The following is a 139,087-nucleotide window of genomic DNA, read 5'->3' as shown; positions in this document are numbered from 1 at the left end:
GTTAAAATTTTAATCTGTCCAGTAATTTGGTTTATGACCGATATTTAGCAGCCATTTCCATCTGCGTATTTGCAAATGTTAGAATGCTACCGAATGAAACTCAGGTAAACATTTATATATCTGCTCCACATCAGCATGTTAGCACGTAGCTCAAAGCACCGTCCTGCCTAAGAAGTACGGCCTAACAGAGCCGCGGGCATTGCTGTAGACTTTTAGTTACATCTTACATTTACATATTTTTAACATAACAACAGATCTATACAAACTTTCCTTTAAGCATTAACGCAAAGAAACAGAGTGTGCAAAGCAGGCTCGAGTTTAATTTTGGAATCATTTTGAGAAGTGACAAAAACACTCAAAATGTGCATTTAAATAAACACAATCAAATGTAATCATACATTAAATTTAAGTACTCTAAGCTTAAATAATATATTTAAATAAAGGGATCCCACAATTTAGTATTGCACATAATAAAAAAAAAATAGGGAACTCAGAAGAGGCAGATTAAAACAGAAGGCTTTGAATTGAAGCCGCAGAGGTGCAGATATCATGACTTTAAGTCCTGAGTACAGGTCAGCCAAAACATTTCCCTGTCTGGTAAATGTGTCTCTGCTTATATATTATTGTTATATATAAAGTTAAACAGTGGCAACAACAACAGGTCAGAAGGTACATCACTAAAATTTAAAATCACTAAAATATCTATTTTAAGCTCAGTTTGGTCAAAGGCACTATAAAGTATAAGGCTGGAGTATGTATGAAAAATGCAAAGCTCTAACTGATCAATTCAGCTGTGACAAATGATGATGATGATGATGATGATGACTGAAGATGACTATCAAAAGTTTTTGGCCTGTACATAAAGCAATGTGCTCACTTGGGTGTACCTTGTTAAAGTGTCTCAGTACAGTTCAAAACACCATTTTCAAGCACTGGTAATTGATCTTTGATTTAAAGTAACTAAAGTGCTTCAGGGCGATCAGTCCTCCGCAGCCTGGTCCATCTGAACCACTTCTTCAATTCGCTGCTCTGTTATCTTGAGACGGAAAGAAAATCAACAGTTATTTATGATGTTTTACGTGATATGCAAAGTGAAAAAGAGCATCTGTTTAATCTACCTGTGGACCAGGAGATGTCTGTGTTGCAGGCTCAGTTTCCTGCACTGGACCGGATTTCTGTCCGCTACCATACGGATTGTCTTCTGGCCCTTCTGAAACTGGAAACTCAGTTCCATTTTCCGCTGGGGGCGGTGGTATAGCTGGTGCGTCCTGGATGTTGGAGATATCTCAGTAAGATCTTTTAGAAAGTCTCACACCAACATAACTCCAGACTGTGGAGGACACACTTACCTGCAGAGCCTCTGGTGGAGGACTCGTCTCTTGGACAGGAGGGCTACGATTAAATGGCATTGCAGCAAATGCAGGGGACGGCGGAGGACTTTTCCTACTAGGCAGCTTCTCACAGCATGGAGGAGGTGGTGGTGGTGGTGCAGAAGTTGTTTCCTAAACACATGAAGACTGACATCAGGGAAAAGACAAAGTCCCACTTCGTGTCAAAGCTGGGCCCTAATCCACTACTCTGAAAGTGGCTGTTCTGATTGAAACATGGTTCTGGGGTTATCTGGAAAAACGGGTGTCGGGGCTATGGCTATACAAAGATTCTCTGTAATATTTCTTGAATTTCAAGGGATTAATGTCAACATAAGGAAAAGTTTTACACTCTGCAATTAGATTTATATTGAAAATGCTGCTAGGATTTTACGGCTGATTACTCGAGCGTGACCAAAACTGGACTTTTAGGGCCGATACCATTATTTTTAGAGTAAAGCAATTTGGATATCGATGTAGCAACCAATATTCTTTTATACACAGAATATATACATAAATGTAAATTTGATCTCTCAAATGTGGTTATCAAACACTTCTGACAAACACATGTATGTAATGAGGCAGGAGATTTTACAGTTGGACAATAAACTTTAGAGTCTAAATGACATCAGTGCACTGAAACAATAAACTTCACTGGGGATCTTACACTTATAAACCACCCCAAGCATCTTTTTCTGCATTATGTTTCGTAAAAAAAGAAAAGTTTTTACATCGGCACATATCTGACAACATGTCTGCCGATACGATACATCTGTGAGAGGCAAATATCGGCCGATAATATTGGCTGACTGATTAATTTTTTCTTGAAAGAAAAAAGGCATAAAAAGCAAAAAATAATGAAACAAAACAAAAATAAATGGAGCACCCCAGCATCAAACTGCAGACTGTGACTTGATTGACAGATACCTGATACTCTTCAATCTCTTGTTCTCTGCAAACGTGGTGCTACGGGGTGTGAAGGGGTCAGAGCACTGAGGGCAAACATATCTACCCAGTATTGGAGGATGACTATGGAAGATTATTAGTGCTTTCACAGAATATTAACACAATTAGATTTGTGATAAACAATCATCAGTAATGTGGATATAATGACTAAGTGAGTACAGACCAGGAAAAGCCTAAACTTATGCTGTATCACAATAAAACGATGTCCAAAATCTAAGACGATGTATCTGTAGTCTAATGACCTTCAGCATCATCATGAAGTGAGGGCCATCACAAGACAAAGACTACATTTTCGGACCCTGATGCTTCCATCAGGACTTCAGTCTCCCTAAGGGCAGCACGGACAGACACAGATCGTCCTTTAATTAGGCTGGGATTTTAAACAAACTATAAGTCAATGATCTATGGTGACAGTGTGAGTGATATAGGTCTTGTAGACCATTGCCCCACAGAGGCAGTAAAGTTTTACTCCTCTCTACTCTACTATTGTCTCATATCACAATAACAATCTTTCTTCTTGTTTTTAAATACTCAGGACAGAGTTTGGTTGGTGGCTCAGACCTTTCCCTGTTACTGTAGTTGCACTGAGGGTATCTGACCTCATGACCTCATGACCTCAGTATATCCACGGCCCTACTGCTTCTTCACTGGCTCGTGACAGTGTGATTTTGGAGCCTCCAAGAGGTAAAAAAAAATAAAAACACACCCACTCCATTCAACACTACAACAATTAGCAAGTTAGCTATGGCAAGTACAATAGCAAGGTTTTCTGTGGTGCTCTACAGGGTTATTTATATCACATTTAAATGACATATTACATATTGTATATTATATTATATTACAGTGAGATTCAAGACATTCTTTGACTGAACTGTAAGTTTCCGCTGCTGAGACCATGCGCTGCTCTTTATCTTACCATTTCTGACTCCAAAGGTCTCTCTTAACTCAAAAACCAACGCGGGACGGAAACGGAACCGAAAGAACAAACACAGATTACTAAAAACACGCAAACAAGTCAGCTTCCTCCACCGACAACGTAGAAAAACAAATAAACAGTAATAACTGGTTAACCGCAGCTCACATCCTTTCCAACGGTCTCTGGCTGCGATGCTCCGCAGCTCATGACGGCATCAACCACATCACTACATCCGGAACTGACCTTCAGAATTAAAGCGTCAGTGTCAGAAGCGTTATTTTAGTTTTCTCCTGGAAACAAAAACTGCATTATATGCAACAGAACACAACAAAAGCTTCCTTTCCCCATGCTCTAGCACCAATATAACCTTATCTGTAGCTAAAAAAAGACACCTACCTAAAAGGTAGCCATACTGTGTTTGTGGGTTTATGTGGGATATGTGGGAAGATGTGTGCTGTATGGAGGCACATTTCCTTGTAAAGGCACAATATAAAATAATCTGTCTGTCTGTCTGTCTGTCTGTCAAAATACTACTACTACTACTAATAATAATATTGGGAAAACTCCCTCACACTTAAATATGTGAAGGTTAGATTATACTCAGCTTTATCCTCAGGCTTCCATGTCATGTGTTGAAATAGGCCCTCAAATTGAACCATAAACTGTATGATGTTGGTCAATAGGAATATTGTGAGTAACAGATTAAATGACAGTGTGAATCCAATCCAATCCAATCCACTTTATTTATATAGTGAATGTAAGTAAAGTGCACATCAAGGGGAGTATTTTTGTCACACAATTTGTGTTTTTACTATCAAAGAGATATTTGACAGCACCCATGTTGGCCATATAGTAAATCTTGTTTTTTTCTTTTTTCTTTTTCGGAAGTGAGTATAACTCTGTGGTGTCCTGTTACTGTGTGTGGGTGGAGGGATTACTGAACAGGCCTTTGTAATAAGTGAATGTTAACATTTCTTGTTGAAAAGTCACCGAGCTCAGTTAAATGTAGGGATATCCTGATCCTTAACCATCTGCAAACCAAAGTCAATAAAAAAATAGATAAATAAAAATATCCCTTCAGTTTACAGCTCCACATGATATGGAGACTAAAGGAGCATTTTCTTCAAATACTTTAAAATTAGTAAAGCAGAATGGCTCTAATTTAACCTGCATCTCTGGCTTTCTTTGACAGTTTCCTATGATTTTTATATTATGCTGTATGTATTTTGTATAAATACTATGGGACAATATAAGTACATGTCTTTTGTATAGGACCTAAAAGTGAAAATCATTTAAATGTAAAAACAAAAACGAACAGCAACTCTGCTTTTATTCTGAAAGTCTGATTAGCATACGGAAGCGGAAGTGTGGTGTTTTGCAAACTTCCCAATGACGATCTTCCGGTTTGTGTTCTTAGTAAACACAAGAAGCCAGCCTAAAAGCAGACACACACAAAACACGTCGTTGTGACGGTAATAATCTGTGTCACCAGTTGTTTTACCAGCCATATTATAACTCAGCAGTGGACTTTTATTCCGTCGGCAGAAGGTCGTCACGCTCTCCACGGAATGACAACAAACTATCAGCTAACTAGTTAAGATAACGTGAAGCTAAAACGTCCAAACGATAGCTCGTTAGCTTAGCTCCTGCTGACGCTTGCTGAGTGTCTGCCACCCTCTGAACGAAGTAGACACTCTCATGGTGGTCTCAGTTCAATGGGGAACTGTCTGTTTTCACATGGTGCGGATGACCTGTCGCTGCTGAACGAGTCCGAGGGGGGCAGCCTGCCCGGAGAGCCTCCCCCGCCCTACCAGGTGAGCTGCTGGGGCTCGAGTTAAATACACTCCGGTAGTTTGAATATGCCAACTAATCCTTTTGATTGCGTTTTTTACAACATCTGTCATACTGTTAGCTCTCAGTATTGTTGCAGACGTCTTCAGTACGAAATAGCAGAAGCCCTGGAAGATGGGACTTGTAAATCTGAGCAACAGCTGGCAGAGACATGGTCACACTGTGCTGCACTTTCATAACAGCAGGCATTAATATAAGCTATATTTAAAATGTCAGGGGATCCAAAAAGTCCAGGAAATCCTATCCTAGATGTAGATTAATTTCTTGGATCATTGAATAGTAGTTTTCAGTACAAAATGACCGATAATGGTGAAAAATTTTGATTTTAAAGCCCAAAATGACTTCCTCAAATGTCTTGTTTTGTCTAACACACAAAGGTGTTCAGTTTACTGTCACAAAGGAAATAAAAACATTTCACAAAAACACAACGGTTCTTTGTTTCAGGTGCCAATAGATCCTCCTAAATCCTACACGTTGGACCTTTAAACAACAGTCCTTTTACTGTATATAATTAATTATTACTGGTCAGATTGCCATTCTCCTGGTGTTGACAGAAGTGCAGGAGCAGTGCAGCATCTGCTGTCCTTCAAATCACTTTTCTGTTTGACAAATATGATAACAGTTTCAGCCTCAGACATCCAGTATCTGTCAGGCTCTAATGCAAAGAGAATAATAGTCATATCTGGATCCTCCCCTCCAGGAAGACTTGCTTCATAGTTGTCTTCTGTTTCTTCTTTTCCAGGAGCGTACCCAGCCGCTGCCAGTGTACCATCCCACCCCAGGTGAGAGTCGTCTGGCTTACCAGCTGACTGAGGAGGAGCAGATTCGCATCGCCCAGCGAATCGGTCTCATCCAGCACTTGCCCAGAGGCATCTTCAACCCGGGCTCCGACCCCTCCAACAAGAAAGTGAAAGAGTGAGTATAAAATAGGAAAAACTCATCAGCCTGTTTGTTTAATGTTTTTGTTCCTCTTTTTCTTTCTTTCTTTTTTAAGTTTTGCATCTTGTTTTGATGGAACAAAACGGACTGGGTTCATTTTAGTGCCATTTTAAAATAAAGCTGTTGAATAAACCTTTGGGTGATTACAGTAGGATCATTTCATATGTTACATTTTATTAATTCTTGTACAAATGTTGTTGTATTTTGTGCTGTATGTTCTACCATAGTATGTGTGTTTGAAAATGTAACACAGATTAGCCTGAACTTATTTTACAAACATTATCTTTATACTTAAATGTTAAGGACTCGCTGTCTCTCCCCTCCAGGTGTGTGATCTGCATGATGGATTTCGAGTACAGCGATCCCATTCGGTTCTTGCCCTGCCTTCACATCTACCACGTAGACTGCATTGACCCCTGGCTGATGCGCTCCTTCACCTGCCCCTCCTGCATGGAGCCAGTCGACGCGGCCCTACTGTCCACTTACGAAACCAACTGAGCAACCCTGTGATGGGATAGTTGCTCCTGCCTAAATGTAACTGCACCTTTTTAGCCGAAACTGTCCTCGCTGTTCAAACAGGTAGCCAAGATGACGTTATGCAGATGTTTGGAGGGTGTTTTGGGATGCAGGCAGATGTTGATGCTCCTACAGTGCATTGATTAGGTCAGGACCTCATTTGGGCTTTGGAAAGTCTTTGCCTTTTACCGTAGGACAACGTGCCAAATCTAGCTAGATGAAGAATAAGGAGAGCTGTACACGTAGCAAAATATTACTGCAAAGTAATTTCACTTTTGTATGACTGATAGTCTGTTTGACTTTGTGTTTTTTATGGTAATTAGATGCATGTCACTAATGTAATTTACTTCCCCTTTCAAGACGTCATGTGCAATATGTATATCAATGGAGAATGCAGGAAATTTGTCCTGGCATCATTGTTTGTCAGAAAATCCAGTGATAACATGAAGTGAAGTTACTGTTTTTTTTAACCCGTGGCCATGAATGTCACAGAAACACAGGCCTCTTTTTATGCAATGCAACCATCAAAGCACAGAAAATATCTTTCCTGAACAAAGATAGGCTGTGAGGTCCCCATTCATGTCTGCAGCGCCATGAGATAAAATGGTGTCATTTCAGCTTAGAAGATATTTGAAGATATTTCTTTTGATTAGGGTCTTGTTGTCTTTACTGTAGTTTCTTTCCTTTGACGCTGCTTTTGTTAATGTGGACCTGTTTTTGTTTTGCCTTTCCATTGCTTTGCCTCAAATCTGTGCTCTCTGTTTTGTTTTAAAAATCAACCCTTCATGTGTCTTATCATTGTTTACTGTCAGTGACATTTACAAAGACAGGATATGCCGTGCAATCCCCCTTAAAGCACCTTGGGATGCCCCTCATCTGGCACTCTGTAGCTTGTTGACTTAGTAGATGATTGTGAGTATTGATGTGTGTGTGTGTGTATGTGTGTTTTTTGACAGGATGGTGGGTAGAGATTGAAATGTCGAGGTAACATTGTGAATTAGCCCTGTCAGTTGTAAGCCTTGTCGTAGTTGCCTCTTTTTCTAGTTTTGTTTTGTGTTGATGGCCTTCTTACAGCAAGTGATGCATTTCCAGAGCTCCTGGGTCTGGTCGAACAAAATACTCCTGGTATTCGATGTGTGATATCTGTAGAAAGGGATGTATCTTGAATGTAAAGCATTATTTCAGCTTTTAAAGATTTAGAGGTGACAATAAGAGGACATTTCTGATTTACTCAGGCTGCTGTGCCTTTTAAGGTTGAGGTAAGCCAATTCCTGTGAAGTACAATCATTTCTGGCATAACTTTTGGTTTTCTTTTAGTTGTCATCTAGGGGGAGACAGATACCAGCACTGCACTGATTTGTGTCACTATGAAATAGGCCTAGGATGAAGCCAGAAAGTTGCACTGGCTGCAGTTAACAATCATTTTGTGTTTTAATTTATGGTGTGTGCCACCGGTGCACGTTTTAGGAAAATCATAAAACCACAATAAAAGTGGATACCAAATTTTACACAAGTATGGTGTGTTGTCTCTTTATTGTGTGTTTAACTAAACATTCAACAAATAAAACTTTGTGCTCTTCTCAACTCCAGAAGCTCGGGGCTGTGCCCATGCCCGTCTCTTCCAGAGCTCACCAGCTCTGCTTTAATGCTAACAGGGTTGCTCGTTAATCCAAAACACCACCATCTGTCCCTCTGCTATGGTCTGTTAGTAGAATTATCCTCACAGAAAGCATATGTATATATATATTATATGTCCGATATTTGCATTGAAAATTTGGCATTTTAACATGGGCTTTTAAGGAGATTGACTCACTTTTAGAGCCAGCCTCGAGTGGCCATTCAACGAACTGCAGTTATTGGTACTCTTCATTGGCTTCATTTTTCAGCTCTGGAGGTTGCCACTTGGTTAAAGCTGAAGAGGTCACTTTGGCAAAAAGGCTTAAGTCCTGGGTATAGTGTACTAATTGACTTTACATTGTTTTAAGAGATTAATCAAAAATAGTAAATAGTATTGCCTGACAACGAGAAGGAGAAAATAATTCTGCATGTTCTAGACGGTTTAGCAGCGATTGTGTTTATTAATTGTGCAATCATACTGACTGGAATCTCTCCGAGTGTTTTACCAGGAAACATAGTCACAAACACCAAGGTCCAAATAAACAGCCGGCAGATGGTTGGGTGCCAGAACAACATGTCAGCCAGCTGGACCCTGAACATCAGCAGTGTCATTACCATTACAAGAAAGTATAGTATGCATGAGCAGTGACAACTACAGCACAGACAAATACTTGCCAGAAAACAAAAACAAAATTGCCAGAGAAAGAGTGTTTTCTTTTCACAAAGGGTTTTATTAAAAAGATAACATATTTACAGTTTTGAAGGGACACATATTGCACATTTTAATCCACCGTGAAGAACAGTGTAAGACAGAAAATCATTACAGCTTTCATGGATGCATATTTTAAATGGTTCTCTGTTAAATTACAAAAATATTACAAAGTATTTTGTTACAAACCATTGAAATCTTACAATGTATTTTTCGGAACAAAATCAAAGATCTTACACTCTTTTATGGTCAAGCGTGGAGGATTTAGTGGCATCTAGTGGTGAGTTTGCAGACAGAAAATGGTTCTTAGTTTCAAGTGTTTACAAACTAATGGAAACATAATTATAAATCTCTGCCAATAGATCCCCCTAAATCCTGCACACTGGACCTTTTAAAGCAAATACATAGTATTTCTTGTTGTGTTGCTTTTCTAAAAAGCATAGATTCCCATGCTGACGGTCGCCAGCGCCACAAAAAGTCCTAGAACCATCCTCAGTATTGGAGTAGTTTTGAGAAGGCTCCCATTGATCTGGAGCATCTGAACTGGTTTGGAGTGTGTTGAACAATTCTGTAACTTATCTTCAGTGACACTCAGCATCTTCTGTAAACCATCAAAGACCTGTAAAACAAAGGAAAGAACATCTGTCAGCTGCTTCTGGCTTAAAACATAACTGCAAGAGCCCTCAACATGAAATTTCTGTTTTGCGGTTTCTCTCTCTCTGTACCTGAATGTTGAACTCGAACGCTCTGACAGCCTCCTCCAGCACGCCATTCCTCTCCTCCTCCATCAGCTCCACACTGTTCATGCGGCTGCGGTACAGCTGTTTGAACAGGTTGGGGCTGGTCACACCAGGGAAGGCGAAGAACGACAGACCCTCGCTGCTCTTAAGCCCCATGGACTTCTGGGCGATTCGGCCCAGGACCTGCCCTCCAGACAGGTCACCCAGGTACCGGGTGTAAGCGTGGGCCAGCAGAAATTCAGGGTTTTCTTTACCAATCTGAAAAAAAGGATGGAGAGTTTTACTTCAGTATCTAACAGCTGTAAAACTGTGTGTAATATATGTATGATCTAACGAAACATACTTGTCTGAGTCTGTGGCAGTATCTTTTAGTGGCTGCAGGGACAACTATCTTCTCTCTCCAGTCCTGGCCGTAGAAGTATTCCAGGTCTTTCTCGATGGCCTCCAGCCTGGCCAGCTCAGCCGGGAAGTAAATAGGTGCGACACCAGGGTGGTTGGAGTTCCTGTCCAGCTCTTCCTCCAAGGCCTGGTAGATCTCATACAGCGAGCACAGGAGGAGCTGAAGGGGGAGGGAAAAGGACAGGAGATGTCAGACAAAAAGATCACAGTAGCATACAAAATGGAATAAAAAAAAGGGAGATTATCTGATAAAAATAGATTTAAAATATGTTGTGCTGTACTGTATTACCTTGTACTGTTGCAGAGTGACTTGTGCCTTTTGGAAGCTCATCATCAGCTCGGTGTTTTCTGCCCTGATGTGGCTCTCCTTTGTCACCTTTTTGATTTGTTCTGACAGATCCCTGCAAAAAAAAAGAAATACATTATAATCACTGCATCCAAGTCGATTTCAGCACAGCCAGCGACATGAACATAAGAACAAATTTGGGACTCCAAAGTACAGAAGATACATTATGTAAATTGCTTCGCCTATAGATGTTTATCTTGGCGACAAACAGCTGATCGACTTTTACAAGCACAAGAAGAAAGTCAGCACGTACTGTCCTACAAACCTACTTTTTTACATTTACAATAAATCTAAGCAGCTTATTCTTACATGTCAGTCATCTGCTCTGTTGCCATCTGAGTCTTCGTCTCTGTCTCCATAGTGGCCCTGAAAAAACAAAGATGTAAGAGATGAGCTTCTGCATGACATAAATTATCTTCCAACATAATGCTGAGATTCAAGAGGTATAAAATGTCAGAAAGAGGTGATAAAAGTTCAAAGTATGACAAAAACAGCAATGTAAATATTGTGTTTCACTCACCAGTTAGGATGAACTTCTGCAGGTTTGGTCTATATCCACAGCGTTCACTGTTTTCTCTGGATGTCCAGGACAGTTTGTGCTCTGAGTCCCAACAGTCTTCTCCCCTTTTATACACGATCCTCCTCTGTCTCCACCCTCCGGCAGCAGCTGAATGAAAACAGGAACAAAACCTCAGCTAAACATGACCTGGCTACTTCAGCTATGAAAAAAAATAGTAGGAGGGACTGAGAGTTAACATGATGCAGCAACTATGAGGGCAGCTTGGAAAAGTCCTAAGGGAGGGACTACAGGACTTAGCATGAGTAAGGAAGTTTTAGTCCTGCCCTTGTAAACAGGAGGGAGGAGGGCCGAACGCTAAGCGTGACCGTGCAGCTTTGGTATTCCAAAGTTGAACAGACAGGAGGAGGAGGAGCTGACGCTAAACATGACTGTGGGAGTTTGTGAAGAGGGAGGAAGTGGTGCAACAGTGACTAATGGTACGGAAAATAAAACAATCACATGATTGTATCAGCACAATGCACCAGCAGTTATCAGTTCATGAGAAACATGAACAAGTTCAACCACGTTGGTGCGTGACGACTGTTAAGTTTCAGTAGGACAAGAGAAACTAGATCAGATATGGGCATATAATATGTAACTGATTTGTAGAAATATGGTGAAACTTTCTATGATTTTATCCAAGGATTTGAGTTAGAGCTTTAGGCCAACAATTTGAATTCATACTATTTTTCCATAAAACAAACAAACCAAAAGTTCAGCTTTTAAAATGATAACTATTTGTGCAATGTTCATGCATTTTGTAAATGGATCAACATGGCCAGATTAATATCTTTTTTAAATGGCACTCAAGTCACATCATACTTGACCGTCCAGCTGGTGACAAACAGCTCAGGAATGACTTGCGTAAGTGATACTAATACTGCTGAAAGAACAACACTACAAAAAGGTATGTGGGCACCTGAACAGCACATCCACTGCAGAGACGTGGGCGACTCACTGTGACTTGGACTCAGGTCACTGTTGTCTTGACTTTCTTTTTGATTTAGGGGAAATTAAGAATTTATAGTTATTTTAATAGGTTAGATAAATGTGCCAATGATCTCATTATGAGACAGGTACTAATACCTTGCCCTTTCTCTTTCTAAAGACCTGACACTGCAGGTAAGACTGCGGTATGTTAGAGGGGGGAAAGCCGACCCAAAACATTGACGATCTGGCAATGAGACTCAACAATCAACAATCAAATATCTTTCTCCAGAACTGCCTTCTGTACCTTTACTTTGACTAGACTTGCCATAGATAAAATGACTTGGGACTTGCTTGAGATTTGTTCTCATTCAGCCACATCAGTGAGGGCAGGTGCAAATCATTAACTTCTCCTAACTGCTGATTGAGAAAAAGTTGGAAACAAACGATACTCGGGTGTCTTTCTATTTGTTATTTATAAATTGTTTTGTTTTTTTACTACTGGATTCTGTGATGTTAAGTTTTACGAACTGGAAACAAGGGACCAAGCTCAAAACCACAAAAAAACAAAAAACAGAACAGAAACAAAAATCGCCTACACAGAAGTATCTGAACAGGAGTGTCATACGTGTTTAAACTCCCATTATGTAATTTTATGTGATACATGTGTTACAGAGCTAATCTGCTCACGCAGACATAATAATCGGTCACCTATTAAATCAGTTAACTCTCGTCAAGCTTACCGTGAATCAGCACACAGACGGAGAGGGAGGGAGAGGCAGACTGAGGTGCTAAACGTGAGTCAGCAGCTTTTTCCTTCACACGGTCCAGACAGACCCAGTGACCGACATGAGAGACGTTTACTCAAGGCCACTGGTGAAAAACATGACCCGAATTAGAGGTCTATATTTGAACTTGTTAGCTGGGCTTCATGTTAGCGTGTTGTTCGGTCGACACGGCCGCTGTAATATATGAAATCAAAGCTAGCTTTTAGCCTTAGCCAGTTGAAGGCATAAGCTAACTTTAACCATGACTGTAACCTGGCAACGTTAGGGAGACGTTGAACGTAACTGACGGTTTCATGCTTAATTATCTGCTCATTGTTTGTGTTAAAATCGGGACAGGTGGAAAGCCTAACATTTGGAGCAAACGGCCTCAAGTTTTCTTTCGTTTTTTCAGCTGTATCAAAGCCAGACTCTCATGTATCTTTCTAGGTAAACCCTGAAACCTTACTGCTCGTTTTCTACATAGTGGTCTTAGATGCTATGCTAAGCTAACATGTCCGTGCTGGCCTAGCACTAGCTATGGCTAATGGTGGAATAAGTATTCAGAGTAAGACCCTTGTTCTTAATTTAAAGTACAATAACCACGCTGGAAATTATTAACTACAATTAAAAGACCTATTTCACTTAGCCGTAATGCGTTTCCGATTAAATTCCGAATAAATGTGCGTGTGACTGCATTTCCCAGCTAATCAAAGAGAGTTTTTAAGTAGTCTATAGTTGCAGGATTTTCTAAACACTTAGAGGAACACTTAACCCTTCAAGTTATTAGAAAAATGTCACCAAATGTGGCGATGCATGGTTATCACTGCGCAGAAAGGGTATAAAAGCTGTAATCTGATGAGTAACTAAAGCTGTCAGACAAATGCAGGAGAGTACAAAGTACAACATTTATCTCTGAGATAAAGTGGAGTTGCATTAAAATGAAAATACTCAAGAATTAGTACTGAAATACAGTACTTGAATGTTAAATGTACTTCCACCACTGACTATGGCATTACCATTGTCCTGTCACTTGAAAATAAAGGTTTGTGATTAATTTGCTTGCAGACTGCTATACTCACATTTTGAATTACAAGAATATGTTTAGTTCACCCTCCATCTTGGTCTGACATAAATCTCAACAACAAATTCAAATAGGGCGTACATAGCTTTTACAATAAAGTACATTTTATAAGAACTAAACCTTTCAATCACAAGCGGAGCTCGTACTCCAGTATCATTACTGCTGCTGAATCACTTTCTCTCTCATTCCTGTAGATGGACAATGAAGCTGGCCTACTGAGCAACCAGAGAGGGTCGAAAAGGTCCTTCAGAGACATCATGATGGATGAGGAGGAGCAGGAGGATCCAGATTTAGATTTTGAGGAATGCTGCACCAAGAAGCTTTACAAGGTGGACTGCACTGGTGGTTAGATGAATGTTGGGGAAATTGTTGACTATGAAGTTTTAAGACTATCAACAGTAGTGATTAGGCGTGTAAACAATAGATGTAATATATTATGATGTAGTGCCTTGGCACATGTTATCTATACATTTGCATCAGTGTTGTGCTCTGTGGCAATGTCAAAGGTATATCTTACTGCAGATAATTGAACTTTGAACTGTTCTGATCTGCGACAATTTGAGCTGAGATATGCACTGTTCACACTGTACACATTGTACACACTGTCTTGTATAAGCCCTCTATAAAACTCTGCGACATACAGACCTTATGTAATGCAGTAAATAAAACAGTGTATTTTTGATTGAATATTGATCCCTAAAATTATGTATATGTTTTCCTAAGTGGTTGCAGAGTTATCGTTGCCAGTTAAGTTTAACTTCCTGGCTTTTATCTCTTCATTTTGGATCTTGTAATTTACTTTAAAGGATAAGTTCACACAAAAATTTAAATGTAGTCATCATATACCCAACCCCATGCTGATGGAAAGTCAGGTGATGTTTTGTAGTTCACAAAACATTTATGGAGCTTCACAGCAAAACAGCATTGTAGCATTCTCCTCAACAACTGAAGCAGATGGGGGCTTCGACAAATTTCACCTTTGGGTAAATTGAACCTTTAATTCTTAGAGCTACTTGTGATAGTTTGTTATTTACATTTTTCAGGAACCACAAGGCTTGCTCAACAAGAAAAAACAACACTCTGGTAAGGTGCTTTTAATGTTACTGTGTGTTTACAATGCATTAGCTGTGCAGCGAGCTGATATTGTAACTTTAACAAATCCATCATTGTGTAACACAGTGTGTCAGTGGTAAGTGGTGAGCAAATGTCAGCTAAAACCACCATGACTAATCATGTGACCACAGTGCAAGCATAAAGGACACTTCATAAAATGACGAGATGGTTAACAGGATATTCTTCAGCTGTTTAATCTGATTAATTGGGACATTGCAGGTAATAGTGAAGCTGACCCTGACCTTTATGGAGCAGAGTCCTCCAGTTTCCTCCCTGATTATCCACAAGGCAGATGGGGAATAAGAGGAGGGCAAGAGGTGAGAGAACAGCAGGGATGTAAAAAGAACATGGGATTACATGTAAAGTTAAGTTTGTCTGTATGTGGTAAAATCAATTAAGAAATATAATATCTATACTAACTCATGTTGAAATGTAAACTGTCTTCCAGAATATCCAAGACAAGTTGTTGCATTCATGTTGCCCAGCAGAGGGCAGCATTGATCAGGTAATTATGCTGTACGTTTCTCAGACTTTATTTCTACTTTCACCTCGACTTTGTGAGATTTTTCTACCTTTCTGTTTCTCCCAGAAAAGTCAAAGCTCCACGTTAGAGTACTGGGTGTATCTAGATAACCAGCACAACATGGCAGACTGTCCCGTCACCAGAATTATCGCCCCTCCTGCCACTTCGGTAACCCACAGGACTCGTCCGTTCATACCTGTTCCCGGTTCAGTGACATCTTTTAAAATGAGCTCTGCAGGTAATCCAATGGTATCTAGCCCCATGAAGGACACCTGCAGTCCTGTAAGCTCTATGTGCAGTCCCCCTGGTTCGGCCTGGGACACACTCAGATCCACCTCCAGGAGTCCCGGCTGCTCTGACCGGGATCCTGTCAGTGCTGCAGCTCACCTACACCTGCTGGGAGAATCCTTGTTCCTGATTGGACACCATCTTCAGGAGACAAATGTGAGTAGATTCAATGAAGAAAGTGAAGAATTTTCTTTTTGATCTATAATTATGCTGGTCTCAGATGTTTTCATTGATATTGTGAGCATATTACATAGATAATGGATGGGCTGTGCCTTCATAATTGGATATTTTTATTTTTAATCTTTAAAATCATGATGTAAACCTTTGTTACAGTGTTGCTTTATGAACTCATAGTTATGTCATCGTTATATTTACCTTTTTAACTGACATGTGAGGGCTGTTATGCCTGTTGGACTACATATTTGAGAGCAAATACAACAAATGGAGATTCATGAAAATAGATCACTTTACCAGGCATTCAGACTAAATAACCCCTAAAAAGGCCAATGAAGTTGGCTGTACAAACAAACAATATAAATGTGATAAGGTTAAATAATACACAATATGCACAATATTTAGTGATAGAAAAATATGCTAAAATGCATCCTAGAGCTGAAAAATGTACGTGACATGTACATTGCAGTCCTATAAAACATTACACTTTGTTTACTCCAGTTTTGACACAAACATGTGTCTCTACATGACTACAACTACCGACGAGATCAAGAAGGGCAGGTTTGATTTAGCCGCAGGAGAACATTACTCATTTGATGATAATTGCCCTTCTTTGTGTCTCTGTAGAAAATGGTGAGTATGTCAAGTAGCTTGTCTCTGCTTTTGGATTCTCTGCTGTGCGCCTTGGCTCCTCTACTCTGCCTCACGGCAGAGATACCAGAGTTGAGTAGCTGCACAGAACAGACACTGGTGAGAGATGCAGCCACTTAACAGAACGTTCACACCACGTATCTGACAGCCTGCACAGGCATGCACATGAGTGAAATGATTGTTCTTCCAATATGTTATGTAATCAGGAAGGAGGGAACAACTGTCTTTTTTAATCATTGTTTTTAAGGCCTCCACTCTGGAAAACATTGCCTATGTGATGCCCGGGATGTGAGTGGTGATGAAGACTGTACTAGCAGTACCAAGCACGTTCTCAGTTTACACTTATAAAAGATATATAAATACTTACTTTTTTAATCTATTTTGTTCTAAAATTATGTTTCTCTGCACTAAAAAAATATTGCAATAGGCAAGTTTACTTAAATATGTCAAGTTTTTTTCTTGGTTGTTCAGTCAAAAGATGTGTGTGAAGACTGAAACATGTAATTTTCTTTTGCTGACCAGATACCTTCTGTCTGTGTCACTGGGCGCATTAAACACACAGTATGTATTTCTGCCAGGAGGTGTCTGTCAATCAAAACAAACAAAAGATGTAGTTTGACGATGTGAAGAAGCTTGGGATCATGGGAGTTGTTGTCCCATGATCGGTGACGTGGCTCAGGCAGAAATGTTCATGGACAAGGAAATGTCACGCTTGCTGACTTCCTTTGTCACTCTTTGACCCATCGTCTTGTGTTTCCCCTGAATATAGCGATAGTCGGCCAAACAGTACACAGCTCAAGATAATATTACAAAGGTGTAGCCTGTTTCAGACATTTTTATGCGAAAATGTTAGATATTACACCTTTTTAGAAGTGCTCCATGTTCTCTAATTTAATTCAAAAATAAAAGCTGGAAAGTTTTAGAGAATAAAGCCACTATTTCAATTCTCTGAAAACGCCATCCTATGAGCTAAGAGTGGCCATGGATGAGTTTATGGGATATGCACAATCAAAACTGCAATTCTGTAACATAACAATTAACTTCTGTCAAACCAAATATATGTGAAGAGGGTTATTTCAGTCCTTATAAAATAATGATTAATTAAATAAGTTACTAATTAACCACGGGCGAGCACTTAAGTCGTTAAGTTGACCTGATACTTGTAAGAGAGTTTTATATTGAGGTCTATTATGTGACTAATTGCTCTGAAATTCAACACCTGTGAATTTGTTTACAGATAATACTGGACATAAGTCACAGGCTGTAAAGAAGTCATAAACTGTGGAGGGTGAAACTTCAAAGTGCTATTTAGTGAAGGCATGAAGGTGAAGTGACTGCATCATATCAAAATATTTTACACTAATATTTGCACGTTTTACCAATTACCAAACTAAACAACTGCAAACCCTGAAGCTCATCCACAAGTTTTGACACTGAAAGGGTGTGGTAGATAAATCTTGAAGGTAGAATGACTCACGTGTGCCCCGGGATACACCTCCTCCGCCCCATCGGGGAATGCTTAGCAGCCCACAGACAAAGAAACCTGTTGCGCACGCAAAAAGATATTCACAAGTGCGTTTGTGTGTGCATGTGTTCAAAATTGGGAGTGGTGAGACGGGTTGCTCCCTGAGATGAACAGCTTTTAGTAGTTGACATGTACTGAAGTTGTCTGGATAAGAAACGTAATTCAGTGCCAACGGAACAGAGCACAGAGAGAAAACGGTACATGAACACAGCTTCAAAGACCTCAAACTGTTGAGTAAGTATGATTTTTATTATTTAATAATACGTCTGTTTATTAAACTAAGGTGTTTAAAGAACTAGTAAACCTACATCTTGGCAATATTTATATGTCACAAGCACTGTAGTTTTGAATACCAGCTGTGTGTCATTCTGAGGAAATGGTTGTCGGTGTTATGCGAGCTTTGAATTGTCATGACACCTGCTGTCTCGTTTACATAAACTCTTTACTTTCAGTATTGGTTTAATGCCAAGTTTAAGTTTCACCTTAGTGCTAAACGTGCACCATTTTTACAGAATACTCCTCTGTTGTGTGGTGCCATATGTTTGGTTGTTATTTTTGTGTACTTTTGTAGGTGGATGTGTTTTGTGCATGTTTGCATATCAGTCCAAGTATAAAAGTCCAGGTAGAATGTAGTTGGACTGGACTGGTGAGTTGTGGTGTGGTGTGTGAGGCACACTGAGAAAAAAGGGACGCAGTAACAAAAGGAAGAAGGATATTGGTGAAATAAAAGCTTCATCTAAGACCACAGCTATTATCAATTAGCATAGTTCCTGTTGACTCATGCAAAATGTGTGAGAGGTTGGAGTGAATTTGTAGGAAAGACGTGTGATGTTCAAAGGAAATAAAAATACTTTTATCTATTGGACACAAACAGCCAGAGAAGAGAGGCAACCGTACACATGTCACAGATTAGACATAATAACAAGACAGACATCACAACTTTCATGTTTATTTTTGGAAGTCATACTCTTCACCTAACAGATGGTACTTAACCTATCCAGTCTTCACTTTTTCCCATTTCACTTGCATGTTCATCTCAGTCTGTTATTGGTTTAAAGCCACATGTATTCTCACAACACACCTTTTACTTTTGTTCACTTTCCAGCTATGAGTGAGCACTTGAGAGGGAGTTACTATGGGTCCTCGCCGCCAGAGCTCAGGATTGTTCTTTTGGGAAACATTGGATGTGGAAAGACGTCATCAGCAGACACTATCCTGGGCCAGCTGTCCCCAATAACTCCCAGTGCCTCCAGGAGCTGCCAGCTGCGGCAGGGTGTCTCTGATGGCAGGAGTGTGACCCTGGTGGAGGCACCGAGGTGGTTCTGGGTCGGTGGCAAGATGGAGGACAGCGTCAGGAAGGAGACTGGGGAAGCATTGACACTGCTAGCACCAGGCCCACATGCTATTTTACTGCTGGTACCTGTTTGCCAGTTTACAGAGGTAGGTTATAGTCTCTGTTTGCACTTCGACTTGTGTTTTGGCATGGTCTCATTCGCTCATGCAATCATTAAGGAAATCTTTTTAGTAGTTTAAAAGTAATAGCTTTTTTTTTTACATTTCTGTGTTTTCCTAATTGTTGTTCCTTTTGTTTCCTTTTCTTTCCCTGGTGTTCTCAGATGGAGGGTCGTGTGCCTGCAGAGCTGGAATTGGTGTTTGGGGAGAAGGTGCTGGATCACACCCTGGTCCTGCTGACTTGTGGGGACTACTTGATGGGAAAAACAGTGGAGGTATTAGAGGTGTACAGTCTCTGTGGGGTGCTCAGATAAAATGTCAAGTCCTCTTGATTTTAGTATTTTAAAAGTCCAAGCACACTTTGAAAAAGAAGTGCAGAATTTGACCTTTTGGTGTTCAAAAGCATACTCTGTCATGACAGCCTCGATCAAGGCATCATTTTGTGTAAACTGTGTTTCCTTCAGACATCCCTGCAGTATTTCTTAACATTCACTGTAAACAATTTGGACCGATCAGCTGCTGTTTGTAAGAGCAGAAAATGGCATCACATAGCAAATCTAAATTTGTTCCTCACAGGAATACCTGCAGAAAGAACACCCAGGCCTGAGGCAGATAATTGAGCTCTGTGGGGGACGGTACCATGTCATCAATAATCGTAAGCCAGGCGAAAGGGAGCAGGTCTGTGAGCTGCTGGAGAAGGTGAGTTGTCAGAGTAAACAGAAAGTGTCTAGACAAGAGTTTGCACACACATTTTGCACTGTGTAATGTCAACAGCTTTGTTTCATACTGATTATTATGGTTATCTCACAATTCAATTAGTTCTGATGTATATGTCAAAAAATAAATGCAGTGGATTTAGTGATGTTTCTCAAGGACTTTTATAAAAAGTGAAATCCTGATTTAGTTTCATTGTTTTGTCTGCGGTAGTTTTTTTCCCAGCAACGCCCTGTTCCACACTGATACAATCACACCCAGTCGTGGTCAGGACCAGTTTAGGTCTTAATGATTTGACTTATTACGTTGTTACCCTGTCTGACATGGAATTCATTCCTTAGTGGAGACTCACTCCAGGAACTGATGAGAACGAGTATCAACATTTTTGTATTGTTATTCGTCTGCCTAAGGGCTTTTTTTGTTTGTTTGATTTTTGGCACTTAACTCCCACCATTTTTCATTTAAATAAACATTCAACATTCAGCTCCATTATTGATTATAATTATGAATCAATTAATTGATTATATCATTAATAGCTTTTATATAATATATAAATATTCCACATTGTTGGAGAAATTTCTCTTATTCAAATGGATGGATGGATTTGTCAGAATTCCCACAAATTTGCACTTTCTCAAGGTTTTTCAACTTTCATCTACTCATTCATACTTTCAGCCTGAAACCCCATTCAGTTGTTTCACACGTTCACAACACTTAAGACTTTCTCACATTCATACTTTTGACACAATCAGCCCTTCTCATATTTTTCATTACATTTTACATTGGTGTTTATGGGTAGGAATTTTCAGAGCTACAGTATGCGACATCATCATTAGAGTGGAGATGAGCTGTAAAATCTTTAAAACATTGTCTTAAACTTTCTCTTATTTCCACACATTTCTCACACGTTACCATGGAATCATTTAAAATGACACATTGGCACTGTGAGCCTGTGACAGAAGTACTAAGCAACTGTGCATAAACTCTGAAACTTCCAGAGGGAAGGAGAACTAGACACTTTCCTAACTTCTCCTCCAGCTGCCTCTTCATACAAAGTGATGCCAGCAATGCACTCCCATTCATTAGTGAAGCAGTGCAGTTTAGCATCCAGGAATTATTCAAGTAATGCAGTTTAGTCCGTAGCCATTAGTCAAGTACTGCCTAGTTCAGGTGGGCGCATGCTTTGTCCCCCCATCCTCCTTGCTGAACCACAATAGGAGCAAGCAGTCACAAGTTTTTTTGTTTGTTTTGTTTTTGACTGCAAATCAGCGCACAATCAACCTGGACTGTTTGGATCGTTTCATTCCTGTGTCACGTCTTGTGCGCGTGATCTTGTAGTGTCTGACCCCCTGTGATCAGTCACGTAGTGTGAAAACCAAAACGACTGTACAGCTTGTTCAGCTTGTTAACACTTTTCCAACTCTTCATATTCCTTCTTACACTTTTCTCATGCATTCTCTTTCATACTATTAGCAAAAAAATCTTTTCAAACCCAATTTTCCAAATCTTTTAAACATTATGGCCACTATTCAACTTTTCAAACCAGCAATGCAGTTTAGTGTCAGCTTTTTTAACAATATAGCATTCACACCGCACTTCCTTCAGAAACGTCTTCCCTTGTTATAAAAAGTGACTCTGTAATTGTAAATTTGAGTTAGGTGACATTTCCTAAATGCATCTTTGGTTATCTATTCATTTATGTAACAGGTGGACAACATGGTGAAGAAAAACGGGGTATACAACAAGAAATCGGCTCAGGAGAGAGAGCTGGACAAACGAGTGAAAGACAGAAAGCAAGAACTTATGGAAAGTTACAGAGCTCAAAAGGAGGAGAGAACAGAGAGGACAGCTCCAACACACATCCCAAACACAGAAACACAGAGGAGTATTGATAGTGGAGAGGAGTACAGCACCACCTTGTATAGGAGGAGAAGAGAAGAGAGGGATGTGATGGACGGAAGAGTGGGTGTGAGCCAAGCGTCTAACGGGCTTCATTCAACTCCAGCACCAGAGCGACAGTCGTATTCAGAGTCGCATGATGACACACAGGTGAAGAGGACGCCCAGTTTCAGACTAAATGCAGGTAATCGCCATTAGAAAAAAGTTCTGGATCCAATTATTTTACCTAATGGTCTACATTTCTATGCAAAAGAAGAAGAAAAATAAATAGGAGCTGAAAATGAACCAGACTCATATTTTCTGTTTTTCCTCCATAGATGGAGCTCTACTCTCACAAATGTCTGAGGATAAATCATCACCAAAATTGGTCACTACTTGTAAGTCACAGGACCTGACTATCTAGTGCTATGTCCCTTAAAGTTCACTTCTATGATGTTTAAAAATAATTTTCATTTTTAATTTTCCGTATTAAATCCCAGATTTCACCTGATTTTTCTTTTTCAGTGCACCACAGAATCAACAGTTTTGAAGACAGATCCCCTGACGTGTCTCCGACCTCCTCTTCTGATTCGCCTGTCTTCGGCTCTCCCCCCTCATCGCCGACCTTTGCCCCAGCTCCCTCATCTCTCCCCACCGCCTACTCATTCCCTTTATCCTCCTCTTCCTCCTCCTCATCGTCTCAGGAGCTACGCCTGGTGATGCTTGGGCGATCTGGAGCAGGAAAGAGCGCAGCTGCCAACTACATATTGGGGCGGGAGGAGTTTGAGTCACATCCAGAAAGCCTCACAGCAATCACTCAGGAGTGTGAGAAAAAGAAAGCTCTGGTTGAAGGGAGACGGGTAAGTTATGAAGATTTTGTTTGCTTGCGTAGTTGAATTTTCCTTTTAGACCGTGTGCCATTGCCAAAACATCTAATCTTTGACACGCTCCTCTGTTTCATGGCATGAAACAATACAATCCGGCTAATTTCCCATGACTCAACTCTTCTTCTCTCCTCTCTCACCTGCAGGTGGCGTTGGTGGATACCCCAGACTGGTTCAATTCAGAGCAAACTCCAAATGAGGTGCGAGCTCAGATCTCCTCCTGTGTTGCTTTGGCCAGTCCTGGTCCCCACGCCTTCCTCCTGTGCGTCCCATTAGACCAGCCAGCAAAGACCGAGCTGCAGGCTCTCAGGGCTCTTGAATCCGTTTTTGGCCCGGAGTCAGTCCAAAGACACGCGATGGTCCTCTTTACTTACGCAGATCGACTGAAGGAAAGTGGGAAGGCTGGAAACAACAGCGTGGAGGCTTACATCGCTGGTCAGCGGGGGGATTTGTTAAAGCTGGTGGAGAAATGCGGGGACAGGTTTCATGTGATGGAGACGGCAGGAGGTTGGAGGAAGAGTAAGAATTTGGTCGAGCTGCTAGAGAAGGTGGAGCAGACGGTGAAGGAGGCTGGAGGACAGTGTTACTCTTGTCCTGCTTTTCAGGAGGCAGAGAACAGAGTGAGACAGAGACAAGTGGAGATAGCAAGGGAGAGAAAGGGGAAAAAACCAGAGGAAGAAAGACAAGGGGACGTTAGACAGCTCAGTTCTGAAAGGCGGGCACTTTATTCCTACATGCAGCCTGTGGTTGAGTCAGAAGAGGAAGTGAGAGAGGATGAGATTGAGAAAACAAGGGATGAGGCAGAGATGAGTGTAAGAACCATGAACATCGAGAGCCTTCCTCCTGTTACGCTTTCCACCATTAACCCTTCACTTCTCAGTTCCATTAGGGAGAAAATGGAGTCTGGTGCAAAGAATTTACCCAAGCTGTTGGCAGATAGCTCTGTGTGGGTCAGCGAGGGAGCAAAGAAGGTGAAAAGTAGTCCAATGTGGGGAAAGGTCGGCAGCGGAGCACAAAACGTTCAGAAGATGGTGGCTGACAGTTCTGTGTGGGGGAAGGTTGGAGCTAGTGCCGGACATGTGTCCAAACTAGTAGGAGATAGAGTTCCCAAGGTAGTGGTGGATGGTTCTGCATGGGTGGGATCTGGAGCAAAGGCAGCAGCAGCAAATCCCATGTGGGGAAAAGTTGGTTCAGGGGCAAAATCAGGGGCCAAACTGATGGCAGATGGTTCCATGCGTGTCGGAGCTGGGATTGGAACCGGGGCAAAGAATTTGGCAAAGAGTCCTGTGTGGGGAAAAGTCGGATCTGGGGCCAAAACTGGAGCTAAACTGATGGCTGAAAATTCTCTGCGAGTTGGAGCTGGAATTAGTTCCGGTGCAAAGAAGGTGGCACAGAGTCCGGTGTGGGGGAAGGTGGGCTCTGGGGCCAAAGCAGGGGCCAAAATGGTGGCTGAGAGCTCAGTGTGGGAGAAAATTGGGACCACTGCTAAACAGGTGCCAAAGGTAGTCATAGGGGGAGCGTTGCTGGGTCTGGTGCTTGGCGTGTTTTTGGGGGGCGTGCTCGGCGGAGCTGTCGGAGCAGCAGCTGGATCTGCAGTATCTGAGGTGGGCAGGCGAAAATTCAGCAAGAAAAACACGTTAGAAAAGACGAATGAAGCTGCAAAAAATGTGGAGAGAAAAGTGAATGACGGCATGGATTCACTGGTAAAACAAGGCGAGAAAGTATTGAAAACTGAATGACGGGCTGAATTTACATTAAATGTGTAACACATTTTTAAAAAAAGGTTAAGAATTAGTAACATCAGAGTGTATAACTGAACAACAGTGGAGAATATTTTTTCATTTTTATTTTGACAAGTGATCTTGACCCTATTCATGTTTTGTTTCATGTTCTTTTTACTCAACTATGATGCAAGTTAAAGGTTTAATTTCTTCTTTTGTAAAGAAATGCCTTGAGTTGAAACCCAACTTCAATATTATTCCATTACTTGTAATCCTGGCAGTTCATGAATGAGGATGTGTGTGACTTCCTTTGACAAGACAAATGTCCCTACATAATGTTGATTAAGTATATTGTCATCCACAAGTTGATCAAATGTCACTTGGTTCTCGTCCCCCCTCGATATGTTCGATATGCAATATGCATGAAAATATGTTTCCAGATTTTGACAATATGTGTTTAGGTACATGTCTTACATGCTGTGTGCAAGATGTGTCCAATTCTGTAAGAAAATAAAAATGCAATTATTTTTGCAAAAGCTTTAACTGATGATTTTTTGATGATATTATTTCCTGTTCATCTTTAAGGCAAGTTATACATAAACAGTATACCGATCATTTAGCAATTATCTCTCCTTAACACTGTAATCTTCTTCAGCATTCAATTAAAAAACATTTATGTTAAATTACTGTCTTTATCCTGAGTGTTCTTACTTTGTACATTTTGCTCAGTGTTAGATTATCAACATGTGTTTTGATGCAAATATGATGTTTTATCACTACATTTTAAAAAAAATCACAATTTCACTGTCTACTCTGACTTTGTTTTTGCCTTTATGAAACCTGGCAACTTGCTAAACCTCTGCATTAAACAGCCATTTCGTCATTATCGGCGAGCTACAGTAAAGCTGCTTTAGGACCAAGAGTCTTCCGGCATGTCTACTGCTCACATGCAGCGTGCAGGTTTAGACTGCATGACTGGTGAAATAGAGGTACTGGTATTTCTGTGTGCAAGTGGGTGTGACTCTGGTGGCAAGAGGGGCACAACGGAGGGGTGGAGGCAGGGACATTATCTCTAAGTCCCAGGCTGGCCAGCATTACCCTGCTTGGCCTCCTGTATCAGGAGAGGGGGAGAAGGTTAACACCCCCGTTATAAGGTTTCATTTCCTTCACCTATATTGTGCGTCTTCACATTATTTAATTTAAAGTTTTGCAGATCACAAAAACCCCCCCACGTTTTAGAACAGCTTGTCCTTCCCACTCTGGGAAAATTCAGGCAACAGCTTTGTTATTTAGTTCAGTAAAGTCATCCTCTCAGGGGATGGAGCAGAGATAACAATATGGGTTAAACAGGGACTGTGAATAACAAGAATCCATTCAAAACTAAGAAAGAGCTTCCAATATTTTCACATCCAATGGATAGCGACAAAGTTATCAGGTCAAAAGTTGGGTGATCTTAAAAAAAGCTGAGAAGTTTGAAGTTGTTAGCAGAACATGGAGCAAATTTTAGAAAAGGCACAATTAAATGAACCTAAATGGGATGCAGTCGTTCTTATATAATCAATCACACCTGTGCTTTCTGTGTTATGACAAGCCAAATGTGTGCTGTGATGAAGTTTATCTTCCAATGCATTACACAATGACACCGGGAGGCATTTCGCAAGAGTGTACTGCAACATATTATTGTTAAATAACTTGCAACAATACAGCAAATCACTTGTGTTGCTGCAAAAAATAAAAACTTCTTTCAGAAAACTGCAGTACCCCTTTAATGTGTGACCCCTGCCTCGGTGTGTAATCCTCTCTGTGGTTTCAGAGCGCAGCAGAGAGCGACAGAGCAGCCTGGCATAGCAGAGCGGGCAGAGGCAGCCGTAGCAGCGTTGTGAAAGCAGCTCTTCCTGTTGTGTGGCCCTGAAACCGGGTGTGTAGGGGTTCCCAGGGCATCCTGGTGGCTGTACTCTTTTTTTTGTTTTTCCCCTCTCCCTTTCTTCCATGCAGCGGTTGCCACCCCACATGTCCAAACACCCATCAAACACCCATCAACACACACACGCACACACACATACAGTACACTGCCACCACCCCTCCTCCAGGAAACTTGTTGGCCATCAATGAGACAGCACTAACTGTAGGCATTTCCTGGCCACTTGATAGAGCCGAGCACGCAGGCAGAGAGACACCAGCACCACTGCACAGCTGCACCTTACACCCAAATTTCTCACTTTTACGCCCCCCTACTTACACCACCAGGCTCAACCCCATCTCTAACCGCATTCCCACATCCACCCCAACCTTCCTGACACGCAACCGCACACCTACAAATGTTTCTGTTGCATAATTGTTTAACTAGCCACACATCCACTTGATTGCTTGCACACACACGCGCACACAAACACACACATACAGTATGCACAAACACATCAAAAACATGCATTGGTGAAATGTAACCGAGTACATTTACGCAACGTACTTTACTTAAGTTAAATTCTGAGGTGCTTGTATTAACTATAGGCTATTTCTTGCTACTTTACACTCTTCTACTCCATTACATTTTAGAAGCAAACATTGTCCACATTTATTGACATTGACATCTTTTACTTTTTACTTTCAGATTATCAACATAAAATATAAACCAGATATTAAATGATGATTTATTATTATATATTATATAGCTATCTGGTAGCGTATGGAAGTTAGCTCCAGCTTCATCAGCTGCGAAATTTCCAATGTTTTTTCGACCTCAAAAGATCAGATTTTTTCATTAAAGGGGCTCTATGTAACATTTGTAGTCTACATATAGTAATCACATTTTTATTGGCCTTTTTTTGCAACTGACGTGAAAATGAGACATTCCCGTCTCTCTCAGTTGCCTATACAAGCCTGTGGATGATTTGTTTAAGTTTTGTTTAAGTCCATGCACTATAAGTTAACAGAAAAAACAGATCTTGGATCCGTCCCTTTATCTGGATCCTCAATGGGGTCGACAACCATCCTCCATTCAAATTTCGTGGAAATCCGTTCTTTAGTTTTTATGTAAACCTGCTGACAAACCAACCAACCAACAAACAGACACAGATGAAAACAGCTTTCTTGGTGGAGATAATTATGATCCAGTAGTATAATATTTATTATTCTGAAATGGGCCATTCTGCATGAATGAGTACTTTTACTTTGGGTATATTTCGATGCTAACACCATCACTAGATGCTAGATTTTAAATGCAAGACTTTTATTTGTAACAGAGTATTATTACACCACGATACTGCTACTTTTAATAAAGTAAAAGATCTGAGTACATATTCCTCCACTGAAAACATGTACAACACTCCTTCCAAAATCTGCAGCCTGGTAAAACCTCAGCACTTCAAAAGCAATTAGGTCAACAGGGTTTTTTTTTCTTTTTTCCAGGGCTGTGATTGTCACAGTAACGTCAGCGAACAGTCATACTGGTCTTCAGGGAATCACATCACTCACTTTTTTCATTATTTTTTAACCGGTGTTGTTTATGGCTCCCGTGTTAAAAGTACCATTATTAATCTGTCGCTCTGGTCAAACAGCACAAATAAACAACATGCAGTGTGGCCTTGGCCCATACTGTATAATGTGCGACACAGCTTAAAATAAGCATTCACATTTCAATTGGTTCATTCATAACTCCAATCCAACAGCACTGCATTTATACATTTAACATCTGATTCATGTCAGACTGAGATTACCCTTTACTGACCACTCTGAGGACACACAAATGTTTCCTCAACATTTGCCAAACATGGCATGTGTTGAGAAATTGTGCTGACAAAGAGCAGTCTTTGGAGCGCAGTAAGAGGATGTCAAATACGGAACAGCAAACTAAAACACACTTTATTTCTGTCTGGTACAAGTGTGTCACAATGTCAGGGTGGGACCAAACTGCAGCTTAAATCCATAAATGCATGTCATTCACGTCTCTGCAGGCACAACATAGAGTCTGAGGCTGTCTAAGCCACCATAACTTTACTGGAGCAATGCTGCTTGTTTACATGTACATTTAGAGAGAATGAACATTTTTATCATTCTGTGGTGTTCTTTGGAAGATCCAGTCTGAGCTGATCTAATTAGATTTCATGATCCTGTCTTGCATAATTTATCCATGTTATGGATCCATTTCTTTTGGATTCTTTGGGGTATACTATTTAAACAAAGAAACATTGTGACTTCATTTGGGGTCTGTTGGAAGGTTCTGTGATGTTTCAACTTGCACCAGAGAAGAGTTCACTATTTTCCTAAAACAAGAGCTTCACACTCAATGTTTGCACATTACAGGAAAAAACATAAAGACAGTTCAAAGCACCAAATGTTGCTCAAAATCTGTCTTTCTTATTCACACTACTGTCCTGTCCATCAGTGTGGCATTTAAACTCAGTCTGTCTGCACACCTCTTTGTTTGCTGTCTTTTCATGTCACCGCTCATCATTTGTGGCCGCCACCATACTCATCTGACCCTTGACCTTTCCCAGAATGCCATGGGTCACCAAAGAGGTCTTAGCCCCAAAGCTCTCCTCGCTGTCCGTGTCACCGTAACAACTGGACGTCGCTGGGGAGTTAGCCAAAGCGATGACTGAGTCAGTTGAGTCTCTGTCTCTGTGGGCTGTCGCTAAGGCGGGATGGGCTGAGGATGGCAGGGCAGCGTGGGACGGAGGAGGGGTGTCGCACTGGAAAAGAGGGTTCAGTTTGTTTCTGTTCAACCCAGCTGTGGTGCTATCATCCTCGGCCTCGTCATCAGCTGAGTCCCTGCTCTTGTCCTGTGCCTGGTCATTGAGCAGAGTGACCAGGAAGTTGATGTACTTGACAGCCAGACGCAGGATTTCATTCTTGCTGAGCTTCTTGTCAGGCGGGTGTGTGGGAATGAGTTTTCTCAGCTCAGAGAAAGCCCCGTTCACGTTCTGCTGTCGCCAGCGCTCACGGCTGTTTGTGAAGACACGCCGGGCAATTTTCTGAGGAGGGCCTGTTAGACACAAATACTGTGAGTGTGCAGGGCCATAAAGGATGTAAGGAGTTGATATATACTCAACCTGTTGTCAACAAATCCCATAAAAAGAAAATTTACTATGAAATGTTTCTACTAACATGCATTGTATAGCCATACCATGATATAGCTTACTCCTACCCCTTTTCCACCAACATGGAACTGGTTCTTTTCCAGTTCACACACCTTATTGTGAGCCAGAGCATTTCAACCAAAAATAAATTGGTTCAGAACCCGAAAAGTTGGTTCCCAGCTAGATCAACATCAAAGAAAATTTTCCTTGCTCTAAAAAGTGCAAACTAAAGTGGCTGTGTCATATTTTACAGGTTGTTATGTGTTATGCAACATCCTCCGTTGATGACACATCCTTGATTAAAATATTTCTGCTCAAAACTGGTGGAAATGTGAGCTGGTTTGCAGGATAGCACAATAAGTTTCCAAGAATCTTGAAGCTAGTTGGTGGAAAAGGGCCCCATTAAAACTATGAAAAACACAGACACTGAGCGGCATTGTTGCACTGGGACATGTTTATCATTAAGGTAAACATGGGCACTTCAGTTTGTTGTGAGTCAACCCTACATGTTTTGTCCCGCTGCTGTAAATACTAGAGCACAAATGTATTAATCCACCGCTGAAAATAGTTCCCTGACGAATCGACTTTTGACTCCTGTTTGAGTTATGCTTGTTAAAAACTACAGTGCTCAGCTGTTTAAGGGATTTTTTTTATAAAGATATAAATATGTATCTATGACCCATTATTATATTTATAGGTGTGTAGATATTTATATCCTCAGTAATAACAACTGGGCTGTGGCAGGAAAGTATCGAGAGACAAACTAACACATTAATGATATTGACAATAAGAAAAATACAGAATAACTTATCCTTTACATGACACTTTAGATATACAGTATATCATTTGTCCACATACAGTAACTATGGCCATATTAATTTTAATCTCTGGTTATTTATTTGGTCACACAGAAACTCACATTCAGTGATCTCCATCTCAAAGTGTGACGAGGGTCTTCTCTTGATCCGGCTGTTGTTGATGACACCATAGTTTCCTCCTGAGGGACTGAGGTAAGAACTGGAAATAAAAACACAGTAATGCGGGTGAAAATGTGACATGTATGGAAGTGCATTCACTGAAAAAAGCATTTCTTGCTTGTAATAAGTAAAAGAAATCTGCAATTGGAACCAGTAAAATTATCTAGAATCAACTCCCATTATCTCACTGAAATGCTGCTTTCTTGGTGATTGGGTCTTATATTAAGTGTAATGAGATATTTCGAACACAAAATTAGACAAATATGCATAGTAAGATTTTGAGTTTCAGCAGTGTTCACAACATGAAATGCATCTAAATAAAGAAAACAGTTGTTGAACATGTTAGGTCGTTCCAGCACCTCTCCTCTTAAATATCTTGGAGAGCGGCTGGAGAAATCAAGAGGTTGGTGGAAGCCATTAACTACGAAGGGATTATGTTGGTGGCATTGATTGAGTGTGCATGCAGAGCTGCAGCCCAGTCTCATTAAGTCTGGTTACTAGCTGATTCTACCGCGGGGGGATCAATGCCTCCTGCTACAAACAGACCAGAGAGAAGTGAGGAGGGAACCTTATTCCCAGACCTCCATGACAGATGGTGCAACCATAGATGTAGTCACTGTGAAGAAAGTCCTGCTTTTTACATCACTGATGCTCCTCTGTTACAGAAAGAAACTGTGTGGAAAATCCTTTTTGGAGTAGAGAATAGATGAACAGTAGGGGGGCTTTGATAAGGTCTGCAAATGAATGCCTTTCTTCAAAAGTGTAAGCTAAGAGTTGCCAACTGTACCAGCCCAGAAAGTGCTTCAAGAGTTCTGTCGCCTTTTGTCAGTTCAACGACTAAATTTAGCTGCAATTAAAACTGAATGTTTAGTTTCAAAAGTAATGTCTCTTGAGGATTTTGGTACTAAATGTGCACAAAAGAAAATCCATGATGCGACTTGTGTTCAGCAGCCAAACGTTCTGATGAGTAAATTTAGCGTGAGAAATGTGAGGTGCCTTCATAACAGCACACATCCTGCTGTCAATTTCACATAACCGTGCAGCGCAGCGACTATAAATCACTATGGGAGGTCATGAAATCCCAGCAGTTGAGGTTTCCTCTGAAACATAAACTTGCCATAGTTACCAAGGAAGCAGCATCAGCATTAATGATGCTGTAACATCTCAGGAAAGTGTATTGTGGTTTTTATAGTTTAGAGTCCCACATCTGTTTGCATGCCTTGTGAAAAGGAGCTGGTGATTGAGAATGTGGCATTTTAATGTCTTATTTACTTGTACTCTTGATACGTACATTTAATATCAGATACTTTAAGACTTTTACTCAAGTACTATTTTTATGGGTGACTTTAACTTTTACCGAAGTAATATCTTTAAATGATATCTTTACTTTTACTTAAGTATGAATTTTGGGTACTTTTTACAATACTGCCAAATAAATAAATATACTATATGTATAATTTATTTACTTGTACTCTTGATACAAGGCATGAGACAATATGAAAATGTCATGTAATGGTATCCTGGCCCAAATAATTGCAACTCATGATATTATCCCGATCAAAACATGCTTTAACTGTTAAACCAAATCAAACTGGAATCACTTTATATTTAATTTTGTTACGAAACAAATATTTGTATTGCATCACAGATTTCTTAATGATTTAAAACAATCTGAAATAAGGTAATCATAAATCATAAGATCCTCCTGCATAAATGAAAGATAAATAAATGGTGGGCACCTCATGTCCCTCAGCTCCAACTCCACCATACAGATTTTTGGAATGAGTGGAAATATGTGGGCTCCCCTTTGAGGTATTTCAAAATAAACACAGAAATCAATATAGGACTGTATGTTTTTACAACACTGCTTTTTTTCTTGTTGAATAGAAAGTTTAACTCATTAGTCCACAAAATATTAATCAAATGCGACAATCTGAGAAGTGAAAATCACTCTGCTCACCACTCACTGATGATGACGGGACTGCACGTATAAACTGATTAATATTAAGAGGTCATGAGGGCAAAAGGTTGGGACCATAGTGCTTATACGCAAGGTCTCACCTGGTGAAGAAAGGGTGTGCAGACAGGTACTGCTGAGGCAGCAGGGGCCCTGGTGAGGCGCCTGAAGGCCCTCCGGAGCCTACAGAAGATGCTGAAGCTCCAGGGCTCGTCACAGGCAAGCAGGTCAGCTGACTGCGGCGAAGCTCCCCGTGGGGCCCGTGCAGGAGGTTGGGAATTGGATGGAGGGCAGTCAGAGGGGTGTTGGTGAGTGGGAGAGGGGGTTTGCTGTGGCCGAGGCTGATGACTGGAATGTGTGGAGGAAGAGGAGAGGACGATGAGGACAAAGCAAAGGACGCGGTGGAGGTGGGAGGTGGTAGAGCACATGGGGACGTCTTGGCTGGTGCCGGGAGAAGTGGAGGTGGAGAGGAAAGAGTTGGGGACCCAGAAGCAGCTTGTGCTCTGGTGGATGTTGGTCCTCCTGGCCTCTCCTCCTCCTCCTCCTCTTCTTCCTCCTCCGTCTCCATGACAATGGGCTCAGGTGCAGCCGCTTTGTCTGCATGGTGACTGGTCAACGCTGTCGTCGTGACAATTGGGGACCTGATCGGGACATCCGTGTGTCCTTTATGGCCTGTCTTGTTAGCAGGATGAGGGCTGGTAATAGGATCCGAGAGTGTCTTGTTCTGAAGGGGACTGTGCTGCTCTACGGAGGCACAGGACGGGGAGGAGGACGAGGAGGAGGAGGGGCGAGGGAGGTCAGGGGGTGAGGCAGGTATGCCGGTAGAGTTCAGCTTCTCCATCATGGTGGTGAAGTCTCTAGAGGGATCTCTGTCGGTGCCAAGCTCCCGTCTGTCAGTGTGTCCCAGTGGAGTCTTTAAATATGTGTGAGAGTAACTAACATGTGCACGCAGAGACCTTTAAAGCTCTTTAAACTCCTGAGTTCCTCTTTCTTTGCTCTACTTTCCTACGTCTGAAATCCATCAGCTCCTCCTCAGTAATTGAGAAAACGTGAGGCCGTCTTCATTCAGGTGCCACAGTCTTTAATGGACGACTATCTCTGTGGTATCGTCTCTGGGTGCAGCGTGGAGCCGGGGTGGTGGTTGCGGTCTGATTTGGCGGGGGTTTTTCTCACAGTACATCCTGAGCAGCAGACTCGAGGTTTCTGAACGAGTCTCCAGTGGCCGCTCTTAATGATTCTGTCCGTCTGTCTGTCTGTCTGTCTGTGTGTATTCTGAGGATATGAGTCAAAATCCTTTTAAGTATTGAAAACGTCCCACATCACTGAAGATTGGATTGATATCAAAGAGTCTGCTGAACAAAAGAAAAAGAAAAACATGCACTCAGGATATATATTTGGTGTATATTTAGCAAAAGGGAGACGATGAGAAAATGTGTACACAGGTCAACCAAAAGAGCTTTTATGTGCGATGTGACGAGTAGCTGTTGCTTCTCGCTTCTTGGTTTTAAAATCTGAATTTATTTCATGGAAATTCACAGATTTTTCTCATGCTGGATATCAAGTGAATTCTCTTCTACGATGAGGGAGATGGTTGTTGTTACTCTGCCCTGCACAAAGGCGTAACACTCTTATGATTTCTCAGGTTTTGCAATCGCAACTGTTCCTGTTTTTAGTCTTTTCTGGTGGTCATGACTTTATACTGGACAGTTCCTTCTTTCACAATCGTGTACGGTCGAGACTTTTCACGATCTAATTTTGCAGCGGTGTTTTTTTGGTTGTTGAATTTCTGCACAATTTTATAAAACAATTTTGCTTTGGTTGCCCAGAAACAAAGCCAGTGTGGCTCCACGTAAATATAGTATCGATTACAGCATCTGATTATGAGTCAAACCAATATATTCCTGCACAATTACTTACACAACGACCTTTCTAATAGTTAGAATCATCTCCTCTAATAAAATATCTCTGATACTTGTGATAAACCTTTATGCAATTAATATTTCATTAAAATAATTTTAATAACAATGGTTTAATTTCATTGCACTACATTTTATATTTGTCTAAAACATGTCTCAGATTAATGTTTAAGCCAAATGAACAATATATTGTGTATTACTTGTAACCAGTAGACTGTCACATAAATGTAATTAGTTAATACAGTAAACAGCCATCCATCAAACCGTCTGACGTGACTTGATATAAAATTTCTATCTTCAACTATTTTAATAAGCAAAGACTTTCTCACTAAAGTATATCATGTGTGTGACAGAACCTCCAATCAGACGCTTTTATATTGGTCACTATTATTTAAAATTAAAGTCAGAGGTTAAAAACACTCATATACTACAGGCTGCATCAAAAAAAGATATTAAAGAAGTACTCACAGATGCATTATGATATCCAGTGTGCCACGTCTGTCTGTCATGCAAAATCCGTCAGAGTTCGAGTAATCTGTGAACGCACATGGTGTATCTCCTCAGTGTTTAACGTTCTCCCTCCTCCTCCTCCTCCTCCTCCCTCTCCTCCTCCTCCTCGGGTCACTCACACTCCACTGCAGCCTGTCACCGTCTGTCTGTCAATCTGAGATCAGAATTGAAGCCAAACTGTCTGACACCCCTCAGGACACCTCCTCACACCCAGTTCAATCTCCTTAAAAATCATTTTAAAATGAAAAATAAATAAAACTTCGAAATATTCACGAAGAGATGAAGTCAGAATGAAAGCGAAGGACAGCCCAGACGCACTTATTTGTGTTTTTGTCGCAAAGTTGTTCACGACAAAGGGTGGAGGTGGATGGTGTGTGCGTCTCTGTCCGTATGTCAGTCTCACCTCTCTCACCTCTGTCTGTCTCTCTCTCTCACTGTCCTGTCTATCCCCTCCTTCTCTCGCTCTCTTCGCCAAGAAGACACAATGCTCCAGTTGGTTGCCAGTCGGAGAGCTCTGGTACTCTGGCAAATGTGAGGTGGGAGAGAGAGAGGGAGAGAGAGAGAGAGAGAGAGAGGGGGGGGGGGGGGGGGGGACCATGTTGCAAGGAGAGTTTTCCGCTCCCTGCTGGACAAGAGGATGTGCGAGTACAATATGGTGGCTGCTGATAAGAGCCTCAAAAGCTGCCTGTGGCCTGTAGATAAGAAACCTCCACTACCCCTCCTCCCCCCTCCACCACCAATACCTACACACACACACACACACACACACACACACACTTTTCATAACACACACACACAGACAGGCAATTGGCAGGTTCACACCTACGTGCACATACGCACACACACATCGAACCAGACTGGTCAGACTTTGAAGGGACCTGGGCTGTTTCCAAGAAAATATCCGCAACTGCACTTAAATCACGATGTAATAAACAGACCAAGGTGTACTGTACACACACATACACGCTTATTAACACACACATAGAGTGAACGGTCACACACAGACATGCGTAGACAGGGAATCACCTAAAATCTTTGTCTTCTTATCAAATGTCTGCTGATAAAGGTCATTTTTACAGCTTGATGACAAGCAGCGAATCACTTTTAATATGAATATGAAGCAGCATTATAAAAAAAACAAATATTATGTTCTTTTATTGTTGATTTGAGACAAATTGATGCAATAAAGTAGGTGAGAAGGAGAAAAGAGGAGCAACTGTGGGTCTCTGAATAGAGCTTCTCTTTAATTAACCCGTCAGCTGCTCCGATAAACTAAATTCATACTCAACTATTCTAAAAATGTGTTGGTTTCCACTTTAAAATATGAGGATTAGATGTCTTTATTACCTAATAAGAGATAACTAAATCTATATATTAGGTTTTTTGTTGACTGTATAAAACAAGAGATTTGAATATGTCACCCAGGGTTCTGGCAAGTTATAATTTTCAAGGCTGGACAAAACAACACCATAATTCATTCAATCCATCAAGCTTTATTTATACTTGAGAGATCATTGAGGAGTAGCCCTCATTGACAATGACATTGAGTCAAACAAAACAAAGAACAGGAGGAACAATAAAAAGGGAAACTACTGAAAAAGTAAAAGCAGTCCCACAACAGGCTTGTAAATAAAAAATAAAAAAAAGCCACAGCCTGGGCTTATTGATAAAAATTTTAAAAACTATAAAATAACATTCAGTTGCCTAAAACCCCTACAACTTAAAATAAATTAAAATGGTTGAAAGTAAAACAAAAATACAGTCATGTTATCAATACAGTTATTAATCTACAGTAAAGATAATCATTAGTTTCTGCCCTGATTCCCACTGTGTGTGTGACAGCACTGTACAAACACAGACGGTCTCTATTTATTGGGCACGAGACAGCTTTGGGGATTTATGACATCAGAGCGCACCTGTGTCGCTGATGACCAGCACGCGAGTCGTCATCATCGTGGTAACTTTCCTCTCAGAGAGCTCCTGAACTTCCTTCCTGAATCTATCCCTCACCCGTCCTCCTCTGTGCTCACCCATTCCTGTTCCCTCCTTCAACCTCAGGGTCAACGCCTCTTTTACATTCCCTCAGTCATTTCCTTCTTAGACAGACTCAAACACAAACATTATAAAGGCTTTACAGTTACGTGACCTTCAAGGTCCTGGGAAAGAAAGCAGCTTGCTGAGCAACTACTCAACAAATCTGTCATCGCCTTCATCATCCTCATCATCATTGTTATCTTTTTTTTCTTCATTGTGGCCATCACTATCATCAACATCATCATTATTATAAGGGATAACTGCCCTGGAGGTCTGAATATGCTGAAATAACAATAGTGTAAGTACGATCAGAGTGCAGAGTGTCTTCTATTGGAGTGTCACACTGTTCTGCGTCTGGCAGCTGTGGTTCCAGTTGATCGCCCTCTGTGAGCCAGAATAACGTCGCAGTGGCTCTGCTGTCGCTGCAGATGCTGCCTGAATTTGCCTGTAACATATAAAAAGCTACACAAGGGACAGAGAGAAATCCTTAAGGGATTAACTTTTCCTGTGCCTTGTACACTCCTGTTAAAAGTAATGTTATTAAATAGCATCACAGTGTTGTATTTTCAGAACAGCTTTAGTTCTTTAATTGTTTGTTTAAAAATATGATTTAAATGGAAAATGTCTTTAAATGCCTTCAGCTTTGTTCACTTAGTGTTTGTGGCTGTATGTGCTGTAATCTTAATAGAGAAAAGCAAATACAGCCAAGCATGGGCCCTTAACTGTTGTGGTCCTAATATCTGTGATTTTCTCTGTTGGATGCCATTTTTTCCGAGGAAAAGGGGACAAAAACAAGGGGGGGATGAAAAGCAATTTATATGTAAATAGATTGTAATATTTATAGTTTATAGTTCTTTGTTTAAAAGCACACTGAAAAATACTACTTTGAAGAGTTTTTAACCAACCATGTCATTTTACTCGTGTATTTTCAGGTCTTATTTTGAGGTCTGACTTATAGCCGTGTTTGTGCTGGAAAACAGGATACCATGAATGTGAAGTCAAGGTGGTTAATTAGGTCAAATACATGTTATAAATTCACAGAAAAATTAGAAACAGAATCTGGACTCCAAATGGTTTGAAAATGCAGTTTTAGTTGCCAAATCCTCTTAATTGCTTTAACACAGTAAAGAAGCTGTTGCTCACAGTATGGTGCCACAGTTGTGTGAATTGTCGATTAAGTCAGATGAAACCCTGAGCGAGCTGACAACAAATCACTGTGCATTTTGGATTTCCCCAATCTCACTGTAGCATCTCACACGGTCACAGTTTTCTGAGCAGAGGAGAAATCGTTGACTTTCTCATTTAAGGCCCCGTGTGAACACCCGAACTGTAAATGGGGAGTAATTATAGAAACAAACGATAACAGACAGCTTCCGCTTTTCCCTTGAGTGAGGAAGAAATCAAGAGAGGATTGTTTTAATCTCAGAGCCGAGCTGTCACGCCCTCCTCTGACTACCTCAAAATACCCAGCTCAATAAATGGAGTATTGATGTGAGTGCCTTTGTGCACGCGTGTGTGCTTGTGTGTGTGCATGCATGCTTGTGTGTTTGTACATAAGGCAGGGTCAGGCTGTTTGCTAAATACCCTAGAGAATAAAGTAAAAATAAAGCTATATGTAAAGGTTGTCTCACTGTGCGCACCTGCAGAAACAGCGTTGATCTCTTGCTGGGCCAGTAAGCATGTGTGGGTGAGGCATGGAAAATGAAAACCCTGAGGCTTATTTGTGCCCTAAAGAAAATATCAGCTGATAATTGGAGTCCAGGGACCAAACTTAATGTAACATTAACATAACTTACGTTTCTAACACAGGTAGCAGAATTAAGGCTACTGGTCACCAGTAATTACAACTGTAAAATAATGCGGCAGAATAAATTGATCACAATGGAATTGCTTCAGTCAGGTGAAGCCCTTATGTCAAGAGGTCGTCTGTGATGACCACACATGGAAATTCACATAACTGGGAGAAAAACAAGCTTTGACAGAGCTGGGGCCTCATTTACGAAAAGTATTTAGAGATTTATACTTGAACTTTGTCTGAAGATAATGGTCGAAATAGCCATGGACCAAACAAGAAAATGAAATTTGGAAGACGGACTCAGCGATGGTAGAGATGAGTAGAGCGACTGAACAGTGGGTGGACAAGCATGTCGACGCTGCACATCGTTTATAGAGCTCATGTAAAGTTCACCACAGATTTGGATGCATACACGTCCCAAACTGCAACACCTTTACATAACCAGCCTGAAGTCTAGTCTAGACTTTGCTTAGTGACAAGATCATTTTCAAGGCAAAGTAATGTTTTTTTTAGGGACATCTTCAGTCGAGCTTAAGATCAAAATGAATCGTAAGTCTGTTTTATAAGTGAAGCCCCTGATCTTTGTGGGAAACAGACAGTCCAAAATGAAGGAAACTGTCAGCTAATTAGCTGTGTTGCACCGTTGACTATTATTTACCCCTTCCGTTGTTGTAACTACGTGACAAAAGAGACGTGTTTAGCAGACAGTTATGAGACAGGAGACGATGATACCAATACAGTTTCTGAAGTTTTACAAGGCCAAGTAATGCAGGAGCAACAAAACCCCTAAAAGTGTTGAAATAAACCTTCAAGTTTCAACAGTTTGGGAGAACTGGAGGGTGAAAATGAGAAAGCAATTAAAGCAATAATCATATGGTAAACCAATATGTTTCACCCTCTCAGAGTAGTGTGAGTGTATAGACTCCTAAAATTCATATAGTGGATATACACAGACGCATGCACATGCCCAAGAAAACACACACACACACACTCCCCAAAGTGGGCTCCATGGCCACGTTTCCTCCACGCCATGTAAACACTATTGTGTGCCGGGCGATAGGGATCACTGGAACCTAATTGTTTGAGGCAATATTCGCAGTGTATTTCATGGAGAAAGTGACAAACAATGCTGCGAGCGTTGGCCGGGACAGACGCTCTCTCTCCTCCTCTGCCGCGACAGATGTCGACTCTGTTTATTTTTCCTGATTGTCCTGGAGACCGGCCATCCAACTGCTGAAAACGACAACAAGAAGAGTGTCAGTTTCTGTTGGAGATTTAGGACAAAACAGGAGGATGTGTGTGTACTGCCATCCCAGAATCTGACCTTACACAGAAGAAGCATGTTGTAATATTATAAACACATTATTAAACATTGTTAACACATCAGATAGCATTTCATCTGTGATGTAAGTGGGCTAGCAATGATGACGTCAACTCCCATGATCCCACGCTACATCACAACGTCTTTAATTTATGTCTTTTGTTTTCATTGTTTTGATTGAGAGACATTCATGAAAGTGAGGTCTGGATACAGCATCAGAGGCCGGGCCCCAGTCATTCATATGAAAGTTGCTCCGTGATGCATACAGCCAACAAAGTTCAACTTCCTGGATATCAAATTATCCAGATCCATAGAACGTGCACACTGTAGACATCCGCCACCTCAGCCTGCTAACTTCCGTTTGAGCCCTCCGCAAACTTGAAGGTGAATGAAATAAGCTAGTTTAATCATGAGACTCCTCTAGACTTCTTTCAATGTGACCTTATGCTGAAATGTCTTTATGGGTCATTATGCATCATGTGACGTTGTCATGACACATTCTGGCCACTATGCCGAACTGGCTTCAAAGCCGGGTGCTGAATTGCTTTTTGCATTTACAAAAGGGGTCAGTAGAATCAGAGATGTCATCTATTTTACTCCACACGTTCTTCTTTCTTTTCAAAACCTGCTGCATCCATTACCCACGAGTCTGGTAAACACACTTCTTGCAAACTCCTGCCCCGCAGATTTTTCTCATTTCATCAAACGTCTTCAGCCACAACTGCAGCTGACTCAAGTGACATCACTAATGGCAATTTATCTGATTCTGGACAGCGCCCTCTGGAGGCTTTATACAACTTTTTTCACATATGCAGTAACACTCCTCAACACTTGTGATCACACTTTGATGTGTGAAATCTGTGGAGTTCCCCTTTGAGGAGAAGCGATCGCTTGTGAGTCAAGTGTATCAGCTTCAGATCAAACATAACTTGTTTTGTTCACCGTCACTGCCTCCCTGTGACATCAAGGCCCAAACACTGTAGATTGTTTCCAACAAAAACAAATCTCAGAAAGGTTATTTGAAAAGGCCTAATAGAGAACAAGGTGCTTTATTTTTATCTTGTCGCTGTTTAGAGTTCATAGCAATCCTGATTACTGTAACGGCACCTCGTACAGTGTCAGCCACATGTCGTCGGTCACACATTGCTCCGTTCCCAGGATGCACCTGGCCAGGGGCTAGAGGGCGGATGTGGGGGACAGCTGTTTCCTGCGCACACTTCCTGGTTTGGCAGCGCAGAGGAGGGTTGTGATGGGGCGGTTTAGTAGGGGAGAGGAGCGGGTAGAAGTAGGGGTGGATTAGGGTGTTTAGTGGGGCCTTTTCCAAACAGGATATATCTGCCACAGGTGTGAGGGACCAACGCTCCTCAAGCTAATATTTGCATTTTTAGAAAAGAAATCAAAGACTTTCCTGATGCGAGGATTGGTTGAGGGAAATGGAGGGATAATCAGAGAAGTATATAGAGGAAAAAGAAAGGAAAGTGGGACAGACAGACAGACAGACAGACTCACAGAGGGAGCGAGGAGAAAGCACTCCTTTATTGTCTCCTGTCTCAGAATAGACTCACTCAGCTGGGAGGGAGAGAGCGGCCTGCAGGCTAATCAGAGCATAATGGGTTCAATCAATCGTTTCCTTGATTGCACACATATACTGTACATTCAGCCTCAACAGCTGAACAGGAGCCAGGAAGGAGGCTGTTTTCACGAGGTACTTAAATCAGGAGTGTGAAATATAAAAACCTCTGATGAGGTTTCAATATTCTTCAGGACAAACGCCTCGATAATAAAAATTTTTTTTATGGCTATCAGAACATTAAACATCTTACATTAATTTGAAATTATTTAAAATATTGACTGTTACTGCAGATAATGTGGTGAATATTGTCCTCTTTGACACAAGTAGATTGATTTGGTTTTATTAGTATTAGTGAAAAGTTTGGCTCTGAGCCACCAACCCAAAGCGTCAGTAGACTCAACAATCAGCTAATCTTTCTCCAGACAGTTACATAATGTTGCTTTAATATTTAGCTTAAGATGTAAATAGACAGCTGTCTTAACTTTGGAAGAATTGGAGAAGGCTGAGGCTAAATTAGAGATGCTTCTCTGTGCAGTCGAAGGTTTTTTTTTTTTTTGAAGATCTCCAGTTTGGGATAAAACTATAAAGTATTCATTTGTGGACAGGTTTAATTTCAATGAGACATAAAGAGGAAGAGTAAATGTAATAAGAAAACCAATAAGAATAAGTAAATAAAAAATACAATATTTCTATATATACAGTATGTAATGCAATACATCAATCAACAAAACGCTTTGTTAAATAATTAAAATAGACTCTGAAAGGAAACGCAAAGTTGCTTTTCCTTCACGTCTAATAAAGTGATATAATAAATCAAAACTTTACTTATTCTCCTATTTTACCTTCTGTCTCGTTTGATAACTTTTTGCTCTTAGCACCACTTATCCATTCACTGTTTTTACATTTGCTGATGCTGCTAATAATAACATAATGTACCCAATAATAAAAATATGCATTGTAGATCGAAGGCACTGTCCATTTGAGTTACATAACGTACAAAATGCTCTAGCAATGAACAGCATTGAGTTATATGAGATTTGCTTGAATTTTAAACCTGTATGCTATCAGAAACATATGAACAGAATTAATGATATTTTCTACATACATTCCAGTCCATTTGTCTGCATTTAATCGTTATTCAGGATAACAGTTTATAGCTGCAGTCGATTCTTCATCAGTGGAGAAGGAAGAAAGGATGAGCAGGAAAACACAGGCAGCCCAGTAACTCTCACTGGGAGGACTGGTCTGACTCATTTGACCCCGACGCCTCAGTCTGGCCTTTGACTCTTAAGCGTCGTCACCTGCGCTGGATTACGTGCAGAACTTTACGAGCGCACTGCGGCTTTTCAAACAGCACCACTCGCATCCACTTCCAGTGTTGGCAACGAAACTACAAATATTTCCACTTGAGATGAGCCCTGACAATAGCCTCTGTGTGTGTGTGTGTTTCACTGTGGACGTGTACTCAAAGTTTCTAATTGTGAATACGAGTACAACAGTGTTTGTGTCTCTGAGCATAAATGGAAACAACTCTGGTGTGTGTGTGTGTGTGTGTGTGTGTGTGTGTGTGTGTGTGTCTGGTGGCTGTGCCCTCGGGTTGCGATGAACCTGCGTGGAACAACACAGTATTGTGTCTTCCTCTCTCATATTTCTCATCATCAGCACTGTCGCCGTCCAAATTCCACTGGCGTGCTCACAGCGTGGTGGGCGGACTCGGCCCTGTTGTCAGCCCCCCATCCTGCAATAATAGGAAACTCAGCATCACTTTTCCACTTTCTCCCTCACTAATTCAAAATATATGAGTTCCTGTTTGGAGCTCACTCGCTCTGGATTTGATTGTTTGTTTTGGAGAAACACTGCATGTAGTTTGATTTTGTTCATATATCGTGTATTAAAAACATACAGTCTGACATATGTAACCAATTTGTTTCCACGATATCAAAAGACAGTTGTCCTGCTCTGTTTCCTTAGATTCTCCACCACAGGATCAGACTTGACAGAGATGGATTTAAAAGTGATAACAAGCCAGCATCCTTAACTCCAACACATGTCGTATCATCTTACAATGACAAGGGGCAAAACAGATTATACACATTCAACTTGAGGAAAAAGCCAGGTGTTAGTGGGTTTTTTGTCCAGTGTGAAAGGGGTATTGCCATGGCATAGGCCTATAATTCAAAATCTATGATGGTGTAGCAAACTGATCGATTTCCACAACGAATATCCATCAAAATTCAAAGTTGACGCATAGTAACAGACTGCAAAGACCCACATATTACCAGAAATGCAGAGCACATGGGCTCAGTGTCCTTAGTGTTATTTCACACACTGAGGCTACACCAGGGTAAAATCTGTTGATCATCTGTAGATTGATTCTTGCTCAAGGGCAAATCAGCATGTAACGAGGGTTGAGTTCTGATTTAACGCTAATCCTGCCATTCTTGGGAGCTTGTGAAGAGTTTCCAGTTTTGAACCGCTGAGTCTTTGTCACAACCCGACAGAGGGACTTTTTTTCCCCTAACCCTCACCCTCAGAAAAGGACAAGTGTCTCTATCATTACTTTATGTCGTCCACCCCTTTTCTATCAACAAGGGCAGAATAACAAGAAACAGATCAGAAACACCTCTCTGTATAATACAATACTGTTCAAAGCATCCTTAAACCATATCATCCAAAATGATCATTGGCTCCTCTCTGAAACATATTAGGCTGAATTAGTTTCAGGCAAGTGTAGCTAATTAACAGGCAACTGAGTGCATAGCAAGGTGCAAGTGAAGAGTTCATATGCAAAAACAGCTACACATGGTTCTTAAAATGAATATACCATCACCAATTTGATAAATATTCAAAAATATTTATTATTATTATTATTATTATTATTTTAAATAGATGTCTTATCACAACAACCCAACACCAGTTTGACTTAATATTCCCTGTAAGCACACACGTATAACACGATGTAGGGGAATAAAAGAAAATTTAGTTTTTTGCATATAAAACCCTTCGACTGATATCTCACACATTGTACTGTGTGTACAGCCATGTTATTTTACTGTTTAGTGTTTTGGTCACTTTACCACAAGATGGCGACAAAAGCTAAGTGCTAAACTTGTGCAACATCCAAGGTTGACTATATATAGTCAACCTTTTCTGCACGTCTTTCATCCATTTGTAGGAGAAAGAGAGGACTTGACTTAAAAAAAACTGGAAAAAAAAGTTAAAAATCTATAAATGTATCATCAGACGTACAGTTTAAGTGGTGAATGGTTCTCACAGCAACGACAAGTGTACAATTATAAAGTGGCAAAAGTTTGATTATCATGCTTAAGGTGACACCAGAAACATGAAGAGAATTCATTATATTTTAAACATTAATAATATTTAATTCTTGTTTGTCTTATATTATTGCCTCTGTGTAAACATCAGTACAGTTCTCCTTTTGTCCACATATGCAATACACACACACACACACACACACACACACTTACTCTCTGCTGGTGGGCTGCCGCAGCCCCGCTCAGTGTGTGGGTGGTCCGGGCCAGGTGGAGGAGAAAGGGATTAGCACCAGGCCTGCCTAAAGGAAAAAGAAGTACAGAGGGAGAGAAAACAAGAGACGGAGAGATAGACATCTGTCCACCAGATGTGCTGCTCTGCATACGGAGGTGCTTTATGAAACAGAGAGGAGGGAATGAAAAAGCTTTTGGTCATGGGGCTCAGTGACAACTGGATGTATTGTGACTGAAATAACACTCAGACTCCCTCTCCTTCTTGCTCAATCGCTCTCTCTATTTCTTCCCTGTGTGTGCGTGTGTTTGCTCTGGTTGTCTGTCATTTGGTTATACACACACACACACACACAGGCTCTCTTTCCAGCTCTTCTTCCGTTCCCGGAGGAACTTCTGCAGGCTGCTATTATACAGTATAAACCAGAGTTGACCACCTGTCAAAACATGTCCAGTTACTGTTTGTGTGTGTGTGTGTGTGTGTGTGTTTGAGGAAGGTGTTGATGAGAGGGAATCAGACAGGTTGAACTTACTGAGGAACAAAAGACTGATTTTTAATGTTAAACATGATAAGAATAAAGTAAAGCACTTAACCTAGTAAACTTTTCCATCTACGATTACTACAAACCTTCAAAACATCACAAGTACGTACTTGTGTCTTTTTAGCCCAGGTCTATAGTGTATTCTTACATGTTTTGAACATACTTATAATGTGTTTAAAGGCACCGATAGTATATGGTGCTCCTTTAAGTTGGAATATTCAGAGTGCTTTAAAGCATTTTAATATGACTTTTAAGGTCAAGTATCAATACTTCATAAACATGCACACTCTATTTGCAAGGTTCACTGTGTATTAAAATTCTCATAGTTGCAGTTTATTATACTTATTTCATAGCACGTTATAATCACTATTATAGTGCATTTTAAGGGGATTGTAAGTAGTCATTGGGTTCTTTAAATAAAGTAACGGCATCTCAGACATAATACATCACAAGCTGGTTATAAGTCACTATAGATGGTCACTGCTTTCTTTAAGTAAAATAAAAAACTAATGTTTATATGTACTAATGTTTATAATGCATTACAGACATTGATGCAATGCATTATTGTTATAAAGAATCAGGATTCATGAGTGCTTTTATCTTGAATAACAAGGTGCTGTAAGCGCATTATAAGTACGTTCATAATGCTGACACACTGACACAAGTTCAATTAATATTACTGTAACTCAGATACCACCTGAGACCACAGTTAAACTTGTTGTCTTTATTTAACTGTGTGCTCTGTAAGTAAATATCATGTAGTCATGAATAACAAGGAGCAGAACAGTTAAACATTCAAACCATCATTAAGCCTATTTACAGTAAACTACCTTTGAAGACAGTTGTTCTGCTGCTCGCGGCGCTTCCTGACCACACACACTTTAGATGGCTTAGTGTGATATACATATACAAATACACACACACACTGGATCAACATGGATAAACTGTCCATACAGTGTACATGTTGTTATTAAAAAAAATACTGTGTAAATGAAAATGACTACATTTGAAAAATAGTAATAAATGAATAAATAAAAAGGAAACAAACATTTTCCCTCAACATGCTCTCACAACCAAAAGTCAGAACAAAAATGTGGTTTTGCAGGATAAATTAAAAATAATATTACAATTTGTGTTCAGCAGATCATTTTCTGACTTTTCAAGATTCAAGATGTTTATTATCACTTTATTTGTACAAGTACTTTCAAGAGACTCCACTACAGAAATAGTAAATAATGGTAGTAATATAATGTATAAAGAAATAAGTCGGAGTATAATAGCGGTAAAAGTAATCAATGAGGTACAGTATAAAGCAATAAAAGTGATTAAAGGGAATAGTTATGGAACAGCAGGAATAAGGTACATATGTACAATATATATGTGTTTGTACATAAGAAACATAAAACGGTGTACCATCAGAAATGTATAAAAGCAAGCTGACAAAAACAACAGCATCACAAGGTTCACTCAGTAGGATTTCTGGAGCTTTTAATCTGAAAGCTTTTGTCAAATGTTCTCAATTTCTGGTTTGTTTTTAGTTTCTGTAAAATACAGTGATGTCGTATCTTTTGTCCACCTTGCCCTCTAAAACATACTGTATAATTATGTCACATTTACTGTCCTCACCTCTGAATATTTGCACTGTGAGATTACTGCGTGCGGCTTTCACAGAAAATCTATCATAACCCTTCAAGCCTCAGCCGTGCATCTTTTTTTTTTTTGGTTCCTTTTTTTGGTTTGATTTACTGTTTCTTTCCTCCGCAGCATGTGTGTGTGTGTGTGTGTGTGTGTTGTCTGTGTGTGGGTTACAGCTGTTTACATAGCTAACAGTGGGTGAGCCCTGTTCGACAAGCCCCACCTCTGGGATTCAGGCATTTCGAAGGCCTATAAAGTCTGGATGAAAGCTGAGGCCAAATTAATAAAGTTTAACAGGATAAAGATGTGGCTTGTTACACAGCATGACATTAAACTCGCCCTCCTAAATGACAGAAAACAATCTGTATTTACAACTTCCTGGACATAGAACATCATATAAAGCAGACCAGTTTGTGTTTGTATACGTCCTGTTTGCATTTACTGTTTTGCCCTCTCCATACAGGGTCTTTACTTGATCCTTCATATTTTCTGTTGGCTCAGATGACCTCAGAGCTCGCTCTCATAACGAGATATTAAATTAAACCAGCGAGCATGGAAAAGCAAACACACACAGGGATAAACAAGGCCTCAATCCACGCTCACTGCGGCTCAGCTACGATGGCGAGGTGTGTTACCTGGAACTGTTAAAACTTATTTTGGTTGATGCTCTGGTTATTGGGGCTATTAGGTTTTATCCCACTTGGCACTTTAGTAGTTGTTGTTCTTTCAGAGCTGTTCCTTTCTCGCAGGTTATAGAGCAATAAATGAAGTACCCCGATTCCTTTAAAAACTCAGTGTTATCTCATGTAATTACTTGGATTCTGAATGTGGAGAAGCTCGCTGATATGAGAAGTGTGTGTGGGCCTGTGTGGGTGTTTAGGGCATGCGTACATGTTTACAGTGCTTGTATACTGTGAACACTTAAAGGTGGTGGGAAACTCGAACCTTGACTAAATGTCTCGCAGTGATATATCAATAAATATTGATTTACAGTTATGCAGCAACTCACATACTTATGGTGTTGTGCTCTGTTTCCTCAAGACAACTGAGCCAATCAATGTTTTATATGTGGGTTTAAAAGCACAAAATGTAATTTCTGCTGCGAGGGGTCTCTATCAAAACAAAACATGAGATGTTCGGTGCAGAGCCAAACCTTCTGGAGGAATAAACAACCAGAGTCACATCTGACTTTTTCTTCTGATCCGGAGCCTGACGGGAGGAGAACTGGTTGAGTGTTTATGTACTGTAATGGTGACTGCTGACAGGGGCTGGAGGGGAAATGTACTTTAATTCTGTGCTGAGCTTAGTGAGAGGTTGACACCCTCGGTGCATGCTGTTGCCCACTAGCTTACGGCTAATGCACAGTAAAGAAATCTGAATATTTGGGGTGAAAAAACAATGAATAACAACCACCGATGAGTACCAAGTATGAGGTTATGTTTCACAGTTATGTTCACATTATGTTTAGTCTGGTTTGCAGACTTCCTTCCTCACTCTCTGACTCTCCCCAGGCAGTCACAGGCGACCAAATAAAACCCACCTTGAGTAAACTTGTGGATTTCTCTAGTGTGTACATCCATGGATACATTTGGGTTAATGTCAGTAAAAATATGTAAATAAAATATGTTATAAAGTTCTAGTAGTTCTTTTTACTTTTTTTTTTTTACAGAAATGTTATACCATATCTTTAAGAGTGAAGATGTAATTTTTCTATAAAGAGACAAAAGTGTGTAAATGCAGAAATAGCTTTAAACATGACTTAGAATAAGCTGAGTCAGCACTGACATATCATCACCTTGGAGCAGTGATGGAGCAACATAATCATTTATTTGAGGTCATATTTCTGGCCACCTTGTGAATGTGACTCTTAGCTCTCTTTTAGCTCTGGTTTTGGTCTCCACCAACTCTTGAAGGAAATACCTGGCCCTTTAGCAGCTAAACATTAAAACCCCTCCAAAACAGGGCAAACATGTGCACAATGTTTGATTAAAAATTGCAATTCAGTCTGATAATCAGGCTAAAAATCTTGGGCCCTTTTTTTTTTTTTTACATGTTTCATGATTCAAAACAGACATGATAGGTAGAACCCATGTACAAGCATTGCTAGATCCCTTTTTGGACAACATACATTTGTCAAACATGATGCCACCATTCACGATCTGCATGCAAACAGTGCTACTCATAACTTTTGTAAAGCAGACATCTAACACAAGTTTTCTATTTTCACTGCTTTCCACTCAAGGGAAAAATATTGCATGCCATATGCTTTCTCCCTGTGTAGTCTCCCTCAAAAATGTATCGCACGTCAGATATTTTATTTTTATGTAAATGCAATCTGTGAGCAGCTCTTGCAGTTTTATGATCTGATTTTTTTGGCTGACAAATCAGAATAAAAAAAGTAATTCTCATTGAAGCGTTGATCACTTGCTAATAGACTTTGTTTTTTATCTGTCATTTTGGTTTCATTCCTCATGAATCATAACTGCGGCTAACATTAAAAAATACTAAACATTTCATTGCAGCTCAAAGCCTGAAAGACCCGATCTTTCCTTGCAACTGCAGCATCAGATTCAAAGCATGTATGGCTGTGAATGGAGCTGCCTGTTAGCTTTTGCACATACATGAAACACTGACCACTATAGTAGTCTAAAATGAAACAGACTCCCTCCCCCTCCCATCCTTCCTCTCTCAAAAACCAGGAAAGCTTGTATCTCTATGATCGGAAATCTGCCACAAATCTGGCGACCATATGCTGAGACATATTCAGCTTTCATGTCTTTCAACTTGGTGATTTTTTTTTTGTTTTATGAAGGAGTCTGCTTCCCCGCACATGTGCATCTCCCTTGTTTCGTATTCGTATTGTTTTTGAAGTGAATCCTTGCATTGTGTGACAGTGCTCCACTTAGCGAGGCCTTCTGCTGTGTGAGTGAACATTTGGGGGATTACGGTTCAAAGGGGCCGTGCTGAGCTTATACAGACGACTCAGGCCTGCAGATGCACTTTTCTTCTGTTACAGGTTGTCAATAATTGGGAAATGTATTGCAGATTGGGTTCATGTTGCTGTTCCCTCGTTCTGACGTTAATCTTAGGTTGACCTTTGGTTGGATCACCAATTACATTGAGGAGCACAGAAAACAGATACAATGCAGTCAGTTTATGAGACATGCAGTTAAGGGCAGATAAAGTGCAAATATGAGCACAGAGGTAATATAGATAGATAGATAGATAGATAGATAGATAGATAGATAGATAGATAGATAGATAGATAGATAGATAGATAGATGTGGTTTGTAGAAACATACAAGGCCAACATTTAAATCTGGTGACTGGGCTGAAGCTGATAGGAGCCCCTAAAAATGTGACTTCAAATCCTAAGTATTTCTCTTTAACATTAATAATGCATGATTCAATTTTCAACAACCAATATGTGTTCAGGTATTATAAGGTTATGTGGACTGTGCAGATGTGGCTTGATTAGATTTGATTGATGGTGCCCAAACAACCAATCAGCTGCCATCAAAATGTGATTTGGAAGAATGAATCCTGATCCGTGTCCATTGGAGTCCCGCCCAATTCAAACCATTGGAGGAGACAGAAAAAAAACCCAAATACCGAAATGTCTCCTGTGAAAACACTGTTCTGAGGACCATATTACTGAAAGCAAGAGGTTGATTGGGAAAATAAGTTGTCAGGGCCTTAAATACAATTTTCTGGTCCTTTCTTGTAGAGCGTCACTGAGTTAAATTCTAGTTTTTCAGGCCTTTGTTATTGAAGTTTATATTGTGCTTATATTGCGCTTAATAAAAGAGATTTGTTATTAATCAAGTTACCAAAAATTGATTGGCTAATGTTGCAAGTCAGCGTGTCCTAATGGATAATGTGAATGTGACGTGATACACATTGATTTGTTTGGTATTTAATTAGCTGTCGTTCCCAAAAAACTACATTAATGTCTGGTTTAATATAATGTAACAGAACACGACAAACTGACGTGATGTGTAACAAAAAAATATTTTGTTGATGTTCAGAATACTAACAGATTAAGTGTAGCCTACAAGCTAGTTCAAGCAGCATACACAAATGGCCTGTTCTCAATGCAACATGCACCCTTTAATCATGCGCGTAAGATGTCAGCACTCTCACTCTTTCACTCCTGAACTAATGTCTGTGATTGTTATTTTAAAGGCGAGGAGTTTAAGATCTTATTTCTGATTCTATATCAACAACTTGCAAACACGAGCATGATGCACACAGACAAAATGAACAAAGAGAACAAGGCAGCCAAAGAAGGAAACCAGAGTTCACAAGCTCATATGTGAGCGGAGGAAAGAGCGAGCGAGGGCGAAGGGGAGTGAGCTTTTACAAGAGTCAACCAGGGTGGTCCTTGGCTGCGTGCTCAGATGGGAGGCTTGTCAACACAACAGCAGAAAACATCCAAGTCATCCGACTCTTCCTAACTTCTCCCAACTGCGGCAGAGACATCCAGGGCTGGCCAAGTCGGTGGTGGGTGGAGGAGATGGAGGAGGAGGAAGGAGATTTGAGTCCTCTACTAAAATAACAAAGCTGCTTTTGACACTGACCTTGTGTCTGTCTTCGTCTTACTTCCCCTTCCAGTTAACCAGACCTCGTGTCAGGATTGGCCCGTCGGTGTATTCAACACTTTGCAGCTGTTTGTTTTTGCTGATTCAGGCCTCCCCGTTTTAAAAAACAGTTCAAACAAGTCCACATGAATTAAGAGGCAGCTGTTGATGTCTATATATTTGGAAAGAATATAAAGTACAGATTTATTTGATCCAAAAATATTCAAGTTATCAGGCCCAGAGCTCATTAATGATCCCAGCAACTCTTGTATTCCTGGCTTGGGTCTCCAGCACCTGTCAGCTCTGCTTTTTTATGAGCACTGGAGGAAAGAGTGGATACAGAGCAGCAGGGTAGAGCAGTTTGGAGGGAGGAGAAGCAGAGGAGTGGGAGGAGGAGAGGAAAGGGGGATATTTGTGATATTTATGGGCTGCAGGGTGGCACAGTGCAGCACTCAGCACGGCGTTGTAGGGAGCAGCTCTTACAAAACCTTTTTTCTCCTTGTGTATGAAACCACCACAACTGCCCTTGAGGCTGTTTTGTTCTCGATATCTTTTATGTATCGATTCATCAATTATTGATCATAAAGACTTCAGTGCAGCTTGGACTATGACTCCATTCATCACTTTCCTTGAGAGGCCCCATATTAAGCTAATGTTTAGGGTCTTTTTTTAAATGCTTGGGTGTCTACCAGAAATGTTTAAATGCTTTACTTTTCATATTACTGCAGCACCTTTATTCACCCTCTGTCTGAGCAATCCATTTTAGTTCCTGTCTTTTTAAGGCCCATCCTCCTAAGTCTGCTCTGATTGGTTAGCTCTCACAGGCCTGAGCAGGCACCGCCCACCGTGTCTCAGCATCAGCTCTCCTGGCGTTTTTGCACCCACTGCCATGCTTCGGGATCGGTGACAATATATAGTTGTGACATCGCAACCATACAAAAGTCCTGATGGCTCGTTTAAAGAAAACGTTTCTGAATACGAGCTGCGTGTATTTCTCCTTGAATTGAGCATTTTGATACTTTCAAAGTATTAATATAGTGCCTAGACCTGCTTTATAATCAGAAGAGACATGAGGAATCTCACTTTCTACATTATCTGATCTTTAAAGGGGCTCTGTAAAACTTCTGTGATGTGCTGGAAGCCAGTCGTTTATGTTAGTAGACTCCATTTCAATAGCAGACAATAATTATTTCTCTCAGATTTTGAACACATATTCGTTAATCTCTTTGTTATTGAGCTCCTTTGTCAAAACAATCCATTGACCTGAAAGGTGTGGCTTATCAAGACGTTGATTAAACAACATGATTAGTGCACAGTTGTACTTTGGACTAATCCAATAAAACGCCACTCTAAAATGTGCAGTTTTATCACACAACACAATGCCACAGATGTCACAGTTTTTGAGCAAGTGTTGGCTGCAGGGATGTTCACCAGTTGTCTGTGAACTGAGTGTTGATTTTGTCACAATCCGTGAGGCAAATGTTGGTCACACACCACATCAAACCACATTGTAGACGGCTTATGGGACTGAAATTGTGACATCTGTGTTGTGTGAGACGCCTTTAATTGTGATTAGTCCAAAGAACACCTTTGCACTAATCAGGTTGTCTAATCAACATCTTGATAAGCCACACCTGTCAGGTGGATGGATAAATATGCATAAAAAAAGTCTTAAATCTTTTACTTCACTCGTAAAAAATGGGAGCAAAAACAAAAGGTTGCATTTTGGCAAATTTTCATGCCAACATTGTGCCAATGCATGTGACTGCAGTGGTATTTGAGACAGACCTTGCAAGGTTATACAGCCCAGTAATAAATGTTAATGGTTTTATGTGTGCTACTGATTTGCAGGTTGACAATTTACCTGCTGTCCTTAAATGCTGAGAAAAACAAATTTGTTTTTTCAGTCTTTAGAAATTTAAAAGCACATTGTTCCGCACCTTTAAAGAGTTTTCATTGCATATTATTATATACTTTCAAATGATATGTTTCCACTGATAAAGGTCATTAAAGAGGACAGACCTCTTGTTTTCCTAGACAGGAGAAATGTCTGCCTATGATGAGCAGTGGACAAGTGAAAATGAAAAACAAGCTTTTCCATGAATTGAGCCTCTCTGTTGACCTCATTTAATAGTTCAGCATTTGGGTGAAACTGCAAAGTCCTGCAAAAAAAAAACAACCTCAATTTCACAACAGTGTTTTTATGCTCACTTCTAGGTGGTTATTCCCCTTTTCAATACACACTTCATGTAGTTAATGGAAACTGGAAGCATCTGACTTAGCAAACATTGAACTTACATGACAGATCATCACTCCAGACAGATCTGATCTAAACCTTCTCACATTAATACATCAAACAAACAGAAAAGTCATATTTCCTTGGTGTTTACTACATTGTTTTTCACCTTAAGAGGTGTAATTAGTCCTTTTTAAAAAGTGGCGTTGGTAAGATTGTAGAATCCAGCAAGAGCAAGCTAAATTTTGAAAGTATCGAGCAGAAGAATCCCACTCTCTCCTTACAGGCCTTCCTCCAGAGCTGGCTAGCTCACTTGTTTCAACAAGCTCTTTTAGCTTTTTTTGTCTAATTAATATATACATTCACTACTCTTTTAAATGCCCCAATCAGATAAATCTCGAATTAATTATATCGTTATCTCGGGAAAACAAAGTTTCATTATCTCGAGATCTCGAGAAAATTATCCCGTTATCTCTGGAAAATGGCAGTTGTTATTTCGAGATAATAACTTGAGATCGAGAAAACAAATGAAATTCACTCGTTATTACGGGAAAACGGATTAAATTAAATGTATGAATGCATGGCCCTTTAGGGCTTCTGTACTTTTGCAATGGTAAAATTCTTTTCCAACTGGCATCTCGATCAACCAACTTTAATGATTGCATGTTCGTAGTGTATGAAAACAAGCTTTCATTTGCATTTTCCTCAGCCAACTTTCTTGAAGTTTGGTTAAGACTTATGATACATCGGGATGGAAACCTGGGTTAGATTTTGGATTTTATCTGATATACCATATATTTGTAAGTGCTTCACAGCCATGGTGTGTCACATGTTTTCTTACATGTTATGCAGATGATGCAATCGTGTATTGTTCAGACCCTTGAATTAATGTGATACACGTTTAGCTGCAGGTAGCATTTGATACGACTCAGTGTCAGCAGTATGAACTGAGCAGTGCTAAATGCTAACAACGCAAAGTTAAAGTTGTTCTCATGAAAAAGGAACATGCAACATTGTAACTTTTCATTGAAAATTGTTTTCTGTTTCTGTGTCCCCTTTGAAATACTTGGAATTTTTTTGCTGACAGTGTCTTATTTTTAAAATTCTTGTTACATTCGACTTCCTCCCTCCAGCCACATTCCCACTTCCCCAAACCCATTTGTTCCAGTTCTCTGTTCATGAGATGCCCCCTGTTCTCTTGCCACTGTCACCTCGATCCAACATCCAGCCACCTTTGCATTTAGCGTCTGTAATCTGCTACCTGAAACCAGGACACTGAGACCTGTTACTTGCCTGTTTTGAAACTCTGCATTATCATTGGATTTTGTTTTTTCCACCTGGCCCTTTGGAATTGTTTTTCTATTTGGGCTGCTTTCCCAGGTTTTGACCTTTGCCTACTTAATGTTTCTTTATCTGGTCAATAAATCTCTGAACTTTCCCCGTCTGCTTGCTTTATCCGTATTTGGGTCACAATAACATTGACCAACCTGGTAACCGTCATCCGTATGTATCACACCCACAACTTCAACACCATGTCAATCAAACAGTGCCAATATCACATCTACTGTAGAAAGCACCAGTGGATGTCTGTCAGCCTTTTTCATTTGTTAATTATATTTCTTGGTCCAAGCTATTTTTCAGAACACTTTTAACAAATAATACTTATAAAAAACATGTGCCCAGTGTCTCCAGTGTGAACACATATTCACACGTTAAATATTAAATGTCATATTGATAACATAATACATCTGCAGAGCTTGTAGAAAGGTGCGGAAGAAAAGTATCTCTTTTCCTTAAAAACATTATTATAATTGTGAACTAATAATTTTAATTTGTAGTGTTTCCAACAGCTGCTAGTGCAACAAACTGGGAACCACTTGTGGGGGCAGATGATTCGAACAACAGCGGTGTTGTAACATGAATTCAATGGTGGGGGGAGATAGAATCTGAATCTGAAATTTGGGAATCTCTTGGTGGATTTTAACCTGATTTAATAAAGGTTATAACAAGTGGTACACCATTTATAAGTGGTATATTTAGTAAGAAGTTTCATTTGTTACAATCCAGTCCTTGGTAATGTTGACAAGGACTACAGCCTTTTTACCTCTGGGCCAGCCAAAGTGTCAAGTGGTACACAGATTGATTGTTCCCACTTTGGCTTGATATCATGTAATATGTTATTGCTTGAAATCTTATTCATTGTCCCTTTTACAAGAAAGAGCTCCATCTAATTAATTTTCTCTGAGATGTATGTGTCTTCAATCCTGCCTCTGTTCTGCTATTACATTTACTTCCTTGAATAACTAGCGATATGTAATAATATCCACCTTGCATTAAACATATTCCAACCATGGTGTGAAAACCTGTCCTGTCATTTCTTTGCCTTTCTGTAGTTTTATCAAGATGTAGAGGGAATAAGGACATCAACCCCCCTGACTGTTATCTTTATTACTTAATTAGTTGATTTATTAGTGCTTGGTTAATGAGTCATTTTCTGTAATAAAAGACTCCTCCCTCATCCACACAGGGCAGCACCAAGCCTTATAAACACCTTTCTCATAAGCTTAAACGGTATATGCTGATGCGCATTGGACAGCAACCATGGGCAACAAACCCTCACATCAAAAAATCCAAGAAGAAAGAACCGTCTTTCTCTCCAAGGTGAACGAGGTGTACAGGATTCCTTCTCTTTTCTACGACAGAGACAGAAAGATCTTCATGGCCTTTGCAGAGCAGAGGAGCACTACAGATGACGCCAGTACAAAACACCTTGTTTTGAAAACAGGAACGCTGAAGAAGGAGGAGAGCACTGGTGTGAGAACAATTGAGGTAATCATCCCAAACAATTGTTTCATTGCTAAATTACTTGTAAATCTGCTTTGTTTCATTCACACATCTCTGATTAATGTTCTCTCTAGTGGTCGGAGCTCAAAGTGGTGAAGGAGGCACATCTTGATGGACATCGTCCGATGAACCCCTGTCCAGTGTACGAGAAAACCAGCAAAACACTTTTCCTGTTCTTCATCTGCGTTAAGGGCGTCGTCTCAGAGTGCTGGCAGAGATTCTGGGGCCGTAACGAGGCTCGTCTCTGCTACATTACAACAAAAGATGGTGGCCAGACTTGGAGCGGAGTGACTGATTTGTCACATCTTCCTGATATCAGTGAATGGGCCACATTTGCTGTTGGTCCAGGTCATGGTCTTCAAACAGAGAGTGGTAGATTGATTATTCCAACTTATGCATATGCTTCTTGCTCCACCTCATACTGTTGCATATCATGTTATTGCGCCGTCCCGTATGGCCTTGCTCTGTATAGTGACGATAAAGGCAGTAGTTGGCTATTTGGCAGGATGATTGAAACAAAATCAGTTGAATGTGAAATGGCAGAGGTGTCTGATAATGCAGGCCACAACTACATCTACTGCAATGCCCGTAGTGAGGGAGGCTATCGAGTGGAAGCTATCGATACGGGGGCTGGTTTTAAAACCCTCCCATCTGCTGGAAAGCTTGTTGAAACAGGTAGAGGCTGTCAGGGAAGTGTGGTCTCCTTTCCAGCTCTAAGCGAAGGTGCCACGGCTGACTCAAGCCCAAATAAGTGGCTGCTCTACACCCACCCAAGTGATCAGTCCAACAGGATCAATTTAGGAGTGTATCTGAATAAATCCCCACAGGATCCAAATGCATGGAGCAAACCCTGGATCATCAACAGTGGACCCAGTGGTTACTCAGACCTGGCTTACATTGAAGATGGTTGGTTTGCATGTCTCATGGAGTGTGGGGTGGAGAAATATACTGAGCAGATAGCGTATGAAGTGTTTCACTACAGTCAAGTCAAGAAGAGCATTGAGGAGTAAAAGAATAAAATCAATGCCTTTATCAGGTGTGAAGCCTTTTATATTTTTTGGATTCCTTGTATGGGGCTGAAGCCCTTGAATGATAAAGAGATCTACAAATATGTCTTACTTCAAGATGCTGACGCTGTATGTATGTATGATGATATGCTAATGGTGTGTGGGAGGCCTTGTGAAGCTGATCGGATCTTTAAGGGTTTTTTGCTACAATGAAGTCAAGCTGAAACTAGAGAGTAAAAATCAGATGTATTTAATTGTCCATCTTTCACTGAGGCTGTACCACAAAATGACCTGTTGTTTTCCTTCCTTGAGACTTCAAAGTAGCCTGTTGTGTATTACAAATGACACTATTGTGCTGAAATTACATGTAAAACTATAAAAGTATTGGATTGATATGGTTTACGAACAAAGTTATAATGACTTACAGTGTCCTTTAAAATGACTGATTTTGTTTTATTTCAGTTGTAACAACCATATTAATGATGTATGATATGTACCAACATTCAATACTGTAAAGTGCAATTCAAACGATGCTGTATTGACACCAATTTTTTGTTTTTTATTATAATTCAAAGAATTAAACAAGATTTTTGACAAACAATGGCATTGAAATAGCTCTCTTTATCGTTTTTCTGAATAATATATACATTTTTCACACTTGTATTCATGCATGACCTTCAAAGGGTAAGGGGTTTTTTACTTTGCTTTTTTACTTTTATGATTAAACAGAAAACTACTTCCTGTTGTTTAATGGACATACAACAGTGACTCCTATTAAACTGGCACTTGGCACAGACCGGATGTCATTCATCAACATCACTGAGTAATCTGTTAAAAATAAACTCATTGTGTTTTTTCGGCATGTATAACCCTAATTCTGGAAAATGCTTGCAATTATGTAAAGTGGCAATAACAGGTGCAGTCAGTGATGATGTGATCACAGTCTGACCTAAACTTGCTTTGCTGACCTTCCTCTTGGTAAAAAAATAACCAAACCTGTTTTTGTTCTGCTCAAGTGAGGAAGTGGACTTTTATTTTCTGTGTTAATCAACTGAAAAGTGCTGAAGAGGATTTGTGCCACATGTGAAACATTAATTTGAATTGTAAGAACTTTAATTTCTGACAAGTTTAATCTCTGAATTCTCAGTAAAAAGGCAGACTCCTGAGTTCATGATCAGCATTCAAACACTTTGTTACTTGTGCCCCTAATGCTCTTCCTAGAAAATAATTATTCAACTTCCATATTTTCCTGTTTTTCATGTCACTTCTTGAGAAGTGACCAGTAATGTTTAGTCTGTGATAAGAGACTCCTCCCTCATTCAAAAACTGCGCCACCCTGGAACCGTCAGCGGCCAATCCCTAATGATTGTAGCAGTGTACTCTGCATTTCATTCTTTCTTAACCATTGTGCGATCATTTTACACCAACCATGGATGACATAACTTTAAAGGATCATCAACCGCAGAAACAAACTCTCCTTAAATCTGATGGGAAATGGGTTTACAGGATTCCTTCTCTTTTCTACGACAGAGACAGAAAGATCTTTTTTGCCTTTGCAGAGCAGAGGGCGACTGTAGATGATAGCAGTACAAAACACCTGGTTTTGAAAACAGGAACGCTGAAGAAGGAGGAGAGCACTGGTGTGAGAACAATTGAGGTAATCATCTCAAACAATTGTTTTATTGCTAAATTACTTGTGAATCTGCTTTGTTTCATTCACACATCTCTGATTAATGTTCTCTCTAGTGGTCAGAGCTCAAAGTGGTGAAGGAGGCACATCTTGAGGGATATCGTCCGATGAACCCCTGTCCAGTGTACGAGAAAACCAGCAAAACACTTTTCCTGTTCTTCATCTGTGTTAAGGGCGTCGTCTCAGAGTGCTGGCAGAGATTCTGGGGCCGTAACGAGGCTCGTCTCTGCTACATTACAACAGAAAATGGTGGCCAGACTTGGAACGGGGTGACTGATTTGTCACATCTTCCTGATATCAGTGAATGGGCCACATTTGCTGTTGGTCCAGGTCATGGTCTTCAAACAGAGAGTGGAAGATTGATTATTCCAACTTATGCATATGCTTCTTGCTCCACCTCATACTGTTGCATATCATGTAAGTGCTCTGTCCCACATGCTCTCGCTCTGTATCGTGATGAGGAAGGCAGTAGTTGGCATTTTAGCAAGCTGATTGAAACAAAATCAGTTGAATGTGAAATGGCAGAGGTGTCTGATAATGAGGGCCACAACTACATCTACTGCAATGCCCGTAGTGAGGGAGGCTATCGAGTGGAAGCTATTGATTCGGGGGCTGGTTTTAAAACCCTCCCATCTGCTGGAAAGCTTGTTGAAACAGGTAGAGGCTGTCAGGGAAGTGTGGTCTCCTTTCCAGCTCTAAGCGAAGGTGCCACAGCTGACTCAAGCCCAAATAAGTGGCTGCTCTACACCCACCCAAGTGATCCGTGCAAGAGGATTGCTTTAGGAGTGTATCTGAATAAATCCCCACAGGATCCAAATGCATGGAGCAAACCCTGGATCATCAACAGTGGACCTAGTGGTTACTCAGACCTGGCTTACATTGAAGATGGTTGGTTTGCATGTCTTATGGAGTGTGGGGTGCAGAAAGAAACTGAACAGATAAAGTGTGAAGTGTTTCACTACAGTCAAGTCGAACAGGGCATTGCAGGGAAAGATATTGTTTTTATCTGATGTGAAGCCTTCTCTTCATTTTTATAACCATTTTGTAGACATTGTACGGGGCTGAAGACCTGAAATGATTAACTTGACTTTTAGATTCTGATGCTGACCAAGCTTGTAAATATCTGATTTTATGCTCAGGCTAACGGTGTTTGGGAAGCATTGTGAAGTTGATCAGAGAGCCTTTAGAGGTTTTTGCTTTCTCTGTGGCTGTACCACAAATTTTCAGGAAGACTTCAGAGCAGCTTGTTGTGTATTACAAGTGATGCTATTGTACTGTAATCACACTTATAATTACTCAATATAAAGGTGTTGGATTGAGAAACAAAGTCATGATGACTTACACTGTCCATGAAAATGACTGATTTTGTTTTTATATCAGCTGTAACAACCATATTAATGATGTATGTGGGGGATATTTTGCTAATGTTTGTTCTTGTCTACATACAAGTTTATTATTTTCATGTATAGAGTTAAAGTTTTTAACGTGTTTGAATCAGCGTTTACACTCATTCATGTAAAAAAGATAAGATTAAGTGAAAGATCAAACAAAGTGCCATGGTGTTTCCAACCAGGTGTTTCAGGGCTGAAAGTCAGTTTTCCCTCAGTGAACTGTGCCGAGTTCCTACTCCCATGAACTTATCAGCTACATGATCAGCTAATGTAAACTTCATTAACTTTAGAGAACAGTGAAAAGCATTGACACCATGTGGAGAGAACAAGTTACAGTGTTGGGGTGAGACAGCCAAGATCAGGAGCGAGCAATGAAGAATGGACTTTCATCTAACGTGTTGTAAATTATAAGAGAATCTACTGAAAATCGTATTAACAACTATTAGACATATTAAAAGTGTTGGATTTGCAAAGGTATAATTATTTACATGTATTGATTGATATGATTGATTTTGTTTTTAGATTGATTTCAGCTGTAACAACCATATTCATTATGATACTGTACTAACATTTCATACTTATGTGGTGTAACTCAAGCAATGCTGTACTGGCACAGATTTAATGGTTTTTTTTATTAAATGTAAACAGAAAAACAAGATTTTTTGACAAATAAATTGAGTTATAAGCACTTTCTTTATTGGTTTTCTGCAGAGTGAATCTGTTGTGCACATTTGTAAGCATGCACGTCCTCAAAGGAGCACATTTTTTAACTTTGATTATCAGTACTGTCTTAACATTGTTTTTGTACTCTTATTTGTTTGTTCTTGTACACAAATGCTGCTGTGAAAGGTGAATAATCAGTAGTGGACCCAGTGGTTACTCAGACCTTATGGTCTTGTGGAGTGTGGGGAGCAGAAAAAAACTGAGCAGATAGCGTGTGAAGTTTTTCCCACTACAATCAGGTCAAGCACGTGTAGCACTTTAGGTGTAGGACTAGAGTCTAGGTTCAGGAAGAGTGGTGATATTAGTGTTTAAGACTAACAGACCACAGACCAGTGAGTGAGTTTTAACTGCCAGCTAATTTATATAGAAAAATTATTAGAAAAACAGTAACAGTGGTACCAAAACACTTTTACACAAACACACACAACATGAATCGTTCAATCTCCCTCCAACCATTCAAAATGAAACCCAACCTCAGAAAAATAAGGCTATTTTTCCCTATTTATCTTATTTGGATTCAATCCAACCCATTTGAGTTGAGATATAATTTTGTATTTAGGTTTCCTATGTTGGTTGTTTAGTTCTTGGTATCTATTTTGAGTTTACTCAGTTTAAGTTCTCATTTTATCTTAGTTTAGGCCTATTTATGAGTTTTAATTCTAATTTTCTTCTATCTCTTTAATTTGCTTAACCAGCTCTATTTAAGCTTTAAATCACTTTTACAAAACCCATTCACGTCATACCAAATTGGCACACAATAATGAAAAGGGAATAAAAAAAAGAAAAGAAAATGCAAATAAAAAATAAAAAATGTATCAAAAATACAACTCAATCAGATCTCACAGATCAATAACTCAGATTTCTTCAGTTTGATATATGACCAGTCTTTTGGTTAAGTCCTTTCTCAGTCCAAATGAAATTCACTGTGTGTTGCAGCAAAACCTGTCAGTTCTGTCCTACCACGATCCCAGTGTCAGAATCAGTGTCTTTGTCCACGTGTGTAGGTGAGTTTTGCAGCACAGGTGATCCTCCGCTCCGACTCTCTCTCCTATGGGAAGCTCGCCATCTTGTTTCCACGGCTCCAAGTGTATTCACCATGGATCTATAATATAACCTGGATATGACGACGCCTCTCAGCAGGCACGCCGATTTTTTCCAGTGGCCACTCGCGGTATTGCAACAAAAAATCCCATGGGGCCCAGAAAGCATTTTTCCCATAAGCCGTAATAGTAAAAGAGAAGCCTGTAAAACTGTTCTCAGGACACCTCCAGCTGTCAGCACTGTTAACTGCTAATCTTTCTATTCCATTTTTTTAAGTCATGGACTTTTAAACCGTCAAAAAGTTTTCTAAAGGCCAGAAAAGCCCCCCCAAAGTCTCATTTTCAATGGTGACGTCACAGCTGTGTGCGTGAACTCCCAAGCGCGGTCGTGCTGTGTCTCGGGAGCGAGGATGCCTGTTGGCTTAATGACAGCTCTGAACGGGGCTAAACGTGGTGGGAAAAGTGAATTAAACGACTCCAGGGTGAGTCTTTTTCGAGACAGAGTTGTGATACAAGTTTCATATTTTAATGCCATGTATTTTTAAATGCAATTTTAAAGGTATTTTGGCGTTAAATCACCCGCTTAATGACCACATTTTCACTTACTGCCGTCCACTGCTGTGGAAAAGTCAAAAAGTTATTTACCATGCATGTGATAGTGTCGGTGATGATGACTGTTTAATATCCTTTTCATCCTGTCATAACGACCTTTTATTACGGTTTGAACCGTCTCAGTCTGATGGCCTGGAGTCATGCAGTCTGCAGCAGAGCATACTGATGATGATGCAAGTATAAACGACAACGCAATAAATAATAAAGCTGAATAAAATAGAAAAAAAAGATAAAATGAATTAAGAAATGCACATTTTAGTTACGTAATGTCAAAGCATTCTCTATTTAAAGAAAGTAAAAAACAACAGTCAACATGCAGTCACATGTTATACTCTCACTTGGCTCTTACAAACTATTTTTCTCAGGTTTGCAGACTGTAATCACAAATTAAACAATTTTTACTTGGGACAGATTTGTTTGAGCCTTGGAAATATTTTACAATTATTTTTTTTATACATATATGAACAATCAACTTAATGCACATGAATAATGGCACTTGCACTTCGGTAGATATTTGTACTTTATTGGATTCGCACACAACATTGTTTACACATCACAGCAGCTCCACCTGAAAGGGAGAGTCAGGATCCTGAATAGAGGGAGACTGGACATGCTGTATCACTTTGTTAGTATTTGGTGGAACATGTGCCATCATTACTGTGTCTCACATGTGTAGAATATAGTGCCATAGGTGTGTGCATTTAGTTGAGTCACTGTGTTCAGTATGAAACACTAAACAGACAGTCGCTCTGGCCACAGGCTCAGCTCTCTCGTCTCAGTGAAAAAAAAAAAGCTCCCATCTCTGTGGCACCGTGAGTCCACGACACGTTACGCGCCCCGTAACATGTAATCTGTTGTTTATGACAGATCGGACTACACAAATACACACAACATAACATGTATATGATAATCCATCGATCCACCGATTGACTTCGCTGAAAACAAATGCATACGACCGGGAGGAGGGTTAGGAAAACAGCGGAGAACAACGTTTTATCCTTACTTAGAAATAATAAAACAACACAAATTAACCACGTGTAGTCTATAACCATGACTTTGAGAACATCATCGGTTGATGTGCGCTATAAATCCATCATTTGATTGTGTAGATCTGTCGTTACCAGTCAAACTCATCCACAAGCACTCATGAGCGCGCGGCGCTTGTCCAGAACGCAATTTGCTCGTTCTCATTGCCCCAGGGCATGATGGGAGGCCCCAGAGCATCATGGGGGGTGACTCAACTGCGCATGCTCTATGGGCCCCATAACGCGGAAGTAAACCCGGAAGTCAGAAACTTTTTCGGCGTATGCGCCAGGCGAGCAACTCCGTTGAAATCAACGGCGGCCATTTTCCGGTCCTGTATCCACTAATAATACATCCATGGTATTCACACACCAGCGATCCCGACTAAAAAACCTGGCCAAGGCAACGCACATGCAGGCATTTTAGCTTCACATAAATCAGGAAATTAAATAAAAAGAAAGTACTAGTACTGAAATACAGATTAACTATCAACTTAAATACAAACCGCACCCTAAAATGGCGGCCCTGCTCTCGCTTTTTCTCCACCGTGAGACAACTTGACCGTGTAAGCTGTTTTTTTTAGCTCTTAGCTACACATTACACAAATGAAAATACAAAATACACAGCATAACAGTTGTTCAGGCTGCTTTAGCTTAGCTGCGAGTAATATCGTCTTCACACTGAACTTATATGACAAAGGAATACCTGCTAATACACACACTGAAAAAATAGCTTTTTCCACTCACCAAATCCTCGTTCAAAAGTGCAAAAAACTGAATCCAGCAACGTGAACAGCAGTTCGGTACAATATCCTCCCAAAATAAAAGAAAAACAAGGTGTAAAACCTCAAAATAGTCTGCTTTTACTCCTATTTACGTTCTCTTTCCCTTCTGCCGTCTGTAGCATTCCGCTCTCGCTCTAATTATCCTCCCTCTCTCCAGCAAGCGGCGCTGTAGTCACCTGACCAGCACTTGTTAAAGGAGCAGTACACACAAAATAATAATAAATTGAACAGTAAACTGCTTTTATGACATTCTGTTACATTAAACACAATAATTATTATGTTTGCTTATTTTTAAGTTTGATCTTAAGTTAAATCAGTTTATTGTGTTTCTCATCTAGGTTACACACGGCATTACAGAGTGAAGAAAAATCTTTACATGATGTCTCTCTATTTTTAAAGATTTTTTGTTTTCCTTGAATGGGACTCATCTATAACATATATAATAGTTGTACAGTATCGCCGGTTACTTTCTCTCACAGGAAGCTGCTGTTTTGCCAAAAAGGAAGGGAGCAGAAAAATTCTTCTTCCTGTTTTCAAAAGAAATACAGCACCGACTCTAATCAGGAAGGATTAATGAATCCATTATTAAATTCATTGAAAGGTAACTGGCCCGACTTTCTCTAATCTTTCTAACCTTCAATTCTGCAGTTGGAAATGTTAATAAAGTCACTGGTAAAAGGTTTCTCATTTGCCAACAATTCAAGTTGGTAACTAATTAATAAATGCACAAGTCTGCAATGTAATTAGTGATACATTTTTAAAAATGGATTTTGGTCAGGATGGCTGTCTGCAGTGTAGGTCATAAGTCCCGCCCCCAAAATGTCAGCAGATGGGACACGAGCCAAAATACTCAGAGTAAAAGTCAAATAAATTCTTCACAAAGATGGTTTCTGTTATTTTAGGTAGCTCTTATCTTGCTGATGTAAGTTCAAATAGTCATTTTCCTGATAAGTTTGGTTTTAATTAGTTATCATGCTAGAAAAAGAGGGTGTGACATAATGACTGACAGCTGAGCCCTGCTTGCAGTTGAATTGGGCAGGTGTATGGGCGGGAACTCGGTACTCGACCGCCCAATCAGTACTGCACAGACTCTGGCTCCAAATGACATCGCCAGTTCAAGATGGCCGCACCTGTATCCAGGATTTTTGGCTTCATTTTTGTACATTGGGAGGAGGTGGTAGAGCGTCGTCCATCTTTATGCAGTCTATGGTTACAGCATGTAACTCCCAGTAAAGCCATGACTCTTGGTTTTAAATTTCTGTCGCTGTGTGCAGGTGAGGCAAAGTGTTATTTAGTGAGATTTAGTGGTGTTGGGAGGTAGATTTTTTTAACCCTGGCTAGCTGATGCACTGATTTAATATTAATGCTAAGCTAAGCTAACTGTAACCTGGCTTTAGCCCCATACTTCATGCAGAATGAAAGTGGTGATGATCTCATCATCCAACTCTTGGGGAAAAAAACAATGAGCGTGCTTCCCAGGATGTCAGTTCTTAGCAAATTCTCTCTGCCTGAGGTGTTTACAGGAAGGATGATAAGATGACATTTACATTTCAATAAAACAGCAAATGGTCACTGCCCTGGGAAAGACATGATCAAAACAGACACCAGGGGGTCATTGTTTTTGGGAAGAAGTAATTCATGACTGTCGTAAAGTATGCAACCACTGTATTTAAGGCAGAAACATTTGGAAGACTGGAGAGAACACTTTGGGTCTTCTCTCCATGCAGCATGTATTAAAGAGATCTGATTCATGATACTGATTCTGAAATTCTTCAGAGAATTAGCAACTTTCTATCTCAACAAGGAGAATTTCCCTTAAACCTTTAAACATTAAATATTGATATTCGCAGGCTGGCGACCAGAAGGTCGCTGGTTCGAAACCCCGGCTCCCCTGGGCGGAACTGAGCTACAGGCCGAAGTATCCTTGAGCAAGATACTGAACCCTGACATTGCTCCTGGCGTGCAGTTGGCACCCTGTGGGGCAGCCTCTGCCGTCAGAAGGGCCCTGCGATGAGCTGGCGGCCATCCAGGGATATACCCTAGCCTCCGCCCATTTAAATACTGGGATTGGCTCCAGCAACCCGCAACCCCCCTGAACGGGGGGGATATAGCGGCAACATCTCTCTGCGACCCACACGGATTAAGCGGCAAAAGATAATGAGATGAGATGAGATGAGATGAGATATTCGCCTCCTAAATTTTTTGTAATTCTTCAACGATAAAAGCAACAAAACACACAATGAATTAAGTTCAACAGTAATTTGACTGACTGCATTTCTCTCTTCAAATCTTCTATATATTAGATATTATCGTTATCATGTTCTCTTTCGGCCACCATAATCATGTAGTGAAAATATGATATCAACACCTCTGATGGCCATGCACCAAATACAAAATATCTTTTGTAACTTGGATGAAATGATCCTTTAGCTCATGCTAATAGTTCAGGAGGTCCATGGTGAGAAAGATGCCAAGAGAGAAAGCAGCACAGATGCAGGGTCATGTTGTAGGAGAGTAAAGAAATAAAAGATTAACTGAAATCATACCTCCATGCATCAAAGGTCAATGAGCCTGTAGCAGTCCTGATGTTTGCTCGTAGTCACTTGTGTGTTACTGCTGCAAAGGAAGTGGACTTTGGTTTTCTGCTATTCAACCGCAAAGTGCTGAAGAGGATTTTCCTGCTTTTTCAAGTCACTTCTTGAGAAGTGGACAATGATGTTGAGTCTGTAATAAAAGACTCCTCGGTCATTCACACAGGGCAGCACCAAGCCTTATTGTTTTATAAGGCTTGGTGCTGCCCTGTGTGAACGACGGAGGAGTCTTTACTCATAAGCTTAAACGGTATATGCTGATACGCATTGGACAGCAACCATGGGCAACAAACCCTCACATCAAAAAATCCAGGAAGAAAGAACCGTCTTTCTCTCCAAGGTGAACGAGGTGTACAGGATTCCTTCTCTTTTCTACGACAAAGACAGAAAGATCTTCATGGCCTTTGCAGAGCAGAGGAGTACTTCAGGTGACGCCAGTACAAAACACCTGGTTTTGAAAACAGGAACACTGAAGAAGGAGGAGAGCACTGGTGTGAGAACAATTGAGGTAATCATCCCAAACAATTGTTTCATTGCTAAATTACTTGTGAATCTGCTTTGTTTCATTCACACATCCCTGATTAATGTTCTCTCTAGTGGTCGGAGCTCAAAGTGGTGAAGGAGGCACATGTTGATGGATATCGTCCGATGAACCCCTGTCCAGTGTACGAGAAAACCAGCAAAACACTTTTCCTGATCTTCATCTGTGTTAAAGGCGTCGTCTCAGAGTGCTGGCAGAGATTCACGGGCCATAACGAGGCTCGTCTCTGCTACATTACAACAGAAGACGGTGGCCAGACTTGGAGCGGGGTGACTGATTTGTCACATCTTCCTGATATCAGTGAATGGGCCACATTTGCTGTTGGTCCAGGTCATGGTCTTCAAACAGAGAGTGGTAGATTGATTATTCCAACTTATGCATTTGCTTCTTGCTCCACCTCATACTGTTGCATATCATGTTATTGCGCCGTCCCGTATGGCCTTGCTCTGTATAGTGATGATAAAGGCAGTAGTTGGCTATTTGGCAGGATGATTGAAACAAAATCAGTTGAATGTGAAATGGCAGAGGTGTCTGATAATGCAGGCCACAACTACATCTACTGCAATGCCCGTAGTGTGGGAGGCTATCGAGTGGAAGCTATCGATACGGGGTCTGGTTTTAAAACCCTCCCGTCTGCTGGAAAGCTTGTTGAAACAGGTGGAGGCTGTCAGGGAAGTGTGGTCTCCTTTCCAGCTCTAAGCGAAGGTGCCACGGCTGACTCAAGCCCAAATCAGTGGCTGCTATACACCCACCCAAGTGATCAGTCCAACAGGATCAAGTTAGGAGTGTATCTGAATAAATCCCCACAGGATCCAAATGCATGGAGCAAACCCTGGATCATCAACAGTGGACCCAGTGGTTACTCAGATCTGGCTTACATTGAAGATGGTTGGTTTGCATGTCTCATGGAGTGTGGGGTGGAGAAATATACTGAGCAGATAGCGTATGAAGTGTTTCACTACAGTCAAGTCAAGAAGAGTATTGAGGAGTAAAAGAATAAAATCAATGCCTTTATCAGGTGTGAAGCCTTTTATAATGTTTGGATTCCTTGTATGGGGCTGAAGCCCTTGAATGATAAAGAGATCTACAAATATGTCTGACTTCAAGATGCTGACGCTGTATGTATGTATGATGATATGCTAATGGAGTGTGGGAGGCATTGTGAAGCTGATCGGATCTTTAAGGGTTTTTTGCTACAATGAAGTCAAGCTGAAACTAGAGAGTAAAAATCAGATGTATTTAATTGTCCATCTTTCACTGAGGCTGTACCACAAAATGACCTGTTGTTTTCCTTACTTGAGACTTCAAGGTAGCCTGTTGTGTATTACAAATGACACTATTGTGCTGAAATTACATGAACAACTAGTTAATATAAAGGTATTGGATTGATATGATTAACAAACAAAGCTATAATGACTTACATTGTCCTTTAAAATGACTGATTTTGTTTTATTTCAGTTGTAACAACCACATTAATGATGTATGATATGTACCAACATTCAATACTGTAAAGTGCAATTCAAACGATGCTGTATTGACACCAAGTTTTCACTTTTTATCATAATTCAAAGAATTAAACAAGATTTTTGACAAACAATGGCATTGAAATAGCTCTCTTTATTGTTTTTCTGAATAATATATACATTTTTCACACTTGTATTCATGCATGACCTTCAAAGGGTAAAGGGTTTTTTACTTTGCTTTTTTACTTTTATGATTAAACAGAAAACTACTTCCTGCTGTTTAATGGACATACAACAGTGACTCCTATTAAACTGGCACTTGGCACAGACCAGATGTCATTCATCAACATCACTGAGTAATCTGTTAAAAATAAACTCATTGTGTTTTTTCGGCATATATAACCCTAATTGTGGAAAATGTTTGCAATTATGTAAAGTGGCAATAACAGGTGCAGTCAGTGATGATGTGATCACAGTCTGACCTAAACTTGCTTTGCTGACCTTCCTCTTGGTAAATAAATAACCAAACCTGTTTTTGTTCTGCTCAAGTGAGGAAGTGGACTTTGATTTTCTGTGTTAATCAACTGAAAAGTGCCGAAGAGGATTTGTGCCACATGTGAAACATTTATTTGAATTGTAAGAACTTTAATTTCTGACAAATTTAATCTCTGAATTCTCAGTAAAAAGGCAGACTCCTGAGTTCATAATCAGCATTCAAAGACTCTGTTACTTGTGCCCCTAATGCTCTTCCTAGATAAGAATGACTCAACTTCCATATTTTCCTGTTTTTCATGTCACTTCCTGAGAAGTGACCAGTAATGTTTAGTCTGTGATAAGAGACTCCTCCCTCATTCAAAAACTGCGCCACCCTGGAACCGTCAGCAGGCAATCTAGGATTGTAGCAGTGTACTCTGCATTTCATTCTTTCTTAACCATCGTACGATCATTTTACACCAACCATGGATGACATAACTTTAAAGGATCATCTACCGCAGAAACAAACTCTCCTTAAATCTGATGGGGAATGGGTTTACAGGATTCCTTCTCTTTTCTACGACAGAGACAGAAAGATCTTCATGGCCTTTGCAGAGCAGAGGAGCACTACAGATGACGCCAGTACAAAACACCTGGTTTTGAAAACAGGAACGCTGAAGGAGGAGGAGAGCACTGGTGTGAGAACGATTGAGGTAATCATCCCAAACTGTTTTTTCTTTGCTAAATTACTTGTGAATCTGCTTTGTTTCATTCACACATCTCTGATTAATGTTCTCTCTAGTGGTCGGAGCTCAAAGTGGTGGAGGAGGCACATCTTGATAGACATCGTCCGATGAACCCCTGTCCAGTGTACGAGAAAACCAGCAAAACACTTTTCCTGTTCTTTATCTGTGTTCCGAACGGCGTCACAGAGAGAAGGCAGAGATTCACGGGCCATAACGAGGCTCGTCCCTGCTACATTACAACAGAAGATGGTGGCCAGACTTGGAGCGGGGTGACTGATTTGTCACATCTTCCTGATATCAAAAGATGGGCCACATTTGCTGTTGGTCCAGGTCATGGTCTTCAAACAGAGAGTGGTAGATTGATTATTCCAACTTATGCATATGCTTCTCCCTTCACCTCAATCTGTTTAATATCATGTTTTTGCGCCGTCCCACATGCTCTCGCTCTGTGTAGTAACGATAAGGGCAGAAGTTGGCATTTTAGCAAGCTGATTGAAACAAAATCACTTGAATGTGAAATGGCAGAGGTGTCTGATGATCATGTCTACTGCAATGCCCGTAGTAAGGGAGGCTATCGAGTGGAAGCTATTGATACAGGGGCTGGTTTTAAAACCCTCTCACCTGCTGGAAAGCTTGTTGAAACAGATAAAGGCTGTCAGGGAAGTGTGATCTCCTTTCCAGCTCTAAGCGAAGGTGCCACGGCTGACTCAAGCCAGAACAAGTGGCTGCTCTACACCCACCCAAGTGATCAGTCCAACAGGATCAAGTTAGGAGTGTATCTGAATAAATCCCCAGAGGAACCAAATACATGGAGCAAACCCTGGATCATCAACAGTGGACCCAGTGGTTACTCAGACCTGGCTTACATTGAAGATGGTTGGTTTGCATGTCTTATGGAGTGTGGGGTGGAGAAATATACTGAGCAGATAGCGTATGAAGTGTTTCACTACAGTCAAGTCGAACAGGGCATTGCAGGGAAAGAAATAGTTTTTATCTGATGTGAAGCCTTCTCTCCATTTTTATTATCATTTTGTAGACATTGTACGGGGCTGAAGACTTTTAGATTCTGATGCTGATCAAGCTTGTAAATATCTGATTTTATGCTCAGGCTAATGGTGTTTGGGAAGCATCGTGAAGTTGATCAGAGAGCCTTTAAAGGTTTTTGCTTTCTCTGTGGCTGTACCACAAATTTTGTTTTCCTTACATGAGACTTCAGAGCAGCTTGTTGTGTATTACAAGCGATGCTATTGTACTGTAATCACACTTATAACTACTCAATATAAAGGTGTTGGGTTGAGAAACAAAGTCATGATGACTTACACTGTCCATGAGAATGACTGATTTTGTTTTTATATCAGCTGTAACAACCATATTAATGATGTATGTGGGAGATATTTTGCTAATGTTTGTTCTTGTCTACATACAAGTTTATTATTTTCATGTATAGAGTTAAAGTTTTTAACGTGTTTGAATCAGCGTTTACTCTCATTCATGTAAAAAAGATAAGATTAAGTGAAAGATCAAACAAAGTGCCATGGTGTTTCCAACCAGGTGTTTCAGGGCTGAAAGTCAGTTTTCCCTCAGTGAACTGTGCCGAGTTCCTACTCCCATGAACTTATCAGCTACATGATCAGCTAATGTAAACTTCATTAACTTTAGAGAACAGTGAAAAGCATTGACACCATGTGGAGAGAACAAGTTACAGTGTTGGGGTGAGACAGCCAAGATCAGGAGCGAGCAATGAAGAATGGACTTTAATCTAACGTGTTGTAAATTATAAGAGAATCTACTGAAAATCGTATTAACAACTATTAGACATATTAAAAGTGTTGGATTTGCAAATGTTTAATTATTTGCATGTATTGATTGATATGATTGATTTTGTTTTTAGATTTATTTCAGCTGTAACAACCATATTCATTATGATACTGTTCTAACATTTCATACTTATGTGGTGTAACTCAAGCAATGCTGTACTGGCACAGATTTAATGTTTTGTTTATTAAATGTAAACAGAAAAACGTGATTTTTTGACAAATAAATTGAGTTATAAGAGCTTTCTTTATTGGTTTTCTGCAGAGTGAATCCGTTTTGCACACTTGTGCTCAAAGGGGCACATTTTTTAACTTCGATTATCAGTACTGTCTTAACATTGTTTTTGTACTCTTATTTGTTTGTCCGTGTACAGAAATGCTGCTGTAAAAGGTGAATAATCAGTAGTGGACCCAGTGGTTACTCAGACCTTATGGTCTTGTGGAGTGGGGAGCAGAAAAAAACTGAGCAGATAGCGTGTGAAGTTTTTCCCGCTACAATCAGGTCAAGCACGGCATTACAGAGTGAAGAAAAATCTTTACATGATGTTAAAACATCTCTCTATGTAAAAGATTTTTTGTTTTCCTTGAATTGGGACTCATCACTTAAAATGATACAGGGCTTTACAAATATGCCTTTAAGATGCTAACTTTATAAAACCAACAATGTAAATGTATGATTATATGCAGAGATTTTATTGATACTTCTGATGTGTATGCCAAGGGGGATCTTAAAGTTGCTTAGCTTGAGAAATAAAAGCTTGTTCTTGAGAAATCTAATGGGACTATATAATAGTTGTACAGTATCGCCGGTTACTTTCTCTCACAGGAAGCTGCTGTTTTGCCAAAAAGGAAGGGAGAAGAAAAATTCTTCTTCCTGTTTTCAAAGGAAATACAGCACCGACTCTAATCAGGAAGGATTAATGAATCCATTATTAAATTCATTGAAAGGTAACTGGCCCAACTTTCTCTAATCTTTCTAACCTTCAATTCTGCAGTTGGAAATGTTAATAAAGTCACTGGTAAAAGGTTTCTCATTTGCCAACAATTCAAGTTGGTAACTAATTAATAAATGCACAAGTCTGCAATGTAATTAGTGATACATTTTTAAAAATGGATTTTGGTCTGGATGGCTGTCTGCAGTGTGGGTCATAAGTCCCGCCCCCTCCATGTTAGCAGATGGGGCAAAGTGTTATTTAGTGAGATTTAGTGGTGTTGGGAGGTAGATTTTTTAACCCTAGCTAGCTGATGCACTGATTTAGTATTAATGCTAAGCTAAGCTAACTGTAACCTGGCTTTAGCCCCATACATCAAGATGCTGACGCTGTATGTATGTATGATAATATGCTAATGGAGTGTGGGAGGCCTTGTGAAGCTGATCGGATCTTTAAGGTTTTTTGCCACAATGAAGTCAAGCTGAAACTAGAGAGATGTATTTAAATGTCCATCTTTCACTCCTCCCAGTTGGACCTCGATACCCTACGGAGCAGCAGCAGCAGCAGCAGCAGCACTGAAAGTATTTTTTTTTACACTATCTGGACCCCATTTCCGCAAATATCCTCATGTATATTTATTATGGTTAATGGGGAGAGGTGGCGGATTACAATTAGCAGTGGATTGTCAGCTTGATTGGTGATATTAGGTGGATTTGAACCAGGCCTCTCCAGCAGCCTTGCCAACAGCCCTGCTGTAGCCACAAACTGCCTTGGGCTGCATACTCGCCAGGCCAAGGCCCAAGCCTTACTGCAACCCATCCACCAGGCCCGGCTCAGGCCCAGGCCTTACTGCAGCCCATCCATCAGGCCAGGCTCAGGCCCAGGCCCTACTGCAGCCCATCCACCAGGCCAGGCCCAGGCCCAGGCCCGACTGCAGCCATCCACCAGGCCAGGCTCAGGCCCTGACCTTACTGCAGCCCATCCATCGGGCCAGGCTCAGGCCCAGGCTCAGGCCCAGGCTCAGGCCCAGGCCTTACTGCAGCCCATCCATCAGGCCAGGCTCAGGACCAGGCCCTACTGCAGCCCTTCCATCAGGCCAGGCTCAGGCCCAGGCCTTACTGCAGCCCGGCCACCAGGCCAAGGCCCGGGCCCAAATGCGACTAGCGGGGAGAGCCTAGCCAGCAACAAGCAGAATACCACCTTCTGAGGCAAGCGGGAGGGTTTAATCACCCTCCCTTCGCGGTAAGTGTCTCAACAGTCTGGAGGAATTGTATCTGGGGCAGAGGGAATCTGAGGCAGCATTGTGGGAGAGCATCTCACTGGCTCCCAGCCCTTACTTCCACAGGTGGGCCTGCAGCACCCCGAGACTCACACACCGGGGAGGGGAAGCGAGAGTAAGGGAGAGGCGTCAGAGGCGGCCACCTGCCGACCCGACCTATTGGTGAACAAAGCCAAACTAGAGAGGAATATGGCGAACACCAATGCAAAACTGAAAGACATACAAGATGTTAAAAGTCTAATTGAAAACAAGTTTGATGGACTGGAATCATCACTGGAACTCTCACAAGGGGAGCTGAGTGACATAAAAAAGAATGTTGAAGTGATGGTGGGTCTGAAGAGGGTGGAAGAGCTGGAACAACAGAATAAGGAGAAAGACACAAACATTGCAACGTTGGAGGATAGGATAAATGATCTTGAGCAGTACTCCAGAGTAAATGATATAGTTGTGACAGGATTGAAAACCAAGCCTCAATCTTATGCAAAAGCAGCAGCTAGTTTACAAAATGGAGAGCCAGATGAGGACGACAACGAGTCAGTTGAACAGCAACTGATTAAGTTCCTTCAGTCTAACGATGTCCAAGTAAATAAACAGGACATAGAAGCTTGCCATCCTCTTCCACAATCTTATCAACAGAGAAAAGAGGGCAAGATAGCACCCATCATAGCGAGATTTACAAACAGGAAGTCCAAAATTAGCCTATAAAAACAGGGGAGAGTGCTTAAGGGGACCAATGTGTACCTAAATGAACATCTTACGAAAACAAATGCTGAATTAGCCAGGCGTGCCAGGCAACTGCGCAGAGAGAAGAAAATCAAGGGAACATGGACCAGAAATTGTAAAGTGTATATACTAACAAACGGAAACCCAGAAACAGCCAAAGTGATGCCAGTTAAAAGCCTGGAAGATCTAGAAAAGTTCAGAGAAAGATGAGGCCTTACAAGGTAATCCCATGATGTGCCAACTAAACAAACCATGGACAGAAATCAGGATACAGATCCAGAGATACATTTTTTTAATAATCTAGATAATTGTAATTACTTTACAGTGGACCAGTTTAACAATAGCATTAAAGTAGAGCACAGCATTTCATTAATTCACTTCAACAGCCGTAGTCTCAATAAGAACTTCCAGTGAATTTACCAGGCCATTTAGTGTAATAGCACTTTCTGAAACATGGATTGGGGATGGTAGAGGTGATGAATATGAAATTACAGGCTATGAGTTGAACCACATAAACAGGACTGAAAGAAATGGAGGGGGAACAGCGTTGTATGTAGACAGAAGATTGAAGTATTGTAAAGTAGAGAGATTGACTGAGGCTGTGGAAAATGTTTGTGAATGCATAACTATTGAGATTGATATGAGCAGGAACAGAAACATTATGATAAGCTGTATTTACCGGGCCCGGATATAAATATGTTTAAGGACTGGATAGAAAAAGTGTATACAATGACTGAGAAGAAAGTTATATTTATATGTGGTGACTTCAACATAGACCTCCTAAATCCCTACAAGCAAACATCGATAAATGATTTCACTGAAACCATTTACACAATGAGCCTATATCCCACAATTACAAAGCCAAGTAGAATTACTTCACATTCAGCCACAATCATAGACAACATATTTACTAATAATATGGAGAATACAATAGTAAGCGGGCTTCTGGTTAAGGACATTACTGACCACCTGCCAGTCTTTGCCATACACGACTGTAATCATAAGCTAATGGAGGAGAGCAACATTAGGCAAAGAAGAATGAGAACTGTTGAATCTGTGAATGCCTTCAGAACGGATCTTATGTCTCATGACTGGAGTGATGTTTTACAGGCCCATGATGCAAACTCTGCTTATGAAATATTTCTAGACTCCTTCTTAGCACTATACAACAAAAGCTGTCCAGTCAGGCAAAATAAAAGGAAAAAGAAGAGCAGTGACAAACCATGGCTCACCAGGGGTTTACTGAATGCATGCAAGAAAAAGAACACTATGTACAGGAAATTTATTAAATATAGAGGTAAAGACCAAGAAATCAAATACAAAAGGTACAAAAACAAATTAACAGATATAATGAGAAAATGTAAAAAAGAGTATTTTGATAATGAGCTAGAGATCAATAAAAACAACATTAAGAGAACATGGGATATACTAAGTAAAATTATCAGAAACAAATCGACCAGCACTGGCTATTCTAGTCATTTTATTGACAATGGAAAAATTGTCAGTAACATGAATGAAGTGGCAGATGGTTTTAACAAATTCTTTGTCTCGGTGGGCCCCAAATTGGCAGGGGAAATAGTACCACTGGAGGAAAGCAGTGCAGAGCTAATTTATGGCATTAGAAATCCAGCAACAATGTTCCTGAGAAAAGTTGACGAGACAGAGATTATTGAACTTGTTAATAAATTCAAAAATAAAAGATCTACTGACTGGAATGGAATTGATATGATGTTAGTTAAGGAAGTAATTTCGGCCATTGTAGTGCCTCTAACCCACATCTGTAACCTATCCTTCCAGTTGGGCTGCTTCCCAGACAACATGAAAACAGCGAAAGTAATCCCACTGTTCAAAGCAGGAGATAAAAACTCATATACAAATTACAGACCAGTCTCACTTTTATCTCAATTTTCAAAAATACTTGAAAAACTTTTTGTTGACAGACTGGACTGCTTTGTTGAAAAACACAAACTATTAATTGATTGTCAATACGGGTTCAGAGACGGTAGATAAACCTCAATGGCCTTGATGGAACTTATGGAAGAGCTTTCAAGTGCTGTTGATAAGAAGAAGTTTGCAGTGGGGGTTTTCATAGACCTGAAGAAAGCATTTGACACGATAGACCATGATATTATGTTGAAGAAAATGGAAAGATTTGGAGTAAGAGGAGTGGGACTGGAATGGCTAAAGAGCTACATCAGAAATAGGACCCAGTATGTACAGGTTGGTGATGCCATGTCCAAGACAGCAGAAATTACATGTGGAGTGCCGCAGGGTTCAATAGTTGGACCAAAGTTATTCATTATGTATATAAACAACATCTGTCATGTGTCCAACATTTTAAAATATGTAATTTTTGCCGACGACACCAATATTTTCTGTACAGATGACTGTTTACAGAGGTTAATGGAGAAGGTGTCAGTAGAATTAGGTAAACTGAAAATGTGGTTTGATGCAAATAAGCTATCTTTGAGTGTGAAAAAAACCAAATTTATGATTTTTGGAAATCGCAAAACCCACTTAACAACTCAAGTAAACTTAAGGATAGAGGAGATGGAACTAGAAAGAGTATATGAAAACACATTTTTAGGAGTAAGGATAGACCACAAATTCAGTTGGAAACCACAGGTGAACCAAGTCAGATCCAAAATTTCCAGAAGCATCGGTGTGATGAACAAAGTCAAACACCTTCTAAACTTCAGATCTATGAACCTCCTTTACTGCACCTTGATTCTGCCATATTTAACTTACTGTGTTGAGATATGGGGTAATGCCTGCAAAACTACGCTACAGACAGTATGCACAGTACAAAAAAAAGCAATAAGAATAGTAAATAATGTTGGTTTTTATGATCATACCAATTCACTATTTATAAAGACAAAAACACTTAAATTCATGGACTTGGTAGACCAGAAAACTGCATTACTCATGTACAAATCCAGAAATAACCTGCTTCCTTCCAACATACAATCCATGTTCAAAGAGAGAGAGGGGGGTTACGCCCTCAGAAACAAACTAAATTGGAAACAGCCCGTCTACAATACAGATATGAAAAGCAGGTGCATTTCTGTTTGTGGCGTGAAGTTATGGAATGCATTACCTGATGAACTAAAATACAGTAAGAATGTGCCAATATTTAAAAAAAGGTACAAAGATATGATGATAGATAAATACAGACTTGCTCCTGGGTAACCAAACAATGGAGAGCAATGAGCAATGAGTATTATAATTATAACTACTTATGAAAAATAGATGTATGTATGTATGTTTGTATCTATGTATGTGAATGTATAATATATCTAAGCATGTACTGGGTGTGTAGGCGTTTTTGTGATGCATATGTTTGTACGTAGGTATGTATATGCTTCTTGTTTTGATTGATATGTAAGAAAAGGGGGGGCTATATATAAGCTGAGGCTTCCGCCCCCATCCTTTGGTTGTGACCAGAGTTTATACTCTCTGAGTGACCAATAAATTTCATTCATTCATTCATTCATTCATACACTGAGGCTGTACCACAAAATGACCTGTTGTTTTCCTTACTTGAGACTTCAAGGTAGCCTGTTGTGTATTACAAATGACACTATTGTGCTGAAATTACATGAACAACTAGTTAATATAAAGGTATTGGATTGATATGATTAACAAACAAAGTTATAATGACTTACATTGTCCTTTAAAATGACTGATTTTGTTTTATTTCAGTTGTAACAACCACATTAATGATGTATGATATGTACTAACATTCAATACTGTAAAGTGCAATTCAAACGATACTGTATTGACACCAAGTTTTCGCTTTTTATCATAATTCAAAGAATTAAACAAGATTTTTGACAAACAATGGCATTGAAATAGCTCTCTTTATTGTTTTTCTGAATAATATATACATTTTTCACACTTGTATTCATGCATGACCTTCAAAGGGTAAAGGGTTTTTTACTTTACTTTTTTACTTGATTAAACAGAAAACTACTTCCTGCTGTTTAATGAACATACAACAGTGACTCCTATTAAACTGGCACTTAGCACAGGCCAGATGTCATTCATCAACATCACTGAGTAATCTGTTAAAATAAACACATTGTGTTTATTCGGTATGTATAACCCTAATTGTGGAAAATGTTTGCAATTATGCAAAGTGGCAATAACAGGTGCAGTCAGTGATGATGTGATCACAGTCTGACCTAAACTTGCTTTGCTGACCTTCCGTCACGGTTCAGCTGTGGCAGACTGGCTGTTTGTTGTGTTTTTTCCCCTGTCTGTTTTCCCCCCTCCTTTCTCTCCCTCACCTGCTCCTTCCCTGTGTGTATCCGGTGGGCGTGGCGGCGGCAGCAGCAGAGTGGCGCACCTGCTCCTCATCATCATCATCCTCCGACTATATCAACCTGGTCTCTCCACAACAACATTCAGATTATTCCGTCCCTTACGGTGATCATATGTGCCAAGTATCCGTAACTTGCTCTAGATTGAAACATACTCCTCTGTACCTCTGTTTTGTACCTAATGCTTGTTGTTTTTGGCTCATTCTTCAGAAAACCTCCTGCACACCTCTGCTCAGTTTCCTGCCTGCCTGCCAGCCTGCCCACTCCTCTTCCAACCTGCCTGCTTACCAGTCAACCTGCCCGCCTAGACATCTCTGTTCAATAAACATTTTGCTCCCTGACATTTGGTCTCCGGTCTCTGCATTCGGGTCCACAGAAGACTCAAACCTAACACCTTCCTCTTGGTAAAAAAATAACCAAACCTTTTTTGGTTCTGCTCAAGTGAGGAAGTGGACTTTTATTTTCTGTGCTAATCAACTGAAAAGTGTGGAAGAGGATTTGTGCCACATGTGAAACATTTATTTGAATTCTAAGAACTTTAATTTCTGACAAGTTTAATCTGCGAATTCTCAGTAAAAATGCAGACTCCTGAGTTCATGATCAGCATTCAAAGACTTTGTTACTTGTGCCCCTAATGCTCTTCCTAGAAAAGAATGACTCGACTTTCATATTTCCTGTTTTTCATATCACTTCCTGAGAAGTGAACAGTAATGTTTAGTCTGTGATAAGAGACTCCTCCCTCATTCAAAAACTGCACCACCCTGGAAACGTCAGCAGGCAATCTATGATTGTAGCAGTGTACTCTGCATTTCATTCTTTCTTAACCATCGTACGATCATTTTACACCAACCTTGGATGACATAACTTAAGGATCATCAACCGCAGAAATAAACTGTCTTCAAGAGATGGGTTTACAGGATTCCCTCTCATTAGCTTAAACGGTATATGCTGATTCGCATTGGATAGCAACCATGGGCTGCAAATCCTCACATCAAAAAAACGAAGAAGAAAGAGCCGTCTTTCAATCCACGGTGTACAGGATTCCTTCTCTTTTCTATGACAAAGACAAAGAGATCTTCATGGCCTTTGCAGAGCAGAGGAGTACTACAGATGACACCAGTACAAAACACCTGGTTATGAAAACAGGAACGCTGAAGAAGGAGGAGAGCAGTGGTGTGAGAACAATTGAGGTAATCAAACAATTAATTAATCCCAAACAAACTAAATTACTTGTGAATCTGCTTTGTGTCATTCACACATCTCTGATTAACGTTCTCTCTAGTGGTCGGAGCTCAAAGTGGTGAAGGAGGCACATGTTGATGGACATCGTCCGATGAACCCCTGTCCAGTGTACGAGAAAACCAACAAAACACTTTTCCTGTTCTTCATCTGTGTTGAGGGCGTCGTCTCAGAGTGCGAGCAGATAAGGTCAGGCTGTAACAAGGCTCGTCTCTGCTACATTACAACAAAAGATGGTGGCCAGACTTGGAGCGGGGTGACTGATTTGTCACATCTTCCTGATATCAAAGGATGGGCCACATTTGCTGTTGGTCCAGGTCATGGTCTTCAAACAAAGAGTGGTAAATTGATTATTCCAACTTATGCATATGCTTCTCGCTCCACCTCACCCCCTTCCTCTGTTCCACATGCTCTCGCTCTCTATAGTGATGATAAGGGCAGAAGTTGGCATTTTAGCAAGCTGATTGAAATAAAATCACTTGAATGTGAAATAGCAGAGGTGTCTGATGATCACATCTACTGCAATGCCCGTAGTGAGGGAGGCTGTCGAGTGGAAGTTATTGATACGGGGGCTGGTTTTAAAACCCTCTCACCTGCTGGAAAGCTTGTTGAAACAGGTAGAGGCTGTCAGGGAAGTGTGGTCTCCTTTCCAGCTCAAAGTGAAGGTGCCACAGCTGACTCAAGCCAGAACAAGTGGCTGCTCTACACCCACCCAAGTCATCCACACAAGAGGATCAAGTTAGGAGTGTATCTGAATAAATCCCCACAGGATCCAAATGCATGGAGCAAACCCTGGATCATCAACAGTGGACCTAGTGGTTACTCAGACCTGGCTTACATTGAAGATGGTTGGTTTGCATGTCTTATGGAGTGTGGGGCCCAGAAGGAAACTGAGCAGATAAAGTGTGAAGTGTTTCACTACAGTCAAGTCGAACAGGGCATTGCAGAGTAAGAAATTGTTTTCATCTGATGTGAAGCCTTCTCTCCATTTTTATTATCATTTTGTAGACATTGTACGGGGCTGAAGACTTTTAGATTCTGATGCTGATCAAGCTTGTAAATATCTGATTTTATGCTCAGGCTAATGGTGTTTGGGAAGCATTGTGAAGTTGATCAGAGAGCCTTTAGAGGTTTTTGCTTTCTCTGTGGCTGTACCACAAATTTTGTTTTCCTTACATGAGACTTCAGAGCAGCTTGTTGTGTATTACAAGTGATGCTATTGTACTGTAATCACACTTATAACTACTCAATATAAAGGTGTTGGATTGATATGCTTGAGAAACAAAGTCATGATGACTTACACTGTCCATGAAAATGACTGATTTTGTTTTTATATCAGCTGTAACAACCATATTAATGATGTATGTGAGAGATATTTTGCTAATGTTTGTTCTTGTCTACATACAAGTTTATTATTTTCATGTATGGAGTTAAAGTTTTTAACGTGTTATAATCAGCGTTTACTCTCATTCATGTAAAAAAGATAAGATTAAGTGAAAGATCAAACAAAGTGCCATGGTGTTTCCAACCAGGTGTTTCAGGGCTGAAAGTCAGTTTTCCCTCAGTGAACTGTGCCGAGTTCCTACTCCCATGAACTTATCAGCTGCATGATCAGCTAATGTAAACTTCATTAGCTTTAGAGAACAGTAAAAAGCATTGACACCATGTGGAGAGAACAAGTTACAGTGTTGGGGTGAGACAGCCAAGATCAGGAGCGAGCAGTGAAGAATGGACTTTAATCTAACGTGTTGTAAATTATAAGAGAATCTACTGAAAATCGTATTAACAACTATTAGACATATTAAAAGTGTTGGATTTGCAAATGTTTAATTATTTGCATGTAATGATTGATATGATTGATTTTGTTTTAAGATTTAGATACTTATGTGGTGTAACTCAAGCAATGCTGTACTGGCACAGATTTAATGTTTTTTTTTATTAAATGTAAACAGAAAAACAAGATTTTTTGACAAATAAATTGAGTTATAAGAGCTTTCTTTATTGGTTTTCTGCAGAGTGAATCCATTTTGCACATTTGTAAGCATGCACGTCCTCAAAGGAGCACATTTTTTAACTTTGATTATCAGTACTGTCTTAACATTGTTTTTGTACTCTTATTTGTTTGTCCGTGTACAGAAATGCTGCTGTAAAAGGTGAATAATCAGTAGTGGACCCAGTGGTTACTCAGACCTTATGGTCTTGTGGAGTGGGGAGCAGAAAAAAACTGAGCAGATAGCGTGTGAAGTTTTTCCCACTACAATCAGGTGAAGCACGGCATTACAGAGTGAATAAAAAATTTTTACATGATGTTAAAACGTCTCTCTATTTTTAAAGATTTTTTGTTTTCCTTGAATGGGACTCATCTATAACATATATAATAGTTGTACAGTATCGCCGGTTACTTTCTCTCACAGGAAGCTGCTGTTTTGCCAAAAAGGAAGGGAGCAGAAAAATTCTTCTTCCTGTTTTCAAAGGAAATACAGCACCGACTCTAATCAGGAAGGATTAATGAATCCATTATTAAATTCATTGAAAGGTAACTGGCCCAACTTTCTCTAATTTTTCTAACCTTCAATTCTGCAGTTAGAAATGTTAATAAAGTCACTGGTAAAAGGTTTCTCATTTGCCAACAATTCGAGTTGGTAACTAATTAATAAATGCACAAGTCTGCAATGTAATTAGTGATACATTTTTAAAAATGGATTTTGGTCTGGATGGCTGTCTGCAGTGTAGGTCATAAGTCCCGCCCCCAAAATGTCAGCAGATGGGACACGAGCCAAAATAAAAACTCAGAGTAAAAGTCAAATAAATTCTTCACAAAGATGGTTTCTGTTATTTTAGGTAGCTCTTGTCTTGCTGATGTAAGTTCAAATAGTCATTTTCCTGATAAGTTTGGTTTTAATTAGTTATCATGCTAGAAAAAGAGGGTGTGACATAATGACTGACAGCTGAGCCCTGCTTGCAGTTGAATTGGGCAGGTGTATGGGCGGGAACTCGGTACTCGACCGCCCAATCAGTACTGCACAGACTCTGGCTCCAAATGACATCGCCAGTTCAAGATGGCCGCACCTGTATCCAGGATTTTTGGCTTCATTTTTGTACATTGGGAGTAGGGCTGTAACGATTCATCGAGTTACTCGAGTTACTCGATTACAAAAATTGGTCGAGGCAAAAACTCTGCCTCGAAGCGTCGTTAAATTCCTATGACGCGCAGGGATCTTGAATGTTCCACACGGACCGTTGTTAATACTACTGCGTAAAGTGCCGTACACGGACACAGAGAGCCCTCTCCGTCGCCGGAGAGCCGGAGAGCCTCTCCGTACTCTCCGGGCGCGGAGTGTCCGGCACTCCGTCGCGGGGAAACGGAGACGGCAAGGGCTGTGATTGGTCCTCTAAACTCACGTCCTCACGCTGGTTCTCCAGCAGGAGATTGCATTGCGTATCCGCCACCACGACGGAGAACTGCGAAGGCTCGAGATGACATGCCAGAGCAGAATCAGTTTGTGCGCGTTTAAAAAACGTAGATATGATATCTGCTTTACAGACAGTTGAGACCGACGTGACATGTTCTCCCTCTCTCTCTGTCTGTCTGTAATTGTGTGTGCACGCGTGTTTGTTTACGTCGGTCCGGAGCTCCTCCCTTCGTAAAACAAAGCGGTGGAGAATTGTAGATGCGCGACGATGAAGAAATTATTAAGTAAATGAACACGGTCCGGACCGGTTCTATAGGAAAAGTGACCTTAAATGACTTCTGTTGTGATTTGGTGCTGTGTATAACATAAAATTATATATAACACAGCATGCGTGCACACACATAGGTTGCTAGGTTACCATAGCAAATAGGCCTATCCCAGAGATTATATATTATTTGTTAGTAGGTGGTTAGAAGGTGCAATCCCTTTTTGTAATGTTGTATAAGACAACACTAAGGCAAAATGGCCGTTACTATTTAAGTTTGTATTGATTCATAGTGTTACATGTTATACATGTTTTACAGTAAGTTGAAACTGTATTGTTATTTAATTGTTTGCACTTGCACTAAATGGGTAAATTGCAATAAAGTTTTGGAGCCAAATGTTGGAGTTGTAAGAAATACCTCTGTTATTTAAAGAAATAAAAGCCAAATGGTTGATCATTTTACAGCCACATCATTTTCGTCATGCATTATTTGTTTTGGTTGTTTAAAAATGCAAAAAATATATATATACGATTAATCGATTAATCGATCGATAAAGTGCTAGATTAATCGATTCCAAAAAGAATCGATAGCTACAGCCCTAATTGGGAGGAGGTGGTAGAGCGTCGTCCATCTTTATGCAGTCTATGGTTACAGCATGTAACTCCCAGTAAAGCCATGACTCTTGGTTTTAAAGTTCTGTCGCTGTGTGCAGGTGAGGCAAAGTGTTATTTAGTGAGATTTAGTGGTGTTGGGAGGTAGATTTTTTTAACCCTGGCTAGCTGATGCACTGATTTAATATTAATGCTAAGCTAAGCTAACTGTAACCTGGCTTTAGCCCCATACTTCATGCAGAATGAAAGTGGTGATGATCTCATCATCCAACTCTTGGGGAAAAAAACAATGAGCGTGCTTCCCAGGATGTCAGTTCTTAGCAAATGAAGGAGATTTCTAACATGACGTTAAAATTCCCGTCACAGTTGGTTTACCTCTCAGTCCAGGTAAAATGTTGTTTAACTGATTAAGACAAAGAAGGAAACTTCTGTCTCCTGTTACCAGGATGGGATGGAAATTTTTATTTTTTGTATAGCCACTAGAGGGTGTCCCGGTGTGCCTGTGTGAGAAATTAAATAGTTTTCCATTCAGTAATCAATGTACTGTAAAGACCATATCAGGATGTGAGAGGAGGAGGGGATAATCCTCCTTAGGTGTAAGGGTCACAAAGTCACGTGAAGGGCAATTCTCTCTGCCTGAGGTGTTTACAGGAAGGATGATAAGATGACATTTACATTTCAATAAAACAGCAAATGGTCACTGCCCTGGGAAAGACATGATCAAAACAGACACCAGGGGGTCATTGTTTTTGGGAAGAAGTAATTCATGACTGTCGTAAAGTATGCAACCACTGTCTTTAAGGCAGAAACATTTGGAAGACTGGAGAGAACACTTCTCTCCATGCAGCATGTATTAAAGAGATCTGATTCATGATACTGATTCTGAAATTCTTCAGAGAATTAGCAACTTTCTATCTCAACAAGGAGAATTTCCCTTAAACCTTTAAACATTAAATATTGATATTCGCAGGCTGGCGACCAGAAGGTCGCTGGTTCGAAACCCCAGCTCCCCTGGGCGGAACTGAGCTACAGGCCGAAGTATCCTTGAGCAAGATACTGAACCCCGACATTGCTCCTGGCGTGCAGTTGGCACCCTGTGGGGCAGCCTCTGCCGTCAGAAGGGCCCTGCGATGAGCTGGCGGCCATCCAGGGATATACCCTAGCCTCCGCCCATTAAAATACTGGGATTGGCTCCAGCAACCTGCAACCCCCCTGAACGGGGGGGGATATAGCGGCAACATCTCTCCGTGACCCACACGGATTAAGCGGCAAAAGATAATGAGATGAGATATTCGCCTCCTAAATTTTTTGTAATTCTTCAACGATAAAAGCAACAAGACACACAATGAATTAAGTTCAAGAGTAATTTGACTGACTGCATTTCTCTCTTCAAATCTTCTATATATTAGATATTATCGTTATCATGTTCTCTTTCGGCCACCATAATCTTGTAGTGAAAATATGATATCGACACCTCTGATGGCCATGCACCAAATACAAAATATCTTTTGTAACTTGGGTGAAATGATCCTTTAGCTCATGCTAATAGTTCAGGAGGTCCATGGTGAGAAAGATGCCAAGAGAGAAAGCAGCACAGATGCAGGGTCATGTTGTAGGAGAGTAAAGAAATAAAAGATTAACTGAAATCATACCTCCATGCATCAAAGGTCACTGAGCCTGTAGCAGTCCTGGTGTTTGCTCGTAGTCACTTGTGTGTTACTGCTGCAAAGGAAGTGGACTTTGGTTTTCTGCTAATCAACCGCAAAGTGCTGAAGAGGATTTTCCTGCTTTTTCAAGTCACTTCTTGAGAAGTGGACAATGATGTTGAGTCTGTAATAAAAGACTCCTCGGTCATTCACACAGGGCAGCACCAAGCCTTACTGTTTTATAAGGCTTGGTGCTGCCCTGTGTGAACAACGGAGGAGTCTTTACTCATAAGCTTAAACGGTATATGCTGATACGCATTGGACAGCAACCATGGGCAACAAACCCTCACATCAAAAAATCCAAGAAGAAAGAACCGTCTTTCTTTCCAAGGTAAACGAGGTGTACAGGATTCCTTCTCTTTTCTACGACAGAGACAGAAAGATCTTCATGGCCTTTGCAGAGCAGAGGAGTACTACAGATGACGCCAGTACAAAACACCTGGTTTTGAAAACAGGAACACTGAAGAAGGAGGAGAGCACTGGTGTGAGAACAATTGAGGTTATCATCCCAAACAATTGTTTCATTGCTAAATTACTTGTGAATCTGCTTTGTTTCATTCACACATCTCTGATTAATGTTCTCTCTAGTGGTCGGAGCTCAAAGTGGTGAAGGAGGCACATCTTGATGGATATCGTCCGATGAACCCCTGTCCAGTGTACGAGAAAACCAGCAAAACACTTTTCCTGTTCTTCATCTGTGTTAAGGGCGTCGTCTCAGAGTGCTGGCAGAGATTCACGGGCCATAACGAGGCTCGTCTCTGCTACATTACAACAGAAGACGGTGGCCAGACTTGGAGCGGAGTGACTGATTTGTCACATCTTCCTGATATCAGTGAATGGGCCACATTTGCTGTTGGTCCAGGTCATGGTCTTCAAACAGAGAGTGGTAGATTGATTATTCCAACTTATGCATATGCTTCTTGCTCCACCTCATACTGTTGCATATCATGTTATTGCGCCGTCCCGTATGGCCTTGCTCTGTATAGTGACGATAAAGGCAGTAGTTGGCTATTTGGCAGGATGATTGAAACAAAATCACTTGAATGTGAAATGGCAGAAGTGTCTGATAATGCAGGCCACAACTACATCTACTGCAATGCCCGTAGTGAGGGAGGCTATCGAGTGGAAGCTATCGATACGGGGGCTGGTTTTAAAACCCTCCCATCTGCTGGAAAGCTTGTTGAAACAGGTGGAGGCTGTCAGGGAAGTGTGGTCTCCTTTCCAGCTCTAAGCGAAGGTGCCACAGCTGACTCAAGCCCAAATAAGTGGCTGCTATACACCCACCCAAGTGATCAGTCCAACAGGATCAATTTAGGAGTGTATCTGAATAAGTCCCAACAGGATCCAAATGCATGGAGCAAACCCTGGATCATCAACAGTGGACCCAGTGGTTACTCAGACCTGGCTTACATTGAAGATGGTTGGTTTGCATGTCTCATGGAGTGTGGGGTGGAGAAATATACTGAGCAGATAGCGTATGAAGTGTTTCACTACAGTCAAGTCAAGAAGAGCATTGAGGAGTAAAAGAATAAAATCAATGCCTTTATCAGGTGTGAAGCCTTTTGTATTTTTTGGATTCCTTGTATGGGGCTGAAGCCCTTGAATGATAAAGAGATCTACAAATATGTCTGACTTCAAGATGCTGACGCTGTATGTATGTATGATAATATGCTAATGGTGTGTGGGAGGCCTTGTGAAGCTGATCGGATCTTTAAGGTTTTTTGCTACAATGAAGTCGAGCTGAAACTAGAGAGTAAAAATCAGATGTATTTAATTGTCCATCTTTCACTGAGGCTGTACCACAAAATGACCTGTTGTTTTCCTTACTTGAGACTTCAAGGTAGTCTGTTGTGTATTACAAGTGACACTATTGTGCTGAAATTACATGTAAAACTATAAAAGTATTGGATTGATATGGTTTACGAACAAAGTTATAATGACTTACATTGTCCTTTAAAATGACTGATTTAGTTTTATTTCAGTTGTAACAACCATATTAATGATGTATGATATGTACCAACATTCAATACTGTAAAGTGCAATTCAAACGATGCTGTATTGACACCAATTTTTCGCTTTTTATCATAATTCAAAGAATTAAACAAGATTTTTGACAAACAATGGCATTGAATTAGCTCTCTTTATTGTTTTTCTGAATAATATATACATTTTTCACACTTGTGTTCATGCATGACCTTCAAAGGGTAAAGGATTTTTTACTTTACTTTTTTACTTTTATGATTAAACAGAAAACTACTTCCTGCTGTTTAATGGACATACAACAGTGACTCCTATTAAACTGGCACTTGGCACAGACCAGATGTCATTCATCAACATCACTGAGTAATCTATTAAAATAAACTCATTGTGTTTTTTCGGCATGTATAACCCTAATTCTGGAAAATGCTTGCAATTATGTAAAGTGGCAATAACAGGTGCAGTCAGTGATGATGTGATCACAGTCTGACCTAAACTTGCTTTGCTGACCTTCCTCTTGGTAAAAAAAATAACCAAACCTGTTTTGGTTCTGCTCAAGTGAGGAAGTGGACTTTTATTTTCTCTGTTAATCAACTGAAAAGTGCTGAAGAGGATTTGTGCCACATGTGAAACATTAATTTGAATTCTAAGAACTTTAATTTCTGACAAATTTAATCTCTGAATTCTCAGTAAAAATGCAGACTCCTGAGTTCATGATCAGCATTCAAAGACTCTGTTACTTGTGCCCCTAATGCTCTTCCTAGAAAATAATGACTCAACTTCCATATTTCCTGTTTTTCATGTCACTTCTTAAGAAGTGACCAGTAACGTTTAGTCTGTGAAAAGAGACTCCTCCCTCATTCAAAAACTGCGCCACCCTGGAACCGTCAGCGGCCAATCTCTAATGATTGTAGCAGTGTACTCTGCATTTCATTCTTTCTTAACCATTGTGCGATCATTTTACACCAACCATGGATGACATAACTTTAAAGGATCATCAACTGCAGAAACAAACTCTCCTTAAATCTGATGGGAAATGGATTTACAGGATTCCTTCTCTTTTCTACGACAGAGACAGAAAGATCTTTTTTGCCTTTGCAGAGCAGAGGGAGACTGTAGATGATAGCAGTACAAAACACCTGGTTTTGAAAACAGGAACGCTGAAGAAGGAGGAGAGCACTGGTGTGAAAACAATTGAGGTAGTCATCCTAAACAATTGTTTCATTCCTAAATTACTTGTGAATCTGCTTTGTTTCATTCACACATCTCTGATTAATGTTCTCTCTAGTGGTCAGAGCTCAAGGTGGTGGAGGAGGCACATCTTGATGGACATCGTCCGATGAACCCCTGTCCAGTGTACGAGAAAACAAGCAAAAAAATGTTCCTGTTCTTCATCTGTGTTGAGGACGGCATCGAGGAGAACGACCAGATAAGTTCGGGCCATAACAAGGCCCGTCTCTGCTACATTACAACAGAAAATGGTGGCCAGACTTGGAGCGGGGTGACTGATTTGTCAGATCTTCCTGATATCAAAGAATGGGCCACATTTGCTGTTGGTCCAGGTCATGGTCTTCAAACAGAGAGTGGTAAATTGATTATTCCAACTTATGCATATGCTTCTCGCTCCACCTCACCCCCTTCCTCTTTCCCATGTGCTCTTGCTCTCTATAGTGATGATAAGGGCAGAAGTTGGCATTTTAGCAAGCTGATTGAAATAGAATCACTTGAATGTGAAATGGCAGAGGTGTCTAATAATGCAGGCCACAACTACATCTACTGCAATGCCCGTAGTAAGGGAGGCTATCGAGTGGAAGCTATCGATACGGGGGCTGGTTTTAAAACCCTCCCGTCTGCTGGAAAGCTTGTTGAAACAGGTGGAGGCTGTCAGGGAAGTGTGGTCTCCTTTCCAGCTCTAAGCGAAGGTGCCACGGCTGACTCAAGCCCAAATAAGTGGCTGCTCTACACCCACCCAAGTGATCAGTCCAACAGGATCAATTTAGGAGTGTATCTGAATAAATCCCCACAGGATCCAGATGCATGGAGCAAACCCTGGATCATCAACAGTGGACCCAGTGGTTACTCAGACCTGGCTTACATTGAAGATGGTTGGTTTGCATGTCTCATGGAGTGTGGGGTGGAGAAATATACTGAGCAGATAGCGTATGAAGTGTTTCACTACAGTCAAGTTGAAAAGGTTTGCAGAGTATGTAAGTGCTGTTATCTGATGTGAAGCCTTCTCTTCATTGTTATTACCATTTTGTAGACATTGTACGGGGCTGAAGACCTGAAATGATTAACTTGACTTTTAGATTCTGATGCTGATCAAGCTTGTAAATATCTGATTTTATGCTCAGGCTAATGGTGTTTGGGAAGCATTGTGAAGTTGATCAGAGAGCCTTTAGAGGTTTTTGCTTTCTCTGTGGCTGTACCACAAATTTTGTTTTCCTTACATGAGACTTCAGAGCAGCTTGTTGTGTATTACAAGTGATGCTATTGTACTGTAATCACACTTATAACTACTCAATATAAAGGTGTTGGATTGATATGCTTGAGAAACAAAGTCATGATGACTTACACTGTCCATGAAAATGACTGATTTTGTTTTTATATCAGCTGTAACAACCATATTAATGATGTATGTGGGGGATATTTAGCTAATGTTTGTTCTTGTCTACATACAAGTTTATTATTTTCATGTATAGAGTTAAAGTTTTTAACGTGTTTGAATCAGCGTTTACTCTCATTCATGTAAAAAAGATAAGATTAAGTGAAAGATCAAACAAAGTGCCATGGTGTTTCCAACCAGGTGTTTCAGGGCTGAAAGTCAGTTTTCCCTCAGTGAACTGTGCCGAGTTCCTACTCCCATGAACTTATCAGCTACATGATCAGCTAATGTAAACTTCATTAACTTTAGAGAACAGTGAAAAGCATTGACACCATGTGGAGAGAACAAGTTACAGTGTTGGGGTGAGACAGCCAAGATCAGGAGCGAGCAATGAAGAATGGACTTTAATCTAACGTGTTGTAAATTATAAGAGAATCTACTGAAAATCGTATTAACAACTATTAGACATATTAAAAGTGTTGGATTTGCAAATGTATAATTATTTACATGTATTGATTGATATGATTGATTTTGTTTTTAGATTTAGATACTTATGTGGTGTAACTCAAGCAATGCTGTACTGGCACAGATTTAATGTTTTGTTTATTAAATGTAAACAGAAAAACATGATTTTCTTGACAAATAAATTGAGTTAAAAGAGCTTTCTTTATTGGTTTTCTGCAGAGTGAATCCATTTTGCACATTTGTAAGCATGCACGTCCTCAAAGGGGCACATTTTTTGACTTTGATTATCAGTACTGTCTTAACATTGTTTTTGTACACTTATTTGTTTGTCCGTGTACAGAAATGCTGCTGTGAAAGGTGAATAATCAGTAGTGGACCCAGTGGTTACTCAGACCTTATGGTCTTGTGGAGTGGGGAGCAGAAAAAAACTGAGCAGATAGCGTGTGAAGTTTTTCCCGCTACAATCAGATCAAGCACGGCATTGCAGAGTGAAGAAAAATCTTTACATGATGTTAAAACGTCTCTATTTTTAAAGATTTTTAATTTTCCTTGAATGGGACTCATCTATAACATATATAATAGTTGTACAGTATCGCCGGTTACTTTCTCTCACAGGAAGCTGCTGTTTTGCCAAAAAGGAAGGGAGCAGAAAAATTCTTCTTCCTGTTTTCAAAGGAAATACAGCACCGACTCTTATCAGGAAGGATTAATGAATCCATTATTAAATTCATTGAAAGGTAACTGGCCCAACTTTCTCTAATCTTTCTAACCTTCAATTCTGCAGTTGGAAATGTTAATAAAGTCACTGGTAAATGTTTCTCATTTGCCAACAATTCAAGTTGGTAACTAATTAATAAATGCACAAGTCTGCAATGTAATTAGTGATACATTTTTAAAAATGGATTTTGGTCTGGATGGCTGTCTGCAGTGTAGGTCATAAGTCCCGCCCCCTCCATGTCAGCAGATGGGACATGAGCCAAAATAAAAACTCAGAGTACAAGTCAAATAAATTCTTCACAAAGATGGTTTCTGTTATTTTAGGTAGCTCTTGTCTTGCTGATGTAAGTTCAAATAGTCATTTTCCTGATAAGTTTGGTTTTAATTAGTTATCATGCTAAAAAAAGAGGGTGTGACATAATGACTGACAGCTGAGCCCTGCTTGCAGTTGAATTGGGCAGGTGTATGGGCGGGAACTCGACCGCCCAATCAGTACTGCACAGACTCTGGCTCCAAATGACATTGCCAGTTCAAGATGGCCGCACCTGTATCCAGGATATTTGGCTTCATTTTTGTACATTGGGAGGAGGTGGTAGAGCGTCGTCCATCTTTATGCAGTCTATGGTTACAGCATGTAACTCCCAGTAAAGCCATGACTCTTGGTTTTAAATTTCTGTCGCTGTGTGCAGGTGAGGCAAAGTGTTATTTAGTGAGATTTAGTGGTGTTGGGAGGTAGATTTTTTAACCCTGGCTAGCTGATGCACTGATTTTAGTATTAATGCTAAGCTAAGCTAACTGTAACCTGGCTTTAGCCCCATACTTCATGCAGAATGAAAGTGGTGATGATCTCATCATCCAACTCTTGGGGAAAAAAACAATGAGCGTGCTTCCCAGGATGTCAGTTCTTAGCAAATGAAGGAGATTTCTAACATGACGTTAAAATTCCCGTCACAGTTGGTTTACCTCTCAGTCCAGGTAAAATGTTGTTTAATTGATTAAGACGAAGAAGGAAACTTCTGTCTCCTGTTACCAGGATGAGATGGAAACATGACAATAACTCTTGGCCTCACAGGGCATCAGCATGGCTGTAGACTTGTTGATATCTGTGTACGGATTCCCTGAAAAACAACACTTATAGTGGATTATCAACAAGATAAATGTAATTCATTTTCTCTTTTTTTTGTATAGCCACTAGGGGTGTCCCGGTATGCCTGTACTTGTGATAATCGTGATATTTAAAGATTAAACATTGATATTTGACTCCTAAATTTTTTTTAATTCTTCAGCGATAAAAGAGACAAAACACAAATTTTGTATTCAGAGTAATTTGACTGACTGCATTTTTCTCTTCAAATCTTCTATACATCAGATAATGTCATTATCATGTTCTCTTTCGGCCACCATAATCATGTAGTGAAAATATGATATCGACACCCCTGATGGCCGTGTACCAAATACAAATATCTTTTGTAACTTGGGTGAAATGATCCTTTAGCTCATGCTAAGAGTTCAGGAGGTCCATCGTGAGAAAGATGCCAAGAGAGAAAGCAGCACAGATGCATGGTCATGTTGTAGGAGAGTAAAGAAATAAAAGATTAACTGAAACCAAACATCCTTTCATCAAAGGTCATTAAACCTGTAGCGGTCCTGGTGTTCGCTTGTGGTCACCTGTGTGTGTCACTGCTGAAAACATAAAAACACACAAGGAGAAGTCCTCCAATGTGTTGGATCAGTTAAAGGATAAGTACCGTTTTTTACAACCTGGACCTTATTTCTGGCAAAAGATATGGTCATTTACTCACCCAGATAACTTTGGTGTCATTCGGCGTCGTTCGGACGAAATTAGATCCAGTGTAGCGGCGATATATCCATATAATGGGAGAGACGGGGCAGCGACACACAGCCTCTATATAACGCATTATCTGCCACGAAACTAGTTAATTTCATCAATATTTTGTTACGATATGCTAGCGCTATTAGCCTCTGAGTCCGGGCTCGTCCGTTATCAACATCCGGGGTCAAACTAGCAGCAGCAGCTACAGGTAAACAAGGCGCGCTGTCGCGGGTGCGCGCGCAGCTCAGAGACAACATCTTCCAGGTCAGAGGTAGTAGATCAGCCTACAGACCCCGGATGTTGACAATAGACGAGCCCGGACTCAGGGGCTAATAGCGCTAGCATTTCATAACAAAATATTGATGAAATGAACTAGTTTCGTGGCAGATAATGTGTTATATAGAGGCTGTGTGTCGATGCCCCGTTACTCCCATTATATGGATATATCGCCGCTACACTGGATCTAATTTCGTCCGAACGACGCCGAATGACACCAAAGTTATCTGGGTGAGTAAATGACCATATCTTTTGCTGGAAATAAGGTCCAGGTTGTAAAAAACGGTACTTATCCTTTAATGAGGCTGACTGAGGCTGAGCTGATGTCATGTCTCCGGCTCTCTGCACTTGTTTGGAGGCAAAACACAGCTGGTTAAATTAGGACTGCAATCTTCTCTTTTTCTGCTTTTGTTGTGGCTTTAATTCATGCCCAGACTATAATCATACATATTCATCTCTGAACACACACCCACACCTATGAAAGAGAGCTGAGGATATATTGAGCTATTCAGCAACAGCTGTTTGGATAAAAAGTTTGTCAGTGTAAATAAACTGCATTGTCACCTTGACCTTATGTCCGTGTCTCACTCCCTCTCTGCCTGTTTCCAAATGTTACACTTTCTTTGTTTTGTCTTTGTATGGGAGCCAAATTCTGGCCAAATAGAGGAAAAGTTAGTTACGATTTAAACGAATACTCATGGTAAAACAAAATTATAGTAAAAAATAATCTGATAATAAGTAACATAAGTGACTTTTTTCTCATAATTTGGATTTAAAATGAACATGTTTTTTATTCATCATGAGTCATTTTTCATCCTTTTTGTTTCTTTAATTAATGGAAATCGACTTTCATACTTTCGCAGTGCCACTCCACTCCGTCAGTAAAGTCTTTCTCTTTTTATAGACACGTAGTTAAATCATGAGCTCATGGGTGGCTCTAGTGTTACATGTTATTCATCCATGCCCGTCTTTAGGGACTGGAGAGGGTTCCCCTTTCTTCAAACATACATACTCCAGCAGCATATTTCCTGTCACAGTCTGCCACTGGCCCACACATCACTGACTAACTTTAATGGGCCACACTCCATGAAGATATACGAAGATTTTATGTTTTCAAACGGGGGAGCAGGACTGTGAGTGTGCATGTGCCCTATAATTGAATTAAACTCCAATATGCCAGAGCGTGCCAGGAAAAGCAAACTGCTCCCTGAGGGATTATTTAGGCTGAAGGCAGCTGTTTACAGACGGCAGATGATCTGCTATGAGCCATATCACACTTACACCAGCAGCTACATGCTGGGAGAGATTTTCTTTACACATTTACCCGCTGATGTTCTTCTGTAGTCCAACAACACTAGCAAGCCTCTACTGTAAAAAAAAACTTTACATAACGGTGTAAAAACATGTTAAAATTCAGACAATTAAGAAACTGTTTTGAACTGAACTGAAAAATAAAGGAAATTGCATGTTTATTATACTAGATTTTCTGTGTAAAAATTGTGTTTCCTCCTCTGAGGAAAGTTTTTTTGCATTAATGGATTTGACTCTTTGACTCTGCCAAGTCACCATTGTGAAAAAAAAAAAAAAAAAGATTTGCCAAAGAAAAAGTCAAATAAATTAAAATGCTCTATCATTTAAACATTATACTGCTTCTTTTTAACTGCATTTACTCCGATTGAATTTTGTGTTGCAACCCCTGACACTTTTATAATCTCTTACAACCTGCAAACAGCCATCGGATGGAGCAACGGAGAGTCAATGTTTACTTCACAAATAGCTTATAACATTTTGCACTGAAAAAAACTGAGCTTCATGCATTTACATGGAATGAGCTGATTAAACGGAGACACTACAGGTAAAAAAAAGAAACGTTTTTTTGCTGTTTTCCTTCCATAAAATATATTTTTTCAGAGTGGTGGAAAGAAAATTTGCACATATTTAATTCCACAACCTCATTTGCATATTTAAACATAACATTTCTGAAAACTTGTACAAAAATAATTGCCTGCTGGTGAAGTTTCATTGTGATATCCATTAAAAAAAAATAGCCTAGTCCCCTGTAGTGTGTCCACTCAGGCCACTCTAGTGACAACAGGCTTCATAATGCATCACTGAAAAAAAGGCCATTCTGCATTTGAGTAGGCCTCCTTAAATACAATGTTGTGTTGCTGCTTCTTCTCATTCCTGAACACTCTTCTGCCTCATATTTCCACGTAGCAGTAAAAAAAACAAGCAACAAGCGATGAAAGTCAGCGCAGTGGTACAGTTTTAACAGATGATCAGATGTATTTCATATTAACGCTGATAACTGCCAGACTGCAGAGGCTGACCAGACCAGCGTGTGGTAAAAAAGGCCTGTTTTGACTGAAGCAAACATGGACACACACACACACAGTCAATAAACAAGGGCGGGAGAAAGATAATGTGCTGCTGCTCAGATATTTTGTGAAAGCACAATAAATACAGCGACGTCATCACATTTGAACAATTTCCATTTCTCTGTAAAGCCAAAGAAACAGATATGTGGGACATGTTCAGTGATTTCACATCGGTTCACTACTTTTTTATTCATTATCAAGGCTATTTATTTTATTTCCATCGTTCTGATCTTACAAAATAAACGGCCCACATTTTGCCACACAGTGCTCCACCATCGCTCTTAACCTGTCACCGTATAATTAAGTAAGTTGTATTAATTTATATTAAGAATATGGAATTATATTTTCTTTGTGAGTCTTTATTATTTATTATTTGTTTCACTGAGGTCTTGTCTCAAATTCCGTCAAAACATAAAGACAGAAACATGTCGGCCTCAAACAGTAAAATAATAATCTAACAGACATAAGTTTTATTTGATGGTGTCTGATAATTATAAACGCTGTGATATTTAATTCAAAGTGCACAGATTTTGTAAATTCATTCACGTTTTATTGCAAACATATTTAAAAACGGTAAAATATCACTTGTTCAAAAACATTTGCTTCAAGAAAACAAGTCGCTAAATATGGCGGCCTGTCCGCAGGTTCAGGACGTCGGTAAAAACTGTCGCATTGTTACATTGTGTACCATTTGAGTTTACTCTGAGATCCCCGTTGATCCAAGACACGCGGACTTCATCAGATTAAATTGAATTCGACGAAACTTTTATGATCCCAGCGGGGAAACTGGACACGTGGGAGACATGATGGTAGTTGGGAATCATTCCGTGCAGCGAGACAGGAGACATGAACGAGGAGCCGGGAGCCAAAGATGGGACGGCGGCGCAGCGACCCGGGTCGAAATGTTCAAACGTAACACAAGAGGGGAAACTCTTGGAGAGGAGCGAGGAGAGCGCAGGTATGATGCTGCTCACAGGTGCGATACTGTGGGAGCCCAAACGACCCCTTATGTCCAGGTCGTGGTATAAATCAGGACCCATGCTGTGCGCACCGAGCAGAGGGAAGACGGGCATCAGGCTGCGCTCCTGCGCCCTGGAGTCCTTCAGCGCTCCCACGCAGAAATGCTGCCTCTTGAAGCGTTTCCTCCGCCGAAGGAAACTCCCGTTTTCAAACATATCGGCCGACATGGGATCCAGGGTCCAATAATTCCCTTTCCCGGGGTTCCCAGGCTCCCGGGGCATTTTGACAAAGCAGTCATTCAAAGACAAGTTGTGGCGGATTGAGTTTTGCCACGCAGGGAACTTCTCCCGATAATACGCAAAGCGCTGGCTGATGAAATCACAAATCTCACTGAGGGTGAGTCTCTTCTTCGGGCTCTGGAGGATGGCCATGGTGATGAGAGCGATGTAGGAGTACGGGGGCTTCACCGAGGCGGTTCTCCTGCCCGGACCCTCCTGTAGCCGGACCGTGCAGTCTCCCTCCTCCCGGTCTGCGGGAGCGAAGGATGACGCACTCTGCTCAAAGTCGACATTACTCTCACTAAACACTGACAAATCTGTCTTCTTCACGTGTTCGCCACAGTCTGTCTGTCCCCCCACGTCAATGTCCGACCCGTCCATGAGTTTGCTGCCCAAGGTCATGGTCCAGAGCGTCCGGCGGCACGGCGGCCCCAGCAGGCGAGATTAGCGCCTGTCCGGGACAGAGCAGACCCCCTTCTCTCCTTTCATTCACAAAAAAAAGTTGCCCATCTGCACTGTAAAAAAAATTCTTGTCAAAATTACGGTGAAAAACTGGCAGCTGTGGTTGCCATTTCTTCACCGTATAAAACACAGAGATCTTGTATATGGATTTACGGTAAGGTATATTAAGACTTGTAGAATCAACATTTTCAAGATGTTACAATAAAGGGGAGTTACTGTTTAAATAACAGTGACACTCATGTAGGCTCATGGTATATAGCTGTATAATTCACAATGCAACCCTGTTGTTTTTTAAGTGAAATACTAACCATTCCACAGCATTCATTGGCCTATTTTACAGTCAATTTCTGTTAAAACAACAGAAATTATTTATGCCTTGACGGTATGACTGTTCAATTTACAGTATAAAGCATTTGTTTTTAAGGTGAATCTCTATTCATTCCACAGAATTTATAACCTTATTTTATGGTTCAATCCTGCTAAACCAGCAGCACAATTGTGTTGCTCAGGCGTAGGATTCACAGTTTATACATGTTGCATTTAAGTGGAATTCCCATAAATTTCACATAATTACCTCATTTAAGAGTCAAAAAGTCCTGTTAAAATCTGAAATAAGATTAATCTGAGAAATACCAGTACCTGTGGATGGCAGCACCACTGGACAATTAAGATTCATTCAATCATTTATTACACTCATTACCAATATTAAACACAGTAGCCAGGTATTCAAGCAGGTTTTTTTATTATATCCAAACCTTGAATAATCAGTTTTGGCGGATATGACGAAAATCCAGGACCAAACAGACAAAATACAAAGCCCTCATGCATTGAAGAGCACATCATACCCATTTCGATAATCCATGTACATTTTGGAAATAACTTGTGCTTAAGTTCAATACATCTGCTGAGTACAACAGAAAAAGCAAGGTCAATAATATAACTTAAGTGACCCTTGTCCATGATTTTTGTTAAATCAAAAGTGCACTCACTTTTGCACCTCTATAACTGCACAAAAATGGAACACTGTCACATGTTATACTATTAACCTTACTTTTCTTTTGTAAGCTCAAAAGATGCATTAGACTTGCACTATGCACATTTTGTGGACGACATAGGTACTTATTGGAACATTGTTCAAAAATGTTCATTGTATAACATAGTAGGGCGCTCTTCAAGCAGAACTTAAAACAGCATTAAAACCATCTCGACACTCAATCAAACTTTGAGGATGAATAGTAGAACCACCAACGTCTCGGGGTAAAAAAAAAGTTACTGTGGATAGCCAACCAAAATCCAGAAGCAAAGCAACACTGCTGAGTTTACAAAAAAGTAAGGTAAATAATACAACTTAATCTGTGTCAGTTGTCAGACAACAAAACGTAGACCCTCGTCTAACAGCTTCAAGCCTTTATTGACAAGACTGTGGCATCTGTTCCCCACAACTAGCCCTTCGATAACATCCTTTAATGAGGATCCTTGCCAACAACCTTTTTGGCAATTTCTGTAGAAGCTTGCTTCATAGGAGACGGACACACCATCATCTCTGTTGCAACGATTCTGATCACTTCTCTTAAACTCGGGATAAGTCTCCTGCCTCGAGACATTGGGTCGACCGCTTTGAAATTCCTACTGAACTTTACGGAGGCTCTGATGCAATCGCTATTAAGCAGGTTTCTGGAACACTGTCAGTTATATTTTACTATTAACCTTACTTTTCTTTTGTAACTCAACAGATTATTAAACGTATTAAACGTACGTTTTGGAGATACCATGTGTACTTATTTTAAAAAGGTATTTTAAATAATCAACTCCTATGTCACAGGGTACAACCCCCAAAATACAAAAACAATTAAAACGTAACCAAAAAGTTAGCAAGTTGGCAAGTATCGTCAGTCATTAAAGGATGTCATCGTAAGGGAAGTTGGTGGTCCAGATACAACAGTCTTGTTCAACAGCTCCAAGCCTTTTCTTTGTCTGCTATGAAGCAAGCTTCTACAGAGACACGCCATCATCTCTGTTGCAACAATTCTGATCATTTCTCTTCTCTTAAACTCGGGACGGGTCTCCTGCCTCGAAATTACTACTGAAAATTTTTCAGGAGGCTCTGATGCAAAGTGGTCAACCTAATCAGCATTAAGCAGGTGTCTGGAACACTATGTCAGTTATATTTTAATATTAACCTTACTTTTCTTTTGTAACTCAGCAGATGTATTAACCTTACTCTATGCACATTTTGCACAAATAGCACATGTACTTCTTGAAATAATGACTATACCCCTTGTGAGGTGATATTTTGAACATTACCTGTAAAACACAGACTTATATTCAAGAGGGACTTTGAAACAACAAACAAAAAAAGAACAATAAATTCCAATAACAGCCCCCACACTTATGCATATCACAAATGTACATCAAGACTGAAGTTGTCTTTTGGACCAGTCCCAAGGAGCTGTCTCGGCACGAGTGCAGGGCGTGGGTCGTTGTGGCTGATTATGTGTGTGCGTGTGAATGAGCACGAGAGAGATGGATGTACCTGAAGGCAGGTGCAGGACAGTATGTGGGCCTACGCGTGTTATGCCAGGTTGGATGGGTGAGTGTGCACTTCTATGAAGCCATCACATTGCTGAAGTGGAGCAGACCTGCTACATTATATACATTCCTGAGCACACCACACTCCTTTTGAAAAATAACATTTTGTATAATATTTCAATTAGCACAAATTCTTTCCAAAATGTGCATATAGTAAGTTTACAACATCTGTTTAGTTTACAATAGCAAAGTAAGGTTGATAATAGATCATTAAATCTGTGTCCTTTGTCGTCTATACAGGCTTGAAGCTTTTTAACAAGACTGCTGCGTAGGAGACGGACACGCCATCATCATTTCTGTCAGTTAAGAGAAATGACCAGAATTGTTGCAACAGATTTTAAAATCCTGAGTTTGTCAAACAAAAAGTGACATGCAACCCCAAGAAAACAAAAAATGTTAACCCTTATCTATATGGGCTTGAAGCTCTTTAAGACTGGTATCCGGTCCCTACGACTTTCCCAGCGATAACAGCCAAAAAGTTAGTTGGCAAGTATTCTCAGTTATTAACAGCCCCCACACTTGCATATCACATATCACTTGATGCATATCACAAATGTCCATCAAGAATGAAGTTGTTTTGGGGAAAAGTCCCAAGGAGCAGTCTCGGTACGACTGCGGGGCGTTGTGGCTGAGTATGTGTGTGCGTATGTACACTGGAGTTCTTTCAGAGGTGTGTGTGTGTGTGTGCGTGCGCGCGCGCACGCACGCACGCACGCACGAGATTGATACACCTGAAGGCAGGTGCAGGGCAGTATGTGGGCCTATGTGGCACCGCTAAAGGAGTGGCACAACTAGATTGGGAGCACGAGTGCGCATGAGTGTGCGTACCTATGAAGCCATCACATTGCTGGAGTGGGTATCCAGAGTGTTAATTAGTCTCTCCACTCATGATCTGCTAGATCAGCGATGAGGGTAAGGACCCTAGGGTTTACCGGCAGTTGCTTCTTGTTTTTTTTCGTCTCGACCTTTGTGCCCTTCTCTGGATTGATGTTGAAAAAGCACCTATGTAAAGTAAGAACACAAAAACACAGTTGTTGAAACACCCAAATACACATGGTGTGCCATGTTCAGACAACTTTGACAACAAAGAAAAAAGGTCAGTATTTTACAATTTCAGCCCCATTTTTGATTAAATTCTGATATCGAATCACTGTATTTCGAGAGGCACTGTCTGCTTCCACCAGCTGGGGGCTATACTACAAAGCTGGTTCAGGAGAAAAAACAGGACCCAGTTTGTCAAAAGCATTGTTGCTAACCAGTTAGCAAAGATGTTGTCGAAAAACACACCCCAGGTTTAGTTGAGGTAAATAATCTAATAGAAGAGCAGAGTCCTCATTTTCTTGAGGACTCCGTGCTCTTCTATTAGATTATTTACCTCTTTACTGCTGAACCAGCTTTGTAGTGTAGGCCCCAGGTGAACTTTGCGGACAACACAAAACTGGTGGGTTTCATCAAGGCTGATGAAACCCACTACAAGAAAGAGGTAAAACATCTGGCTCTATAGCATGGGGAACCCTGAGAATCCACTCCACCTGTATCACTTAGTGGGGCAGAAGCTGTGTTATGTGCCCAGCATTTCAAGCTCACAGTGGCTTAAGAACAAAACAAGTACATGCTGTACTCGGGGACAATGCATGCAACAGAAAAGCGGGATGTCCAACATCTTGAGGTACAGCAACTATTTTCTAAAGCACACCATTCAAGATGGTGTAACTATAACCATGCTTTTCCAAGATTTGGGCAAAGCACTAGATGACAATGCTGTAATGACCACATTTAGGGATGTGAATCGTTTCCATCCTTGAGCACAGTCTGCTACTTTGACCAAACAACAAAGAGTGAAGCAACAGAACTGTGCTAGTTCACTATTTTGAACATCTAGTCCCTTTTCTGAATTGCCCTTAACAAAAAATTAATACCACTACTTTATTAATGTTCCTTGCATGGTTGCTTTGGTTAGGCTAAATAACAGACAGCTGCAAACATCAAAAAAGTGAAGACCACTATATTCTAGACAAATCAAAAAAGGGGCTTAATATTGAAATTAGTGCAGTTTAAAGGGGGAATTGCATTGTGCAGAAATGACACAGAACAGGCCATTAAGTAAAGAACACTAAAACAATGGCATACTTCTGTGACGTACTGTGTCCAGAGCATGGAGGACATGCGAGGAGATATGCCAGTACATCAGGGGACGTTTTACAACCCAGTAGTGGGATCACCATCTCTTTCCTTAAAGGTGCACTGTGTAATATTTTTAGTAGTTCATTTCCAGAAGTGGTTCATCATTCCATTAATGAATTTTACCTTTTTAACAAATACTTACCACCATCAAATTTTAAGTATTCATTATGACTGTTAAAATTGAATTTTCATTTCTGATCAGGGTTGTAAAACGTCCCCTGATCAGAAAGGGACTTTGTGAGGAGGGTTATGAGGGTGCCTTGTAAACAGACCTTAAATGTGGATACCAGGCTCTCATACTCTCCTTATGAAGTCAGTTTCTGATGACTTGACCATCAACATGCAAATTAGTGGACTGAACATTTCATTTTGTAGTGCTCTTCCTGTGCCATCTAGCAGGAGGGGATGGCGATCCCGCTGCTGGGTTGTTAACCGTTAACCCCCCCCCCCCCCTCCCCCCACACACACGCACACACACCTCTGAAGGAACTCCAGCGTTGACCTCAACTGCACTGGATAGTGTATGTTCAGGCAGTAGTAGCTGCCGAACATTACGTTGATGGCGGCGATGAATTGGGTGATGTTGTCATTGACGATCTTGCCATCGATGCTCAGCATGAATCTTTTGGCACTGTAGCAGGAGGCTCCTGTAAAGATTTAAATATCAGGCATTACAGGTTTGTTAGTAGGGTCACCACTCATCTGTTGAGAATGTGAAGGATTTACCCGAGACTTCTACATACAGTATAAGGAGAGAATCTACACCTTTAAAGTGATACTGTTCCATTTTTGGAAATAAGCTTACTGTACACCTTTCCTTGAGTTACATGGTTGAGCTTTACCTTTCTTTCTCCTGTACTTCCTGCCGTTCTGAGTATGGCAGTGCAATTTTTTACCTCTAAGCTAGCAGTTAACATTGAGTCCTATGAGACCAGCTAGCCACCAGCTGGTCTCATAGGACTCAATGTTAAAGGCTGCAGCTGGGGAAAAACAAAACAGAAAGCAAAAAACCTCACTTACCACACACAATGATGCATGGCGTCGCCGGCAAGCAGTCCACCTGAACGTCATCTGCCTGGTTGGTTTCTTCAGTGTAGTGGAACAGGGTTGCCTCATCTTCATTGAAGTAGGAGAGCAGCAAAAGCAGCATATCCTTCACGTCCTCCGAGCAGCCCTCCAACTGCCCTCTCTGGAACTTCAGCTTGGTCAATGTCTCAAAGACTCGTCTGGTCTTGTTTGCACAAACAGTTGCCATGAAGTTTAGGAGTCGTTTCCCTTTTTTCCCCACACTTCTCAGGAATGTCTCTGTTAGTGGCTGTCCAGTCAGCTCCCGGTAGTGGGAAGAAATCCCAATTTCGTGAAACAAAAAAGGCCACTCTTCTCTCAACGTTTGAAGCGCTGTTCCACCGTTAATTGCCTTACGCTGCGAATAGTATGTAGACATTACCAGTCTCGGTAACTTCAGTTGTAGCTACGCCTACCGCTGACTCTGATGGCCGCCTTGGTAAGTCCCTGTACATGTCATTAATTCTGCTGTCTGTAATGTCTCCATGTTTTCGTGAAATGTGAGATGTAAGTGTAGATTTGATTTTAAAAACACTTTGACATCCACTCACCGGACAGCATACTTCATGCCCTTCCTCCAGGTGTTTCTTCAGATGGCCTAAAAGGTCCTTGATCGTTTGGCATTTGTGGCTGCACAATGCAACTGGACACCTGTAAGCACCAACGACAGCACCAACATGATCAGATTCAGGCACATTGTGTTTGCGGTAGAAGTGTGCTTTAAATGCACCATATCTGAAAAATGTCTTGGAGCAACCAGAGCCATAACATTTAAACAAACAATGTGGCTCATTTCTATGAAGTTTGCAATGGAGAACATAACCCCTTAGTGTTTTTAACGATTTCCCACAGAAGTTACACTGCCACATTTCTAGGTAGTTGTTGTACCATATAAAACTGTTACATTTTTTCTTTAGTACCCATTGGGCTTAAACATTCACTATGCATACACAACATTCACTACGGGATACACACACTAGTACAATGTATAATGAACTTATTTCTCATCACAAACTAAGCCTGTGCAAAGTAAATGCCTGGCCTTACTGAACACTTACAGCAACATACAGCAGCTTAAACAACATTCAAATCCTTACAACACTTAATGCATGCATGTGGACTTGGTGAGACCCTGTGCATACACGTCAGCGAAATCTCACAGGTAGCCCAGGATACATGGTTTTCAAACTACTTTGCAACAAAAAAACAACTTCACACTGCTGCAGCCCAACATAAAACCCAATACTGCATAACCTTAACCTAACACAGAAAGAGCGGTACAAAGGAATTATCTGCAATTTCAACAATGAATCGAGTCTGTACAAAATATGCTTCGAAAATGAAAATAACACGTGCGCCTTGGTTGATTGACGCTGCACCAGTGCGCAAACACTATTGAAGCAAAGCCACTCACCCACGTGGGCTGCCTTGCAACAACTATGTCACGTTACTGCAGCCCAACATAAAACAAATTAAGTGGAATCAAGTCTGTACAAAATATACCCGACTAGCTGCTTCGAAACTAAAAATTACACGTGTCTTGCTTGGTTAACACCACACCAGCAGTGAGCAAACACATCTCGAGCAAAGCCACGGTCACACACAGCCAGGGACACCACACTGCTGAAGCCGAATATAAAAGAAATTACCTAACTAACAGAAAAAATGGTGCACTGCAGATATAGACCTGCTATCGATTTTAATAATGCATTAAGAAACTCGCTGAGTATTACACTTTTTCTTGCAGTCTTACCGTTTGCATGCCTGATTAACACCTGATGAAGGTCGTTCAAACTAAAAGTAGCATGGGGTTTCCCAGGCTAGTATGCATGGGCATGCCCGGGCAAATGCCCGCTCTAATGACAAAAAAACGAAGTCTGTACAATGTACACGCCAATGCATCTTACTTAGCGCCCGTGTTGCATTTCACAATCAACAAGATCGACATCATTAACAAAACAAAAGAAAGGCACATGGACATGCTGAATCTCACCTTGGTAAACTGCAACGATGAGGAACTTCTCTCCAATGTACGTGACTTCTGATTCAGTTGGATTGCAAAGGGATTCTTCGCTGTCGTCTTCTTTTTTATATAGGGAGGGGTGGGAAGTTGAGGGTAGGTCGCCACCTTCTGGCCAGGAGTATGTCTCGGAAGTATTAGTCAGTTATTAGCAGTGTTGGGAGTAACGCGTTACAAAAGTAATGTAATTACTGTAATGCATTACGTTTTGCTGTAACGCGGTAATGTAAGGCATTACAAAGGAAAAAAAGGTAATATTTTACTCGGTACAAATGTCAGTAACGCGCGTTACAATGCATTTTAAACCCGAAATTAAGTTGTTAGTTGTTTTTATACAAATTCGCCAACAGTGCGAGATTTGCAGAGGAGAAAAAAAGTCCGCGCAGATGTTTACTTCCTGTTAGTGCTGAGCCGACTGCAGGACCGTCTCACTGAATGTCATGTGACCTAAGTAACATACTGATGAACGCAGCTGCGGCTAATGCTAACGTAGCTTCTCAGGGATTGAAGCCGTTATTGTTCTAACTTTGACAATCTAACATGTGACAGCATATTAGCTCAGAGCTGAAGGGCTGTGACTGTTGGTAGTTGTGGTTGATTTTGTTCAAATACGCCGAATTGTGATATTATGGGCTATTATTGTTCAGACGATTTAGCTAAGCTAGCTAACAGATGCTAACGTCAGCGGTCTCTTGTTGCCATAGCAACAGTAAACATTCACGTGGCCTGATGAGCTGTAAATAGAGATGAATCAGGCTGAGATACTTTGAATTTTAGCACAAAATACAAGTAAACCTATAGGAGATAATAAGTTTAATATGCAGTATTTACCATTGAATTTATTGTAATCTTTCCATTCATTTATTGTTTACTGAGGGGATAACTATCTAATAGGTATAATTTGTGTGTAACTTTACTTTGTGTGTAAGTGTGTTACTTTTACTGTAGTTTTCTAATGGCTGTGTAAAGTGTTGTCTTGAGCATTTTCAGGTCACAAAAATCTGGCTTTTTTGCATTGGAAAACACCAGTAAAGTGTCCTAATGAAAACATGATAAAGCCATTTGACTATCTTGTTCATATGATGGTGTCAGGACTTTTTTTTTTATTATGACACACACACTTTCATTGATATGAATACTTGGTTTTGAGGAATGACCTCTATTTGAACGCAACTCTATTGAACGCAATAAGATATATTTAGAACGCCAAATCCATATTTCCAGTTATTTTGGTGAAAGTAACTTAAAAGTAATGCAATAGTAGTGTAATGCCTTACAATTCAAAGACAGTAATATTATAATGTAACTAATTACTTTGAAATGACACCTGCCCCTCCAAAGGTCTCTGCACGGGCCTGGTCCAGACTGTGATTAAATAGCCTACCTTAGGCCTGACTATGGTAATAATGCAGAAAATAGATACAATAATAAGGGAAATTATTAAAGATATAAGGAAAACAAATTATATGAATTAGGCTAGTATTTCTCAGGAAGCAAAGCTAAATCTAAGGTCAATGAATTTGTAATGACTGCACTAGGCCTAATGCAGTAAGTCATATTTTCCAGACTGACATAGGCTATAGGTGGAAGTGTGAGCTTTTGATTCTCAGCACTTGCACTGTGTACCATGGGACACTATTTTGGTCAGTAGAATCCACACAGACTAAGCTTATGCACATTGTTGGTTGAATGTATATTGTTTGTTGGTGATTTTTTTATCTGTGGAAAGGCTGGTGCCTAAATTAATTATAGTAATGTGCTGTTTTTAAAGGGGCTCTATGTATGATTAAAAGTTTAATAAATCTGTCCCGAGTCAGCCGATGCTTATTTGAGTGATTAGTAAGTGAACGATGATCTTCGCGACCACTTTGACAGTCCGTCCGCTGAGAACCCCACATGTAGGGCCTAACTTTGGACAGAGCGGTCTGCTACGAGTGTCGTGGGAAACACTTTTCATACAAAAAAATCGCTTTAGGCCTACATAGCGTATTCAACTGCTGCAGTATCAACTGCTGGCCTTCTGTGATGAAAAACATTCTCACAGCGAGCAGCATTTTTTCATGAAGGTGTAGATTTTGAGACAGGCATGCCAGGGGCACCACGCAAACTACTTAATCCTACATTGTGCCCCTTTAATATTACAATCTATTACCATTTCCGTTTCAGTTTTCACCCTGTATTTCACGTATTATAATAGTAAAAAATATCATTGACAGCATGTTTTTTAGTTAAGGTATTTACACTGTGAATAATACAGTAATGTGCTATTTTTAATATGACTGTCCAATGCTGTCACCATTTCAGCTTTTCACCATATATTTCACATGTTAAAACAATTAAAAACAACATCTTTGACATTTTTTTCCTTTATGGTAATTCTGTGTTTATTCTACAACAATAAACTTTTTCTAGTTTTACAGTTTATTTCTGTTGCCATTTCACAGTTTTTCACTGTCATTTTCACCGACTTTTTTAACAGTGTGACTGCATCTTTGACTTTTCTGCCTCCCACTCTAAACTTTCTCCTCCTCCTCCTCCTCAGTCTGTCTTCATCACAACAGCAGACACAAACCTGAAGCAAACACATCTGAATGAAAAGGTACAGATTGTGAATGGTACTACTGAGGATATGATCGAGGTAATTATCCTATGATTCAAGTATCTTGAGTTATAGATGAATATTTGAAAGGCACGTTTTCCCTGTGGGAAAATGATCGGGTCTGGATTCCTGTTTTACACAAGTGGCCTACTTTTCCCTTTTTAATAAGGCAGCAAAGACACAACTGAGCTCCATTAATGCAAACATATCTGCAGGATTCCCTTATTTAAACTAAATCTATGTTGTACTTGAGTTTATTCTTCATTATGTTTAATTGTGGTACAATGTCTTAAAAATGACTGCCTGGATATCATTGGTAATATAAACTTTAACCGCACTATAAAAATACTCAAGTATTTACCAAGTCCTGCATTCATAAACGTACAAAACAAAAGTACATTATGCCTACGGACCCTCGACAGAGTCTGTTTCAAATAATGTATATGATTATTATTGGATTATACATACATGAATTTATGAGCATGCAGGTTCTTATGTCTTCAAGGCGGAGCCACAATTAATTACTTTTTATGCTACTTTGCAACAATTCATCATATTTTACGAGGGGATCATGTCAAGTAAACAGTTTGCCTCAGAAATATGATGTAGAGGTATACAGTGGCATGTCATGATGATACTCGAATAAAAGACAAGTTCAAGTACAAGTACAGCACTTGCAAAGTTACTCTCCCTCACTGCTGACTCTGTTGCAGTGGATGTTTTAGTGACCACAGCAGGTGAGGCTGATTTGGACTAAAATATGCTTAATGTAAAAATGAAGCAAGCACATTCATTTTATTGTGCTTCTATCTTTTATGTTCTTGGCTCAAACAACGCTCATTTCCTTCGGTGTTCCTCACTGCTGGATGGTTTGGCACATGGCGAGGGAGGCAGCTCTCTCTCTCTCTCTCTCTCTCTGGCTGTTTCAAATAAGAGGAAGACGTAATCCGTTTTTGAAATAATAGCTGCACTGTATCAATCCGTGTGAGGCCACCCACTTGGCAAATGGTGCTTCACTGCAGGGTGGGCTGAGGAAACTGTGGGAAGTCTCATTAATGAACAATTCTTCCTTGTAGCTCTCCACATAGTTTAATGCGATATGTGTACCCCTATGAAACTATTACAGTATTTTATAATCACTGCATTTTTAGTAGGGGATTACATCAAGTACAGTACCTTAAAAAAGAACCAGGAAACAAATTGGATGGTTCATACTGAATTTAATACGGGTCAAAACCAATGCAAGCTCACACAAAAATTAATTTTTTCTTCTCATGGGAAACAGCAATACTAACAGCAAACAAACAACAAGAAAATAAACAATTACAAATCAGAAACAAGACAAAGACAACAAAATTAATAACTTAACTCGTGCAACTTAATGTCTATCCGCTGAACTTAGCAGACAGTCTCAAAGTCAAGGTCAAGAGAAGTGAATTGTTTTGCAGTTAATAACAGTGAACGCAGCGCTGAGCTCAGGTCCTGTACAGAAATGACTTTCTACTGCAGCCATCTGGCACTGCAGACCATCATACACAGGCAACACTGAAGCTATTTAGATGAAAAATGTCACCAATTATGACTGAACTTTCCACTGAATGTGTTCTCATAGTAGCCCTTCAGTATGCCATTAATTTCCGCAAATGTTTCTCAGCTCTGCTACAAACTGTCTGTGCTTCAACAATATATCTCTCTTTGTGGAGACAGAAGAAAACAAACCCATCAACTGTATAAATATCTGTCACACATGCTACATAGGTCAGCCAGTAGCACAAACAGTGCAGGTAAAGCTTCAAGTACAGATCATGTTTTAGACGTCGTCCTCCATTTTTAAGTGTTTTAAGAGTTCTGAAGGTTTTGAATGTTTTTCCTGTAGCAGTGAATCTAATTTAAATACTCAAGTCACCTAAGATGTAAGACGCTGGTGCTGCTCCTCCATATCTGCAGTCACATCTGTAGTGAATCATAGAGGACTAAGAACTACAAGAGCAGAAAGTGTAGCCTCGAACTGTCATGTGCAAAAGTGTGTGTGTGTGTGTGAAGAGCTTTGTCACATGTGGACATAAAAACCTTCGCTCTGTGTATGTTCCCTAGGTGGTGCGTTTCCGTGGAGCTGAGGTCAGCCTCACAAAGTTTCCACACTTGAGGCAGCAGGAGTTGGAGTTGCCCTCTTTCCTCGGGATATGCCAGCAGTTGACACAGCGCACTCTGTACTTCTTATACCTTCAAAAGGTCAAGACAGAAAAAGAATACACTGACGATTACACCCTGTTGTGTTCAGGCCTCATGATGGAGGCTATTTTTATCCATACCTCATAAATAGTTGGTATTTATCGATGAGTATATGAAGTTAATCTTGTTTAAGGATCACTGGCTACATTTACACGCACACTAATTTTCCACTGTTATTCCGGATATGACAATATTCAGAATTTGATACATGTCATGTAAGCAGCATATTCTGTTTGAACACTCATAATCAGGCCTTATTCCGAATGTAGCATTTTCCGATTAAGGAATTTGGGATATTCCGGGATTATTATTATTTTAGGAGCGTTCTCTGGACATGTATACAACGTCTTCAGAGTACGCGTCTCAATCTTGGATTTTACAGCAGTTTGAGACCTATTTGTTTACGGCATACAGTCAGCAGTTTGCAAAGCCGAGTTAGAAACGCATGCACAGAAGAAAAGCCCACAATTCTGGTCGGAAGAAGAAACACACCTACTTTTTAAACACTATGAACGACTTGGATTATCAACTGTTTTTTGGATATGCGTAAATTTCGCAACACCTCTTTTCGAGAAGGTTGTTGAACGATGGTTTTCATTTGCCATGTGAACAGTTTAGTTGGAAATTAGGGCAAAAACAGAAAACTGTGTGCTTGTAAACTGAGCCACTGTTAATGTCAGCTACCTTATTCCACAAGCATTACAGAGCGGGGTCCCGTCCTCTGCATCCCTCCACATGGGGGTCTTCCTGGTGCAGCATGATGCACAGACTTTACCCTCTTTTGTGAAACAGAAAAGAAACACAACCTTTAGTGTTACAGGTATTTTAAAATGGGTGAAGTTAAACATTTCTGTTCAAGAAACAGTTTCTGTCTAAGTGAAGGATGTATTTTTGATGCATCATAACATTTTCTGAGTAATTAACGCTACATTTCATCAATAAGATCACTAATACAACCCAGAAGAGTGATGTCATCCTATCAGCAGGCAAATTTCAAATTGTTAAGTTTTGTTGAAATGTGTTACCAAGGAGAGACTCGAATCAATGCAATGAATTTGAAATGCCGTGAAAGAAAGTTTCAGTCTACTGATACTGAAAACACACGACTCAAGACCAACGGCTTAACAGCTGAAAGTAAAAATCATGTGTTGGAATTTATATTAAATTTCACGGTCTTCTGAGAACTAGCCGATACCCATCATGGTTGGAGGATGTATACACTGCAGTTTTCATAATACTAAGCACAAATGTACACCACCTGTCCGGAGTGATGCTGTCAAGTCACATGTTTTGGTGTGGTGGCGTCCTCTAGTGGAGAAAATTGACGTTTCATGCAATACATACCTCAAATGAGATTATTTCTAGTACAATAGAGTAATACTTCTGAAGCATCCATTGTAAACACATAAGACGGCAGCATTTATATTTAAACAAATATCTGAAACTTAATTATTGCAGTCATTTACTTCATTAGTTATGTACTCTATTCACTCTTCCTTCCCCTTAATTTTTATAATCTCTAATTTTGAGTATTTTTTTTTCTTATCTGAATAAAGGGGATGAGATTAGAGCGTGTCGTGTATTATATAGATTTTAAAGTTCATTAATGACTATCAGCTGAAATTTCTCAGGCTTTCACATCGCTGTCTAGCGAGCCTGTAAAATTGACAACATGAACTTACATCAGCTTCACTGAACAGTGCAGGTACTCGAGTGTTACTCACGGGAAACATTGGCCGTGGGGTCACTCTCCTCATCCGAGCCGCTTGTTTTGAGGGATTTCTGCGTTGTACGTGTCCTCGGCCTCGGTTTTCTCACACTCTTGCAGAGCTCCTTGCTGTGATGGGTACACAAGCAGCAAAAGAGCGAGTACATTTAATGTATTGTTATTTTATCTTCTAAATTCTTTTACAAAAACGTAACAAGTCTCTCACTACCTGTACTTTGAAGTTATGAGGAGCCGACACTGTTCCCTACTGTCGTCCAGCTCCGTGTCCATCCTGAACGTCACTCCCTGGAAGTCCGGGTCTTGGATATCAGCACTCCGGCTGGGGTGGGGTTGTTTTCTAGGAGTCTTGGTTCTCCACTTCTGGGTAAATGGAGGGACATTTTTTTCCTTTTGCACTTGTCTGTGTTCTGGTTTTGATGGTGCAGAAGGTGAGGGGTTCGTTTCTCCATCATAGCTTGAGGATTTCACTTGTGCAATTGGGGGGGATTTTTCCTCTATGGGAGCATGTGTACGTTCTGGTGTAGAAGCAGTGATTTCGTCACATGGGGGCTCTGTAGTCCAAGCAAGGTTTGCATTATGGTCTAGCGTTAGTGCCGGCTTTGAAAGAGCCACGCTCGCATCTTCATTTGCAATAAAAGTCAGCTGGGTACTAAGGGATGCATTTTCTGAGAATGGCACATTCAAAATATCCTGTTCAGAAGAGAAACAATTCTTCTTGCTCTCCTGGTTCAACTCAAACTGTCTGTGAACACTGAACTTGTTCTCTCTTTTGTCTCTGTGGTGGGGTTGAGATGATGTTGAATTTTTGTCCCCCAGCTCTGGTCTAACAGCGACAGTTTTTTCAGCAGCCTGTGACTGAACACAGCACTCTGGTGTTCCTGCTCCTCCACTGCAGACTCTTACATCTTCCACAGAACTAACACAAGCTGGGATATCTTCTCTCTCATAGACGAGAACAGATGGTCTCAAAGTGCATTCAAAACTTATGAAGTCACCTCCAACTCTCTGATCTGTTCCATCTGTTGCTTTGTCTACTGAAAGGTCTAATTTTGTGTCAGATGATGCTGAACTAAAGTCAGACTCATCTACATCACTGTGATGCAGGAGCCTCTCACACTGCAGGTCGATCAGACTCAATACTTGAGGGTCAACAAAAGTTGTGACCTTACTGCTGTGACTTTTCTCCTTCACTTTTTTCATCTTATGAGACAAACCATGTTGGTGGGAGCCGTTAGAGATTTGAAATGAATGTGCATCCTCTTCCTCTTTTTTAGCCACGAAAGCACCCTGCCTAGGAGTCTCATTTAGCCATGGGGAGGGCAAATTTGTGTCCAGGAAACTGTTGTGGATGGGGGAAGCTAGCTTGGAAACTTCTTGGAAAAGATACAAGAGGGCTGAATGAGAGGCATCATGTTCCATTGCGCTCTGGTTTCCCTGGATGAAGGGAGCTTGCGTCTCTGGTCCTCTGCTCATGTTGGGGCAGTGTCTGCATCATAATAACAAACAATCAGCTTTCAGATCAGTTGTTCATATAATAAAAGCAATCCTTTTTTGACACAAAATTATGTTTAACCCATATGAATAGTACTTGAGTAAATGTCTGAAAGTATGTGATATAATATGTATTTAAGTATCAAAAATACGAGTAAAAGTAAATTATAAATACATTTACATTATTATACTGTATATTATGGGTCGACCCCTTATCTGCATGGCCAATTACCTGAAGCAATGTTCAGCTTTTTTCTGATTATCGAAATCTGTTTTTTTTTTGTTTTTTTTAATGAATTATTTAAAAATGTGCTACTTGATGCATCAATCTGCAAAGTAACTAGTAACTAAAGTTATCAAATAGATGTAGTGGAGTAAAATGTACTAGATTTGCCTCCAAAATGTGGTGGAGTGGAAGTATCAAGTAGCAGAAAATGGAAATACTCAAGTAAAGTACAAGTGCCTCAAAATTGTACTAAAGTACAGTACTTGAGTAAATGCACTTCACTGCCTAAACGTTGGTTCATATTAAGGGGTCACAAGCTATTAAAGGTCAGATACCTCTATTCTAGAAGCTAAATGGATTTCAAACATTGCCACAGCATAGAATATTGCACAAATTGAGCCACATTTATATCCACAGTGACAACAGGTAAGCTAGGTTATTGCGGTGTTTAACATTTTTGTTTCCAAACTGTGGACAACAGTGACAGTGACGTTAGCTTATTGACTTTAGGATAGTATTATTGCAATGTTCCATTAGGCCTACATTATGTTTTAGCTAGCAGGACTAGACTGGTGACATTTGTTAAATTTAAAAACCTGAAAAGAAAACTTAAAAAAAAAGAAAAAAAAACCTCACCTGAAGCCTTTAGTTTTGAGAAAGAGACGTTTTTCCAAAAAAACGTCACGTACGCACCTCAGCAGTGGAAATGTAACAAACCGTGGAACCCTCGGTGTCGTTCTGGTGTTCTAGAACCCTGGTGCAGCTCTGGTGTTCTAGAACCCTGGTGCGGCTCTGATCTTCTACAACGCTGAAGATTTTCGCGGTTATCCGAGTTTGACTGTCGCGAGCGCAGAAGCAGCTCGAGCGGACAATGACGCAATATTGAAAATCACTGAAATTATGACTGAAGCTGTAGAGTCTTCCCCCTTTTCTCTCTCATATTTGCAGTTAAAGGCCTATTGCCGTGATCTCACCTTCGGACCACTCAAAATATTGGATGATGATCGATTTAGCAGCATATACAGAAGTCTGTGTACTTTATTTATTTTGGCCTGTTAACTATGGCCATGCTGAGCCAAAGCCTACAAATCTGATTTCTCATAGTTTCAGGCAGACCTACTAGAGCTCTACAGGATTCAACTGTCGCACAACTTTTAACTGTGATCTAGCTTAAAATTCGCAGATCCGTGCCTCTATTTGTCTGTTTTTGACCTGTTATGGCCTCTATGGATAACCACGTCTTGATCATTTGGGCCTGAAGAGAACAGTTCAAAATCGGGTCAAAACTAATATTAAAAACGTGCAGTCCACCCAGTTTACCTGTAATTGTTGTGCACTACTGTTCGTGCTCACCTCAGATCTTCAGATCGATCACCAGAAAACTGTGCCAAAAACTGTGCCAACTTCGTGGTAACTCTCACCGATGGAGCTGGTGGTTGCTATGACGTGTTCTGGACCAGGAAACATTGCGCGGGTGTATTTGATTTGCTGGATTACACCTGTTGGGGAATAAAAGCGCTGCCCACACACAGTCCCAGTTTCACTTTGTAGCTGCTGCAAACACTTCTTTGCGACCACACAAACGCCTGTTGAAATATTTGCTGGACAAATGCAGCGATTTTACCGACAATGGCTGCCTGCTAATCATACAATGAACTATTGGTTTTTTCTGCTCGGATGAAACAATGCAAATGCATATTTGTCCCATTTTTAGTCCTTGGGGAATGACAAGTCTAAGAGGAAAAACATCTTTTTAAAACTGATTTTATTGCACAACTTTAAATATTTGTAATTCCTAAGACATAATATACAGAATTCACTTATATTTGTGCGTAAATTGGACAAGTACAGTAGACTTAACAAGTAAAGGGTAGATGTAGTAAACTCAATCCATGGTCACATGAAGCCCTCCAGCTTCAGAACAGATAAGTCTCCACCTCCATCCTGCTCTGGATCACAGCACACCTGACCCAGATCAGCTAATTAAGCAGAATCACTGGCACCTGGCAGGAAGTGCTTTAAATGAATACTTAAAGCAAATCAGCCATATATGATTTGAAATGTCTATAGTGAATAAAATGATATTATTAACAGTCTAAATCCTGATTTATCATTCACTATATTTAAGAGACCACCCTTTAAGCTTCAGTCAAATACTGTCTTTCATCACCACTTCATCATATGGCTTCTTCTTCTCCAGGGCCATGCAGAAGAAAACTGAGGGTTTATGACTTGGTGCTAATTACAGTTAGTGGGTACTTACTGATAAGCCGTGACAACACCTACAAATGAACATATAGATGAGAGTAAATTCTATGTATACAATATCTGACAAGTGAATCAGGGTGGCAAAGATGGACTGGCAGAAATGATCAGCTTGTGATACTTGTGCGTATATGAGCTGTAACAAGGAATGTTCCATTTAACGGCACAAAGATGAACTTTGTTAAAACTTGCTCTGTGCAGGTGTGCAATGTGTAAAACAAGTATGAAATGTTTCTAAATGTACGGGGTGTTTTAACAAAGAACAGCTTTTGAGATTGAATGGTGCCGTAATGCTGGCCTGAGAACACATCCACAAAAATAAATACAATATCAGTTAAACCATCACAGGGTTTTTTTTTTGTTTGTTTGTTTGTTTTTTTGGAATTAACCATTAATTTCACCATCACTCATATAGTGTGCGACTCTGCCTGATCTCATCTGCAGGCCGGTCCTGTCATTGGTTAACTGTGGAATAAGTCGCTCTTCAAGACGTCTTGGGAGATGCTACGGACTTCACTATCCTCGCAGTGTATCTCTTCATGGTCGCACCCCGTCACTCCAGGGGCAGCGCAGAGACCCCATGTCATTTTCCATCAATCCCCCTCTTCATCATTTGGGCCTCTTCTCAGTGAGGTGTGGGCACATGCCCGTCGACATAGAAGTTCCTGGTGACTTTGGGCAATGTGAGCTCCATTCCGTCAAGCTCTCGGGTGAGGGTGATCTGGCATCCCAGCCGGGAGTTCTCCTGAAGCATGGGCGCCATGTCCAGCATGTCATCCTCCCTAGAGTGCCAAGATATCCGTCAACATTTACAGTGACCTCCCTTCCACCTCATCAGACACATTAGTTGAAATTGAAATGGTTCAGGAAGATATCATTTGTTGCAGACCTACCTCTCGTCAGGTTCTGGCAGTTTGTCAAAATGGTCGTCACTCACATAGACCTGACATGTAGAGCAAGCAAGTGATGCCTCACAGGCTCCTGAATGAAAAAGGAACACAGTTAATGAGCATTAATTGTCTTACCAACATGCTCCAATAAAACCTAAAAAATAACTTTAAGGTCTCATTTAGAACAAATCAGGCATTGCAGCGGTGAGGGAGGGCACAACTGGGAGAATATCATTGTTTGGTCTGTGAACTTGGCCAAGAAAGAGCCCAGTTTCCAGCCTTATGCTTGGGACAAACAGTTCCTCCAGAGAGGGTTTCCATTCACATCAAGTTTGGGGAGTATTTCTCTTCCCCTGCTGGTGCAGTCACCTGGCAGCACAAAATGTTTTCTAGTCCTACAGGCTCCCATGGATCCTGGCCGCGCCCGGGTTGTGGATCGTGGATGCGCCCACTGCTATGGCCCTGCCTGATCGTGGATGCGCCCACTGCTATGGCCCTGCCTGATCGTGGATGCGCCCACTGCTATGGCCCTGCCTGATCGTGGATGCGCCCACTGCTATGGCCCTGCCGGATCGTGGATGCGCCTACTGCCATGACCCTGCCTGACACCCACCACTACTGTCGCTAATATTAGTCACATCTCTGTTACATACGTTCCACTACTATTATTGTAATGCATTACTACATACTATCCTTACCATTAATCACTACTACTGTTATCACTAGTAATCACATTTCCATGTGCATTTCATTATTATTGCTGTAATACATCTTTATGTACTTTCACTCCTGTCAACCATCGCTTATAATTGTATACATTGTGATCTCGTTGATCTGCTCTGTACATGCGACATCTATTGCACGTCTGTCCGTCCTGGGAGAGGGATCCCTCCTCTGTGGCTCTCCCTGAGGTTTCTTCCGCATTTTTTTTCCCTGTTAAAAGGGCCTTTTTTTGGGGCAAGTTTTTCCTCACTCGAATCGAGGGTCGAAGGACAGAGGGTGTCGTCTCTGTACAGATTGTAAAGCCCTCTGAGGCAAACTGTGATTTGTGAATTTGGGCTATACAAATAAAATTTGATTTGATTTGATTTGATTTGTTGTCGGAAGACGTAAGCAAGCATTTATGAGACAACGTGAAAAACTTCCATCCAACATAGTTGCAGACTTTGTTTATAGTGTAATTTTATAAAAAATCTTTTTAGTGTGAACAGCTTGAACTTCAATACTGTTGACCAGCCTGTCTGATTGCTGGGTTATGCGATTGGCCACTGCAGTATGACATCAACCCCTGCAGCCCATACCGGCGCAGCCTAAACAGCTTACCAAGTCAAAATAATTTGGAGGGCTGGCATTTTCGCCGCAACACCTGATTTGATCTGAATTAGGCCCACCTGTGTAAATGCTCACCTTCCAGGTCAATTCCATGCTTGTGAGCCAGATAGAGGACATTATCTCCCACCTTGGCCTTAACTGGGATCCTCTTTCCAGATCGATCTATATACACCACGTTCACCCTGAGCAGCAGAAAGGTATTTGAGTTAAACTTGCAAGGTTTTGAAAAGTTGAAAATCATCATTGGCCTCTTTTGAGGCTTGAAAAAGAATCACACAAGATCTGTACATTGTTACATATACAGTGTAAAAACATGTGAGGGGAAAAAAACACTGACTAATGAATCAGTTTTTCATTTCATTATAATTGTTTCTGCGCCTCTAGAGACAAAATTCATGTCTTTTGTCAGGTGAAACTGTTTACCTACACACTGTTTATGCTGTATTATTTTAAGAGCACGAAGTCCTCTCCATTGCTTACATTACATTTCTGGCTAACTGAATACTGCTTTTTATCAGTGCTGCCATTTTCTAACTAATGTAGGTTAACATTGTTTTAATTTTTTAAGCATCGGGACAAACAAGCCAGTTTCGAGCTCAAACACACTGAGAGGAGCAACAACTGTAATAGTTTTTTGTAAATGTACAAAGAAATGTTGCTTCTCATTTAGTACAGTGCCTTGCTAAAGGACACTTTGGACAGAAGGACCCTGAGATAAAACCCATAGTGTTGACCCACTCTGAGAAGCAGCAACCACCAAATTAGGACTAAAGAAATACAAAAAATACGTCAAACTTTACTAATTTTTACCATTAAATTAATAAGTTTTGTGTACAATTGGTCTCCGACATGCATACTGGATATGTAAACTGTTGGTTTAGAGCACAACCTTCTCACTTTAAAGTTAACAACTGGTTCAGTCTATGTTCAGGATTGGTTTAGTATGCAAAAAAAAAATGCAAGTTCAGCATGACAATGCAAAAAATTGAGCAAACTTCCCCAGAATATTCGATGTAGCCTCCACTTACTTGGACCTGTGGCGCATCTGTTCGGAGGATTTGTGCATAAACATCGACTGAGAAAACCATATCAATTCAAAATAAAAGCACGTAGTGAACTTACACATCCTCTGGGTCCTCTGCATTGGAGCTCCCCTCCTCACTGTGGTACAGACCTTTGAGATAAGAAACAAAACAACAGGACTGTGAGTGTTTCTGCTGTCAGTGGTGATATCAGCACCTCCTGACTCCGCCGGATGTGGAGAATGCTTGACTTGTTGCACAAAGTTGCACCAGCCAAACTGGGAATGTTGACTTGAAGTTACACAAGTGTTATTGAGCGGATTTTCGACTGTAATAACCTCTGGTGTCCTTCCACCACCTGCACACCAGACTTTGCAGGCATTAACAACAACATAAACTATAAACTCTGGAACAAAAATATTATTTATTACCACTTATTATCAACAAACAGTCCCGAGAGAAGAACCAGCTTCTGATGGAGGCTAAAAGGTGTTAGCAAGCCGCACCACTCACCTATACTCGTCTGCAGGTGTCGGTTTATCGTCCGGAAGCTGTCAAATGAACCCCTTCTTTGTCCATTAGCCGTGCTGCTCACACAGCTCTTTAACCTGTTGAGAGGACATGTGCTACAGTCCGGTATAACTCGAGAAAGTCTGAAAGTCAGCCCCATGCTCGACCGGACAGCAGCGGAGGCCGCCATGATTATGTTTTGGTCACATGGCCGCAAGCGACCAATAGGAGATGAGGACTGTGGCGACGACGTCTCAGCTGTGACGTACAGCTCCGACAGCAGAGGGCGCTGCTGCTTCTTACACTGTAGGGAATAAAGATCATAACAGGAGAGTTATGTCAGATTTACTGAAGTTAAAGAACAGAAGTAAGAGCAAAAAAATTAACTTAAAGTATTACAAGTGCATCTTGATCTCAATCTTCATAGTGTATTTTATTATTTCATAGTGAAATCACTTATATATAAGACAAAACAAAAATATGTTGACGATAACACCCCTCCTCCATCCCCATCCCATCAACCCCTACAACATTCACAACAACACTACAAATGATACAGATAAACACAAATTCATGTCCCATTCAAGATGAAAGATCACCCTGTGCTAAAACAAAGCTAAAAAAACAAAACAAGGAAGAAGGAATATTAAGGTAATATTTTCTAAGATCATCACCTGTTGTAAGTTTTAATCTGTAAAGTAACTAGTACCTAAAACACTCAAACTAAAATGAAAATGCAAGTACAAGTACCTCATATTTGTTTATTATTTGAGTAAATGCACCAACCACAGGAGATTTATTAGGTCAATGAATGACAATGTACAGTGTGTCAGAGAATATCAAACTCCCAACATCATTTATTTATTTGAAGGTCTTTTACTTCACAAAAAAAAAGAAAAAAAGGCAGGGATAAAAAGTACTGCATTTAAGTCAGATTTAGAGGTACTTGTACTTGAGTATTTCCATTTGCTGTTTCTTTACACATTAATGTTATATATTTTACTCGACTTCATGCAGCTATGACTAACAATGTTAATGCATTATAGTAAGTTAACAATATTCCAATAGAGTAAAACATATAACAATGCAACAGTTTGAAAGGGGCCATTCAGCATGATGCATACCCTTTCTTACCTTATTTGCACAAAATGCCACAGTTTCTGAGTGCAACACCCCTGTCTTATATAGAAATCTAAGGTCTGTAACAATTTGTCAGATGTAATGTAGGTGCTGACTACAAACAAAACTCATCACATCATAACAGTGTTATTTGTTGGAAACTTGTATGTTGAAGTAAACACGTATGTAACGCTGTGATCCTACCCTCTCACTGAAGTTACATAGTGCAGAAACAAGTGATAGGGGGGCGGAGTGGCTCCGTAACACCCTATTACAAGACACTGTACCATTCAAATGACTTCGAAGCTGTTATTTTAAGGTAAAAAGTGATATTATGATGCTTTAAATACTCTTGGAGTGCTCATTGTGAAATGTTATTTGGTCTGTTAGCTGTGAATTAGACAGGGCTCGATGCTTTCTCAAGATGGTTTTGGTGATAAGTGAAGACGATGTTGCATAGTTTTGGTTTTCATATTTGTTTTATTCATTGCTGGGTTTTTTTTTTGTTTTTTTTTTCAATCTTTTTGGCTACTGTGTCTACACCACATTGCCCTTTATAGGAACATTCACTGTCAGTATCAGAATATTTACCTTCACCTCCACTACATTTATCTCACTTTGCAGAGTCAGATTAGCTCCACTTCAACTAACATCACTAATAGTATTCCACTATTGTAATATAATCTAACTCTGATTATATAAACTTAATCTAATATCAACGCATGTCTTTTATTCATAACTGAGTATTTTTCCATTGTGGTATTGCTGTTTTTTTCTTACTTCACACAAGCAGACTACTTTTGCTGCTGTTGTATCCCTGCTGCCACTCTGACCAGTCTAAGCCTGTTAAAGTTTCATCTCTGGTTAAGAAAAACAGGTTTTCCCACGGTTCTAAGGAATCAAAATATAATATTTCATATTCTCACAAAGTCGCATTCAGTGTTAAGCTTTGCACTTGCCAGCATCACACAACAGCACAGCACAATGCAGTACATGTCCTGCCTTGTTTATGCTTGCTGTAGAGGAAGACAAACCTAGATAAGAAATCTGATTCACGCTGGCAGCAGAAAGCTGAGACCACTGGTGTATGAAGGAAGAGAAGTGATGTTATGACTAGAGGCATGTGAAGAGCTCAGGCTTTCTGTTTTTTTCTCTCTCTCTCTCAGTCCTTGACATCTGCATGGAGGGAAAGGAAGTTATCTTAAAAAAAGAACTGAGCCTTTAAATATATAATCCTCTAACAGAGTAGTAAACTGCCCCAGAGGAGCGTTGTGTTGATATTTGAGAGGTGATTTATAGACTTTAGTGACTCTATAATGACTGATGATCTCATCCACAGGGAGAACACTATAACTTCTGTTTCTTTTCTTATCTTTCCTTCAGTGTTTCACGATGATCTGGGGGAAATCCACTCTTTAAGCTGGTTTTAAGATATATACTCACCCCCCATCTGTCTTTGGCTCCAGAGGTTCCCTCCATGGCCATAAAAAGTAAATGAGGCACTCTCATGCCTACTTTTTTATTTTATAGGGAGTGCTGGGAGTCACCTCCCTGGCATATAGATTATTACACTTTATATACTCTAGCCACATAATGAAACGCCATTACACTTTCATGTAATGTCCCACAAACACACCTGCACAGGATTACTGCCCAGGGACAGTTCACCTGTGAAGTCTGTGAATTTACAGCTCTTAGTACATCATTGGGCCCTGTTGTCCTCAGGTCCTGCAGGTGTGTGTGTGTATGTGCAGAGGTGTGGTAGGTGGAGGGTGTTACACTTGATTTGGATGTGAAGTGGCCCCTAGCTGTTCCTTCAGTTTACATTCCACTCACTCCCTGATGACTATCCAGTACAATAACTCACAAACCCCAGCAGACTGCCTTCACACAGTCACACTGAAACACTTAAACGAGACACTTCTTAACAGACACTTTTCTAACATATGTCGCCCAGCAGCAACAGCCTGTGTGGACATTTTGGGCAGTGATTTAGCGATCTGTCTGGATCTCCCCAGAGGACACCACGTGTATGTGCGCAGCTTATGTTTCCACTGGCAGATAGAGCATGGAAAAACATAACATTTCCCAGCATTCCTCTTGGGGCCATACAATCACTCCCATCAGCACTCCCACTATTGTTTATTATTTATCAAACTCTTCCCACCTTGGAAATCACAACAGAATTGCCTAGGTGGGAAGTAAAGAGGTACAAATACTTTGTTAATGTACTGAAGTAGATTTTTCAGGTATCTGTATTTGTAAAGTATTTGTTTTTCTCACAAATATTTACTTTTACTCCTTAAATTTTAACAAAATGATCCGGACTTTCTATGTCTTACTTTTTCAAAACTTTAGTTTTAATGCATTTGAGTGGAATTATTGATTATTCTTATTTTTGCGTCATTACACGCCGCCTTCCCAACATCACAAGACTGATTTCAACCTGTCAGTGCATATCAAGCACGGCAGACGTAGCAGGACCACAATGACGTAAAAGACAGAAACAGAAAGAGAGGGAGACTCAAATGGGTAGAAACGGTGTGTTAGTGTCTCATGCAGAGACCCTGCAGCCATCAGCCTCAATTTTCTTATGGTCTCAATTATTTTGCTGCTCAAGACACTTTACCAACCCAGACAAATCCTACTGATTCTACCTTTAAGTTTAATAGTCTTTGAATTATATTAATACATGAGGTTCAGTCAACTTTGCTCAGAAATGGTGGGTAGAAAAGTCCTACAAAGGGATACTTTTTACTTTTATACTTTGAATACATTACAGAGTGTACTGTATTTTCTTACTTTAACTGGAGTAAAGAAGTTAAATCAGCACTTCTACTTCTCCAGAGTCTGGAAACACAAGTGTCTGTACTCCTAAATGAGAAAAGAATGTGTGTACTTTTGCCACCTCTGAATATTTCAGTCTTATATTTTAAAAAGTGGCCATCTGGAATCTGGAAAAGGTGTATTTACATTTCTTCTAAATGATACGTTTGGTTATATTCCATATCTTAATTATTAACCACAAATCCCATGAGATGATCTAAACCATCAATGGAATAAAAATGGGCACTGTAGTTTAATTTGAGCGTTGTACACTAAAATACTCGCTGAAAATAGTCTCAAGAAAAAGTTGGTATTCATTCATTTCCAAGTAACTTCTGCAGTGGTCAGCAGTTTGGGGAAATTATTTTTCTTTTCTTAAAAAATGGAACTATAAACTGTATTTTAAAGAACAAGTGAGCTGCAGACCAGAAATGGAAGTTGGAAATACTGAGAGAGGAACTAATACAATTGATGGTGGTGATATTTACACTGGATTATTTATTGGAAAAGGAAGGAAATTATAGAATAAAACCAACCTTATTCTTTGATTTTATCCCTTTTCTGGTGTTTGAAAAAGTTTGTAAGGCAAAGAAATATCCAGAGTTGGACTTGCAAAGTTTTTCAAAGCGTGTGTGCGAGTATGATTACAAATTTCTCTTGCATGCTTACCCACTGTCTGTATGCAGATTTTAGTTCCCCTGTTTCATGTTATTTCTGGCTTTACTGTAAGAACAGTTATGGTGATCTATGTTAGGCCACCGGGTTGAAGGACGGCAGCTGTTTCATTTTAATTCTCCTGTTTCACTGCCCTCCTTAAGGAACAGTCCGCTCAGGGTTGGACGGATGTCTGATATGTGTTCTTGAGGGAAAGTGTGAACGTTTCATTGAGCAACGCTGCCTTTAAAGCTGCTTTGTGCCAGCAAGTGCCAGCAAATTAACACCCCAAACTTAAATTTTGTGCTTTTATGGTGCCCAGCTTAATAATACAAACGGCTCTCTCAAAGCAACTACAAGGAACTACAATTTGTGTTGATATTGGAGGCCCCTGTGGCTGGCACGTGCATTTGTTTTGGAAGCAAATGAAAAAAAATCTGCCACTTATTTTAAATACCATTTTTCTTTTTAACCACAGCTGTTTGCAGGATGCATATTGGTAATGCATCTATTTGTGGTTATTAAGATTAATAACTGTGATATGACTTATGATTTAACAACCTCTGTTCCCTCCAGCCCCGGCGTCTGGATAAAATGTCAGCAGTTAATGTTTCTGCACACCGCTGATTTGCTTGTACTTGTGGTTTACGTGCCGTATTGACATTTCTACAGAACGCGTCATATCACATTCATTTTACATGGATATAAAGGGACTTTCATGCCAAGAGGTGAATGAGAATATGGTGGAGTTACAGATAAGAAGGCTGCAAGCGACGTTTCAAAGTTTGTAAGTGTGAGTAGTAGAGCGCTGCCACAACATAAAATAGAAAATTTAAGTTGCACCATAAAGAATTTAATGTTTCGACATATTGGCCCTTTATTCTGGTGATTGAGTTGCTCCCCTATCTTCATGGGCTGATCACATTGCTTGCAGTGGTGTTTGGTCCACATGGACTGGCTGGCCCGTTGAAGGGCGCCATGGCAAGTGATCGTCTCAGGGTCTGCTGCACTCAACACAATCCCTGCACTTCCTCTTCGGACGTGAGATGAGTGTATTTCTGTCGAAGACTGCCAGAGCTGTCTGGGCTCCCTACCCCAGGTTAACCTCATTTCCTGCCCCAGTATCGGCCAAAACCACAAAATATAATGTCAAAAATACAATTACCTAAAGCAAAATCTCCTCCTGGCTGTGCTTCCTTTTAACTGGCAATAACGTCTTTGTAAAACTTTGCCTGGGAAAATGTAAACATAGGCTTTCCCGACCTGCTTGTCTTAAATGTTTAATCTGGTTTGACTGGAAATACGACCCATTGACAGGCATTAAAAGTGTAGCTCCTTGTAGAAGACTTTATGATTCAAGATTTAGCAAACTTTAAAGCTGGCATCCTGCTGAGACCTCAATGAGAATGTATCGACAGCAGGACATGTCTGAACTACTGTTAACAGAGTTCCTTTTAATCTTATCGTCATCTTATCATCGTCTTCGTGTATGTAACCACTTTATGCATGAACGTACCTGCAGGTTTGCATATGAGCAGCGTTGTGCAAGCAGCGTCGTGACTCCCTTCTCTCAGATGACTCACACAAACATGTGAGAGTAACTAATCAGAAACAGGTATGAGGAAAAAAAGAGTGCCCCTATGTCTGGTCATGCCTCATGTGTGTGGGAAATGCTCGCTCCTGAGCCAAACAAAAGGAAAGCTTACCATCAGTGTGAGTAAACACAGCAGCCTGGGAGCTGGCACTGTTACAGGGCAAACATCGTCTTAGTCAAACTCTTGTGATGTTAATGTGTCTGGGACACTTTCTCTACTGTGTGTCACACATTTAATTGTACCAACGTTTTAGGAGTCTCCCCGGGGCTCAAGGTTGTGTTGAGTAGTTAGTAATTAATGACCTTTTTCACACACAACACTAAAAACTGCACAGCGGCCAGCGGTGATAGTGTTTGTTTAAGCTTGAGGTCTGGATCTGGTTTAGTGGTTTCAGTCTGTGGTCTGAGGGACTACTGTCTGGCCCGTGACAGACAGCGCTGACCGCTGACTGTTGACCTTTGACACCAGATAAAGAAAGGCTGCAGAGAGAGGTCAAAGACTTGGGAGGTCATGGAGGTGCAACCAATCATGTCAACAAATCCAAACACACCAAGGAAGTTATAGGTTCATTCCAATCATGTGTTTTTTAAAGCTAAATTTGGTGAAATCTTGTGGAATGTAGATCCGATTTTAACATTCATTTATATAACATGAAGAGAGGCAAAGGATATGTATGCAAGACTAAACCAACAATACTTAAGTCCTTCTCACAACACTTTCTGACAACTCTCAACTATTTGTGGCTACTTGTATCCCTTTGTTTCTTACTGCTGACACGAATATTTAAAAACAGGCCATAAATATAAATTTCATTTTCAAAAAGGCAAACTAATTCCTAAAAATCACAAGAAATTCAAGGCACCCTCTTTCTGAAAACAATTTTAAATAGTCCTTTGTTATCAGGGCATGGACATGGTAAACCGAGTCAAAAGTCAAGAAGAAGAAGAAGACTCTTTATTCATCACATGCAATCACATATTTACAATGTAGTGAAACTGCTTCTCTGCATTTTACTCATCCTGGAGCAGTGGCCAGCCACTGTACAGCACCTAGGGACCAACTCCAGATCCAAGCCTGCACCTTGGTCAAAGGCACTGACCGGAGAATTTGTGTGTGCACGATTTCATGGAGGAAACCCACGCAAGCACAAGGGAGAACATGTGAACTCCACACAGAAAGGCCCTGCCCCAACCAGGATTCCAACCCAGGACCTCCTTGCTGTGAGGCAAGAGTGCTAATGACTAAGACGCCATCATGAAAAGAAAGTGTTTAGGAGTATTGTTGTCATTTTTATGTCGACATAGCTGACAAGTTCCTCCAATGAACTCAGTTTGAGTCCAGGACGTGCTCCTGCCCTATCATCGTTTGATTTATAAAGGCTAAATCATTTGCTAAAACAGCAGCGCAGTGCTCAAGAACAGCTGTTAAATGGATCTTGTTCTGAGATTGCCTTGCCGACTTAAGGAGGTCCTATTATGCTTTTTGGGGTTTTGCCTTTCCTTTATTGTGTTATGTTGCATTTTTGTGCATGTAAAAGGTCTGCAAAGTAAAAAACCCAAAGTCCACGGCAAAGGGAGTTACTCTCTCCCACAGAAAACTACATGTTTATAACTATAAATACCTCTTTAAGTTTAAGCTAAAAGATAAGGCTGGTGCTGTACAATGATATGTTCTTGACTCTTCCATTCTCTGACAAACAAATCCGGTTCAGTTTTTAAGAAAGCAATTTCCTCAACAGCTGGGAACTTAGTCAATAGCAAGTTACTCAACCAGGAGAAAATAGTGCACTTTTGAGGGAACTAGTTTCATCGGTGGATTGATACACATTTAGGGATCCATAGCACAGAGGACTAAACTATATCAGACTTTTGCTACACAGACTTTTCCTGTTAGGATCAATTCATTGTCAGTTTTGGTCTTTTTAGTATTCATTCTTTAGTTCCTTGCATTAATTCTTTGCAGTATTTGTACTGTCCCAATATAGAGTACAGTTTACTTGTATACTGACTCTTTGGTGTATACTATGCATCATTAAGTCTGGTTTGGATCTGCAACCAAATAGGACAGGAACAGACTGCAACAGACAATCAGGTCTGCAGGAAAAATATTTGGCGCCGACCTGCCCTCAGTACGGGACTTGTACCGGCCCAGGGTCAGGAAACGGGCAGGCAACGTCTCTGCAGATCTCTCACATCCCGGACACAAACTGTCCAAGCTCCTCCCCCCCGATAGGCGTTACAGAGCACTCTTTGCCACTCTTTAACCTGTTTGTCCAGTTGCTGTCCTTATTCTTAGCTGTATGTTGATTTCTGTGTAAGTACACTGACAGCAATGTTAAACTGTCTTCAAATTCCTTGTATGTGCCCGAATACTTGGCCTTTTTTGATTCTAGTAATTCAAACATATCGTCGTTTGTTAAACACACTGTGTCCTCAGATGCTTCGTTCTCAACATATCATGTCCCTTTCTTTTCCTTTCCCTCTCTTAACGCTTTCCAATTAAACACTAACCTGTCAATCACTTAATGGTTACCAGGGGCACGTCGGCAATTTTAAACTTAGATCGTCATGTGAACCAACCAGAGGCGTTCTTCTGTTGTCATGGCAGCTGAGTGATTGATAGGCGTCCTTGGGGAAGTAGAGCAGCTCCGGGCCTCGGCTCTGATGTGCTGACAGCAGGTAAAGATCACTTTCACTGTGTGTGTGTGTGTGTGTGTGTGTGTGTGTGTGTGTGTGTGTGAGTGACACAAAGAGCGAGAGAGAGGTCTGTACATTATGAGAATAAACTTAAAACATCTGCATGTGTATGCATGTCTGCATGTGCAAATGTGTATTCATTTTTCTGCACTTTAGCTTAAATGAGTATGCCTGACTGCTTGCCTGCGTGTGTGTGTGTGTGTGCGTGTGTTTGCGTGTGTGTGTGTGTGTGTGTGTCATGGAGTTGATTTACGGCTCTAACAGTGACTGTAATTGACCCTCCGTGATCTAGACCTGGCCCCTGTGAAACATCTAGTCCCAACCGGAGTACAATGTCTCTCTGGGGACTGAGAGGTGTTAACTCCATGACAAACTGGACTCTGTTTCACTCCACATGAGCCAACTTTTCATTGCGGCTATAAATTGTCTTTATTTCAACAGTGTATTTTAAAATGAATGGTTATCCTTTAGAAAATTACGTGTGTGCTCACAGTGGTTTGTTATTACAATTAGAGGTGATTTTCATTCAAACAAAGATGTTTTCAGGTATAGGTGTGTGCCAGTGTGTACACATACTCTACTTAGCCCAACCTAATGAAGAATGTAACTGAGCACTGTCAGGGTACATTGTGTTTAAGACAGATGGATATTAAAGGAAAATTCCCCCAAAAATGAAAATTCAGTGCCGATGGAAAGTCAGGTAAAGTTTCACAGTTCACAAAACATTTCTGGAGCTTCACAGCAAACCAACTGAAGTAGATGGAAATTTGTTATAAAACATAAAAAAGAAAAAGAAGATCAGTCCATACAGTGCATCTGGCATAATCCAAGTCCCCAGAAGCCCAGAAATCCCAAATTGATTTGACATAAACAGTTAAGCTAATGCCCCCACTGAAGACGGGTGCTTTTAGCTTATCAGCTAAGATTTCAGCTGAAAAGGAGGTGAGATAATGTCTTTTCAAATGAATTTGGGATGTCGAGACTTCCCTAGAATTTTGATTTATAGAAGTCCCCATCTACTTCAGTTGTTTTTGGAAATGCTGCACCGCTGTTCTGCTGTTAAGTTCCAGAAACCTTTTGTGGACTACGAAACCTTACCTGATAATAATAATAATAATAATAACCAGTAGATAATGACAAAACTCTCCTTTATTGGGTGTTATTTTCCTTTAAGTTAGGCCCAATAGTGCAGAGAGTGAAACAAAAGATTGAGTAAAACAGTTTACTTAGGAATTTATGCTCTAAATCGATAAGAAGTTGATTCACTTTCAACTTTTAAATGAAGTGCTTCGCTTTCCTGCCTTTAAAGGCTGTACGATTCTCCATCAATACAATAATGAAACTTGCAAGAAGACCAAAAAACACTCCATGTATGGCATCAGTGTGGACATGCTCCTGACTTTCTGACTATTTTAAGTTGTTTGCTACATTTGAGGTTGATACTTCTGCTACTTCTAGGAAAAATCGTCACCCTGGTATCAGACACGTCAAAGCTCAGTACATCATTTCTGCTTTTCCTGGCGTACTTCATCACTGTTTCCCTTTCTCCTCCTGTACGTTCTCCCCCGAACACCCATCCCTCATCCTCTTCCGGACCAAAACAAAACACAAGCACATCTTTCTTTTCTAATGATTTAGACAGATGATTCCACAGAATAGCTAGTCTAAACAGTGTTATCAGTGCTGCTTGCAGAAACGGCCCAAGACGGCATGGAAACCTATTACGTGTGTGTGGCTCAAATATTGCTTTATTGTTGCATTACGTGGTGGCAGCCAACAGTGTGTGTGCATAAAACTGCCCCAGTTTTTTCTTCCTGGACTTTGTGAAAGCAGCTTTGAGGTTTTGAAATTATTTATTTGTGTCTTCAAAAGGCAACACGGACGTCTGGAAGACATTAAAATCCACTGAGAAAAAATCCATGTTTGAGTGATTAAATCTGAATATGGTCATTTCACAAGTTTCATATTAATTTGAGTGGTGTATAGTAAACGGTTTATCAAAGGGTATGACGCAGTATGTGTATCTCTTATCTGATGCATTTTTCTTTACCTAATACCACATTGTGAAAATACTCCCCTACAAGTAAAAGTCCTGCATTCAAAACCTTACTTAAAGCATAATTAGGCAACTGCTCAGATTCCCCTCTCTTTTTTCTGTGGCATTGCTGTAGGCGCCGCTGTTGAAAAGACAGCATTAGCAACTTGGCTACTGTCCAAAGCAAGGAAAGAGTCCTAATTTGACCTATAAACCCTGATCACAGTGTATGAAAAGAGTAAAACACTTGGTTGTATTAATGCCTTATCAGGTTTTGTTACTGAGGAACAGGCTATGACACAACATGGCAGTGTTTTCTCTCGGGTGAATGCCCGTCGGTTCATTGATGTTTTATCTCGGCATCTATCACCCTCCAGTGTAGTTTCCAGAGTTATTTCAGCTGTTCCACAGTTACCTGGGAATAGTGACAGGTAAAAAAAAAAATGCCTCTTGCACAATGGCGGATGCACTTCCTTTGTACTGTAATTCCAGCGTCATTTCTCTGGTAAAAACAATCATATTAAATCATAGTAAAAGTGAGTAGAATCAGTATTTACTTCAGAAATATAAGTTAAAGCAAAACAAGTCGTCAATCACCAGTTTAAATATATTGGGGTTTTCAGCCATATTTACTTAAAGTATGAAAAGTCCTCATTCTGCAGTAAAATAGTGGTGGAGTTTTAATATTACTGCTGCATTAATGTGTATGTTGCATTTTAGTAACTGGTAACTAAAGCTGTCAGATCCATGTAGTGGAGTAAAAAGTACATTTTCCTCTGAGAGGAGTAGAAGTGTAAAGCTGCTTAAACTGGAAATACTCAAGTAAAGTACAAGAACCTTCAATTTGTACTTAAGTATGGTACTCAAGTAATCGTACTTATATATTCCACCAGTGTCTATAACACACATACGACTGTTCCCACTGTCACACAGGCATGCAGTCCAGAAATAACCGGTCTAAAGTTGAATCTAGCCCCCAAATGTGACACTGTGAAAACAAACACACACACGACTGTGCTGATGATATGAAGTCTTTGAGCTACAGTTGAAAACTGCTGACAACTTTCTGTGGATGATCCAAAGTAAGGGAGAACTGACTCTGGAAAGAAACGCTGCTGCTGAAATCTTGAAAATGCCACTTCAAGGCTGCGAGCGCCACTAATTCACTTCCATGCATCTGAGGAGAAAAACTGGCAGCAAACACCGAGGCAGATCTCAAAGTCGCAAATCAGTCCAAAATTATACCACAACACTTTAGTGAGAAAATTTGGTTTGTAATTTGGGTGAACCAGAATTGACCCTTTAAGAGGTGATGTGAAGTCTCAACTTAAATCATTTCTGACAGCCTAATATGGGGAAATTCCTATACATAATGTAATTTGTGTCGACTGGCACCTAATTCACATGATGTACGCAGGTCGTCTTAGGCTCGTATATAGTTTCTCCTCTCTTAGATTATGTGTCCTGAACTCAGTTTAAATCCTGTGCTTTAAGGTCTAAAAAAAAACTACTGAAAGACAATAAAAGCATCTGTCTGCAATGGTTTGTAAAATCCCAACATGTGTAAAATCATTTGTTTTATGTTCTGCATGCAAACAACTCCTCCTCAAAATTGTTTTGCAGCCTTGAAATAAAAACTGTGGTGACAGAGCTCGAACGAGCTGCGGAGGATTTTGTCTTCTGCGCTTCAGATTTAATCTAGGTCTCTCTCTGATGTTGATGTTTGTACCGAAAACTCTGCTGCGGTTGAAGACATGTGAGAAGATTAGTCTCTCCAAGCTGTAAGAGAGCTGTGATGATTTAAGATTTAAGCAACGCTTAAGCAAACTCAAACAAAGCCCTCATTCTTTTTTACATCTCAGGGGTTTGTGCAGCCGGCTGGAGGAGGATTAAGATGGGACAGATTTATGGGGAAATGGATCGGAGAGCGTGCAAGAGAAGAGAAGGAGAGAGGAGGCTCAACTGGGTCAAATCAAACTCCGGAAAAGTCATCAAGTTCAAATTGGCACCAAAGTCTCATTACATTGTGCTTTCGGGCCAGACGTGTCCAGTGAAAAAGAGATATTATATTACATGAGGTGTGAGCCAAAGAACAGCCAAAGCTTTCTTTCATTTGAGATGATAATTTGTTAAGCAAATGAATATTACACAGACTGTCACAGTGGTAAGAATGTGCCCTTTTTGTGGAAATGATTAATGGTCCACATGAATTTAATTATGGAAATTATAACAGACACACACACACACACATCTACAGTACCGTCCACCAGCTTCCCTGCAACCTTTCATGTGATGCAATTCTTCAAACTGGCTCCTTCACTTTATCTCCTGCCGCTGCCCGTGCTGCACCCCTTCCCCTTTGTGTCCACACACACACAAACACACACACACTTCAGCACAAGGTCAGGGAGGTGATGATAAAGGATTGGCAGGTGGCAGTTAAACGGTCTGGTGTGGTTGTTCCTGGAAAAGCGGCAGCTGTCAGCGACGTCGCCTCAGCCAGGGATGGTGTATCTGCGCCGGGCATCGCAGCAGCTCCTGTCACTGCGCTGTGTGAGTTATTACTCCGGGGTTTCCTGCTGACACGGTCACAGACACGCACAAGAGGGCACGCAGACACAAGTGCTGTCAAACCTGTGATGTATACATACACTTAACACACGAAACCAGGAGGGATTTTGAGTCATGTGTGCTTTTAAATCACCTCTTTATCATCTTATAGAGAAGAGACTATCTTTAAGGTCCCCTCATAAAAAAGTTGAGCCAAAACCAGACACCTCAGGAGGTGACGTGGTGTGGACAGGTGTGTCGAGTCGGTGCATAATGCAGTTTTAGTCATACGCATTCCAAGACATGAACACTCGCCCACGCAGCAAACATCTAACGGAGTAGCCAGACATAGACAGAGAAATGACAAACCCCCGCCACACACACACATACACATAAATATAAACAGGGACCTTTAATTATCCTTATACACTTACCTCATCCTTTCTCTAGAGTCTAGCAGCACCTGGTCACATTACTCCATAGAGACTAAAATAAATCTGTACACACGCACACGTAAACAAGCAGTCAGACTCTCGGTCAAGTCAAGTCCTGTCAGTTTATATATAGATCACATTTAAAACAACAGCTGCTGAGGATACAGATAATTAAACATATAAATACACAGTAAAATGAAAATACACAGATAAGTAACCTGTGAACTTGAACAGATGATGTTGTAAACACAGACAAAACAAGGAGATGAGATTCATCAAATGAAAAAAACATGAATAAGACGATGACTGTATCTTTACTGGAAGTTCAGCCACAGACAGTGTCTGCCAGATCTACGGTCGCACAGTCATTTGACCAAAATCCATTCAGTAATGTGCTTTTTAATTAAGTTGATGCATACATGGGGTTTCTCATGGTCGGGGCTCTGTGGATGAGAGGGGAGGGGCGTACGTTACACATTCCACTGACATGAAAGATGCACAATTTTGGACAAGTCTAATAGTGAACCACCGCGTGTGGAAATCCCCTGCACGGAAAGAATTCATTTCACTTTCCTCGAGGCATTTCCTCACCTAAGGAGCTACAGTTTCTCAGTTGGCTGCAGGTTTGAGGAGTTAAGAGTTAACAGACGAGTCCTGAATATAACTTTCATTTATGCAGTTTCACTATCTCATTTTTCAACTCAGTTTTTTGTTTTATTCTTATTTTGGCACACAATCATTTATCTATTTTCCTTATTTTACCAGAGTAACATTTCCCATTTTCCTCACCGCATTTCCAGTTTTCCTGTTGGGTCCTATGGTTTTGTATGTGTAAAATCAGCGGAGAAATGACAGGAATGTGTGGACAGCTAGCCAAACCACGGACACATAATGAGAAGTTGATACGGTGTCTGAGGAGGGGCTGCGTTCATTCCTATGAAAACTGCTCATTGGCACGTGAAGCCTCAAAAGTTCGACGCCTGGGTATGAAATTATAATCCACATAGCTTCCACATCGTGTTGCCCATAGACCAATAACTTCTGCTTTAGACATCTTCTAACTTGACTGAGTCATGCAGCTCTTCCAGACTTTACAAATGTTATCAGACCAAATGGATCAAAGCAACAAACAAAACAATCATTTTGGAGCCGACTGACATTTTTAAATGATTGATTCACAATCATGATAATGTTTTTAAGGAAAATAAATACTTCTATTCTGCACCTTTCTTCAAGCTGTGTAGATGTCTTTTTTTTGTCTGTAAAAAAAATCATCATGTCATCAATATGCCATTTGAATATATTAAATATTATTTATTCATGTATTCAGGTATATTTTTGACTCGTCTGTTTCAGGCCACGTTCATATTCGTTGGAAACATGATTTTGTTTCACCCGTGGTGCTAAAAGGAGAGACATTTGGCCCAGCAGCATGGTGTCTTGGATCATGTTTCCCGCTTGTTGGCACTCTGCCACCTTAAACTCTCCCTCCTGACCTATCCTGTGTTGCAAAAGCCAAAATGTCAGTGGCACACAGAGGATGGTGGGCTGTCAATCACGCTCATCCAGCGCAGCATGAAGAGCCTCCACCAGATGTCTTTTGAAAGCTGCTGTTTTTCATGAAGCTTTTCTTGCTGATGTAAGTTTTTCCCCTCACTGAAAACGAATAGTTTGTGCCTTTTGGTTTGGGTTGCCTCTATCCGAGAGGTCGTCTTTGCCATCTGTGTACAATATGCAGACATGCTTGATGAGGAGCCACAACACCAGGCATGCGAGCAGAAGCAGCAGGCCGATGAAAAACATGGTGTGTCCTTTTAGCAGGTTCTTTCTGTGAGCTCGTACAACAGCTACAATACAAAAGTCCATGTGTGAGAAGCGGAGGTGAAATTCTTTTCTCAACTCTTCTTAATGATTCACATGAAACCGCAGAGCGGGAGGAACATGCCAGTTACGCAGACTGCACTCCCACATGACTCTACGACTCCCACCGTGCCAATAATTACTCTTGTTCTCGTCCCAACTCCCTCTTCCAGCATGTGTTTCATGTTGCCATGTTGAAAGGCCTTCAGTGGAAAGCCCCATGTAAGGAGGAGCACTCACCATAAACAAGTTGTGTTCAAACACTGGTATCTCTTTCTGTTTTCTCTCCCAGTCCTTCTTTCTTCTCCTCCTCACTTGATGAATGGAGTGTGGCGCTGTGCCCGTCACCCCCAGACCCATCTTCAGGACCGTATTAAAACAGATACCATCTAGGACTCCATAAGAACATCATCCATCACTATTATCAACAAAGACCTCCTTCATCGACATCCACAGGGGTCGATCTGTCCTCCCACACTCTGGTTGTAAAATGTTGTGTGTCTATGTGTCCCCTCCACCCTCAAAAGCACGCCTACCCCTTATCTATCCCTGCAGGTTTCCATTAACTATCTGCAGATCCATGTCGTGTCGAACTCAAACACGCAGACGCTTTGGGAGCAAGGAGGAATTTTCTGGACCATTAATGCCGAGCTGCTTTCAAACACGGTTGAAGATTTAAAGGAAATGGAGAATTTAGAGTATCAACGTGTGTGTTATTGTTCTGGCAAGCGTCTGTGTGAATGTTTTTTTGTGTGTGTTCTGTCTGTGTGAGGTAAATCACTCCATCCCCGGGTATAAAGCACGGCGGGCCGCACCCACAGACCACACTCTCATCTGGCTGGCTCGCACTCTCAACAGGGTACAGGCCAGTTGGAGTCCATACATCATGGCTTCCTGTGTTTTCTCTCAAACTAACCTTCCCTCATTGTTTCTCTCTGACATGTGCTTTGGCAATTCCCCCCTCCATTTAAAATACGTGAACGCCCAGTCCCGAGAAAGGGAGTAAAGGAAGGAAGGAGAGAGGAAGAAGAAGAAAGGGGGGAGTGCGAGAAAGAGAAAAATTGAGAGAGAGAGGGCCTCAATTTCTGTGACGCCTCGCACTCGCCAACCCCGAACCCACAAAGAATGAGGTTGGAGGAGCGAGCGAGGACGGGATGGAGGAGAGGGGCTTATGAAAACGACCGTGAATGAAGGCAATCTTTAATAAGGAGAAAGCCTTGGGTTTCTGCGGTGGCTGGTAATGGCTCCAGTTGTCTAGGAGGACGACTGAACAACACAGTTTGTTTATCCAGAGGAGTGGGAATTGGTAGCTTTACAGCTCGCATCGTAAGTATCTGTGACTACAGCATGGATTGGCTCACTGGTCATTTGATGTAGTTTTGGGGGGGGTTTTCTCACAGCAACACTCAATTATCCACCACACAGAGTCAGAGCAATCTTTGCTTTTGGTTCTCTAATTGCCAGAAAGGGGACAAAATCCACATTCCTTTGCTGCGTGTGAAGATGCGTTGTACTAGCCCGCTCACGCCAGAAAGTACATCACTACAAAGTTAAACTGCTAACATGCTAGCCAGCTGGGAAAATGCTCGCACTAGCCAGTATAGCCAGAGAGGAGACAAACGACTTTTTGAATAGAAAAGTTTGCAACAGCAAAGATGGTGGTTGTAGACACATATCCCGCCCACTTCCCCTCAAAAGCCA

At 40.5% G+C, this 139,087-nt stretch overlaps 16 protein-coding genes across 27 annotated transcripts; 9 read left to right on the top strand and 7 right to left on the bottom strand.

Annotated features, from left to right (window-relative positions):
- Positions 1-293: 293 nt before the first annotated feature.
- LOC311266522 (uncharacterized protein) lies at positions 294-3,444 on the bottom strand. The gene is made up of 4 exons (XM_084368930.1): positions 3,250-3,444; positions 1,350-1,502; positions 1,119-1,268; positions 294-1,036 (listed from the first exon to the last, which is right to left on the bottom strand). The coding sequence occupies exons 1-4, from the start codon at positions 3,250-3,252 to the stop codon at positions 980-982; spliced, it is 363 nt and encodes a 120-aa protein (XP_084225056.1). The 5' UTR covers positions 3,253-3,444; the 3' UTR covers positions 294-979.
- Positions 3,445-4,664: 1,220 nt separating this feature from the next.
- On the top strand, positions 4,665-8,068 carry rnf11a (ring finger protein 11a). Its single transcript, XM_084343031.1, has 3 exons — positions 4,665-5,063; positions 5,843-6,015; positions 6,366-8,068. Exons 1-3 carry the CDS (start codon positions 4,965-4,967, stop codon positions 6,535-6,537), a joined length of 444 nt encoding a protein of 147 aa, XP_084199157.1. The 5' UTR covers positions 4,665-4,964; the 3' UTR covers positions 6,538-8,068.
- Positions 8,069-8,882: 814 nt separating this feature from the next.
- On the bottom strand, positions 8,883-12,685 carry hmox1b (heme oxygenase 1b). The gene is made up of 7 exons (XM_084383591.1): positions 12,596-12,685; positions 10,887-11,033; positions 10,676-10,732; positions 10,310-10,421; positions 9,965-10,180; positions 9,607-9,879; positions 8,883-9,500 (listed from the first exon to the last, which is right to left on the bottom strand). The coding sequence occupies exons 3-7, from the start codon at positions 10,723-10,725 to the stop codon at positions 9,312-9,314; spliced, it is 840 nt and encodes a 279-aa protein (XP_084239717.1). The 5' UTR covers positions 10,726-10,732; positions 10,887-11,033; positions 12,596-12,685; the 3' UTR covers positions 8,883-9,311.
- Positions 12,288-17,017, top strand: hmgxb4b (HMG box domain containing 4b). 6 transcript variants are annotated; one of them, XM_084383540.1, is made up of 8 exons: positions 12,288-12,649; positions 13,895-14,029; positions 14,744-14,783; positions 15,033-15,130; positions 15,262-15,318; positions 15,403-15,780; positions 16,426-16,548; positions 16,697-17,017. In XM_084383540.1, the coding sequence occupies exons 2-8, from the start codon at positions 13,895-13,897 to the stop codon at positions 16,739-16,741; spliced, it is 876 nt and encodes a 291-aa protein (XP_084239666.1). In that variant the 5' UTR covers positions 12,288-12,649; the 3' UTR covers positions 16,742-17,017. The 6 variants fall into 6 exon arrangements, with proteins under 6 accessions (XP_084239666.1, XP_084239664.1, XP_084239669.1 ...); XM_084383538.1 differs by lacking the exon at positions 12,288-12,649 and adding an exon at positions 12,668-12,728; XM_084383541.1 differs by lacking the exon at positions 12,288-12,649 and adding an exon at positions 12,669-12,753.
- An 84-nt stretch (positions 17,018-17,101) lies between these two features.
- Positions 17,102-25,166, top strand: LOC311275170 (uncharacterized protein). Of its 2 annotated transcripts, XM_084383478.1 has the most exons (8): positions 17,102-18,208; positions 19,080-19,414; positions 19,591-19,701; positions 20,003-20,125; positions 21,848-22,223; positions 22,357-22,416; positions 22,544-22,878; positions 23,049-25,166. In XM_084383478.1, the coding sequence occupies exons 2-8, from the start codon at positions 19,082-19,084 to the stop codon at positions 24,639-24,641; spliced, it is 2,931 nt and encodes a 976-aa protein (XP_084239604.1). In that variant the 5' UTR covers positions 17,102-18,208; positions 19,080-19,081; the 3' UTR covers positions 24,642-25,166. The 2 variants fall into 2 exon arrangements, with proteins under 2 accessions (XP_084239604.1, XP_084239603.1); XM_084383477.1 differs by having other exon boundaries at positions 17,102-19,414.
- Positions 25,167-27,828: 2,662 nt separating this feature from the next.
- On the bottom strand, positions 27,829-35,569 carry lyl1 (LYL1 basic helix-loop-helix family member). 3 transcript variants are annotated; one of them, XM_084383493.1, is made up of 5 exons: positions 35,377-35,569; positions 35,017-35,281; positions 32,737-33,984; positions 30,618-30,715; positions 27,829-29,604 (listed from the first exon to the last, which is right to left on the bottom strand). In XM_084383493.1, the coding sequence occupies exons 3-5, from the start codon at positions 33,474-33,476 to the stop codon at positions 29,060-29,062; spliced, it is 1,383 nt and encodes a 460-aa protein (XP_084239619.1). In that variant the 5' UTR covers positions 33,477-33,984; positions 35,017-35,281; positions 35,377-35,569; the 3' UTR covers positions 27,829-29,059. The 3 variants fall into 3 exon arrangements, with proteins under 3 accessions (XP_084239619.1, XP_084239620.1, XP_084239618.1); XM_084383494.1 differs by having other exon boundaries at positions 35,462-35,569; XM_084383492.1 differs by having other exon boundaries at positions 32,737-33,981; positions 35,017-35,569.
- Positions 35,570-56,252: 20,683 nt separating this feature from the next.
- Positions 56,253-58,645, top strand: LOC311267556 (sialidase-3-like). The gene is made up of 2 exons (XM_084370675.1): positions 56,253-57,106; positions 57,196-58,645. The coding sequence occupies exons 1-2, from the start codon at positions 56,879-56,881 to the stop codon at positions 58,129-58,131; spliced, it is 1,164 nt and encodes a 387-aa protein (XP_084226801.1). The 5' UTR covers positions 56,253-56,878; the 3' UTR covers positions 58,132-58,645.
- A 193-nt stretch (positions 58,646-58,838) lies between these two features.
- On the top strand, positions 58,839-62,778 carry LOC311267493 (sialidase-3-like). Its single transcript, XM_084370586.1, has 2 exons — positions 58,839-59,785; positions 59,875-62,778. Exons 1-2 carry the CDS (start codon positions 59,558-59,560, stop codon positions 60,826-60,828), a joined length of 1,182 nt encoding a protein of 393 aa, XP_084226712.1. The 5' UTR covers positions 58,839-59,557; the 3' UTR covers positions 60,829-62,778.
- A 5,484-nt stretch (positions 62,779-68,262) lies between these two features.
- On the top strand, positions 68,263-69,515 carry LOC311274583 (sialidase-3-like; the record flags this gene model as incomplete). Its single annotated transcript, XM_084382388.1, has 2 exons — positions 68,263-68,490; positions 68,580-69,515. 2 exons carry the CDS (start codon positions 68,263-68,265, stop codon positions 69,513-69,515), a joined length of 1,164 nt encoding a protein of 387 aa, XP_084238514.1.
- Positions 69,516-70,869: 1,354 nt separating this feature from the next.
- LOC311269520 (sialidase-3-like) lies at positions 70,870-73,262 on the top strand. The gene is made up of 2 exons (XM_084373706.1): positions 70,870-71,173; positions 71,263-73,262. Exons 1-2 carry the CDS (start codon positions 70,946-70,948, stop codon positions 72,202-72,204), a joined length of 1,170 nt encoding a protein of 389 aa, XP_084229832.1. The 5' UTR covers positions 70,870-70,945; the 3' UTR covers positions 72,205-73,262.
- Positions 73,263-81,045: 7,783 nt separating this feature from the next.
- LOC311275198 (sialidase-3-like) lies at positions 81,046-82,936 on the top strand. Its single transcript, XM_084383526.1, has 2 exons — positions 81,046-81,466; positions 81,559-82,936. Exons 1-2 carry the CDS (start codon positions 81,248-81,250, stop codon positions 82,465-82,467), a joined length of 1,128 nt encoding a protein of 375 aa, XP_084239652.1. The 5' UTR covers positions 81,046-81,247; the 3' UTR covers positions 82,468-82,936.
- Positions 82,937-87,782: 4,846 nt separating this feature from the next.
- LOC311273955 (uncharacterized protein) lies at positions 87,783-92,665 on the top strand (the record flags this gene model as incomplete). Its single annotated transcript, XM_084381292.1, has 4 exons — positions 87,783-87,995; positions 88,100-89,031; positions 90,561-90,687; positions 90,777-92,665. The coding sequence occupies 4 exons, from the start codon at positions 87,783-87,785 to the stop codon at positions 91,716-91,718; spliced, it is 2,214 nt and encodes a 737-aa protein (XP_084237418.1). The 3' UTR covers positions 91,719-92,665.
- Positions 92,666-98,174: 5,509 nt separating this feature from the next.
- Positions 98,175-99,477, bottom strand: LOC311272943 (forkhead box protein D1-like). Its single transcript, XM_084379724.1, has one exon. The coding sequence runs from the start codon at positions 99,401-99,403 to the stop codon at positions 98,507-98,509; it is 897 nt and encodes a 298-aa protein (XP_084235850.1). The 5' UTR covers positions 99,404-99,477; the 3' UTR covers positions 98,175-98,506.
- Positions 99,478-100,188: 711 nt separating this feature from the next.
- On the bottom strand, positions 100,189-109,731 carry LOC311252599 (uncharacterized protein). The gene is made up of 4 exons (XM_084345889.1): positions 107,295-109,731; positions 105,257-105,952; positions 104,715-104,883; positions 100,189-103,054 (listed from the first exon to the last, which is right to left on the bottom strand). The coding sequence occupies exons 2-4, from the start codon at positions 105,678-105,680 to the stop codon at positions 102,925-102,927; spliced, it is 723 nt and encodes a 240-aa protein (XP_084202015.1). The 5' UTR covers positions 105,681-105,952; positions 107,295-109,731; the 3' UTR covers positions 100,189-102,924.
- Positions 109,732-111,120: 1,389 nt separating this feature from the next.
- Positions 111,121-117,259, bottom strand: zglp1 (zinc finger GATA like protein 1). 4 transcript variants are annotated; one of them, XM_084364707.1, is made up of 5 exons: positions 116,919-117,259; positions 114,090-115,367; positions 113,877-113,989; positions 112,837-112,930; positions 111,121-112,143 (listed from the first exon to the last, which is right to left on the bottom strand). In XM_084364707.1, the coding sequence occupies exons 2-5, from the start codon at positions 115,352-115,354 to the stop codon at positions 112,011-112,013; spliced, it is 1,605 nt and encodes a 534-aa protein (XP_084220833.1). In that variant the 5' UTR covers positions 115,355-115,367; positions 116,919-117,259; the 3' UTR covers positions 111,121-112,010. The 4 variants fall into 4 exon arrangements, with proteins under 4 accessions (XP_084220833.1, XP_084220832.1, XP_084220834.1 ...); XM_084364706.1 differs by having other exon boundaries at positions 116,952-117,259; XM_084364708.1 differs by having other exon boundaries at positions 117,020-117,259.
- Positions 117,260-117,346: 87 nt separating this feature from the next.
- On the bottom strand, positions 117,347-121,818 carry fdx2 (ferredoxin 2). The gene is made up of 5 exons (XM_084364745.1): positions 121,621-121,818; positions 121,208-121,259; positions 120,161-120,267; positions 118,757-118,844; positions 117,347-118,645 (listed from the first exon to the last, which is right to left on the bottom strand). The coding sequence occupies exons 1-5, from the start codon at positions 121,805-121,807 to the stop codon at positions 118,489-118,491; spliced, it is 591 nt and encodes a 196-aa protein (XP_084220871.1). The 5' UTR covers positions 121,808-121,818; the 3' UTR covers positions 117,347-118,488.
- Positions 121,819-139,087: the final 17,269 nt, after the last annotated feature.

Source organism: Pagrus pagrus (assembly GCF_965226575.1).
Source record: "Pagrus pagrus genome assembly, chromosome: 2".
Taxonomy (NCBI): domain Eukaryota; kingdom Metazoa; phylum Chordata; class Actinopteri; order Spariformes; family Sparidae; genus Pagrus; species Pagrus pagrus.
Note: the sequence above shows the minus strand (reverse complement) of the source record. Positions and strands in the feature narration are given on the sequence as shown.

Coding starts and splice junctions, on each gene's coding strand:
- LOC311252599 (XM_084345889.1), bottom strand. CDS start 105,680: ATGTCTACATACTATTCGCAGCGTAAGGCAATTAACGGTGGAACAGCG. Junction 104,884..105,256: donor GCCATGCATCATTGTGTGTG/GTAAGTGAGGTT, acceptor AAATCTTTACAG/GAGCCTCCTGCTACAGTGCC. Junction 103,055..104,714: donor ACGCTGGAGTTCCTTCAGAG/GTGTGTGTGCGT, acceptor TACTTTACATAG/GTGCTTTTTCAACATCAATC.
- fdx2 (XM_084364745.1), bottom strand. CDS start 121,807: ATGGCGGCCTCCGCTGCTGTCCGGTCGAGCATGGGGCTGACTTTCAGA. Junction 120,268..121,207: donor GCAGAGGACCCAGAGGATGT/GTAAGTTCACTA, acceptor TCTGCTGCTCAG/GGTGAACGTGGTGTATATAG. Junction 118,845..120,160: donor GCATGGAATTGACCTGGAAG/GTGAGCATTTAC, acceptor TTTTTCATTCAG/GAGCCTGTGAGGCATCACTT.
- LOC311269520 (XM_084373706.1), top strand. CDS start 70,946: ATGGATGACATAACTTTAAAGGATCATCTACCGCAGAAACAAACTCTC. Junction 71,174..71,262: donor CTGGTGTGAGAACGATTGAG/GTAATCATCCCA, acceptor TGTTCTCTCTAG/TGGTCGGAGCTCAAAGTGGT.
- rnf11a (XM_084343031.1), top strand. CDS start 4,965: ATGGGGAACTGTCTGTTTTCACATGGTGCGGATGACCTGTCGCTGCTG. Junction 5,064..5,842: donor AGCCTCCCCCGCCCTACCAG/GTGAGCTGCTGG, acceptor CTTCTTTTCCAG/GAGCGTACCCAGCCGCTGCC. Junction 6,016..6,365: donor TCCAACAAGAAAGTGAAAGA/GTGAGTATAAAA, acceptor TCTCCCCTCCAG/GTGTGTGATCTGCATGATGG.
- LOC311272943 (XM_084379724.1), bottom strand. CDS start 99,403: ATGACCTTGGGCAGCAAACTCATGGACGGGTCGGACATTGACGTGGGG.
- LOC311267556 (XM_084370675.1), top strand. CDS start 56,879: ATGGGCAACAAACCCTCACATCAAAAAATCCAAGAAGAAAGAACCGTC. Junction 57,107..57,195: donor CTGGTGTGAGAACAATTGAG/GTAATCATCCCA, acceptor TGTTCTCTCTAG/TGGTCGGAGCTCAAAGTGGT.
- LOC311267493 (XM_084370586.1), top strand. CDS start 59,558: ATGGATGACATAACTTTAAAGGATCATCAACCGCAGAAACAAACTCTC. Junction 59,786..59,874: donor CTGGTGTGAGAACAATTGAG/GTAATCATCTCA, acceptor TGTTCTCTCTAG/TGGTCAGAGCTCAAAGTGGT.
- LOC311275198 (XM_084383526.1), top strand. CDS start 81,248: ATGGGCTGCAAATCCTCACATCAAAAAAACGAAGAAGAAAGAGCCGTC. Junction 81,467..81,558: donor GTGGTGTGAGAACAATTGAG/GTAATCAAACAA, acceptor CGTTCTCTCTAG/TGGTCGGAGCTCAAAGTGGT.
- hmgxb4b (XM_084383538.1), top strand. CDS start 12,702: ATGAGAGACGTTTACTCAAGGCCACTG. Junction 12,729..13,894: donor ACGTTTACTCAAGGCCACTG/GTGAAAAACATG, acceptor TCATTCCTGTAG/ATGGACAATGAAGCTGGCCT. Junction 15,319..15,402: donor CAGAGGGCAGCATTGATCAG/GTAATTATGCTG, acceptor TGTTTCTCCCAG/AAAAGTCAAAGCTCCACGTT.
- LOC311275170 (XM_084383477.1), top strand. CDS start 19,037: ATGTATTCTCACAACACACCTTTTACTTTTGTTCACTTTCCAGCTATG. Junction 19,415..19,590: donor CTGTTTGCCAGTTTACAGAG/GTAGGTTATAGT, acceptor TGGTGTTCTCAG/ATGGAGGGTCGTGTGCCTGC. Junction 22,417..22,543: donor ACCAAAATTGGTCACTACTT/GTAAGTCACAGG, acceptor TTTCTTTTTCAG/TGCACCACAGAATCAACAGT.
- lyl1 (XM_084383492.1), bottom strand. CDS start 33,476: ATGATGGAGAAGCTGAACTCTACCGGCATACCTGCCTCACCCCCTGAC. Junction 30,716..32,736: donor GCACACCCTTTCTTCACCAG/GTGAGACCTTGC, acceptor TTTTATTTCCAG/TTCTTACCTCAGTCCCTCAG. Junction 29,605..30,617: donor TGAGATGGAGATCACTGAAT/GTGAGTTTCTGT, acceptor TGTGTCTAACAG/GCCCTCCTCAGAAAATTGCC.
- zglp1 (XM_084364707.1), bottom strand. CDS start 115,354: ATGAGCAGAGGACCAGAGACGCAAGCTCCCTTCATCCAGGGAAACCAG. Junction 113,990..114,089: donor CTCATAACTTCAAAGTACAG/GTAGTGAGAGAC, acceptor TACCCATCACAG/CAAGGAGCTCTGCAAGAGTG. Junction 112,144..112,836: donor TGTAATGCTTGTGGAATAAG/GTAGCTGACATT, acceptor GACCTTTTGAAG/GTATAAGAAGTACAGAGTGC.
- hmox1b (XM_084383591.1), bottom strand. CDS start 10,725: ATGGAGACAGAGACGAAGACTCAGATGGCAACAGAGCAGATGACTGAC. Junction 10,422..10,675: donor ACAGAGCAGATGACTGACAT/GTAAGAATAAGC, acceptor TTTTTTTTGCAG/GGATCTGTCAGAACAAATCA. Junction 9,880..9,964: donor ACTGCCACAGACTCAGACAA/GTATGTTTCGTT, acceptor CCTTTTTTTCAG/ATTGGTAAAGAAAACCCTGA.
- LOC311266522 (XM_084368930.1), bottom strand. Junction 1,269..1,349: donor CTCCACCAGAGGCTCTGCAG/GTAAGTGTGTCC, acceptor TCCAACATCCAG/GACGCACCAGCTATACCACC. Junction 1,037..1,118: donor AGACATCTCCTGGTCCACAG/GTAGATTAAACA, acceptor TTCCGTCTCAAG/ATAACAGAGCAGCGAATTGA.